The 144,179-nt window shown below is 45.0% G+C and overlaps 1 protein-coding gene and 1 long non-coding RNA gene across 3 annotated transcripts; one reads left to right on the top strand and one right to left on the bottom strand.

Moving 5' to 3' along the window:
• Positions 1-54,112: 54,112 nt before the first annotated feature.
• LOC137512120 (uncharacterized) lies at positions 54,113-82,471 on the top strand. 2 transcript variants are annotated; one of them, XR_011020516.1, is made up of 3 exons: positions 54,113-54,266; positions 58,049-58,199; positions 82,244-82,471. It is a non-coding gene; the product is annotated as an uncharacterized lncRNA (long non-coding RNA). The 2 variants fall into 2 exon arrangements; XR_011020515.1 differs by lacking the exon at positions 54,113-54,266 and adding an exon at positions 54,491-54,883.
• An 11,111-nt stretch (positions 82,472-93,582) lies between these two features.
• CNN2 (calponin 2) lies at positions 93,583-124,879 on the bottom strand. The gene is made up of 7 exons (XM_068234032.1): positions 124,695-124,879; positions 112,493-112,614; positions 110,068-110,134; positions 107,816-107,953; positions 101,408-101,524; positions 100,597-100,743; positions 93,583-96,827 (listed from the first exon to the last, which is right to left on the bottom strand). The coding sequence occupies exons 1-7, from the start codon at positions 124,752-124,754 to the stop codon at positions 96,573-96,575; spliced, it is 906 nt and encodes a 301-aa protein (XP_068090133.1). The 5' UTR covers positions 124,755-124,879; the 3' UTR covers positions 93,583-96,572.
• Positions 124,880-144,179: the final 19,300 nt, after the last annotated feature.

Genomic DNA, 144,179 nt, shown 5'->3' with positions numbered 1-144,179 from the left:
TCACCAAAAAAGGTAAAAAGCATAAGAGTGCAAACAAAACAAAGAAAATGTCGTCCGACAATTGCCATTCCAGAAAATACAAACAGCACTAGCAAAGACCCAGAACTGCGATTTACCTGTTTATCGCAGTGCTGTTACTAATGCCAAAATGGAAACGATTCGATTTTTAGATCGAAAAGTGTTTAGTGGATAAGGACCCTAATTAGTTGTTCTACTCTAAGATATTTTTTATATTCTTTTTTGCCACAGTACTTTAGGTAAGGCAATACAAAATTATATTATCAGCCCATCTTGATCATTCCACAGGACGCCGGATGAAAAGGTAACTCAAAATTATATTATCAGCCCGTCACGCTCCTACCAATGGGCGCCGGACCAAAAGGTAACTCAAAATTATATTATCAGCCTGTCACGCGCTTACCACAGGGCGTCGGACCAAAAGGTAACTCTAAAATTATATTCTCAGCCCATCGTGCTCCTACCAAAGTGCGGCTGGACCAAAAGGTAACTCAACATTTTATTATTAGCCCGTTGCGCTCTTTCCACAGTTCACCGGATGAAAAGGTAACTCAAAATTATATTATAAGCCCGTTTGAGAATGGCCTCCCAACTGCCAACAAAATACTGCACGCATTGCACCTTTGCGATGTATGCACATTGCAAGCACTGCAGGGATTTAGCACAGTTCTTTGCAGAATACCGGCTATCAGCAAAGAGCAGAAATGTTTCCCATGAAAATCACCCCAAGCATGAACTGGCCCTTTACAGAACTTGTTTGGTGATTACAAATTGCTGCAACCTGAAGAGTAGAACTCAGGGGTATATTTAAAATGATTTAAATATACCCCCAAATTCTACTTATGGCCCCCTCCTCCCCTACAGCCATACCAATCCTCACCAAAAAGGTAAAAAGCATAAGAGTGCAAACAAAACAAAAAAAATGCAGGCCGAATATTGCCATTCCAGAAAATACCAATAGTACTAGCAAAGACTCAGAACTGCAATTCCAATGTTCATCGCACTGCTGTTACTAATGACAAAATGGAAACGATTTGTTTTTTAGATTGAAAAGTGCTTAGTGGATAAGGGCCCTAATTAGTTGTTCTCCTCTAAGATATTTTTAATATTTTTTTTTTGGCACAGTACTTTAGGAAAGGTAATTTAAAATTATATTATCAGCCCGTCGCGCTCCTACCAAAGGGCGCCGGACCAAAAGATAACTAAAAATGTTATTATCAGCCCGTCGCGCTCTTTCCACAGGGCGCCGGACCAAAAGATAACTCAAAATTACATTATCAGCCCGTCACGCACCTACCTCAGGGCGCCGGACCAAAAGGTAACTCAAAATTATATTATCAGCCCGTTTGGGAATGGCATACGAACTGTCAACAAAATACTGCACATATTGCACCTTTGCGATGTATGCACATTGCAAGCACTGCAGGGATTTCCCACAGTGCTTTGCTGAATACCGGCTATCAGCAAAGAGCAGAAATGCTTCCCACCAAAGGCACCCCAAGCGTGAACTGGCCCTTCAGAGAACTTGATTGGTGATTACAAGGTGCTGCAACCTGAAGAATAGAACTCAGGGGCATATTTAAAATGATTTAAGTATACCCCCAAATTCTAATTATGGCCTCCTACTCCCCTACAGCCATACCATTCTTCACCAAAAGGTAAAAAGCATAAGAGTGCAAACAAAACAAAGAAAATGCCGGCCGACAATTGCCATTCCAGAAAATACAAACAGCACTAGCAAAGACCCAGAACTGCGATTTACCTGTTCATCGCAGTGCTGTTAATAATGCCAAAACGGAAACAATTCTATTTTTAGATCGAAAAGTGCTTAGTGGATAAGGGCCCTAATTAGTTGTTCTCCTCTAAGATATTTTTTATATTCTCTTTTGGCACAGTACTTTAAGTAAGGAAATTCTAAATTATATTATCAGCCCATCTTGATCATTTCACAGGACGCCGGACGAAAAGGTAACTCAAAATTATATTATCAGCCCGTTGCGCTTCTACAAATGGGTGCCGAACCTAAAGTTAACTCAAAATTTTATTATCAGCCCATCGGGCTCTTTCCACAGGGCGCCGGACTAAAAAGTAACTCAAAATTACATTATCAGCCCGTCGCGCTCCTACAAATGGGCGCCGGACCAAAAGGTAACTCAACATTTTATTATTAGCCCATCGTGCTCTTTCCACAGAGCACCGGACCAAAAGGTAATGTAACTAATGTAACTAAAAATTATATTTACAGCCCGTTGCGCTCCTACCACAGGGTGCCGGACCAAACGGTAACTCCAACTTTTATTATCAGCCCGTCGCGCTCTTTCCACAGAGCACCGGACCAAAAGGTAATGTAACTAATATAGCAAAAACTTATATTTTCAGCACGTCGCACTCCTACCACAGGGCGCCGGACCAAAAGTTAGCTCAAAATTATATTATCAGCCCGTTTGGAAATGGCATAACAACTGCCAACAAAATACTGCACGCATTGCACCTTGGCGATGTATGCACATTGCAAACACTGCAGGGATTTACCACAGTGCATTGCTGAATACCGGCTATCAGCAAAGAGCAGAAACAGTTCCCACCAAAGGCACCCTAAGCGTGAACTGGCCCTTGAGAGAACTTGATAGGTGATTACAAGTTGCTGCAACCTGAAGAATAGAACTCAGGGGCATATTTAAAATGATTTAAATATACCCCCAAATTCTACTTATGGCCTCCTCCTCCCCTACAGCCATACCAATCCTCACCAAAAAGGTAAAAAGCATAAGAGTGCAAACAAAACAAAGAAAATGCCGGCCGACAATTGCCATTCCAGAAAATACAAACAGCACTAGCAAAGACCCAGAACTGCGATTTACCTGTTTATCGCAGTGCTGTTACTAATGCCAAAACGGAAACGATTCGATTTTTAGATCGGAAAGTGCTTAGTGGATAAGGGCCCTAATTAGTTGTTCTCCTCTAAGATATTTTTTATATTCCCTTTTGGCACAGTACTTTAGGTAAGGTAATTCAAAATTATATTATCAGCCCATTTTGATCATTTCACAGGATGCCGGACTAAAAGGTAACTCAAAATTATATTATCAGCCCGTCGCGCTTCTACATATGGTTGCCGAACCAAAAGTTAAACCAAAATGTTATTATCAGCCCGTCGCGCTCTTTCCACAGGGCGCCGGACTAAAAGGTAACTCAAAATTACATTATCAGCCCCTCGTGCTCCTACAAATGGGCGCCGGACCAAAAGGTAACTCAACATTTTATTATTAGCCCATTGTGCTCTTTCCACAGAGCACTGGACCAAAAGGTAATGTAACTAATGGAACTACGGTAACTCCAACTTTTATTATCAGCCCGTCACGCTCTTTCCACAGGGCACCGGACCAAAAGGTAATGTAACTAATGTAGCAAAAATGTATATTTTCAGCACGTCGCACTCCTACCACAGGGCGCCGGAACAAAAGGTAACTCAAAATTATATTATCAACCCGTTTGGAAATGGCATACCAACTGCCAACAAAATACTGCACGCATTGCACCTTGGCGATGTATGCACACTGCAAACACTGCAGGGATTTACCACAGTGCTTTGCTGAATACCGGCTATCAGCAAATAGCAGAAACGCTTCCCACCAAAGGCACCCCAAGCATGAACTGGCCCTTGAGAGAACTTGATTGGTGATTACAAGTTGCTGCAACCTGAAGAATAGAACTCAGGGGCATATTTAAAATGATTTAAATATACCCCCAAATTCTACTTATGGCCTCCTCCTCCCCTACAGCCATACCAATCTCACCAAAAGGTAAAAAGCATAAGAGTGCAAACAAAACAAAGTAAATGCCGGCCGACAATTGCCATTCCAGAAAATACAAACAGCACTAGCAAAGACCCAGAACTGCGATTTACCTGTTCATCGCAGTGCTGTTAATAATGCCAAAACGGAAACGATTCTATTTTTAGATCGAAAAGTGCTTAGTGGATAAGGGCCCTAATTAGTTTTTCTCCTCTAAGATATTTTTTATATTCTCTTTTGGCACAGTACTTTAGGTAAGGAAATTCAAAATTATATTATCAGCCCATCTTGATCATTTCACAGGACGCCGGACGAAAAGGTAACTCAATTATATTATCAGCCCGTTGCGCTTCTATAAATGGGTGCCGAACCAAAAGTAACTCAAAATTACATTATCAGCCCTTCGCGCTCCTACAACTGGGCGCCGGACCAAGAGGTAACTCAACATTGTATTATTATCCCGTCACGCTCCTACCAATGGGCGCGGACCAAAAGGTAACTCAAAATAACATTATCAGCCCGTCGCGCTCCTACAAATGGGCACCGGACCAAAAGATAACTCAACATTTTATTATTAGCCCATTGTGCTCTTTCCACAGAGCACTGGACCAAAAGGTAATGTAACTAATGGAACTACGGTAACTCCAACTTTTATTATCAGCCCGTCACGCTCTTTCCACAGGGCACCGGACCAAAAGGTAATGTAACTAATGTAGCAAAAACGTATATTTTCAGCACGTCGCACTCCTACCACAGGGCGCCGGACCAAAAGGTAACTCAAAATTATATTATCAACCCGTTTGGAAATGGCATACCAACTGCCAACAAAATACTGCACGCATTGCACCTTGGCAATGTATGCACACTGCAAACACTGCAGGGATTTACCACAGTGCTTTGCTGAATACCGGCTATCAGCAAAGAGCAGAAACGCATCCGACCAAAGGCACCCTAAGCGTGAACTGGCCCTTGAGAGAACTTGATAGGTGATTACAAGTTGCTGCAACCTGAAGAATATAACTCAGGGGCATATTTAAAATGATTTAAATATACCCCCAAATTCTACTTATGGCCTCCTCCTCCCCTACAGCCATACCAATCCTCACCAAAAAGGTAAAAAGCATAAGAGTGCAAACAAAGCAAAGAAAATGTCGTCCAACAATTGCCATTCCAGAAAATACAAACAGCACTAGCAAAGACCCAGAACTGCGATTTACCTGTTTATCGCAGTGCTGTTACTAATGCCAAAATGGAAACGATTCGATTTTTAGATCGAAAAGTGCTTAGTGGATAAGGGCCCTAATTAGTTGTTCTCCTCTAAGATATTTTTTATATTCTCTTTTGGCACAGTACTTTAGGTAAGGTAATTCAAAATTATATTATCAGCCCATCTTGATCATTTCACAGGACGCCGGACTAAAAGGTAACTCAAAATTATATTATCAGCCCGTCGCGCTTCTACATGTGGTTGCCGAACCAAAAGTTAACCCAAAATTTTATTATCAGCCCGTCGCGCTCTTTCCACAGGGCGCCGGACTAAAAGGTAACTCAAAATTACATTATCAGCCCGTCGGCTCCTACAAATGGGCGCCGGACCAAAAGGTAACTCAACATTTTATTATTAGCCCGTCACGCTCCCACCAATGGGCGCCGGACCAAAAGGTAACTCAAAATAACATTATCAGCCCGTCGCGCTCCTACAAATGGGCACCGGACCAAAAGGTAACTCAACATTTTATTATTAGCCCATCGTGCTCTTTCCACAGAGCACCGGACCAAAAGGTAATGTAACTAATGGAACTACGGTAACTCCAACTTTTATTATCAGCCCGTCGCGCTCTTTCCACAGGGCACCGGACCAAAAGGTAATGTAACTAATGTAGCAAAAACGTATATTTTCAGCACGTCGCACTCCTACCACAGGGCGCCGGACCAAAAGGTAACTCAAAATTATATTATCAACCCGTTTGGAAATGGCATACCAACTGCCAACAAAATACTGCACGCATTGCACCTTGGCAAAGTATGCACACTGCAAACACTGCAGGGATTTACCACAGTGCTTTGCTGAATACCGGCTATCAGCAAAGAGCAGAAACGCTTCCCACCAAAGGCACCCCAAGCATGAACTGGCCCTTGAGAGAACTTGATTGGTGATTACAAGTTGCTGCAACCTGAAGAATAGAACTCAGGGGCATATTTAAAATGATTTAAATATACCCCCAAATTCTACTTATGGCCTCCTCCTCCCCTACAGCCATACCAATCCTCACCAAAAGGTACAAAGCATAAGAGTGCAAACAAAACAAAGAAAATGCCAGCCGACAATTGCCATTCCAGAAAATACAAACAGCACTAGCAAAGACCCAGAACTGCGATTTACCTGTTCATCGCAGTGCTGTTAATAATGCCAAAATGGAAACGATTCTATTTTTAGATCGAAAAGTGCTTAGTGGATAAGGGCCCTAATTAGTTGTTCTCCTCTGAGATATTTTTATATTCTCTTTTGGCACAGTACTTTAGGTAAGGAAATTCAAAATTACATTATTAGCCCATCTTAATCATTTCACAGGACGCCGGACGAAAAGGTAACTCAAAATTATATTATCAGCCCGTTGCGCTTCTACAAATGGGTGCCGAACCAAAAGTTAACTCAAAATTTTATTATCAGCCCGTTGCGCTCTTTCCACAGGGCGCCGGACTAAAAAGTAACTCAAAATTACATTATCAGCCCTTCGCGCTCCTACAAATGGGCGCCGGAGCAAGAGGTAACTCAACATTGTATTATTATCCTGTCACGCTCCTACCAATGGGCGCGGACCAAAAGGTAACTCAAAATTACATTATCAGCCCGTCGCGCTCCTACAAATGGGCGCCGGACCAAAAGGTAACTCACCATTTTATTATTAGCCCGTCGCGCTCTTTCCACGGAGCACCGGACCAAAAGGTAATGTAACTAATGTAGCAAAAACTTATATTTTCAGCAAGTCGCACTCCTATCACAGGGCGCCGGACCAAAAGTTAGCTCAAAATTATATTATCAGCCCGTTTGGAAATGGCATACCAACTGCCAAAAAAATACTGCACGCATTGCACCTTGGCGATGTATGCACATTGCAAACACTGCAGGGATTTACCACAGTGCTTTGCTGAATACCGGCTATCAGCAAAGAGTAGAAACGCTTACCACCAAAGGCACCCTAAGCGTGAACTGGCCCTTGAGAGAACTTGATAGGTGATTACAAGTTGCTGCAACCTGAAGAATAGAACTCAGGGGCATATTTAAAATGATTTAAATATACCCCCAAATTCTACTTATGGCCTCCTTCTCCCCTACAGCCATACTAATCCTCACCAAAAAGGTAAAAAGCATAAGAGTGCAAACAAAACAAAGAAAATGTCGTCCGACAATTGCCATTCCAGAAAATACAAACAGCACTAGCAAAGACCCAGAACTGCGATTTACCTATTTATCGCAGTGCTCTTACTAATGCCAAAACGGAAACGTTTCGATTTTTAGATTGAAAAGTGCTTAGTGGATAAGGGCCCTAATTAGTTGTTCTCTTCTAAGATATATTTTATATTCTCTTTTGGCACAGTACTTTAGGTAAGGCAATTCAAAATTATATTATCAGCCCATCTTGATCATTTCACAGGACGCCGGACTAAAAGGTAACTCAAAATTATATTATCAGCCCGTCGCGCTTCTACATATGGTTGCCGAACCAAAAGTTAACCCAAAATTTTATTATCAGATCGTCGCGCTCTTTCCACAGGGCGCTGGACTAAAAGGTAACTCAAAATTACATTATCAGCCCGTCGCGCTCCTATAAATGGGCGCCGGACCAAAAGGTAACTCAACATTTTATTATTTGCCCGTCACGCTCCTACCAATGGGCGCCGGACAAAAAGGTAACTCAAAATTACATTATCAGCCCGTCGTGCTCCTACAAATGGGCGCCGGACCAAAAGGTAACTCAACATTTTATTATTAGCCCATCGTGCTCTTTAAACAGAGCACCGGACCAAAAGGTAATGTAACTAATGGAACTACTGTAACTCCAACTTTTATTATCAGCCCGTCGCGCTCTTTCCACAGGGCACCGGACCAAAAGGTAATGTAACTAATGTAGCAAAAACATATATTTTCAGCACGTCGCACTCCTACCACAGGGCGCCGGACCAAAAGGCAACTCAAAATTATATTATCAACCCGTTTGGAAATGGCATACCAACTGCCAACAAAATACTGCACGCATTGCACCTTGGCGATGTATGCACACTGCAAACACTGCAGGGATTTACCACAGTGCTTTGCTGAATACCGGCTATCAGCAAAGAGCAGAAACGCTTCCCATCAAAGGCACCCCAAGCATGAACTGGCCCTTGAGAGAACTTGATTGGTGATTACAAGTTGCTGCAACCTGAAGAATAGAACTCAGGGGCATATTTAAAATGATTTAAATATACCCCCAAATTCTACTTATGGCCTCCTCCTCCCCTACAGCCATACCAATCCTCACCAAAAAGGTAAAAAGCATAAGAGTGCAAACAAAACAAAGAAAGTGTCGTCCGACAATTGCCATTCCAGAAAATACAAACAGCACTAGCAAAGACCCAGAACTGCGATTTACCTGTTTATCGCAGTGCTGTTACTAATGCCAAAACGGAAATGATTCGATTTTTAGTGCTTAGTGGATAAGGGCCCTAATTAGATGTTCTCCTCTAAGATATTTTTATTATTTATTTGGCACAGTACTTTAGGTAAGGTAATTCAAAATTTTATTATCAGCCCGTAGCGCTCTTTCCACAGGGCGTCGGACCAAAAGGTAACTCAAAATTACATTATCAGCCCGTCACGCACCTACCTCAGGGCACCGGACCAAAAGGTAACTCAAAATTACATTATCAGCCCGTCGCGCTCCTACTTATGGGCGCCGGACCAAAAGGTAACTCTGAATTTTATTATCAGCCCGTTGTGCTCTTTCCACAGGGCACCGGACCAAAAGGTAATGTAACTAATGTAGCAAAAACTTATATTTTCAGCCCATCGCGCTCCTACCACAGGGCGCCGGACCAAACGGTAACTCCAACTTTTATTAACAGCCCGTCGCGCTCTTTCCACAGGCGCCGGACCAAAAGGAAACTCAAAATTATATTATCAGCCCGTTTGGGAATGGCATACGAACTGCCAACAAAATACTGCACATATTGCACCTTTGCGATGTATGCACATTGCAAGCACTGCAGGGATTTCCCACAGTGCTTTGCTGAATACCGGCTATCAGCAAAGAGCAGAAATGCTTCCCACCAAAGGCACCCCAAGCGTGAACTGGCCCTTCAGAGAACTTGATTGGTGATTACAAGGTGCTGCAACCTGAAGAATAGAACTCAGGGGCATATTTAAAATGATTTAAGTATACCCCCAAATTCTAATTATGGCCTCCTCCTCCCCTACAGCCATACCATTGCTCACCAAAAGGTAAAAAGCATAAGAGTGCAAACAAAACAAAGAAAATGCCGGACGACAATTGCCATTCCAGAAAATACAAACAGCACTAGCAAAGACCCAGAACTGCGATTTACCTGTTCATCGCAGTGCTGTTAATAATGCCAAAACGGAATCGATTCTAATTTTAGATCGAAAAGTGCTTAGTGGATAAGGGCCCTAATTAGTTGTTCTCCTCTAAAATATTTTTTATATTCTCTTTTGGCACAGTACTTTAGGTAAGGTAATTCAAAATTATATTATCAGCCCATCTTGATCATTTCACAGGACGCCGGACTAAAAGGTAACTCAAAATTATATTATCAGCCCGTCGCGCTTCTACATATGGTTGCCGAACCAAATGTTAACCCAAAATTTTATTATCAGCCCATCGCGCTCTTTCCACAGGGCGCCGGACTAAAAAGTAACTCAAAATTACATTATCAGCCCGTCGCGCTCCTACAAATGGGCGCCGGACCACAAGGTAACTCAACATTGTATTATTATCCCGTCACGCTCCTACCAATGGGCGCGGACAAAAAGGTAACTCAAAATTACATTATCAGCCCGTCGCGCTCCTACAAATGGGCGCCTGACCAAAAGGTAACTCAACATTTTATTATTAGCCCGTCGTGCTCTTTCCACAGAGCACCGGACCAAAAGGTAATGTAACTAAAAATTATATTTACAGCCCGTTGCGCTCCTACCACAGGGTGCCAGACCAAACGGTAACTCCAACTTTTATTATCAGCCCGTCGCGCTCTTTCCACAGAGCACCGGACCAAAAGGTAATGTAACTAATGTAGCGAAAACCTATATTTTCAGCAAGTCGCACTCCTACCACAGGGCGCCGGACCAAAAGTTAGCTCAAAATTATATTATCAGCCCGTTTGGAAATGGCATACCAACTGCCAAAAAAATACTGCACGCATTGCACCTTGGCGATGTATGCACATTGCAAACACTGCAGGGATTTACCACAGTGCTTTACTGAATACCGGCTATCAGCAAAGAGCAGAAATGCTTCCCACCAAAGGCACCCCAAGCGTGAACTGGCCCTTGAGAGAACTTGATTGGTGATTACAAGGTGCTGCAACCTGAAGAATAGAACTCAGGGGCATATTTAAAATGATTTAAGTATACCCCCAAATTCTAATTATGGCCTCCTCCTCCCCTACAGCCATACCATTCCTCACCAAAAGGTAAAAAGCATAAGAGTGCAAACAAAACAAAGAAAATGCCGGACGACAATTGCCATTCCTGAAAATACAAACAGCACTAGCAAAGACCCAGAACTGCGATTTACCTGTTCATCGCAGTGCTGTTAATAATGCCAAAACGGAAACGATTCTATTTTTAGATCGAAAAGTGCTTAGTGGATAAGTGCCCTAATTAGTTGTTCTCCTCTAAGATATTTTTTATATTCTCTTTTGGCACAGTACTTTAGGTAAGGTAATTCAAAATTATATTATCAGCCCATCTTGATCATTTCACAGGACGCCGGACTAAAAGGTAACTCAAAATTATATTATCAGCCCGTCGCGCTTCTACATATGGTTGCCGAACCAAAAGTTAACCCAAAAATTTATTATCAGCCCATTGCGCTCTTTCCACAGGGCGCTGGACTAAAAAGTAACTCAAAATTACATTATCAGCCCGTCGCGCTCCTACAAATGGGCGCCGGACCACAAGGTAACTCAACATTGTATTATTATCCCGTCACGCTCCTACCAATGGGCGCGGACCAAAAGGTAACTCAAAATTACATTATCAGCCCGTCGCGCTCCTACAAATGGGCGCCGGACCAAAAGGTAACTCAACATTTTATTATTAGCCCGTCGTGCTCTTTCCACAGAGCACCGGACCAAAAGGTAATGTAACTAATGTAACTAAAAATTATATTTACAGCCCGTTGCGCTCCTACCACAGGGTGCCAGACCAAACGGTAACTCCAACTTTTATTATCAGCCCGTCGCGCTCTTTCCACAGAGCACCGGACCAAAAGGTAACTCAACATTGTATTATTATCCCGTCACGCTCCTACCAATGGGCGCGGACCAAAAGGTAACTCAAAATTACATTATCAGCCCGTCGCGCTCCTACAAATGGGCGCCGGACCAAAAGGTAACTCAACATTTTATTATTAGCCCGTCGTGCTCTTTCCACAGAGCACCGGACCAAAAGGTAATGTAACTAATGTAACTAAAAATTATATTTACAGCCCGTTGCGCTCCTACCACAGGGTGCCGGACCAAACGGTAACTCAAACTTTTATTATCAGCCCGTCGCACTCTTTCCACAGAGCACCGGACCAAAAGGTAATGTAACTAATGTAGCAAAAACTTATATTTTCAGCACGTTGCACTCCTAACACAGGGCGCCGGACCAAAAGTTAGCTCAAAATTATATTTTCAGCTCGTTTGGAAATGGCATACAAACTGCCAACAAAATACTGCACGCATTGCACCTTGGCGATGTATGCACACTGCAAACACTGCAGGGATTTACCACAGTGCTTTGCTGAATACCGGCTATCAGCAAAGAGCAGAAACGCATCCCACCAAAGGCACCCTAAGCGTGAACTAGCCCTTGAGAGAACTTGATAGGTGATTTCAAGTTGCTGCAACCTGAAGAATATAACTCAGGGGCATATTTAAAATGATTTAAATATACCCCCAAATTCTACTTTTGGCCTCCTCCTCCCCTACAGCCATACCAATCCTCACTAAAAAGGTAAAAAGCATAAGAGTGCAAACAAAAAAAAGAAAATGTTGTCCGACAATTGCCATTCCAGAAAATACAAACAGCACTAGCAAAGACCCAGAACTGCAATTTACCTGTTTATCGCAGTGCTGTTACTAATGCCAAAATGGAAACGATTCGATTTTTAGATCGAAAAGTGCTTAGTGGATAAGGGCCCTAATTAGTTGTTCTCCTCTAAGATATTTTTTATATTCTCTTTTGGCACAGTACTTTAGGTAAGGTAATTCAAAATGATATTATCAGCCCATCTTAATCATTTCACAGGACGCCGGACTAAAAGGTAACTCAAAATTATATTATCAGCCCGTCGCGCTTCTACATATAGTTGCCGAACCAAAAGTTAACCCAAAATTTTATTATCAGCCCATCGCGCTCTTTCCACAGGGCGCCGGACTAAAAAGTAACTCAAAATTACATTTTCAGCCCGTCGCGCTCCTACAAATGGGCGCCGGACCACAAGGTAACTCAACATTGTATTATTATCCCGTCACGCTCCTACCAATGGGCGCGGACCAAAAGGTAACTCAAAATTACATTATCAGCCCGTCGCGCTCCTACAAATGGGCGCCGGACCAAAAGGTAACTCAACATTTTATTATTAGCCCGTCGTGCTCTTTCCACAGAGCACCGGACCAAAAGGTAATGTAACTAATGTAACTAAAAATTATATTTACAGCCCGTTGCGCTCCTACCACAGGGTGCCAGACCAAACGGTAACTCCAACTTTTATTATCAGCCCGTCGCGCTCTTTCCACAGAGCACCGGACCAAAAGGTAACTCAACATTGTATTATTATCCCGTCACGCTCCTACCAATGGGCGCGGACCAAAAGGTAACTCAAAATTACATTATCAGCCGGTCGCGCTCCTACAAATGGGCGCCGGACCAAAAGGTAACTCAACATTTTATTATTAGCCCATCGTGCTCTTTCCACAGAGCACCGGACCAAAAGGTAATGTAACTAATGTAACTAAAAATTATATTTACAGCCCGTTGCGCTCCTACCACAGGGTGCCGGACCAAACGGTAACTCAAACTTTTATTTTCAGCCCGTCGCACTCTTTCCACAGAGCACCGGACCAAAAGGTAATGTAACTAATGTAGCAAAAACTTATATTTTCAGCACGTTGCACTCCTAACACAGGGCGCCGGACCAAAAGTTAGCTCAAAATTATATTTTCAGCCCGTTTGGAAATGGCATACCAACTGCCAACAAAATACTGCACGCATTGCACCTTGGCGATGTATGCACACTGCAAACACTGCAGGGATTTACCACAGTGCTTTGCTGAATACCGGCTATCAGCAAAGAGCAGAAACGCATCCCACCAAAGGCACCCTAAGCGTGAACTAGCCCTTGAGAGAACTTGATAGGTGATTGCAAGTTGCTGCAACCTGAAGAATATAACTCAGGGGCATATTTAAAATGATTTAAATATACCCCCAAATTCTACTTTTGGCCTCCTCCTCCCCTACAGCCATACCAATCCTCACTAAAAAGGTAAAAAGCATAAGAGTGCAAACAAAAAAAAGAAAATGTCGTCCGACAATTGCCATTCCAGAAAATACAAACAGCACTAGCAAAGACCCAGAACTGCAATTTACCTGTTTATCGCAGTGCTGTTACTAATGCCAAAACGGAAACGATTCGATTTTTAGATCGAAAAGTGCTTAGTGGATAAGGGCCCTAATTAGTTGTTCTCCTCTAAGATATTTTTTATATTCTCTTTTGGCACAGTACTTTAGGTAAGGTAATTCAAAATTATATTATCAGCCCATCTTAATCATTTCACAGGACGCCGGACTAAGCCGGACTAAAAGGTAACTCAAAATTATATTATCAGCCCGTCGCGCTTCTACATATGGTTGCCGAACCAAAAGTTAACCCAAAATTTTATTATCAGCCCGTCGCGCTCTTTCCACAGGGCGCCAGACTAAAAGGTAACTCAAAATTACGTTATCAGCCCGTCGCGCTCCTACAAATGGGCGCCGGACCAAAAGGTAACTCAACATTTTATTATTAGCCCGTCACACTCCCACCAATGGGCGCCGGACCAAAAGTTAACTCAAAATTACATTATCAGCTCGTCGTGCTCCTACAAATGAGCGCCGGACCAAAAGGTAACTCAACATTTTATTATTAGCCCATCGTGCTCTTTCCACAGAGCATCGGACCAAAAGGTAATGTAACTAATGTAGCAAAAACGTATATTTTCAGCACGTCGCACTCCTACCACAGGGCGCCGGACCAAAAGGTAACTCAAAATTATATTATCAACCCGTTTGGAAATGGCATACCAACTGCCAACAAAATACTGCCCGCATTGCACCTTGGCGATGTATGCACACTGAAAACACTGCAGGGATTTACCACAGTGCTTTGCTGAATACCGGCTATCAGCAAAGAGCAGAAACGCTTCCCACCAAAGGCACCCCAAGCATGAACTGGCCCTTGAGAGAACTTGATTGGTGATTACAAGTTGCTGCAACCTGAAGAATAGAACTCAGGGGCATATTTAAAATGATTTAAATATACCCCCAAATTCTACTTATGGCCTCCTCCTCCCCTACAGCCATACCAATCCTCACCAAAAGGTAAAAAGCATAAGAGTGCAAACAAAACAAAGAAAATGCCGGCCGACAATTGCCATTCCAGAAAATACAAACAGCACTAGCAAAGACCCAGAACTGCGATTTACCTGTTCATCGCAGTGCTGTTAATAATGCCAAAACTGAAACGATTCTATTTTTAGATCGAAAAGTGCTTAGTGGATAAGGGCCCTAATTAGTTGTTCTCCTCTAAGATATTTTTAATATTTTTTTTGGCACAGTACTTTAGGAAAGGTAACTCAAAATTATATTATCAGCCCGTCGCGCTCCTACAAATGGGCGCCGGACCAAAAGGTAACTCAACATTGTATTATTATCCCGTCACGCTCCAACCAATGGGCGCGGACCAAAAGGTAACTCAAAATTACATTATCAGCCGGTCGCGCTCCTACAAATGGGCGCCGGACCAAAAGGTAACTCAACATTTTATTATTAGCCCGTCGTGCTCTTTCCACAGAGCACCAGACCAAAAGGTAATGTAACTAATGTAACTAAAAATTATATTTACAGCCCGTTGCGCTCCTACCACAGGGTGCCGGACCAAACGGTAACTCCAACTTTTATTATCAGCCCGTCGCGCTCATTCCACAGAGCACCGGACCAAAAGGTAATGTAACTAATGTAGCAAAAACTTATATTTTCAGCACGTCGCACTCCTACCACAGGGCGCCGGACCAACAGTTAGCTCAAAATTATATTATCAGCGCGTTTGGAAATGGCATACCAACTGCCAACAAAATACTGCACGCATTGCACCTTGGCGATGTATGCACATTGCAAACACTGCAGGGATTTACCACAGTGCTTTGCTGAATACCGGCTATCAACAAAGAGCAGAAACGCTTCCCACCAAAGGCACCCTAAGCGTGAACTGGCCCTTGAGAGAACTTGATAGGTGATTACAAGTTGCTGCAACCTGAAGAATAGAACTCAGGGGCATATTTAAAATGATTTAAATATACCCCCAAATTCTACTTATGGCCTCCTCCTCCCCTACAGCCATACCAATCCTCACCAAAAAGGTAAAAAGCATAAGAGTGCAAACAAAACAAAGAAAATGTCATCCGACAATTGCCATACCAGAAAATACAAACAGCACTAGCAAAGACCCAGAACTGCGATTTACCTGTTTATCGCAGTGCTGTTACTAATGCCAAAACGGAAACGTTTCGATTTTTAGATTGAAAAGTGCTTAGTGGATAAGGGACCTAATTAGTTGTTCTCTTCTAAGATATTTTTTATATTCTCTTTTGGCACAGTACTTTAGGTAAGGCAATTCAAAATTATATTATCAGCCCATCTTGATCATTTCACAGGACGCCGGACTAAAAGGTAACTCAAAATTATATTATCAGCCCGTCGCGCTTCTACATATGGTTGCCGAACCAAAAGTTAACCCAAAATTTTATTATCAGATCGTCGCGCTCTTTCCACAGGGCGCTGGACTAAAAGGTAACTCAAAATTACATTATCAGCCCGTCGTGCTCCTACAAATGGGCGCCGGACCAAAAGGTAACTCAACATTTTATTATTAGCCCATCGTGCTCTTTAAACAGAGCACCGGACCAAAAGGTAATGTAACTAATGGAACTACTGTAACTCCAACTTTTATTATCAGCCCGTCGCGCTCTTTCCACAGGGCACCGGACCAAAAGGTAATGTAACTAATGTAGCAAAAACATATATTTTCAGCACGTCGCACTCCTACCACAGGGCGCCGGACCAAAAGGTAACTCAAAATTATATTATCAACCCGTTTGGAAATGGCATACCAACTGCCAACAAAATACTGCACGCATTGCACCTTGGCGATGTATGCACACTGCAAACACTGCAGGGATTTACCACAGTGCTTTGCTGAATACCGGCTATCAGCAAAGAGCAGAAACGCTTCCCATCAAAGGCACCCCAAGCATGAACTGGCCCTTGAGAGAACTTGATAGGTGATTACAAGTTGCTGCAACCTGAAGAATAGAACTCAGGGGCATATTTAAAATGATTTAAATATACCCCCAAATTCTACTTATGGCCTCCTCCTCCCCTACAGCCATACCAATCCTCACCAAAAAGGTAAAAAGCATAAGAGTGCAAACAAAACAAAGAAAGTGTCGTCCGACAATTGCCATTCCAGAAAATACAAACAGCACTAGCAAAGACCCAGAACTGCGATTTACCTGTTTATCGCAGTGCTGTTACTAATGCCAAAACGGAAATGATTCGATTTTTAGTGCTTAGTGGATAAGGGCCCTAATTAGATGTTCTCCTCTAAGATATTTTTATTATTTTTTTGGCACAGTACTTTAGGTAAGGTAATTCAAAATTTTATTATCAGCCCGTCGCGCTCTTTCCACAGGGCGTCGGACCAAAAGGTAACTCAAAATTACATTATCAGCCCGTCACGCACCTACCTCAGGGCACCGGACCAAAAGGTAACTCAAAATTACATTATCACCCCGTCGCGCTCCTACTTATGGGCGCCGGACCAAAAGGTAACTCCGAATTTTATTATCAGCCCGTTGTGCTCTTTCCACAGGGCACCGGACCAAAAGGTAATGTAACTAATGTAGCAAAAACTTATATTTTCAGCCCATCGCGCTCCTACCACAGGGCGCCGGACCAAACGGTAACTCCAACTTTTATTAACAGCCCGTCGCGCTCTTTCCACAGGCGCCGGACCAAAAGGCAACTCAAAATTATATTATCAGCCCGTTTGGGAATGGCATACGAACTGCCAACAAAATACTGCACATATTGCACCTTTGCGATGTATGCACATTGCAAGCACTGCAGGGATTTCCCACAGTGCTTTGCTGAATACCGGCTATCAGCAAAGAGCAGAAATGCTTCCCACCAAAGGCACTCCAAGCGTGAACTGGCCCTTGAGAGAACTTGATTGGTGATTACAAGGTGCTGCAACCTGAAGAATAGAACTCAGGGGCATATTTAAAATGATTTAAGTATACCCCCAAATTCTAATTATGGCCTCCTCCTCCCCTACAGCCATACCATTCCTCACCAAAAGGTAAAAAGCATAAGAGTGCAAACAAAACAAAGAAAATGCCGGACGACAATTGCCATTCCAGAAAATACAAACAGCACTAGCAAAGACCCAGAACTGCGATTTACCTGTTCATCGCAGTGCTTTTAATAATGCCAAAACGGAAACGATTCTATTTTTAGATCGAAAAGTGCTTAGTGGATAAGGGCCCTAATTAGTTGTTCTCCTCTAAGATATTTTTTATATTCTCTTTTGGCACAGTACTTTAGGTAAGGTAATTCAAAATTATATTATCAGCCCATCTTGATCATTTCACAGGACGCCGGACTAAAAGGTAACTCAAAATTATATTATCAGCCCGTCGCGCTTCTACATATGGTTGCCGAACCAAAAGTTAACCCAAAATTTTATTATCAGCCCATCGCGCTCTTTCCACAGGGCGCCGGACTAAAAAGTAACTCAAAATTACATTATCAGCCCGTCGCGCTCCTACAAATGGGCGCCGGACCACAAGGTAACTCAACATTGTATTATTATCCCGTCACGCTCCTACCAATGGGCGCGGACCAAAAGGTAACTCAAAATTACATTATCAGCCCGTCGCGCTCCTACAAATGGGCGCCGGACCAAAAGGTAACTCACCATTTTATTATTAGCCCGTCGTGCTCTTTCCACAGAGCACCGGACCAAAAGGTAATGTAACTAATGTAACTAAAAATTATATTTACAGCCCGTTGCGCTCCTACCACAGGGTGCCAGACCAAACGGTAACTCCAACTTTTATTATCAGCCCGTCGCGCTCTTTCCACAGAGCCCCGGACCAAAAGGTAACTCAACAATGTATTATTATCCCGTCACGCTCCTAACAATGGGCGCGGACCAAAAGGTAATTTAAAATTACATTATCAGCCCGTCGCGCTCCTACAAATGGGTGCCGGACCAAAAGGTAACTCAACATTTTATTATTAGCCCGTCGTGCTCTTTCCACAGAGCACCGGACCAAAAGGTAATGTAACTAATGTAACTAAAAATTATATTTACAGCCCGTTGCGCTCCTACCACAGGGTGCCGGACCAAACGGTAACTCAAACTTTTATTATCAGCCCGTCGCACTCTTTCCACAGAGCACCGGACCAAAAGGTAATGTAACTAATGTAGCAAAAACTTATATTTTCAGCACGTTGCACTCCTAACACAGGGCGCCGGACCAAAAGTTAGCTCAAAATTATATTTTCAGCCCGTTTGGAAATGGCATACCAACTGCCAACAAAATACTGCACGCATTGCACCTTGGCGATGTATGCACACTGCAAACACTGCAGGGATTTACCACAGTGCTTTGCTGAATACCGGCTATCAGCAAAGAGCAGAAACGCATCCCACCAAAGGCACCCTAAGCGTGAACTGGCCCTTGAGAGAACTTGATAGGTGACTACAAGTTGCTGCAACCTGAAGAATATAACTCAGGGGCATATTTAAAATGATTTAAATATACCCCCAAATTCTACTTTTGGCCTCCTCCTCCCCTACAGCCATACCAATCCTCACTAAAAAGGTAAAAAGCATAAGAGTGCAAACAAAAAAAAGAAAATGTCGTCCGACAATTGCCATTCCAGAAAATACAAACAGCACTAGCAAAGACCCAGAACTGCAATTTACCTGTTTATCGCAGTGCTGTTACTAATGCCAAAACGGAAACGATTCGATTTTTAGATCGAAAAGTGCTTAGTGGATAAGGGCCCTAATTAGTTGTTCTCCTCTAAGATATTTTTTATATTCTCTTTTGGCACAGTACTTTAGGTAAGGTAATTCAAAATTATATTATCAGCCCATCTTAATCATTTCACAGGACGCCGGACTAAAAGGTAACTCAAAATTATATTATCAGCCCGTCGCGCTTCTACATATGGTTGCCGAACCAAAAGTTAACCCAACATTTTATTATCAGCCCGTCGCGCTCTTTCCACAGGGCGTCAGACTAAAAGGTAACTCAAAATTACATTATCAGCCCGTCGCGCTCCTACAAATGGGCGCCGGACGAAAAGGTAACTCAACATTTTATTATTAGCCCGTCACACTCCCACCAATGGGCGCCGGACCAAAAGTTAACTCAAAATTACATTATCAGCTCGTCGTGCTCCTACAAATGGGCGCCGGACCAAAAGGTAACTCAACATTTTATTATTAGCCCATCGTGCTCTTTCCACAGAGCATCGGACCAAAAGGTAATGTAACTAATGTAGCAAAAACGTATATTTTCAGCACGTCGCACTCCTACCACAGGGCGCCGGACCAAAAGGTAACTCAAAATTATATTATCAACCCGTTTGGAAATGGCATACCAACTGCCAACAAAATACTGCACGCATTGCACCTTGGCGATGTATGCACACTGAAAACACTGCAGGGATTTACCACAGTGCTTTTCTGAATACCGGCTATCAGCAAAGAGCAGAAACGCTTCCCACCAAAGGCACCCCAAGCATGAACTGGCCCTTGAGAGAACTTGATTGGTGATTACAAGTTGCTGCAACCTGAAGAATAGAACTCAGGGGCATATTTAAAATGATTTAAATATACCCCCAAATTCTACTTATGGCCTCCTCCTCCCCTACAGCCATACCAATCCTCACCAAAAGGTAAAAAGCATAAGAGTGCAAACAAAACAAAGAAAATGCCGGCCGACAATTGCCATTCCAGAAAATACAAACAGCACTAGCAAAGACCCAGAACTGCGATTTACCTGTTCATTGCAGTGCTGTTAATAATGCCAACACTGAAACGATTCTATTTTTAGATCGAAAAGTGCTTAGTGGATAAGGGCCCTAATTAGTTGTTCTCCTCTAAGATATTTTTAATATTTTTTTTGGCACAGTACTTTAGGAAAGGTAACTCAAAATTATATTATCAGCCCGTCGCGCTCCTACAAATGGGCGCCGGACCAAAAGGTTACTCAACATTGTATTATTATCCCGTCACGCTCCTACCAATGGGCGCGGACCAAAAGGTAACTCAAAATTACATTATCAGCCGGTCGCGCTCCTACAAATGGGCGCCGGACCAAAAGGTAACTCAACATTTTATTATTAGCCCGTCGTGCTCTTTCCACAGAGCACCAGACCAAAAGGTAATGTAACTAATGTAACTAAAAATTATATTTACAGCCCGTTGCGCTCCTACCACAGGGTGCCGGACCAAACGGTAACTCCAACTTTTATTATCAGCCCGTCGCGCTCATTCCACAGAGTAGTGTTGGGCGAACAGTGTTCGCCACTGTTCGGGTTCTGCAGAACATCACCCTGTTCGGGTGATGTTCGAGTTCGGCCGAACACCTGACGGTGCTCGGCCAAACCGTTCGGCCATATGGCCGAACTAAGAGCGCATGGCCGAACGTTCCCCGAACGTTCGGCTAGCGCTGTGATTGGCCGAACGGGTCACGTGGTTCGGACCCGAACGCGCTCTGATTGGCCGAACTGTCACGTGGTTCGGGTAAATAAATACCCGAACCACGTCATATCTCCGCCATTTGTCTGTGGGTTTAGCTTTGGGTAGGCAGGCAGGGTAGTTCGCGCTCCAGCCACGCTAGCCAGGGTCCCCCCCAGTCATTGTGTGTCGCTGCTGGGAATAGTAGTACACCGCTCGCTCAGCATTCTGTTTACTGCCACTCTGTGTACCTCGCTCAGCCACACTATATAGCATTCTGTTTACTGCCACTCTGTGTCTGCTGGGAATAGTAGTACACCGCTTGCACAGCCACACTATATAGCATTCTGTTTACTGCCACTCTGTGTACCTCGCTCAGCCACACTATATAGCATTCTGTTTACTGCCACTCTGTGTCTGCTGGGAATAGTGGTACACCGCTCGCTCAGCCACACTATATAGCATTCTGTTCACTGTTCTGTGTCTGCTTGGAATAGTGGTACACCGCTCGTTCAGCCACACTATATAGCATTCTGTGTACTGTTCTGTGTCTGCTGGGAACAGTAGTACACCGCTCGTTCAGCCACACTATATAGCATTCTGTGTACTGTTCTGTGTCTGCTGGGAACAGTAGTACACCGCTCGCTCAGCCACACTATATAGCATTCTGTTCACTGTTCTGTGTCTGCTGGGAATAGTGGTACACCGCTCGCTCAGCCACACTATATAGCATTCTGTTCACTGTTCTGTGTCTGCTGGGAATAGTGGTACACCGCTCGCTCAGCCACACTATATAGCATTCTGTTTACTGTTCTGTGTCTGCTGGGAATAGTGGTACACCGCTCGCTCATCCACACTATATAGCATTCTGTTCACTGTTCTGTGTCTGCTGGGAATAGTGGTACACCGCTCGCTCAGCCACACTATATAGCATTCTGTTCACTGTTCTGTGTCTGCTGGGAATAGTGGTACACCGCTCGCTCAGCCACACTATATAGCATTCTGTTTACTGCCACTCTGTGTACCTCGCTCAGCCACACTATATAGCATTCTGTTTACTGCCACTCTGTGTCTGCTGGGAATAGTGGTACACCGCTCGCTCAGCCACACTATATAGCATTCTGTTCACTGTTCTGTGTCTGCTTGGAATAGTGGTACACCGCTCGCTCAGCCACACTATATAGCATTCTGTTTACTGTTCTGTGTCTGCTGGGAATAGTGGTACACCGCTCGCTCAGCCACACTATATAGCATTCTGTTCACTGTTCTGTGTCTGCTGGGAATAGTGGTACACCGCTCGCTCAGCCACACTATATAGCATTCTGTTTACTGTTCTGTGTCTGCTGGGAACAGTAGTACACCGCTCGCTCAGCCAGAGTATATAGCATTGTGTTTACTGCCACTCTGTGTACACCGCTCAGCCAGACTATATACCATTGTTTACTGACACTCTGTGTACACCACTCAGCCACACTATATACCATTGTTTACTGACACTCTGTGTACACCGCTCAGCCAGACTATATACCATTGTTTACTGCCACTCTGATTCTGCTGGGAACAGTAGTACACCGCTCGCTCAGCCAGACTATATACCATTGTTTACTGACACTCTATGTACACCGCTCAGCCAGACTATATACCATTGTTTACTGCCACTCTGATTCTGCTGGGAACAGTAGTACACCGCTCGCTCAGCCAGACTATATACCATTGTTTACTGACACTCTATGTACACCGCTCAGCCAGACTATATACCATTGTTTACTGCCACTCTGATTCTGCTGGGAACAGTAGTACACCGCTCGCTCAGCCAGACTATATAGCATTGTGTTTACTGCCACTCTGTGTACACCGCTCAGCCACACTATATAGCATTGCGTACTCTGCCAGTCAGTGTGTATATTGCTGGGATCAGTAATACTCCACTCACCGTCAACCACTATATGAGCTCAACATGAGTTCCCCAGAGACCTCCGCTGTGAGCAGCACTCCCAACAACAGCAACAGCCAACGCCACACGCAAGCTATAACATCCACCCCAGCAGCCAGTGGTCAGCAGCAGCCCTCCCCGGAGGAGAACGTTGTGTCCATCAGTCCGTCGCCAGAGCGATTAATGAGGGCTGCCATTGAGGAGATGATGGGGCCTGATGTGGAGGAGGAGGTCTGGCTCAGGCCAGCATCCCAAGTTAATGTTGAGGACGATGAGGGGTCTGTGTCTGGGGATGTTGGGGTGGCAGAGGTGGTGGGTGGGTCAGACTCAGGAGAAGAGTTGTATGATGAGGATGATGATCGGGACCATCTGTATGTGCCTCAGAGTCCGACCCCGGAAAACATGTTGTATCGTGTGTTTAGGTACTAAAATCTGCGTTCCCTCCCAGTAGTGTTGGGCGAACAGTGTTTGCCACTGTTCGGGTTCTGCAGAACATCACCCTGTTCGGGGTGACTATATAGCAGACTATATAGCATTGTGTTTAATGCCACTCTGTGTACACGGCTCAGCCACACTATATAGCATTGTGTTTACTTCCACTCTGTGTCTGCTGGGAACAGTAGTACACCGCTCACCCGCCACTGTATAGCATTGTGCTCTGTGTCACTGCTGACAATAGTGGTACACCGCTCACCCACCACTGTATAGCATTTCTGTACTGCCACTGTACTGCTGCCAGTCAGCGTGTACTTTAAGGATAAGTGAAATGAGGAAGAAATCCGGTGAAAGAGGGAGGGGCAAGGGAAGAGGTGTTTCCCCTGACGGTTCACGTACAGGCCACAGGGGAGCACCCAAGAAAACCCACTCAATACTGCCCATGTTGTCCAGGACAACAACCCTCACAGATCCAAAAGAACAGGACCAGATAATTACTTGGATGACCTCTCAAGCGTCCAGCAGTGGGTTAAGCAGCACCAGCACATCACGCACGAGGTCCGAGTCCTCAGCCAGTTAAAGTCTGGGCTTTCTTTGAAGACTGCACTGAGGATGTTACCATGGCGATTTGCAAGGTGTGCAAGACCCGCCTGAGCAGGGGGAAAAGTATTAACAACCTCTCCACCACCAGCATGAGCCGCCACATTCTATCCAAACATCCCACTCTGTGGGCAAACGCGGCAGGACAGGGTACCACCAGCAACACTGCCTCCCTTGGGTTCACCAGACTCACCACCAGACCCGCCTCAGCAGCAGCAGTAGCCCAGCCATTGCGTGGTTCACAACATTCACAAACATCAGACGATGCTGACACTGTCACTTTCCGGACTAGTGCTCTTGAGGTCTCCCAGTGTTCATCAAACACAACAACCAACAGCCCTTCGGTGTGCAGCGCTACGGTTGAGTTGTCTGTTTCTGAGATGTTTGAGCACAAGAGGAAATTGCCAGCAAATGACCCCCGGGCCGTGGCAGTAACAGCCAGCCAGCATAGCCAAGCTTCTGGCCTGCGAAATGCTGCCATATCGAGTGGTGGAGACAAACAGCTTCAAGGGCATGATGTCAGTGGCCATCCCACGTTACGTGGTTCCCAGCCGCTACCACTTTGCGCGCTCTGCAGTGCCTGAGTTGCATGAGCACGTGGTCAGCTAAATAACCCGAAGCTTGAAGAATGCCGTTGCCTGCAAGGTTCACCTCACCACTGACACCTGGACGAGTGCGTTCGGCCAGGGTCGATACATCTCCCTTACCGCGCACTGGGTGAACCTTGTGGAGCCTGGCAGCGATTCCTCACCTGCTACGGCGCGGGTGTTGCCCACGCCGCAAACAGCTGGATAACAACAGCAGCACCTACCTCTCTGACTCCTTCTCCTCCAACGCATCTCAAAGCTGTACCTCATCCGGAAATGCTAACCCAGCACCAGCAGCAGTAGGATCGTGGAAGCAGTGCAGCACAGCTGTTGGCATGCGTCAGCAAGCGTTGCTGAAGCTGATCTGCCTTGGGGATAAGCAGCACACAGGGGAGGAAATTTGGAGGGGAATAAAGGAACAGACGGATTTGTGGCTGGCACCGCTGGACCTGAAACCGGGCATGAAGCTAGACACCTGGCACGAACTGGCAATGTACGCAATAGAGGTGCTGGCTTGCCCGGCAGCCAGCGTTATGTCGGAACGCTGTTTCAGTGCTGCCGGAGGCATCATCACAGATCGGCGTATCCGCCTCTCCACAGAAAATGCAGACCGTCTGACTCAAATTAAAATGAATCAATCCTGGATTGGAAACGACTACGCAACACTCCTGGACCCCAACCAAGTAACATGACCGATGAACATCTGGGATGGTTTAGCGTTTCCGGTCCCTGTTTATTGAACCTCTCATCTGTATTACATTTATGACTGCATGGCGGCAAAAAGCATTGCTGCTATATCCGCACGCTTTTTGTCCTCATGCAAGGCCTGGGTTGTTGTGTCTCACAAAGCGTGGCCTTCTCCTCCTGCGCCTCCTCCTGTTCCATCACGTGTGCTGCTGCTGCTGCTGGGTTACCGTTGCCGCGTGGTCCCTGTTTATTGAACCTCTTATCTTTATTACATTTATGACTACATGGCGGTACAAAGCATGCTATCCGCACGCTTTTTGTCCTCATGCAAGGCCTGGGTTGTTGTGTCTCACAAAGCGTGGCCTTCTCCTCCTGCGCCTCCTCCTGTTCCATCACGTGTGCTGCTGCTGCTGGGTTAGCGTTGCCGCGTGGTCCCTGTTTATTGAACCTCTTATCTTTATTACATTTATGACTACATGGCGGTACAAAGCATGCTATCCGCACGCTTTTTGTCCTCATGCAAGGCCTGGGTTGTTGTGTCTCACAAAGCGTGGCCTTCTCCTCCTGCGCCTCCTCCTGTTCCATCACGTGTGCTGCTGCTGGGTTAGCGTTGCCGCGTGGTCCCTGTTTATTGAACCACTTATCTTTATTACATTTATGACTGCATGGTGGTACAAAGCATGCTATCCGCACGCTTCTTGTCCTCATGCAAGGCCTGGGTTGTTGTGTCTCAAAGCGTGGCCTTCTCCTCCTGCGCCACCCTCCTCCTGTTCCATCACGTGTGCTGCTGCTGGGTTAGCATTACCGGTCCCTTTTCCTGGAACCTCTTATATGTATTACATTTATGACTGCATGCCGACAAAAAGCATGTTACCTGTGCAAAGAAAACAGACATTTCCCGCATTTAAAAGACAGTTTTCCCTTTGAAACTTTAAAATCGATTTTCTCAAAAACTATAAGCTCTTTTTGCTAAATTTTTTTTTCCTCTTGTACCCACTCCCAAGGTGCACATACCCTGTAAATTTGGGGTATGTAGCATATAAGGAGGCTTTACAAAGCACAAAAGTTCGGGTCCCCATTGACTTCCATTATGTTCGGAGTTCGGGTCGAACACCCGAACATCGCGGCCATGTTCGGCCTGTTCGGCCCGAACCCGAACATCTAGATGTTCGCCCAACACTACCACAGAGCACCGGACCAAAAGGTAATGTAACTAATGTAGCAAAAACTTATATTTTCAGCACGTCGCACTCCTACCACAGGGCGCCGGACCAACAGTTAGGTCAAAATTATATTATAAGCCCGTTTGGAAATGGCATACCAACTGCCAACAAAATACTGCACGCATTGCACCTTGGCGATGTATGCACATTGCAAACACTGCAGGGATTTACCACAGTGCTTTGCTGAATACCGGCTATCAGCAAAGAGCAGAAACGCTTCCCACCAAAGGCACCCTAAGTGTGAACTGGCCCTTGAGAGAACTTGATAGGTGATTACAAGTTGCTGCAACCTGAAGAATAGAACTCAGGGGCATATTTAAAATGATTTAAATATACCCCCAAATTCTACTTATGGCCTCCTCCTCCCCTACAGCCATACCAATCCTCACCAAAAAGGTTAAAAGCACAAAAGTGCTCAAACAAAACAAAGAAAATGTCGTCCGACAATTGCCATACCAGAAAATACAAACAGCACTAGCAAAGACCCAGAACTGCGATTTACCTGTTTATCGCAGTGCTGTTACTAATGCCAAAACGGAAACGTTTCGATTTTTAGATTGAAAAGTGCTTAGTGGATAAGGGCCCTAATTAGTTGTTCTCTTCTAAGATATTTTTTATATTCTCTTTTGGCACAGTACTTTAGGTAAGGCAATTCAAAATTATATTATCAGCCCATCTTGATCATTTCACAGGACGCCGGACTAAAAGGAAACTCAAAATTATATTATCAGCCCGTCGCGCTTCTACATATGGTTGCCGAACCAAAAGTTAACCCACAATTTTATTATCAGCCCGTCGCGCTCTTTCCACAGGGCGCCGGACTAAAAGGTAACTCAAAATTACATTATCAGCCCGTCGCCTTCCCACAAATGGGCGCCGGACCAAAAGGTAACTCAACATTTTATTATTAGCCCGTCACGCTCCCACCAATGGGCGCAGGACCAAAAGTTAACTCAAAATTACATTATCAGCCCGTCGTGCTCCTACAAATGGGCGCCGGACCAAAAGGTAACTCAACATTTTATTATTAGCCCATCGTGCTCTTTCCACAGAGCACCGGACCAAAAGGTAATGTAACTAATGTAGCAAAAACATATATTTTCAGCACGTCGCACTCCTACCACAGGGCGCCGGACCAAAAGGTAACTCAAAATTATATTATCAACCTGTTTGGAAATGGCATACCAACTGCCAACAAAATACTGCACACATTGCACCTTGGCGATGTATGCACACTGCAAACACTGCAGGGATTTACCACAGTGCTTTGCTGAATACCGGCTATCAGCAAAGAGCAGAAACGCTTCCCACCAAAGGCACCCCAAGCATGAACTGGCCCTTGAGAGAACTTGATTGGTGATTACAAGTTGCTGCAACCTGAAGAATAGAACTCAGGGGCATATTTAAAATGATTTAAATATACCCCCAAATTCTACTTATGGCCTCCTCCTCCCCTACAACCATACCAATCCTCACCAAAAGGTAAAAAGCATAAGAGTGCAAACAAAACAAAGAAAATGTCGTCCGACAATTGCCATTCCAGAAAATACAAACAGCACTAGCAAAGACCCAGAACTGCGATTTACCTGTTCATCGCAGTGCTGTTAATAATGCCAAAATGGAAACGATTCTATTTTTAGATCGAAAAGTGCTTAGTGGATAAGGACCCTAATTAGTTGTTCTCCTCTAAGATATTTTTTATATTATTTTTTGCCACAGTACTATAGGTAAGGCAATACAAAATTATATTATCAGCCCATCTTGATCATTCCACAGGACGCCGGATGAAAAGGTAACTCAAAATTATATTATCAGCCCGTCACGCCCCTACCAATGGGCGCCGGACCAAAAGGTAACTCAAAATTATATTATCAGCCTGTCACGCACTTACCACAGGGCGTCGGACCAAAAGGTAACTCTAAAATTATATTCTCAGCCCATCGTGCTCCTATCAAAGGGCGGCTGGACCAAAAGGTAACTCAAAATTTTATTATTAGCCCGTTGCGCTCTTTCCACAGGGCACCGGACCAAAAGGTAATGTAACTAATGTAGCAAAAACTTATATTTTCAGCCCGTCGCGCTCCTACCACAGGGCACCGGACCAAATTATAACTCCAACTTTTATTATCAGCCCGTCGCGCTTTTTCCACAGGCACTGGACCAAAAGGTAACTCAAAATTACATTATCTGCTCGTTTGGGAATGGCATACCAACTGCTAACAAAATACTGCACATATTGCACCTTTGCGATGTATGCACATTGCAAGCACTGCAGGGATTTACCACAGTGCTTTGCTGAATACCAGCTATCAGCAAAGAGCACAAATGTTTCCCACCAAAAGCACCCCAAGCGTGAACTGGCCCTTTAGAGAACTTGATTGGTGATTACAAATTGCTGCAACTTGAAGAGTAGAACTCAGGGGCATATTTAAATGATTTAAATATACCCCCAAATTCTACTTATGGCCTCCTCCTCCCCTACAGCCATACCAATCCTCACCAAAAAGGTACAAAGCATAAGAATGCAAACAAAACAAAGAGAATGCCGGCCGACAATTGCCAATCCAGGACATACCAATAGCACTAGCAAAGACCCAGAACTGCAATTTACATGTTCATCGCAGTGCTGTTACTAATGACAAAACGGAAACGATTAAATTTTTAGATTGAAAAGTGCATAGTATATAAGGGCCCTAGTTGTTCTCCTCTAAAACATTTTTAATATTCTTTTTTTGGCACAGTCCTTTAGGTAAGGTAACTCAAAATTATATTATCAGCCCGTCGCGCTCCTACCAAAGGGCGCCGGACCAAAAGATAACTCAAAATTTTATTATCAGCCCGTCGCGCTCTTTCCACAGGGCACCGGACCAAAAGGTAACTCAAAATTACATTATCAGCCCGTCACGCACCTACCACAGGGCGCCGGACCAGAAGGTAATTCAAATTTACATTATCAGCCCGTCGCGCACCTACCAATGGGCGCCGGACCAAAAGGTAACTCAAAATTTTATTATAAGCCCATTGCGCTATTTCCACAGGGCACCGGACCAAAAGGTAATGTAACTAATGTAGCAAAAACTTATATTTTCAGCCCGTCGCGATCCTACCACAGGGCACCGGACCAAATTATAACTCCAACTTTTATTATCAGCCCTTTGCGCTTTTTCCACAGGTGCTGGATGAAAAGGTAACTCAAAATTATATTTTCAGCCCGTTTGGGAATGGCATACCAACTGCTAACAAAATACTGCACATATTGCACCTTTGCGATGTATGCACATTGCAAGCACTGCAGGGATTTACCAGAGTGCTTTGCTGAATACCGGCTATCAGCAAAGAGCAGAAACGCTTCCCACCAAAGGCACCCCAAGTGTGAACTGGCCCTTGAGAGAGCTTGATTGGTGCTTACAAGTTGCTGCAACCTGAAGAGTAGAACTCAGGGGCATATTTAAAATGATTTAAATATACCCCCAAATTCTACTTAGGGCCTCCTCCTCCCTTACAGCCATACCAAACCTCACCAAAAAGGTAAAAAGCATAAGAGTGCAAACAAAACAAAGAAAATGCCGGCGGACAATTGCCATTTCAGAAAATACCAGAAGCCCTAGCAAAGACCCAGAACTGCGATTTACATGTTCATCGCAGTGCTGTTACTAATGACAAAGCATAAATGATTTGATTTTTAGATTGAAAAGTGCATAGTGGATAAGGGCCCTAATCGTTCTCCTCTAAGATACCTTTGATATTCTTAATAATATTATCAGCCCGTCGCGCACCTATCAATGGGTGCCAGACCAAAAGGTAACTCAAAATTTTATTATCAGCCCGTCACGCACTTTCCACAGGGCGCCGGACCAAAAGGTAACTCAAAATTACATTATCAGCCAGTCGCGCTCCTACAAAGAGGCGACGGACCAAAAGGTAATTCAACATTTTATTTTCAGCCCGTCACGCTCCTACCAAGGAGCGCCAGACCAAAAGGTAACTCAAAATTACATTATCAGCCCGTTGCGCTCCTACAAATGGGCGTCGGACCAAAAGGTAACTCAATATTTTATTATTAGCCAGTCACACGCCTACCAATGGGCGCCGGACGAAAAGGTAACTCAAAATGTTATTATCAGCCCATAGCGCTCTTTCCACCAAGCACCAGACCAAAAGGTAATGTAACTAATGTAACTAAAAATTATATTTTCAGCCCGTTGCGCTCCTATCACAGGGCGCCGAACCAAACAGTAACTCCAACTTTTATTATCAGCCCGCTGCGCTCTTTCCACAGGGCGTTGGATGAAAAGTTAATGTAACTAATGTAACTAAAAATTATATTTTCAGCTTGTTGCGCTTCTACCACAGGGCAGCGGACAAAACGGTAACTCCATCTTTTATTATCAGCCCATCACGCTTTTTCCACAGGGCGCCGCACCAAAAGGTAACTCAAAATTATATTATCAGCCCGTTTGAGAATGGCATCCCAACTGCCAACAAAATACTGCACACATTGCACCTTTGCGATGTATGCACATTGCAAGCACTGCAAGGATTTAGCACAGTGCTTCGCAAATTACTGGCTATCAGCAAAGAGCAGAAACGTTTCCCACCAAAAGAACCCCAAGCGTGAACTGGCCCTTTAAAGAACTTGTTTGGTAATTACAAATTGCTGCAACCTGAAGAGTAGAACTCAGGGGCATATTTAAAATGATTTAAATATACCCCCAAATTCTGCTTATGGCCTCCTCCTCCCCTACAGCCATATCAATCCTCACCAAAAAGGTAAAAAGCATAAGAGTGCAAACAAAACAAAGAAAATGCAGGCGGACATTTGCCATTCTAGAAAATACCAATAGCACTAGCAAAGTCCCAGAACTGCGATTTACATGTTCATCGCAGTGTTGTTACTAATGCCAAAACAGAAACGATTAGATTTTTAGATTGAAAAGTGTTTAGTGGATAAGTGCCCTCAAAGGTAACTCAAAATTACATTATCAGCCCGTCGCGCACTTACCACAGGGTGTCGGACCAAAAGGTAACTCAAAAATTATATTATCAGCCCCTCGCGCTCCTACCAATGGGCACCGGACCAAAAGATAACTCAAAATGTTATTATCAGCCCGTCGCGCTCTTTCCACAGGGCGCCGGACCAAAAGGTAATGTAACTAAAAATTACATTTTTCAGCCCGTCGCGCTCATACCACAGGGCCCCGGACCAAACTTTAACTCCAACTTTTATTATCAGCCCATCTCGTTCTTTCCATAAGGCGCCAGACGAAAATGTAACCCAAAATTATATTATCAGCCTGTTTGAGAATGGCATACCAACTTCCAACAAAATACTGCACGCATTGCACCTTTGCGATGTATGCAAATCGTAAGCACTGCAGGGATTTACCAAAGTGCTTTGCTGAATACCGGCTATCAGCAAAGAACAGAAACGCTTCCCACCAAAAGCACCCTAAGCATGAACTGGCCCTTTAGAGAACTTGATTGGTGATTACAAATTGCTGCAACCTGAAGAGTAGAACTCAGGGGCATATTTAAAATGATTTAAATATACCCCCAAATTCTACTCATGGCCTCCTCCTCCCCTACAGCCATACCAATCCTCACCAAATAGGTAAAAAGCATAAGAGTGCAAACAAAACAAAGAAAATGCCGGCCAACAATTGCCATTTCAGAAAATACCAAGAGCACTAGCAAAGACCCAGAACTGCAATTTACATGTTCATCGCAGTGCTTTTACTAATGACAAAACGGAAACGATTTGATTTTAGATCAAAAAGTGCTTAGTGGATAAGGGCCCTAATTAGTTGATCTCCTCTAAGATATTTTTTATATTCTTTTTTGGCACATTACTTTAGGTAAGGCGATTCAAAATTATATTAGCAGCCCGTCTTGATCATTCCACAGGACGCCGGACGAAAAGGTAACTCAAAATTATATTAATAGCCCGTCTCGCTCCTACCAAAGGGCGCCGGACCAAAAGATAACTCAAAATGTTATTATTAGCCTGTCACGCTCTTTCCACAGGGAGCCGGACCAAAAGGTAACTCAAAATTACATTATCAGCTCATCGCGCACTTACCACAGGGCGTCAGACCAAAAGGTAACTGAAAAATTATATTATCAGCCCGTCGCGCTCCTACCAATGGGCACCGGACCAAAAGGTAACTCAAAATTTTATTATCAGCCCGTCGCACTCTTTCCACAGGGCGCCGGACCAAAGGGTAATGTAACTAAAAATTACATTATCAGCCTGTCGAGCTCCTACCACAGGGCGCTGGACCGAACTGTAACTCCAACTTTTATTATCAGCCCGTTGCGCTCTTTCCACAAGGCTCTGGACCAATAGGTAACTCAAGACACATTCTCACCAGAGGGGGGTAATCTTAGCAGTCCCTGTGACCACAGGGGGTCACAGGGGGTTCCAGAGCTGTGGGGGCCCATATATATATATATATATATATATATATATATATATATATATATCCTTTTACTGTGTATATATATATATATATATATATATATATATATATATATATATATATATATATATATATATATATATATACTTTTACAGAGTACGTAGTCATGGTCCTCAGAGGAGCTCACAATCTAATCCTTCAAATCATATGTCCATCCTAAGGTCAATTTTAGCGGAAAGCCAAATAGCTTATCTGTATGATTTTGGGAAGTGTGAGGAAACTGGAGTGCCAGGAGGACACCCACAGGGATGGCCACACTAGTTACATGACTCTTGCAAAATGGATCCCACCAGACTGTGAGTCATCTAGGCGAGGGGTGCGAGTATGGGGGAAGGGGGGGCGCATCAAAGTCACGCAGAGGGCCCCATGGTGTGTAGTTAAGCCCCTGGTTTTCACCATGTCCCAAACCCAGGTAACCTATGTCATATAGTTTGCCTCAAAGGAACATGACTGAGGCCTTATTCACATTGCGTTCAGTTCGCGTGTCCAACCTCGTTGGGGTTTTTTTGTGAGGTCTTTTTTTTCTGATTCCCGGCGCTTGGGTGGGCAATTCGTTTTTTTGTGGTTAGCGGTTTTCTAAGCGTTTTTTCCAGAGCGGTTTTGTAATTCACTCCCTGGCGCAAATCAGGAAGTGAACTCTTTGACCTGGAAAAGAATGAATACAATGTATTTATGCTTAAAAACGTGGACGCAAACACCTTAATGCACGTTTTTGTATGCTTTCGCTGATTTTTCTATACTTTCAATTGAGGCGGAATTGCCCTGAAAATGCAACACGCACCACTTTGCTAGCCGCACTACTTTCCTAGCCGCACCGTGCACGATCCACGCTGATATGAACCTTCTCATAGACATTAATTGTCCATGCAGTCGGAGGAGGGGGCGTTTTTACTGCAGTAGTCCCGGACTGACGTCAGTAAGGCTGGTAATGGAGCTCACGGCGGCTGAACGGCAGACTGCGGGAGGACGGCATGGGACTTAGACACATTTATAGGGCGGGAGGAACCCCCGGGTAAGTATCAGAGCTTGAGTTAATTTCATCTCTTAGTCTCTTTAAGCCTGGCACTTTCAGGCCTTGTTCACATCTAAAAACGAAAATGCAAACGTTTTGCATTTTTGTGCACTTTGTTTACTGCACGTTGCATTTTTGTTAAAAGTGCTTTTCCGCAGCATTTTTTTCATTCACTTCCTGATGCAAGTGAGGAAGTGAACTCTTTGGCCTGGAAAAGAATACAATGTATTTATTCTTAAAAACGTGAAATACAGGGCACTTTTATACGCGGCAATGATAAAATAACAGCTAGCCTCAAATTTCCAGCTATTGCTGCTAATTGCAACTTGGCGGCAGGGGTGGGAGGGTGTTAAGAATTAGGCTCCGCTGGGGGAGGTGGTTAATGGTTAGGCACCGTGGGGGGGCATTAAAGGGTTAGGGTGGTGATGGGTACGCAAGGCAGAGCACAGCGTATGGAATCGCACACCACTGTCGAGGTGCTGGACCAATATTGTAATCCAAATAAAATTTCCAGCAGGTCCGCACACTCTTAAGTACCAAATCCAGTTTTATTCAAATATGTGACACAACCATTCCAAAGAACCAACGAATCGTTTCGGGTCCCCGAGGGGTCCCCTTTGTCAAGGCAATAGTACAGAATGGGTACGCAAGACAGGCTGCTGTCATCGGAAACTAACGATAAATGACAGCTCGATCGTGAATTGTGTATAAAAAAAAGTGTCCCAGTCATGGTAAAAGAGCAATTATTGTCCATTTAGACTGACCTGTCCCGGAGGATTGGTTTAGATGAGTGTGGCAAATGTCACACTTCTGGGTCCTCATCTTAGCGCTTCTGGTAATGATCCGATTGGCAGACCATCGTCATGCTGTTACTGACTTAAAATGTGCGTCAACAACGTTCACTCATCACTAACCACCAGGGATTGCTCGTTTTCCAACAATCACGTTCTAGCGTGTACCTCCGCACACATGCTAGACTGTGTCCTTTGGGAAACTAGCTTTAGAGTACAGCAACATTAAAAGGAATTGTACTGAAAATATTGTAATTAAGGTGCCCATTAACGGTACAATTTTTTCACCAAATGCGATCTTTCTATGTGATTTTAATGATCGAATTGTATAGAAAATTTGCTGTTTTTGAAGGCAATCAATAAGGAAAGATTCTTTGGTCAATTGCTGAGTAGGATAAAATCGATCCAAAAGTTGGATTTTATGATCGAAATTGAAGACAGAATCATTCATTAAATGTAAACAATCGATAATTACCATCCGATTATTTTCGATCGTGAAAATCACATTGAAATATGGCATTTGGTGAAAAAATTGTACAGTTAATAGGCACCTTTAGTAAAATAGCTTATTAGGTACAATATAACTTTATAAATTATTTGGTCAGTGTTTGCCCATTTTAAAATCTTTCCTCACCCCAATTTGCATTCTGAAATCTTTATTGCTGTCAGGTGCATCTCTGCGGAATGCTTGTTTACCGGGAGTCCCGAAGCCAGGGAAAATAATACCTGGTCTCCCAGAATGCTGTGGGAGGAGAATTCTGCATATTTAAATAGCCTCGGCTGTGACATCATTGGGAGGGAAGGGCTACATACCAATATATTGGTGTATAGATATAGGAAGTGATTCTGATGCCGAAAGCAAAATAATTATGGTAAACGTGAGTATCCTGAATAATTTACAATGTCTCACTTTGGTGCCTCTTTAGGGGCTAATGCTCTAAAATCTGGTGACGTTGCCGCGTGCTCCCTGCAATATTACCACGGTAACGCACAGGGCGCTATAGGGCTCCAGCCTTTTTTTGCTCGAGCACTGCTTCCTGTGTAACGCACAGGGCACTAATGGGTTAATGGGTGGTCCTCCTACTGCGCTCCTAATGGTAAAATTGCTGTGCGCTCCCTGCACAATTACCTCTGAGCTCAAGTCACACTGCTGTCCATGCACCTGACCCTGCCATAGGAATGAATCAGTCCTGTGCTGCTGGAGCTATAAAGTCTACCCCACACACTTTCCATGACAAGAGGTGTGCACATGGGGGATAGAATTGCGCCTCTGTTCTCTTTTTTGCTGGAGCAATGTGAAGGATACATCAGTTGTGATGTTTTGTCATGTGATGTGAAGCTCTACGACCCCTTAAAGGACAACTGAAGTGAGAAGACTATGGAGGCTGCCATGTTTATTTCCTTTTAAACAATACCAGTTGCCTGGCAGCCCTGCTGGTCTGCTTGGCTGCAGAAGTGTCTGAATAATACCAGAAATAAGCATGGAGCTAATCTGTCAGATCTGACAATAATGTCAAACACCTGATCTGCTGCATGCTTGTTCAGGGTCTATGGATGAAAGTATTAGAGGCCAAGGGTCAGCAAGGCTGCCAGGCAACTGGTATTGCTTAAATGGAAATAAACATGGCAGCCTCCATATACCTCTCTCTTCAGTTGTCCTTTAAAAGGAACACTATTGCGAAAGTCGTAAAATGTAAAATCTTTGTCAACACATACAAATAAGAAGTACGTTTCTCACCAAATTAAAATGAGTTATAAAAAATCATTTTCAGGGAGTGTCTTTATAAAGGCCATGCTGAGAATCCCCCATGAGGATATGGACTAGTCAAAATCCTGTCAGTTCTGTCAGATTTCTGCTACTAACCGTGACAGCAACATAGTAGAAAAGTAATTTATAGCTCATTTTACTCTGGGAGAAATGTGCTTCTTATTTATGTGTTTACATGTATTTTAAATTTTCTATGTATTGCGATAATGGTCCTTGAAGAAGAATCAGAGGATAGCTGTCATGTTCCATCTCCCTGTTGGGCCTGTGGAGGAATGTGCAGTGTGTGTGGATCCACAGACCAAAGATGAATGACATTTACATTGTTCTGAGCTACATTATAATTGTGGGACTGACAGTGGAAGGTAACTGCAAGGCGAAATGAGCAGCAGCTGCTGACAGTTTGCGGCCATATTGTATGTGTCGGGTTCGGTTGGGCCTTACTATCGAATGACTCACCTCACCCTCAAGGGATTATGGGACTGGTCAGTGAACATCATAGGAACAGTGCTAGAAGGTTTATTTACACAGGATGTTTCTGATATTGTATTGTGGAGCGCCAACCAAAAAAGTACAGTTGTAACCTTCTATTAAAAAATGTAAGATACTCACCTCAGAAGAGGGAAGACTCTGGATCCCTAATAGCCTTCCCGTTCCTCGATGTCCCCTCGTTCCACTGCAGGGGCCCTTGTTCAAATCTCCCGCTGCCTGCTGCTTCAGGTCTTCTAGTACGGAGCTGCTCGTCTTTGGAAGTACTTGGAGACTCGAGTAATTCAGTGGCCCTCTGAGGATACCCAAAGGCCTCGTCCACATTAAAGTTGAAAACTGGAATGGGGGCGGCAGCAGTGGAACGAGGGGATGCAGAGAGGAACGGGAAGGCTCTAAGGCAGGGGTGGCAAACTCCAGTACAAAGTGGGCAGAATGAAACACTGGGACCAAGTTGTGGGCCAACTTCAATGTCTAATGGCCACTGCTTTAGCCGTGTCTGTGTTCTATGTTCTCCCCGTGTTTGTGTGAGTTTCCTCCAGGCACTCTGTTTTTTGCCCACATCCCAAAAACATACAGGATTAATGAATTGGCTTCCCCCTAAATTGTTCCAAGACTATCATACATGCACTACACGATATATACATAGACATATGACTACGGTAGAGATTAGATTGTGAGCTCCTCTGAGGAACAGTTAAGTGACAAGATCATATACTCTGTACAGCACTGCGAAACATGTCGGCGCTATATAAATACCAATGCCTTACAATTATGCCCTGTCTCTACCCAGCAGTTACCTTGTTTTGATGATTAACCACTTAACGACCGCCCACTGCACAGGGGCGGTCGGAAAGTGGATGCCGCAAGGACCAGCTCATGCCCAGAGGCGGCGGTCCTTGTAGGGGCATTGGCAGCGCGATCGCGTCATTCGTGACGCGATCGGCTGCCGGGGACTGGCTCCGCCCACCTCGTGCTGTAACCCGCCGGCCGTTCGGAAGCGCCAGCGGGTTACTAGCACCCGGATTGCCGCATACAAAGTGTATAATACACTTTGTAATGTATACAAAGTGTATTATACAGGCTGCCTCCTGCCCTGGTGGTCCCAGTGTCCGAGGGACCACCAGGGCAGGCTGCAGCCACCCTAGTCACTCCCTGTCACTATCTGTCAACGCTATTTTTTTTTTATTCCCTAAACTGCCCCCTGCTCCCTCCTGATCACCCCCACCCCTCCGATTCTCCTCAGACCCCCCCCCCAGACATCCCCCCCCCCTGTGTACTGTATGCATCTATCCCCCTGATCACCTGTCAATCACCTATCAATCACCTGTCAATCACCCATCAATCACCGCCTGTCACTGCCACCCATCAATCAGCCCCTAACCTGCCCCTTGCGGGCAATCTGATCACCCACCCACACCAATAGATCGCCCGCAGATCCGACGTCAGATCACCTCCCAAGTGCAGTGTTTACATCTGTTCTCTACCTTAAACACCCACTAATTACCCATCAATCACCCCCTATCACCACCTGTCACTGTTACCCATCAGATCAGACCCTAATCTGCCCCTTGCGGGCACCCAATCACCCGCCTACACGCTCAGATTGCCCTCAGATCCCCCCTTATCAATTTGCCAGTGCAATATTTACATCTGTTCTTCCCTGTAATAACCCACTGATCACCTGTCAATCACCCCCTGTCACTGCCACCCATCAATCACCCCCTGTCACTGCCACCCATCGATCAGCCCCTAACCTGCCCCTTGCGGGCAATCTGATCACCCACCCACACCAATAGATCGCCCGCAGATCCGACGTCAGATCACCTCCCAAGTGCAGTGTTTACATCTGTTCTCTACCTTAAACACCCACTAATTACCCATCAATCACCCCCTATCACCACCTGTCACTGTTACCCATCAGATCAGACCCTAATCTGCCCCTTGCGGGCACCCAATCACCCGCCTACACGCTCAGATTGTCCTTAGACCCCCCCTTATCAATTCGCCAGTGCAATATTTACATCTGTTCTTCCCTGTAATAACCCACTGATCACCTGTCAATCACCAATCAATCACCCCCTGTCACTGCCACCCATCAATCACCCCCTGTCACTGCCACCCATCAATCAGCCCCTAACCTGCCCCTTTCGGGCAATCTGATCACCCACCCACACCAATAGATCGCCCGCAGATCCGACGTCCGATCACCTCCAAAGTGCAGTGTTTACATCTGTTCTCTACCCTAAACACCTACTAATTACCCATCAATCACCCCCTGTCACTGCTACTTATCAGATGAGACCCTTATCTGCCCCTAGGGCACTCAATCACCCGCCCACACCCTCAGAATGCCCTCAGACCCCAGCCCTGATCACCTCGCCAGTGCATTGCTTGCATCTATTCCCCCCTCTAATCACACCTTGAGACACCCATCAATCACCTCCTGTCACCCCCTAGCACACCTACCCATCAGATCAGGCCCTAATTTGCCCCGTGTGGGCTCCTGATCACTCGGCCAAACCCTCTGATCCCCCTCAGACCCCCTTCCGATCACCTCCCCAGTGCATTGATTGCATCTATTTTCCCCTCTAACCACCCCCTGAGACACCCATCAATCACCTCCTGTCACTCCCCCTAGCACTCCTATCCATCAGATCAGGCCCAATACAACCTGTCATCTAAAAGGCCACCCTGCTTATGACCGGTTCCACAAAATTCGCCCCCTCATAGACCACCTGTCATTAAAATTTGCAGATGCTTATACCCCTGAACAGTCATTTTGAGACATTTGGTTTCCAGACTACTCACGGTTTTGGGCCCGCAAAATGCCAGGGCGGTATAGGAACCCCACAAGTGACCCCATTTTAGAAAAAAAGACACCCCAAGGTATTCTGTTAGGTGTATGACAAGTTCATAGAAGATTTTATTTTTTGTCAAAAGTTAGCAGAAATTGATTTTTATTGGTTTTTTTTCACAAAGTGTCATTTTTCACTAACTCGTGACAAAAAATAAAATCTTCTATGAACTTGCCATACACCTAACGGAATACCTTGGGGTGTCTTCTTTCTAAAATGGGGTCACTTGTGGGGTTCCTATACTGCCCTGGCATTTTAGTGGCCCTAAACCGTGAGGAGTAGTCTAGAAAACAAATGCCTCAAAATGACCTGTGAATAGGACGTAGGGCCCCTTAGCGCACCTATCCTGCAAAAAAGTATCACACATGTGGTACCGCCGTACTCAGGAAAAGTAGTATAATGTGTTTTGGGGTGTATTTTTACACATACCCATGCTGGGTGGGAGAAATCTCTCTGTAAATGGACAATTGTGTGTAAAAAAAATCAAACAATTGTCATTTACAGAGATATTTCTCCCACCAGCATGGGTATGTGTACAAATATACCCCAAAACACATTATACTACTTCTCTTGAGTACGGCAATACCACATGTGTGGCACTTTTTTGCACCCCAAGTGCACTAAGGGGCCCAAAGTCCAATGAGTACCTTTAGGATTTCACAGGTCATTTTGCGACATTTGGTTTCAAGACTACTCCTCACGGTTTAGGGCCCCTAAAATGCCAGGGCAGTATAGGAACCCCACAAATGACCCCATTCTAGAAAGAAGACACCCAAAGGTATTCCATTAGGAGTATGGTGAGTTCATAGAAGATTTTATTTTTTGTCACAAATTAGCGGAAAATGACACTTTGTGAAAAAAACCAATTAAAATCAATTTCCGCTTACTTGTGACAAAAAATAAAATCTTCTATGAACTTGCCATACTCCTAACGGAATACCTTGGGGTGTCTTCTTTCTAAAATGGGGTCATTAGTGGGGTTCCTATACTGCCCTGGCATCTTAGGGGCCCTAAACCGTGAGGAGTAGTCTTGAAACAAAAATGACCTGTGAAATCCTAAAGGTACTCATTGGACTTTGGGCCCCTTAGCGCAATTAGGGTGCAAAAAAGTGCCACACATGTGGTATCGCCGTACTCAGGAGAAGTAGTATAATGTGTTTTAGGGTGTATTTTTACACATACCCATGCTGAGTGGGAGAAATATCTCTGTAAATGGACAATTGTGTGTAAAAAAAAAATCAAACAATTGTCATTTACAGAGATATTTCTCCCACCCAGCATGGGTATGTGTAAAAATACACCCCAAAACACATTATACTACTTCTCCTGAGTACGGCAATACCACATGTGTGGCACTTTTTTGCAGCCTAACTGCGCTAAGGGGCCCAAAGTCCAATGAGCACCTTTAGGCTTTACAGGGATGCTTACAATTTAGCACCCCCCAAAATGTCAGGTCAGTAAACACACTACACAAATGACCCCATTTTGGAAAGTAGACACTTCAAGGTATTCAGAGAGGAGCATAGTGAGTCCGTGGCAGATTTCATTTTTTTTTGTCGCAAGTTAGAAGAAATGGAAACTTTTTTTTTTTTTGTCACAAAGTGTCATTTTCCGCTTACTTGTGACAAAAAATAATATCTTCTATGAACTCACTATGCCTCTCAGTGAATACTTTGGGATGTCTTCTTTCCAAAATGGGGTCATTTGGGAGGTATTTATACTATCCTGGAATTCTAGCCCCTCATGAAACATGTCAGGTGGTCAGAAAAGTCAGAGATGCTGGAAAATGGGAAAATTCACTTTTTGCACCATAGTTTGTAAACGCTATAACTTTTACCCAAACCAATAAATATAGGCTGAATGGGTTTTTTTTATCAAAAACATGTTTGTCCACATTTTTCGCGCTGCATGTATACAGAAATTTTACTTTATTTGAAAAATGTCAGCACAGAAAGTTAAAAAAAATCATTTTTTTGACAAAATTCATGTCTTTTTTGATGAATATAATAAAAAGTAAAAATCGCAGCAGCAATCAAATAGCACCAAAAGAAAGCTTTATTAGTGACAAGAAAAGGAGCCAAAATTCATTTAGGTGGTAGGTTGTATAAGCGAGCAATAAACCGTTAAAGCTGCAGTGGTCTAAATGGAAAAAAGTGCCTGGTCCTTAAGGGGGGTAAAGCCCATGGTCCTCAAGTGGTTAAAGTGGATCCGAGATGAAAAACTAACTATAACAAGTAACTTGTCTATATATCTTATCTAAAGTTTAAGGCTCATACACACGGGGTACGGCCGTCGCCGCAACCACGTGGCACGCTCGTGTTGCGGCGACGGTTCGCCCGTGTGTATGACGCGCGCGCCCCGAACCATCGCCCATCGGAGCTGTCACCAGGCGATTGACATGTTCAATCGCCGGCTACAGCCGTCACCGCAACCTCGCCGGAACTGTCGCTAGTCCCGCATGTGTATGCGGGCTAGCGACAGCTACCCACACACAGCACACGGAGCTTCCGGCGGGGGGGAGGAACCTCGGCGACAGCTTCCGCCGCATCGCTAATCCCTCTGCTGCCGTGTGGGTGCAGAGGGACTTGGTGACAAGCTGTCGCCGAACTGTCGCGCACACGCTCCCGTGTGCTAGCGACAGCTACAATTGTCCCCCCGTGAGTACTTAGCTTTAGATAGTTTACACAGCAAATCTAGCTGCAAACAGCTTTAATAGAATAAGAATATTTCTTCCTGTGATACAATGACAGCAGCCATGTTGTTTGTAAACATTACACAGAGGCAATCTTATCTGCATCTTGAGCAAAAAAACCTAACCCCCCCTCCTCCTCCCTCCTCCCCTCTGTCTCTGAAATCTCTGGCTAGTAATACCTCCCCCTCCTCCTGCCCAGACTGAACTCCCATGAGCCCTTGCTACTGTCTGAAAGTGCCTTGGCTCTCTGAAAAGCTGTGGGCATGGCTTATTTAGTTTATAGGGAATTAGAGCATTACAACAAAAACAAAAAAGTATTTGGCTTGAGGAATGCCCTATAAACAATAGGAAACGAACACAATTATGCAATGAGTAAAAGTTCATCTCGGATCCACTTTAAACCCCCTATTGTATTGTGATTATTTAGCTAGACTGTCATTAGCTTAGACTTCAGTATTCCCCACCAGTGGCATAGCAAATGAGCTGTGGGGCCCCGATGCAAGTTTTACATGAGCCCACTCCCAAACACTTTATACGTAACAATTGATACGTCACACCAAAACCCGCCAATGGCAACTACAGTGTCAGAGGTGCAAGAAGGGAATGGAGAGCAGTGCGTTTATGATTACTACTATTTAAAGAATCTATAGAAGTGATTATTACGAGCACAGGACCAATAGAGAGCTAATACTGCAGTTGAGGGAGGGCCCTTCGGGGCCCCGATGCAGTTGCAACCTCTGCAACCTCTATTGCTACGCCCCTGTTCCCCACACTCAAATTATACACACGCTTTCTCACAGCCCCCTCCGATAGAACCGTCTCCTGGTATTTACAGTATTTACATCTGCAAAAACTAACATTCTCACAGTACGGTCACGCGGGGAGCGCCACACACAAGTTCAATGGACATTCTGACAGTACGGCCACAAGGGGGAGCTCCGCACACAAGTTCAATGGACATTTTCCCAGTAACGTCCACAAGGGGGAGCTCCGCACACAATGCTGCCGGCTTACATACCGTTCATGGTTCCTGGATACTCCGTGGGATGCTCCTAGTCTCGTCCTCCTCGGCTGTGTACAGCAGAGACACACCGACCTCCTCCAGCCTTTTTTCGCTTGAGTGCTGCTTCCTGTGTCCTCGGAGGTCGTGTTTCCGTCCCGCAGGTGATGTAGATGCCTTGCGCTGGTGACGTGGAGCTGTGCGATTAAGCACACCTTGCCAGTGCTGTATATACTATACTGTAATATATATGTTATATCTATTAATACAAGATTAATTCTAGGCACAGCATATACTGTCAGGCTGTATAACGGTAAGCACAGCTTTAATACAAGGTTTTCACACTGGTTTCTTCAACTAGATGTTCAAGCATTACTGTACATGTTTGCTAGCCTTGCAACACATAGCTCTTGCAGCATTTCATAGCTCCCGCCTCCCAACTATCCCTGTTTTGGAGGGACAGTACCTCTTTGGGACCCGGTCCCTCTGTCCCTCTTTCTTCCTCATTTGTCCCTCTTTCATGACTGATGTATACATCTACAGTGGTTTGGAAAAGTATTCGGCCCCCTTGAAGGTTTTCCACAATTTGTCATATTACTGCCACAAACATGAATCAATTTTATTGGAATTCCACGTGAAAGACCAATACAAAGTGCTGTACACGTGAGAAGTGAGAACGAAAATCATACATGATTCCAAACAATTTTTACAAATAAATAACTGCAAAGTGAGGTGTGCGTAATTATTCAGCCCCTTTTGGTCTGAGTGCAGTCAGTTGCCCATAGACATTGCCTGATGAGTGCTAATGACTAAATAGAGTGCACCTGTGTGTAATCTAATGTCAGTACAAATACAGCTGCTCTGTGACGGCCTCAGAGGTTGTCTAAGAAAATATTGGGAGCAACAACACCATGAAGTCCAAAGAACACACCAGACAGGTCAGGGATAAAATTTTTGAGAAATGTAAAGCAGGCTTAGGCTACAAAAAGATTTCCAAAGCCTTGAACATCCCACGGAGCACTGTTCAAGCGATCATTCAGAAATGGAAGGAGTATGGCACAACTGTAAACCTACCAAGACAAGGCCATCACCTAAACTCACAGGCCGAACAAGGAGAGCGTTGATCAGAAATGTAGTCAAGAGGCCCATGGTGACTCTGGACGAGCTGCAGAGATCTACAGCTCAGGTGGGGGAATCTGTCCATAGGACAACTATTAGTTGTGCACTGCACAAAGTTGGCCTTTATGGAAGAGTGGCAGAAAGCCATTGTTAACAGAAAAGCATAAGAAGTCCCGTTTTCAGTTTGTCACAAGCCATGTGGGAGACACAGCAAACATGTGGAAGAAGGTGCTCTGGTCAAATGAGAACAAAATGAAACTTTTTGGCCAAAATGAAAAACGCTATATGTGGCGGAAAACTAACACTGCACATCACTCTGAACACACCATCCCCACTGTCAAATATGGTGGTGGCAGCATCATGCTCTGGGGGTGCTTCTCTTCAGCAGGGACAGGGAAGCTGGTCATAGTTGATGGGAAGATGGATGGAGCCAAATACAGGGCAATCTTGGAAGAAAACCTCTTGGAGTCTGCAAAAGACTTTAGACTGGGGCGGAGGTCTTCCAGCAGGACAACGACTCTAAACATAAGGCCAGGGCAACAATGGAATGGTTTAAAACAAAACATATCTATGTGTTAGCATGGCCCAGTCAAAGTCCAGATCTAAATCCAATTGAGAATCTGTGGCAAGATCTGAAAACTGCTGTTCACAAACGCTGTCCATCTTATCAGACTGAGCTGGAGCTGTTTTACAAAGTAGAATGGGCAAGGATTTCAGTCTCTAGATGTGCAAAGCTGGTAGAGACCAGGGTTGCCCTCCAAATTCGCGAATTTGAATTTTACCTGTGATCACGGGTAGATTTTCATGCTTGCCGAATTCAAATAGCGATCCTGCTCCCAAGTCGAAGTCGAATTTTCCCGAATATTGCCTCTCAAATTTGGCCGTGATCACAAATTTGGATTCAGCTACCATCGCCCAAAACCCGTTGACTTTAAGGGTTTATTACAAAACCTCCTTAAATGCTAGAATCCCCAAATGTGCAGGTTATGTTAAGAAGAAAAGTGGGAGCCAGGGGGAAAATATTCTTTTCAAAAAGACGATGCATTTAAATGCTGGTCAATGACAGATCGTGGGAAATATTTCCCAGCAGTTAATAGCAAAGGCCCCTTATATCCTAGCAACACCAAATTTGCAAGTTATGGTAAAAAGATAGTGGGAAACAATATCCTGTGCGGACGCATAGCTGCCGGCTCCCGTGGTCTCTCCCCACCTGCCTGTACCTGTCACCCTCACCTAGGCTGGCAACCGGTGCACCCAAGGTGAGGGTGACAGGTGAGGAGGCGGGGAGGACAGCGGGAGCCAGCGCTATGCGTCGGCAGGACACATTCTAAGGTATAGTATAGCTAATTGCCATGGGAGATCTTCAATAAACTTAATTGAAGATCGCAAGATAGAGGATACTGTATACGTTGGATCATTTACCGAGGATATTGCCGTGGGAACATTTTTTTAAAGGTATAGGTAAGTATTTCTGGTTAATTAAGATTATTAAAGGACTTTTTTCGCGGTTGAGTTATTATTTCATTTAACCCTTTGTTGAAATGGGTAAGGGGTACTTTGTACCCCTATACTCATTTCTCCTGGGAGGGGGGTGGGCATCTGGGGTCCCCTTCTTAAAGTGGACTCCCAGATGCCACCATGAACCCCCCCAGGGAGTCGTCACCCCCACCTCCTCCTGGGGCACCGGAGGTGGGGGAAGAGCCCCTTGTCCATGGATTGGACAAGGGCTCTGGGGGGGGGAGGCTTGGCCACCCCTCCCCCGGAGCCCTCCCATACCATGGACCATGCGGGCTGGTATAGCTCAGAGTGCGAAGCCCCAGTCGGCCGGGGCTTCGCATTCTGGCTATCCCAGCCTTCATGGGAGACAAGGAGTTACAGAGGCTCTGGAGGGGGGACCCCACAGCACTTTTTTTTCAGATTTCTCACATTCATAACATTCCACAAAAAAAAAAAAAATATATATATATATATATATATATATATATATATATATATATATATATATATATATATTATTTTTTTTTAAATATTGTTTCCACTATCTTTTTAACATAACCTGCAAATTTGGTGTTGCTAGGATGTAAGAGGCCTTTGCTATTAACTGCTAAAGTCGGTGGGTGATAAAAGTGCTGAATTTTTCTATTGACTTTCATTGGGCTTCCTATTTCACTTTCCGAAATCTCACATTTTTTCAAAGGGCGATGGCTCAGCAGTGGCAAATTTTCTAGCATTGTAGGGACTCTTAGGGGGCTCAGGGCTGGTGAGTTCCGGGCCCCTAAACCAAAGAGATCATAGCCTAGGGTCACAAAAACCTGTTTATTTTTGCAATGGTACTGTGGTGATGAACATAAATCGCAGCCATGGCCATTAGCAAAGTCTAAATCTCACGACATGTCGCATGCAGGTAGAAGGAATGTTGTTGTACTTGCACTCCAATTTTGGGTTCTCTACATCTCTGCAAACCAGGGTTACGGGGCTGCAAAAGTGCTAAAATACCCCATAGGCTTTCATTAGGGGCTAGGTTTTGAGGGTACAAAAGCACAGATTTCTGCTGAACGGTAAGGTAAGGGCCCGCAAACTCAACAGCCCTGAGCCCCCTTAAACTCCCTACAAAGCCTGAAAATTTGGGACTGCTCAGCCATACCGTTCGGCAGAAACCTGCGCTTTTGTACACAACATTGGAGTGCAAGTACAACAATATGCCTTCTACCTGCATGAGACATGTCGTGAGATTCAGACTTTGCTAACGGCCATGGCTGCGATTTATGTTCTGCAGAATCGCCACCATTAACACTGCCAAAATAAACAGGTTTTTGTGACCCTAGGCTATGACCTCTTTGGCCTAGGGGTCCTAAACTCACCAGTCATGATCCCCCTAAGAGTCCCTACAATGCTAGAATGTGCCACTGCTAGAGATGGGCCGAACCTCTGATTTTAGGTTCGCGAACTTCCGCGGAAGGTTCGGTTCGCGGAAAAGTTCGCGAACCGCAATAGACTTCAATGGGGAGGCGAACTTTGAAAAATAGAAAAAATTATGCTGGCCACAAAAGTGATGGAAAAGATGTTTCAAGGGGTCTAACACCAGGAGGGGGGCATGGCGGAGTGGAAACACGCCAAAAGTCCCAGGGAAAAATCTGGATGTGACGCAAAGCAGCGTTTCAAGGGCAGAAATCACATTGAATGCTAAATTGCAGGCCTAACGTGCTTTAAAACATCTTGCATGTGTATACATCAATCAGGGAGTGTAATTAGAGTACTGCTTCACACTGACACACCAAACTCACTGTGTAATGCACCGCAAATAGCTGTTTGTTGTGTGTTGTGACGGCCGTGCTGGACTACTGCGCAACATGGCGAGATTGCTCTTCTTCGCTCAGTGATGTCAGGTAATGTATGACTTCCTTCTCAACTTTCCATGGCACTGTTAAAAAGCTTACGTTTTTTTTTAAATTACATTTTCTACTTGCTGTGTACTTGTTCAGTACCGCTACAATGAGAATCCTATGGAGGCGGGCAAGTCTGACATTGTGACCCCGGGTAAAGGCCAGGGAATGAGGGATGGAACCCGGTGTGGAGCCTGAGCAACGCTACACATCCAAGGAGGGCAGCAGGCAGGCATGCACGCCCGCCCCGAGGTAGTGACCAAAAATAACAATACAGGAGGTAGTTATATATGCAGTGAGGTGAGTTCACTGAACACAAAAGGTAGCTATGTGCAGTGAGGTGAGTTCACTCAACCCAAAGGTAGCTATGTGCAGTGAGGTGAGTTCACTCAACCCAAAGGTAGTTATATATGCAGTGAGGTGAGTTCACTGAACACAAAAGGTAGCTATATGCAGTGAGGTGAATTCACTGAACACAAAAGGTAGCTATATGCAGTCAGCTGAGTTCACTCAAATCAAAGGTAGTTATATATGCAGTGAGGTGAGTTCACTGAACACAAAAGGTAGCTATGTGCAGTGAGGTGAGTTCACTCAACCCAAAGGTAGTTATATATGCAGTGAGGTGAGTTCACTGAACACAAAAGGTAGCTATGTGCAGTGAGGTGAGTCCACTCAACCCAAAGGTAGTTATATATGCAGTGAGGTGAGTTCACTGAACACAGAAGGTAGCTATGTGCAGTGAGGTGAGTTCACTCAACCCAAAGGTATTTATACGGTATATGCAGTGAGGTGAGTTCACTGAACACAAAAGGTAGCTATGTGCAGTGAGCTGAGTTCACTCAACCCAAAGGTAGTTATGTGCAGTGAGGTGAGTTCACTCTACAGAAAAGGTAGATATGTAGTGAAGTGAGTTCACTCAACTTAAAAGGTAGTTATATGCAGTGACGCAAGTTCACTCAACACAAAAGGTAGTTATGTGCAGCGAGGTGGGTTCACTCAACACAAACGTAGGTGTATGCAGTGATGAGGTGGGTTAACTAAACACAACAGGTACTAGTAGTAGGTAAATGCAGTACTGGGTAGGTAGTACAATGTGCAGCTCCCTGTCACACACACAGGTGTCACTGAATGTGCTGCTGAATGCTGGTGGGCTGCTGGCAGTGGTACACACACATGATGAATTAGCAATGCTGTCTAAGCAACACAAGTGTATCACACACACAGGTAGTAGTCACTGAATGTGCTGCTGCTGCTGCTGCTGCTGGCAGTGCCAGTGGGACACACAGTATGAATTAGCAATGCTGTCTAAAAAACACAAGTGTCTCACACACACACAGGTAGTCACTGAATGTGCTGCTGCTGCTGGCAGTGCCAGTGGGACACACAGTATGAATTAGCAATGCTGTCTAAAAAACACAAGTGTCTCACACACACAGGTAGTAGTCACTGAATGTGCTGCTGCTGCTGGCAGTGCCAGTGGGACACACAGTATGAATTAGCAATGCTGTCTAAAAAACACAAGTGTCTCACACACACAGGTAGTAGTCACTGAATGTGCTGCTGCTGCTGGCAGTGCCAGTGGGACACACAGTATGAATTAGCAGTGCTGTCTAAACAACACAAGTATATCACACACACAGGTAGTAGTCACTGAATGTGCTGCTGCTGCTGGTAGTGGGACACACAGTATGAATTAGCAATGCTGTCTAAACAACACAAGTGTCAGTTTCAAACACAGAAAAAAAAAAATGATCACAGCAGGATGAGCTCTGAAAAGAGCTTTTCTGGGGCGCTATTATAGCAATAAGATTCAGCTAAGCAAGCTAAGAAGGCAAGAGCCTGACTAATCTGTCCCTAGGAGAACAAGTCTGCAGCAGCTGTCCCTATTCTGTCTCTAGCAGGCACACGAGTGAGGCTAATGGCCGCCGGAGCCTGCCTTATATAAGGGGGGTGGGGCTCCAGGGCTTAGTATAGCCGGATTGGCTACAATGCGCCTGCTGACTGTGATGCAGAGGGTCAAAGTTGACCCTCATAGAGCATTATGGGGCGAATCGAACTTCCGGGAAAGTTCGCCTGGAACCGTTCGCCGGCAAACCGTTCGCCCCACCTCTAGTTGAACCATCGCCCCTTTGAAAAAATGTGAGATTTTGGAAAGCGAAATAGGAGGCCCAATGAAAGCCTATGGGGGATTTTAGCACTTTTGCACCTCCGTAACTCTGGTTTGCAGAGATGTAGAGAACCCAACATTGGAGTGTAAGTATAACAGTATGCCTTCTACCTGCATGAGACATGTAGTGAGATTCAGACTTTGCTAACGGCCATGGCTGTTATGGGGGTGCAAAAGTGCTGAATTTTTCCATTGACTTTCATTGGGCTTCCTATTTCACTTTCCAAAATCTCACATTTTTGCTGTCACCCTCACCTAGGCTGGCACCCAGTGCACCAATGGGTGCACCAGGTGCCAGCCTAGGTGAGGGTGACAGGTGAGGAGGCGGGGAGGACAGCGGGAGCCAGCGCTATGCATCGTCAGGGTGCATTATAAGGTATAGTATAGCTAATTGCCATGTGAGATCTTCAATAAACTTAATTGAAGATCGCAAGATAGAGGATACTGTATACGTTGGATCATTTACCGAGGATATTGGCGTGGGAACATTTTTTTTAAAGGTACAGGTAAGTATTTCTGGTTAATTAAGATTATTAAAGGACTTTTTTCGTGGTTGTGTTATTATTTCATTTAACCCTTTGTGGAAATGGGTAAGGGGTACTTTGTACCCCTATACTCATTTCTCCTGGGAGGGGGGCTCAGGGTGCGAAGCCCCAGTCGGTCGGGGCTCCGCATCCTGGCTATTCCAGCCTGCATGGGGGACAAGGGGTTACAGAGGCTCGTCATTTTTTATAGCTTTTTCCACACTCAGAACATTCCCCAAATTTTTTTTTAAATATTGTTTCCCACTATCTTTTTAACATAACCTGCAAATGTGGTGTTGCTAGGATGTAAGGGGCCTTTGCTATTAACTGCTGGGAAATATTTCCCACGATCTGTCATTGACCGACATTTAAATGTATCGTTTTTTTCTTTGAACTTTTAAAATTGATTTTCTCAAAAACTATAAGATGTTTTAAAAATATGTTTTTCCCTTGCTCCCACTTTTCTTCTTAACATAACCTGCAAATTTGGTGATTCTGGCATTTAAGGGGGGCTTTGCAATTAACCCTTAATTTCGGCGGGTTTTGAATCAAGAATTCACGATCATGGACGAATTTTCCCCTGACCCGGATGCGAATGAATGCACCCAAATCAAATTCAAGTCCATTCGAATCGGACGAATCCGAATTTGACTGAGACCAGAATTCGAATGTACTCGTATCGAATTTGGGTACATTCGAGCATCACTGGTAGAGACATACTCTAAAAGACTGGCAGCTGTAATTGCAGCAAAAGGTGCTTCTACAAAGTATTGACTCAGGGGGCTGAATAATTACGCACACCCCACTTTGCAGTTATTTTTTTTTAAATGTTTGGAATCATGTATAATTTTCATTCCACTTCTCACGTGTACAACACTTTGTATTGGTCTTTCACATGGAATTCCAATAAAATTTATTCAGGTTTGTGGCAGTAATGTGGCAAAATGTGGAAAACTTTAAGGGGCCCAAATACTTTTGCAAACCACTGTATGTAATCATATGTATACTTCTTATTTTCAAATGTTAATATGAAGGAAAATGAACCAGGATAGAAAGTACCAGTGTGGTTTAAATTATAAAATAAAAATGTTTCTTTTGAAATCTTTATAGTATGCGTGACTAGGGGTGTGCCTAGGGCGTGGTTAAGGGTGTGGCAGGGGGGTGGCTTAAGTGTCCCTATTTCTTATCTCAAAAAGTTGGAAGGTATGGCCAGGGCCTGTTCGAGGGGCTGGTTACAATTTCTGGGGCACCAACACACGTGTCCATTTAAATATCTGAATGGTCGCCTATGGCAGCTCCCAAATTTCCTATTTCAGAGTCTCCCACATAGATAGCCAGAGAGCCCTGTATATGTGGCAAGAGAGGGCCCCGAATACACCACAAAGCAGAGGGTGAATTAAAGTGAACCTTAACTGTATGAAAGAAAAAAAAAAGAGTTTAACTTCCCGGGGCATCTACCAGGCCCCTGCAGCTGCCCTGTGCCCGCACTGGGACAAACCCATCGTCCGGGGCCCTGCAGCACCATCCTTCGGCAACTCGCAGCACCCTACTTTCGTTCTAGTGAGCGCCTCTGGTCCGCTCGCCTCCTAATCACGCTCCCATGGACGGAGCACTCTGCAGATTTGCAGCACTAAAAAATCTCTACTGCACATAGATGAGAGCGTTATTGAGGAGCCGCACATGCGCAGTGGCCAGTCAGTCTGGAAGAGGTTCGCTGAGGGGGACTGGAGGGCAGCTTAGTGACAGCGTGGGCACAGGGCAGCTGCAGGGGGCTGGTAGAAGCCCCAGGTAAGTTAAACCTGTTTTGATTTCTTTTTTTTTACTTAATAAGGTTTCCTTTCATTCACCTCTCCAGGTTCTCAGCCAGCTGCACACAAGCATATGACTGTCTGTAGGTGGAGCATAACGGCCATGGGCTTATCCTGGACTAGTGGGGGCGGGGCTGTGGTTTCGATTTAGAGGCGGAGCTTTGCAAGGGGACATTGTGGTCAATGACCACTGCTCAGGGTAAAGTCCCCCTCAGGATAAAGACCCTGACCATGTATATTTGCTACCAAAAGGAATTCAAGGCAGTTTTTTTTTTTAAGTAATCGATCAGCCCAGGATGGGTGCCATAAACCCATTTCTGTTATTATAAATCTAATTGTATCCATACCTCCCAACTGTTTGAGATGAGAAAGAGGGACACTTAAGCCACACCCCTGCCACACCCCCATCACACCCCTAGTCACACATAAAAACGTAATAAGAAAAATATGTTGTCCTTCCTATCCTGGTTCATTTTCCTTCATATTAGCATTTTACAATTAGTAACATACCAATTTAAAGGATGGGAATAAAGTTTAGAGTGAATCAAACACATTTTTAATAGAAAAATATATATATTTACATAGAAAGAGGTACAAAATCCTGAAAGAGGGACAAATGAGGAGGAAAGAGGGACAGAGGGACAGGGCTCCCAAAGAGAGACTGTCCCTCCGAAAGAGGGACAGTTGTGAGCTATGTTGTATCGTCTCCATCCTACCTCACTGTGTAATTCCTGCTACCGGCCGCTAGGGGGAGCTCCGGGATATAACTGCTTGTTCCGTCCTGGGGCTTCTGCCGGAGAATGTCGTAGCTGAGAGCTCCTGGCTATAGGGGATACAGAGAGAGAGGACGCACGTCTGTCTCCGCTGCTGCTGCCGCCTCCGCTCCGTCTGCGAAGAGGATGAGTGCCGGGGTGACGTCATAGCAGCTATTGTGACGTGTGTGCAGGTGGACCGCTCGAGCACCGCTGAGGATGGCACCTGCAGTGACACGTGACAACGCCCCTCAGCTATTGCTGTGCCATGCTAGTGGATGGAGGTGAGGCATTACCTGCAATAGGGAAAGGTGAAGGCGCGTGTGCTGCGCTGTATATACTGCTGTACATGCATCATGCAGCTATGTACTCAGTGAGGTGCATATGCCTATCCATACTCAAGCTTGGGACAAACATCCAATTTTGATTGGCCAATCATTGGCCAGTTTTATCACTGACGTGGTATGAGAGGCTTACTTGCAAAAGCTGGTCTCAGTATTTAAAGTCTCTCACTCTACATTGAGGTGGTGAAAGTTTCTAGCAATTGGCCAATCAATGTTGGATGTGTGTATGCACCGTAAGTTACTTTCCCTCTATCTGCAATGCTGCGTTAATGTGATATACACAGGGCCCGGCTGTCTAGAGGACTCTGGCCCGCCCCTTAGAATGTGGCTGCTCCTCCCCTCCTTAAAGCTGTCAGACTGGGCAGCTCCTCTCCCTGATCTCCAAGCAACACAGCAGAAGCTGTCACCTTGTTAGCCACAGCTTGGCACTGAAACACTGGCCTGCCCTTCAACATGTCGCTGCTGCTCCTCCCCTCCTCAATGCTGCTGGTGCACCCAGAGAAGCATATAGTAACATGTCTATAGATGTAAGGCCTGTAGACACTGAAAATTACCAAACGCAGTGCGATGCAATGTTGTTGAGGCTATCTGTTGCTGGTTTCATGATTGTTACATTATAAAACGCAATGCAAAGTACCAGTATGGGCTGCTGGCCAGGGGAGAGCACGTCTGTCTGCTCAGCCAGACCATGTGCAGCAGCAGCAGCAGCAGCAGAGCCCCTGATCACGTGCAGCTCTGTCTGCGGCCACCTGCATCCATATACAGCCGTCTGTCCCTTCCAGCAGCCTCACTACTGTATTCCCCAGACTAACAATATACACACAGCCCTCCCAGAGAACTGGCTCCTAACAGTGTCTATTTACATCAATAAGACATTCTATAGCGGCCACACGGGGGAGCTCAATGCTGCCAGCTTACATACGGGCTCCTGGTTCCTGGCTGCTCCGTGTGATACCTCCAGAGGGTACTGGGACTCTCATCCTCGGCTGTGCAGCAGAGCGGAGACTTTTCCACCTCCTCCGGCTGTCAGTGTCTCGAGCGTGCTGTGTCCGAGGAGGGCGCACGAGGAGGGCGTGTTTCCAGTCACCTCACCTGCTGCAGAAGCCTCGCGCTTCCAGCTCACCCGGCCAGTGCTATATGTAATGTATGCAGTAGCATTGCTGACTATACTGAAATATATATGCTGTATATTAATAGAGCATTAATACATGCACAGCATATATTGTCAGGCTGTATAATATTAAGCACAGCTTTTAAGCAATGATTTAACACTTGTTTCTGCAACTAGGTTTACAATCATTACCTTTGTGCTGTTACTGTGGACTTATCATTCTGGTGGACTATATTTACATTGATAGCACAGTCCATTTCAGCTTATAGGAGGGCTATCTAACTCTGGGCTCACCTCCATCTCCCTGAACTCTAGCAATCATTAGGGCTCTTTCACATCACAGAACGTGTGCAGGAACTGATTTCGTGCACGTATTATGACCTGCGGCGTGAACGTCGGGAAGTTGTGGTGCAACGCTCATTAGCGGTGGCAGTTCTAATTCCCCCGATGGGAGAACGCTGCGACTGGACATTACGAAGCTTCCACATGCGTTACAACGTATTTGCTCTGGAATGCTTTGTCTAATGTGAAAGTTAACATGAAAGTCAAATAGGCTTTCATGTAACCTTTCTAACCGCAGCCTAGGAGCTATCCGTTAAAATGCACGGTGCAGCTCCTAGTGTGAAAGAGCCCTTACTGGTGCAGCTGTATCACACTGCAGACCTCAGATCCAAGTTGCACAGCTGCTGAGCCATAAAACATCACCTGCAATTCTTCTTAGGGCTCATTCACACTAAGTGCTGCGCTGTCAGTTTTGACGCATTGCACATAGTGTGCGATGCACATGGGAACATGAAAGTCCGTAGACTTTCATGTTACTATTCACCGTACAGCTGTGCGTTCCCAGGCGTTGCAATTTAACGCGTCTGGGAACATCTTATCACACAATGAACGTGATCGTTTTCTCACTGGGTTCTATTGTGTTGCTGCTGCCAATGCCTGCGCTTTGAAACACCTCGATGTGCATTCCGTGTGATGGGGACGCATGCACAAAATCGCATTCGTGCATGTGTTCTGTAGTGTGGCTGGGCCCTTAGCAATGATGCTGGGGATATCATGTTTAACAGAGGCCTCATGACCTGAACCTTGGGCCTGTCATCTGGCATACTGTGATCTTCTGGGCTGTGTATAATCTGAGGTCTGTGTATGGGGCGATGCTGAGCGATATTATGGTGCAGTTTGGGAAGGGGAGGTGGGGAGTTTAGCTGGCAGTGTGTAGGGCTGGATCATATTCCACAAGGTGGCTGCTATGGCTTCAATACGCTGAAGCTATGTACACTCATACGAGAATTGTCGCCCATAAGAGATCAAGAAATAATCCCTTGGACAATAATTCAGGGAATGATGTTGTACAGACACGTCCCTAGCCTTGAGGCCGGTGATGTGCTCTGTTGCTATGGAGGAGGGCAGAGGGACGACAATCGGCATATGACGGAGGGGCTTTAATTAGTGGGCGGGGCTAGTAAAAAGCATTGTGAATGGTTGTGCTTGGGCATCAGGGATCGTTAAAAATCCTACAGGACGGATCTTTAATGTTGCCCGAGCAATAACGATCTGCAGCCTCTGTACACACATAATGATCGTCAGTTGAAACTGAAACAGCGGATAACGACAGCGGTAAAACCTCATACTGCACGGAATTAGTAAAATTGGCCGATCAAAATTGAAGCAGGCATGTACAGGGAGCAGTCCTCATGCCCACTGCCCCCCCCCCCCCCCAATTCACCTCTATCCCCCTCTGCCCTCTCCTAAATACCAGCAGAAGCTGCTTCAGGGTTGGCAGGCACTAGACCCGGCGGTGCGCGTCATTGACTCGTAGCACGCAATGATGTGTGCTGCCGGGCCTAACGCTTGCGCACTGCTGCTGACCCAGAAGCAGGAGGCTTCTAGGAGAGAGCAGAGTGGGATAGAGGTGAATGGGGGGTAACAGTGGGCATGAGGGCTGCTCCCTGTACATGCCTGCTTAATTCTGATTGGCCAATTTTACTACTTCCATGCAGTATGAGGTTTGAGGCTTAAATGCCTCTTTAAAGCGGGTCCGAGATGAAAAACTATAATAAGTAACTTGTCTATATATCTTATCTAAAGTTTAGATAGTTTACACAGAATATCAAGCTGCAAACCGCTTCAAACGTTTATGATTATTTATTCCTGTGATACAATGAGGGCAGCCATGTTCTGTTTGTCACATTGTCACAGGCTGAGGGCTGGAGATGCTATCAGCTTGCCTGTGTGTAAATTTAGTCCCCTCTCCTCCTCCATCCTCCCCTCTGCCTCTGAAATCAATGGCTAGTAACCTCCTCCTCCTCCTGCCCAGACTGAGCTCCCATAAGCCCTTGCTACAGTGCCAAGGCACAAAAGGAGCTGTGTGCGAGGCTTGTTTAGTTTATAGGGAATTAGAGTATTAAAACAAAACAAAAAAAGTATTTGGCTTGAGGAATGCCCTATAAACTATATGAAAGGAACACAATTATGCAACGAGTAAAAGTTTGTCTCAGATCCACTTTAAGTTTTGGGTAGGTTGGAAAATGAGTAGTGCCTTTAAAGACCATTGATGTGACAGAAAATGAGAGAATGTATCTAGGATCCAGCAAACGAAAATTTCAAATGCAAATAAACCTTTTTATTGTTGTTTGTGTCCTCACTTTTATAACAGTCCAGTATAACAGGAAGGTAAAGAGTGTGTAATATGTAGCTGCTGTAGCCCCCTTCTGGTTACTTATATTTTATTTAGTGGCTTCAGATCCAGATAGACATCTGCTGATGGCTGTGTAGCCTTAGGGCCTGTTTCCATTGAAGCGCAGAGCCCTGTGGCTGCGCGTCACTCCCAGCAGATGAACGGGGCTTGCGACGGGCTAAAGCGCCCCGAAATGCAGCAAACCATGCGCGATTTAGCGCTGAGTCACCATGCATGAATGGCGATGGCAGACAGTGGAGTCTATGCACTGTATGCTGTCTGCTGTCCCTGCGATTTCATTTCTATAAGTGTGCATGAAAGCGCACTATATGGAAATGAACCCTTATTTTGTATTTAGTGCCAGTAGAGAGGGTAAGTATACAGCTGACTTCCATGCATCCAGATTTGCTTGCCAATGCTGTCCCTTTCTTCTGTGTCAATACAAATGTCCCTAAATATCTGTTTTTGCCTAGAAAAAGTGTGATCACCTGACCAGTTTTATCTTCTCCTCCCTGTCTTAGACCGCTCCGCAATGTTCATCCCACTGGCATTCTGGGACATACAAATCTGCCATGGCACTCTATGGGGCTCTACATCATTACCTTTGGATGCAGCCCCTGGCTCACCAGAAACAAGATACACTGAGGACAACATTGTCTCTGAGAAAAAAAGGTATGAAAGACCATCTCTGAGTAAAACAAAGCAGAAAAAAATGAATACCTTAAGGCCCCCATTTCCGTTAGGGGTTTTTGTACCTGACTTCACATGCACAAATCTAAATTCAGAATTGCAGCCTATTGAAATCAATGGGCTGCTTCCCAATTTGTGTGCATGAAAAAAAACAGAAGCATTGCTTTCTCTGCCTGAAAGAGGTAATGTACTATGCAACTAAAGGTGCCCATACATCAGACGACTTTGGCGGCCGATTGACCAACCAATCTGATTATTATCGAACTGGTTGAAAATCGGTGCCGTCAAGTGCAGGCCTGATCGATGATATAACCAATTTAAGGCCGAAAGTTGGTTGCTTGGGTGTGCAGCGGTATGGTGGCTGATTTTGAAATGAGCATGAAACCCCCGCCGCTGCCCCCCTAATGTATAAATGTGCCCCACTGTGTGTGCATTTATACATTACCTGTCCTGTAGCAGCCTCCTCACAGTGTCTGTAACCTCCGGGTGACCTCCGTGCACGCCACTGGTGCATAGCGTGTAACGTCAGACACTATGCGCCAGTGGCATGTACAGAGAGCCGCCGGAGGTTACAGACACCGCGCAGAGGCTGCTACAGGACAGGTAATGTATAAATGCACACACTGGGGGGCAGCGGCTGGGCGGACGCGGTGGGCACTGTTGATTCCCTTAAGATTTCATGCTTAAATCGGACGGGAATTAGCCTGCAGTATATGGGCAGCTTCGATGAACAGACAAATTTATCTAATCAGATTTGATTACAGATAAATTTGTCTCTTTGTCGAATCTGCCCATAATCTCCTGATGTATGGGCACCTTAAAAGTTTTTCTCCAGTCAGGACCCAGTGAGACTGGGTGACAGTGGCGGCTGGCGTGACAGGAAGAGCCGGCTGACACTAGGCCTGGGTGTCGCCGACAACGGGGGGCTGGCAGAGGCTGAAGGAGAGGAGCCAGGAGGACGCCGCGGGACCTCGCTGCCTACAGTGAACTGGAAGAAGCCCCAGGTAAGTGTATTCTTTTAAATTCGGGCACTCCTCGGAGTCCCTTTAAATGACTGGTAGCGTGTCCCCTGAATAACATTAGTATGTCCTCCAAATCAGGTGATTAAGGGACCTTTTCCACGAGCAGTTGATAAGCAGTGAAAAGCGTGCAGTTAAGCCGCTTGTGGAAAAGGGCCTTGAAGGAAACCTAAAGCAAAAAGAAAACAGTTTCACTTGCCTGGGTCTTCTACCAGCCCCCTGCAGCTGCCCTGTTCTTGTGCCGTGATCCTGCCATGCTCTAGTCACCCGCAGCGCCCCTCTTTCAGCTGCATTCACAGGCCCAGTCTACGCACCTCCTTATCGCACCCCCATGGACATGTGTAACATGGAAAAATCTATACTTCATATGCACAGAATGTTCCCGGCAAATGGAGCGCTAACGAGGATGTGAGTGGCCGGTGCAGGGACAACTGACTCGCTAGTTCGTCTGACTAAAAGAGGGGCACGCAGGTGACTGGAGCATCGCACAATCACGGCGCGGGCACAGAGCAGCTGCAGGAGGCTCGTAGAAGCCACAGGGAAGTTAGACTTTTTTATTTTCAATTTAGATTCACTTTAAAACGCTATAGCCTCAAAATAAAAATTTGCAATACCATGATCACAAATTACATAACTTGTCCACAAATAACATAATTAAAGGACAACTCAAGCGAGAGGGATTTAGAGGCTGCCATATTTACTTCCTGTTAAACAATACCAGTTCCCTGGCAGCCCTGCTGGTCTATTTGGCTGCAGTAGTGTCGGAATCAAGCCAGAAACAAGCATGCAGCCAAACTGTCAGAACTGACAATAATGTCAGAAACACCTGATCTGCTACATACTGGTTCAGGGTCTACGGCTAAAAGTATTAGCGGCAGAGGGTCAGCAGGACAGCCAGGCAACTGGTATTGCTTAAAAGGAAATAACTATGGCAGCTTCCATATCCATCTCACTTCAGTTGTCCTTTAATTAGGCTGCATGATGTCCCCCAATAATCATTAAAGGGAACCTGAATTGAGAGGTATATGGAGGCTGCCATATTCATTTCCTTTTAAACAATACCAGCTGCCTGGCAGTCATCCTAATCCTGTGTCTCTAATGCTACGTACACACATGCGACAACGATCGTTCGTTGAGAACGACGAACGAACTTTTAATTGATGAAAGAACGACCTATGTAAAGATAGTTTTAAAATGTGTGTAACGATCTGATCGTTAGAACGAACGTTACATCACGTAAAGCAACTATTGCGCCTGCGCATAAAAATGAGAAGTTTCACAGAGAAATAGTGAAATGCGCATGTCAAGCCTAGTACGAACGACCGTTTCCAACGATGTACTACTTTTGCAAACGATCGTCGTTGGTTAAAATCCGCCGAGACAGAACTTTCTTTTGTAGCGATTTGGCTCGTTCGTCGTTTGCCTTAATAGTCGGTGGTTCGTTTTTTGTAACGATCGTCGTTGGTAAATATCGGGGAACGATCGTTACAAACGACTATAGTCGCATGTGTGTACGCACCTTAAGGCGCATACACACATCAGACCATAGTCTTTTGAAAATGAAAGCTCACAGACCATTTTTACCCCCTTCCATGTAGTATGAGAGCCATACCTTCACAGTCTTTTCTATGGAGCTGAACTCCCCATCAGAAAAAAATCTTTGCAAGATGCTGCACACAAAGATGCTCATAGCCCCCAACCGTCCCGGATTGGTCAGGATTCTCACGATTTGGGGGGGCTGTCCCGCTATCCCGGGCCCCACTCTTGAATCCCACCCGGCTGGGCAGATAATGGAGGCGGAAAAACTGATCGAGGCTCCAGCCATGGAGGGATGCGGAAGCTTCATTACTTCCTCCCTCTCTGAATACCCCCCTATTGTTTGTCTGTGTCCCCCCCCCCCCCCCTGTAGGCAGAGTGAGCGCAGAGGAGCGGGCAGTCGGGTCCTCTTACCGCTGATGCACGCGTACTGTCTGGCATCGGACCTCCATGTGCTTCCTGTTTACTATGACGTCACAGGAAGCAGATGGAGATCCGGTGCCAGAGACAGTACGCGTGCATCAGCGGTAAGAGGACCCGACTGCCCGCTCCGCTGCGCTCACTCTGCCTACAGGGGAGGGGACACGGACATACATCAGGGTGTATGAGGGTATATTTATAAAAAAAAATATAAGGGCATAAATATTTAATTAAAAAAAAAAATCTTCAAAAACCGATGGTAGGCGTGTTGGGGGTGTGGTTAAGGGGTGTGGTTAGGGGTGTGGCCAGTGTCCCGGTTTCTTATTTTTAAATGTTGGGAGGTATGCAGATGCTGTACAGACACAAAAGATCAGTATCTGCAAAAGATCTGTTCCTGCCAAAGATGCGTTCCTGCAAATTGCATTCATAGTCTATGAGATCTGCAGATCATCATACACACCTTGTTTAACTGACATTAATCTGCAGATCAGACAATCGACTGCAGATCTGAAAATCCATCCTGGTGGATCTGATCTGCAGATGAATGTCTGTTAGACCAAGTGTGTATGATGATCTGCAGATATCATACACTATGAATGCATTTTGCAGGAACGGATCTTTTGCAGCAACAGATCTTTTGCAGATACTGATCTTTTGAATGTGTACAGCATCTTTGTGTGCAGCATCTTGCAAAGATTTCTGTCTGATGGGGAGTTCAGCTCCATAGAATAGACTGTGTAGGTATAGTTCTCATACTACATGGAAGGGGGTAAAATTCGTCTGTGATCTTTCATTTTCCAAAGACTATGGTCTGATGTGTGTATGAGCCTTTATACTTTAAGCCATAGACCCTGAACAAGCATGCAGCAGATCAGATCCTCTGACTCAGCTGACTCAGGTTTTACTGAATTAGTCGTATGCTTGTTCCAGGGTTTTGACTCAGACACTATACAGTATGATCAGCACGGCTGTCAGGCAACTGGCATTGTTTACAAGGAAATAAATATGGCAGCCTCCATGTGCTGTTTTTATCATAATTTAGGCTTCGTCTTTTAATGGCACCCACATTACTGACTGAGCGCTGCTATAGCCGTAATTCACATGGCACCTATTGCGGCTCCCAAATCTCCAGCACCGTTCTTGCCCGATTAACCCTGAGACTGATCCTCGTCCATCCAGGAAACTGCATACTGCATTAGAGGCCCCTTTGTTTCTCACAAATCTACAGTCTGGTCCCGAATCAGCTGCAGAGCGAACTCAACTGTCCGGCGACACGCTGCTCCATCAGTCCATGCACTGCTGTCTTCCTCTCTGCAGGGGCCCCTCTGCACCGTGACCCAACAGTATGTTCTTATGTAATAATATGCCATGAACAGGCAGCTAGAGGAAAGACGGGAGCACACATACTGACGGAGGAGCGAGCTGGCCGGACAGGTGAGTTCACTTTGCGGCTGAAAACTCGGTAAGTTGGGGAGACCTGGGGGTGTGGCGGCGGGCTCAGGGGCCCTCAGCTTTCCCCTTTGAAAATGCCAGCTCTGGGTTTGTGAGGCTGAACCTGAATTTTGCAGAAGCTAAACAGATATGGGAGTTGCAGAGTTACACCGCCGGCAGATAACGCATCTTAATTGATCAGTTGTTCTGCACTCTCTTTTAGTCGCTGTGCATTTTCCTGCACATTTGTATGTATTGGGCCACAATGCATAAAAAGTACATGCAGCAGCGCGTTGTGAAAAGCTTTTATTTAAAGGAACCCGGAGCAGTCGTAAAAAATTAAATTGGTACTGAGCTGGGGCTTCCTCCAGCCCACCATAGGTTGCAAGGTCCCCCGGCATCCTCCTGGCTCCTCTCCCAGTCCTGCTGGTGGCTCCGTTAACGACGGCTTTTGGGCTGAAAGTTGTCCGTATACTTCCAGGAAGTCCATGCTCTGCGTCATCACGCCAGCTGCTACGCATCATCACGCTGGCCAGAGTGACAGTCCTGTGTCAGACTGTCACGCTGGCCGGCGTGATGACGTGGAGCGTCTACTTCCTGGAAGTCTACAGACAACTTTCAGTCCAAAAGTCACCGTTAACGGAGCAGGACTGGGAGAGGAGCCAGGAGGACGCGGGGGGACCTTGCAGCCTACGCTGGACTGGAGGAAGCCCCAGGTAAGTACCAGTTTAACTTTTAACGACTGTTCAGGGTCCCTTTAAAAACATATAGATGCAGGGCTGGTTTACACTGAATCAGCTACTTTCAGCTATATCGCAATGTACAACTGATGACCAGGGCAGGTGAAGGCATTTTCCATGTTTCCCTAAGGCTGGTTTCACACCAGGACGTTGCGTTTTAGGGGACGTTAAGGTCGCATAACATGCCCCTAACGCAACGCCTGGTGGTGTTGGAGCAGGACGCTACCAAGAGCCGTGTTACAAGCAGCTCTTGGTGCGCCTGCTCTGTTGGAGGCACTGCGGAGACCACGTGAGCGGAGCTCTCCGCATCACGTGGTCCCGCCAGCCAATCAGCGGCCGCTCCAAGAAGAAAACACTGCAAGTGCAGTGAATATTAGATAGCCATGTGCCTGGCTACGTAGCGGCCTCTCCCCACCTCCTCTCCGCCCCCAAAATAAAGAAACCCACCCGTACTGAGCATGTGCAAACAGTCTCAGGACGTGCTGCGTTACAATGTAACGCAACGTGGGCACTGTGAACAGCCCATTGATTTTTCATTGCTGTGCGGTGGGCTGCGTTACAGGCTGCTCTAACGTGCGCCTGTAACGTCCCACTGTGAAACTAGCCTAAAGCCGGGTACACACTTTCAATCTTGATTGGCCAATCACTGACCAATTTTATCAGCTCCAGGTAGTATGAGTTTCAACAGATATTGAAAACTATGAACAGATTGTGTAGGTAATCTCTCATTACTACACCGATTTGGTGAAATTGTTCAGTGATTGGCCAATCGTAATTGAAATGCTTCATACACACTTGAGATAAAAGTCTTTGGAAAAGGCAAGATCACAGACCAATTTTACCCCCTTCCATATAGTATGAGAGCCATACTCTACACAGTCTATTCTCTGGAGCTGCACTCCCCATCAGACAGAAATCTTTGCAAGATGCTGCACACAAAGATGCCCGTACACACTCAAAAGATCATTATCTGCAAAAGATCTGTTCCTGCAAAAGATCCATTCCTGCAAAATGCATTCATAGTCTATGAGATCTGCAGATCCTCATACACACTTGGTTTGACAGACAATCATCTGCAGATCAGATTCACCAGGGTGGATTTTCAGATCTGCAGATGATTGCCAGATATGCAGATGAAGTCTGTTAAACAAGGTGTTTATGATGATCTGCAGATCTCATAGACTATTAATGCATTTTGCAGGAATGGATATTTTGCAGGAACAGATCTTTTGCAGATAATGATCTTTTGAGTGTGTACGGGCATCTTTGTGTGCAGCATCCTGCAAAGATTTTATCTGATGGGGAGTTCAGCTCCATAGAATAGACTGTGTAGAGTATGGCTCTCATACTACATGGAATGGGGTAAAATTGGTCTCTGATCTTGCCTTTTCAAAGACTGTTATCTCAAGTGTGTATGAAGCAAAAGTGTGTACCTGGCTTAAGGCTCAGCTTACATCTATGCATTATAACTGCTGCATGCTATGTATTTGTCCATACAAAAATGCATGAAAATGCACAGCATCTGGAAGAGAGATCGTGGTTGGGGTGTCTTGGCACCCTATGGGAAAAAAAACGATACAGGAGACAAAAAAGGGAGCCCGATAGTGCAGTATGTCAATAGTAGGTGTGTGGAAAAATCAATTGATTGAAAGGGCTACTCACAAAGGAGGGTTGCAAGGGGCAACCGACCACAGGAAGCAGGTGGAGACCATAAACCCGACTTCACTCGGGGTGGTCCTGGACGGACCTGGTTGCGGTTGCTCTCTTAGATGAAAAAGGATGGACAAAACATTAACCGTGGTAAAACAACGGGTGTTCTGTCACCACCCCTCGGACAAACATGTACGGGGGTATAACTATGCACAATAAGGGAAAGAGGCTCCCTATGCTACATGATTTCTGTCATTTGGCACTGTATTGGCCTGAGGAAGCGGGCTCAGACCCGCAAAACGCGTTGCCTGTGCTCAAATAAAAATCTTTTGTAAGTTTACAGAGATTTCGTCATTGAGGTAAGATACCTCATTTTTCTTTTTCGTTTTTATCTGGTTTTAAAAGCTTTTATTCAAATCAGGGCGCCTCTTTCCCTTATTCTGGAAGAGAGAGCACAGAACAACTGATCAATTAAAGTTTGTCAATTGTGATCAGCTGCCAGTGTAAACCCAGCCATAAAGTGACCCTAAGGGCTGGGACCCGCTATGGCATTTTTGGCAGTGTTTTGGGATCACTGACAATCGCCAGCGATTCCCAAAAACTTTACCAATGTATCTACATGGGGCTGAACCCACTATTGCGATTGTGATTAGGGTTAATCGCAATCGCAGGGCATGTAGCATTTTGAGTGTGTTTCCGCTAAGTATAGAAACGCGGCAAAATCGCTTTGAAAATCAATTTCGCAGCAATTTGGGGGCGGGAATTTGTAAATTTAAATACAAGGCTTTCGTCCGTAGCCCTGCCCCCTAATGGAAGAAGTCATAGGTGTTTCTTTAGGACCAATCAGAGAAGTGTCTGTGACCTCTTCTGCTAGGGGCGGGGCTATTGGTGGAAGCTGAACATCGAGACACCCGGTAAGCATAATTAACTTTATTTAAAATTCTAAACGCTCAGCCCCCAAATAGCTGCAAAATTGCTTTTTGAAAACGGTTTTGCAGCACTTCTATACATGGCATTGAGCGCCCGAAATGTTGCATGTCATGCGATTGTGATTAACTCTAATTGCAATCGCACTAGTGGGTTCCCTAAATACATTGGCAAAGAGTTTGTTTTTTTTAAATCGTCGGTGATCCAAAAACGCTGCCAAAATCGCCCTAGTGGGTCCTAGCCGTAAACATGGCCCAATAGCCTTGTGCACTCACCTAATTTTCAATGAATCATTTACCCTCTAATAGGATTAGCACTGTCCAAAGTTCTCATTGAGGTTTGGGAACCATTAGGCGATGCGTGAAAGGTTGCGTTTTGCTGCATATGCATTTTATTAGTGTTTCAATGTGTTTTAATTGCCTTAGCGTTTGCATTTTGCACATGAGTTTTTCTTGCGTTTTACTTTGCTTACATAGAAAAGTGCGTAATTTTAACTGCGGGTAGTCCTGTGAAGTATTGTTACTGCGATACTTCACTTGCGGCCGCTACTATGTTCATACACATAGTTGTAACTATGTACGTGAACATAGTAGCGGCTGCACGTGAAGTATTGCTGTAACGATACTTCGCAGGACCACCCGCAGTTAGTTACGTGCGGTAGGCAAAGCAGGCGCTCCTTCACATTAAGCTGCGCTGCTATGTAGCGCAACTTGATGAATCAGGCCCAAGGGTACACAGAGCTTGTGCCAAACTAAGCGATTCACTTCCGATTGGAGGAAGCTAGTGGAGGCAGGGAGCGGCGGGGGATGTAATGGAGAAAGATGATTGACAAGCTACAGGTAAATAGCAGGCTAACGACAATCAGATTGTCGCTAGCCTGCGCTATTTTCAGAGGGGACAACTGAGCCATGGGGGGGACTAGCGGCGGCAATAGGACACAGGGGCATGTCATTATGCGCAGAACATGCCTCTGTGTCCTATTAAGCTTTAAAAATTCTGCCTCGGGTTCTCTTTAACTACCTGACGACCGCCCCACGCCAATGGGCGTCAGGTGCTGGGGCCGGCTACTGCAGGAGATCGCGCGCCTTCAGTCTCACTGTTAGACAGCTAATCCGCCGTCTAATTACCATGTACAGCACTGCGATCAGCAGCAGCTCTGTACTGGGGACAGCCGTGTGACCCCCTGGGGCACTAGAGAGTGATCGTCTCTCATACGCAGAAGCCTATGACAGCCGATCACCAGGATTGGCCAGCTGGGGGAGGGAGGGGCTTGTAAAGAAAAAAAAAAGAAATAGTAAAAAAAATACATATATAAAGAAATGAATATAAAAAAAAAAAAAAGCAACTGGGGGGCGATTAGATCCCACCAACAGGGAGCTCTGTTGATGGGGGGAAAAGGGGGAGGGAATCACTTGTGTGCTGTGTTGTGCGGCCCTGCAGCTTGGCCTTAAAGCTGAAGTGGCCATTTTAGGAAAAATTGGCCTTGTCTTTAGGGGGGTTTACCACTCAAGTGGTTAAAAATGGATTTTGAAAATCTAGTTTCACTTATATGCTTTCCTCTGCACTGACTGATATAACTGACGCGATTGCTATGGGCAGCATCTCTGCACTGGCACTGACTGATGTGGTTGGTATGGGCAGCATCTCTGCACTGGCACTGACTGATACTGCTCCACCCACATGCATCATGTTCCCATATGGTAGATTAAAGTATCAGTATGGGCTGCTGGCGGGCGGCGAGAGCACACCTGTCTGCTCAGTGAGAGGCGCCCTGCAGCCATACTACAGAGGCAGTATCAGGAAGCTTAGAAGGCTCCTTTCCCCTGTAGTGTCAGGGGTTGGGGTGAGCAGCACAGGCAGCCTGCTGTGGACAGTACTTCTTCCCTGCAGTGACCTGCGCCACCAACACAGGCCTACCCTGCAGGCTCTGATCACGTGCAGCTCTGTCTGCAGCCACCTGCATCCATTTACAGCCGCCCTGTCCCTTCCAGCAGCCTAACGGGATTCCCCAGACTCACAATATACACACAGGCTCTCACAGCCCCAGGGCCGGTTTAAGCAGCATGGGGGCCCCGGGGCAAAGGTAAATTGGGGGCCTCCTACCCCCCTCGCCCTTCCCAGCATAGTCAGCCCCCAGGCTTGTAGTAAACTACACCCACACTATTTGGCCAATCACATCGCTTAGTGCTGTAAGAGAGTACTGTGATTGAAAAACTGCTCCCCTTGAGGAATTGTGCTGGGTTCCCTGAAGTAGACTAGAGCCAAGGATTGTAGTTAGCCAATAAATAGTATCATCCTGATTCAAAACATAACCATACCTCCCAACTTTTTGAGATGGGAAAGGGGGACACTTAAGCCATGCCACTGCCACACCCTTGATCACGCCCCATCACACCCCTAGTCACGCATACCATAAAGATTTCATGCGAAAAATAGGTTGTTTTATAAGGCCTCTTTCACATTGGGATGTTGCGTTTGATGCGATGTTAAATCCGCACAACGTGCCCCTAAGGCAGCGCATGTAGGTCATGAAATTGGACGTTATTTTGCACTGCCTTGTCTCTCTGTGCTCCGTTTTTGTCGCATACTGATGGAACTAAAACGTTTTTTTTTTTTTTAAACCTTACTGAGCATATGCAACACACATAACGCAGCAAATGTATTGCTAAACGCACAGCATGCAGAACTTTCTAAATATTGCTACACGTTACACATAACGCAACGTGTGCTCTGTGAATGTCGCACAGACTTTGTATTGCTGTGCGTTAGTCTGCGTTATAAAATTTTCTAGCGTGCGACTTTAACGTCACACTGTGAAAGAGGCCTAATTCAAACCACACTGATCCTTACTATCCTGGTTCATTTTCCTTCATATTAACATTTTAAAATTATTAATATATAAATTTAAAGGATGGGAATGAAGTTTAGAGTCAATCAAACACATTTTTTAGTAGAGAAATATATATATATTTACATAGAAAGAGGGACAAAGTCCTGAAAGAGGGACAAATGAGGAGGAAAGAGGGATAGGGATCCCAAAGAGAGACTGTCCCTCCAAAAGAGGGACAGTTGGGAGCTATGACATAACTAATGCAACCTTAGTGTTGGGCAACAGTTTTTGTTTGAATTTAGGTCCAAGTTAAATTAATTTGTGTTCAGTAAAACTGGTGCATCCCGTCTATTCAAGAGGCACTGCAGTGAAATAATATAATGAACGAAATTGCTTTTAGAAATAATTTATCACGGGTGGCGCCATGCAGCTCTGTGGAAAGTTTGTTTCGGAGAATTCCAAAGCCAGTGAAAATAATGCCTGGTGTCCTAGAATGCTCTGAGGAGAATTCCACATTGCTAAATAGCCCATAGGCTAAGCATCACTGGGAGGGTGGGGCTTCATACCAGTACACAGGCAAAAATAGCTATAGGAAGTGTTTCTGATGCTGAAACCAGGAGAATAACCTTTAAAGTGGGTATCCTGAATAATTGACTGCATCCTACTATACATCACTGCAGCGTTTCTTTAATCATACTGTGGTCACCATTTCATCACCTATAGTGACAGCTCCTGTCACACCCAACTCTGTCCTCCATAATACAACCACATGTGTCTGTTGTGAGCCAACTAGGGGGCCAGACAAGGCCATAATTCACTGTTAGCACTCATTTGATCTAACAAGCCTTTTCATTTCTAGCTAGTTTAAAATTCAAGGCTGTGCCTCCGACTTACATGCTGCAATAAACTATATTCTGATTCCCCTACAGAGTGTCTGAAAGGGGTGTTCCCACTTTAATTACATTGCATGTCCCATATATACAGTGTCTTGCAAGAGTATTCGGCCCCCTTAAAGTTTTCCACATTTTGTCATAATACTGCCACAAACATGAATCAATTTTATTGGAATTCCACGTGAAAGACCAATACAAAGTGGTGTACACGTGAGAAGTGGAACGAAAATCATACATGATTCCAAACATTTCTTACAAATAAATAACTGCAAAGTGGGGTGTGCGTAATTATTCAGCCCCCTGAGTTAATACTTTGTAGAACCACCTTTTGCTGCAATTACAGCTGCCAGTCTTTTAGGGTATGTCTCTACCAGCTTTGCACATCTAGAGACTGAAATCCTTGCCCATTCTTCTTTGCAAAATAGCTCCAGCTCAGTCAGATTAGATGGACAGCGTTTGTGAACAGCAGTTTTCAGATCTTGCCACAGATTCTCGATTGGATTTAGATCTGGACTTTGACTGGGCCATTCTAACACATGGATATGTTTTTGTTTTAAACCATTCCATTGTTTACCTGGCTTTATGTTTAGGGTCGTTGTCCTGCTGGAAGGTGAACCTCCGCCCCAGTCTCAAGTCTTTTGCAGTCTCCAAGAGGTTTTCTTCCAAGATTGCCCTATTTTTAGCTCAATCCATCTTCCCATCAACTCTGACCAGCTTCCCTGTCCCTGCTGAAGAGAAACACCCCTAGAGCATGATGCTGCCAACACCATATTTGACAGTGGGGATGGTGTGTTCAGAGTGATGTGCAGTGTTAGTTTTCCGCCACACATAGCGTTTTGCATTTTGGCCAGAAAGTTCCGTTTTGGTCTCATCTGACCAGAGCACCTTCTTCCACATATTTGCTGTGTCCCCCACATAGCTTGTGGCAAACTGCAAACGGGACTTCTTATGCTTTTCTGTTAACAATGGCTTTCTTCTTGCCATTCTTCCACAAAGGCCAACTTTGTGCAGTGCACAACTAATACTTGTCCTATAGACAGATTCCCCCACCTGAGCTGTAGATCTCTGCAGCTCGTCCAGAGTCACCATGGGCCTCTTGACTGCATTTCTGATCAGCGCTCTCCTTGTTCGGCCTGTGAGTTTAGGTGGATGGCCTTGTCTTGGTAGGTTTACAGTTGTGCCATACTCCTTCCATTTCTGAATGATCGCTTGAACAGTGCTCCGTGGGATGTTCAAGGCTTTGGAAACCTTTTTGTAGCCTAAGCCTGCTTTAAATTTCTCAATAACTTTATCCCTGACCTGTCTTGTGTGTTCTTTGGAGTTCATGGTGTTGTTGCTCCCAATATTCTCTTAGACAACATCTGAGGCCGTCACAGAGCAGCAGTATTTGTACTGACAATAGATTACACACAGGTGCACACTATTTAGTCATTAGCACTCATCGGGCAATGTCTATGGGCAACTGACTGCACTCAGACCAAAGGGGGCTGAATAATTACGCACGCCCCACTTTGCAGTTATTTATTTGTAAAAAAATGTTTGGAATCATGTATGATTTTAGTCCCACTTCTCACGTGTACACCACTTTGTATTGGTCTTTCAAGTGCAATTTCAATACAATTGATTAATGTTTGTGGCAGTAATATGACAAAATGTGGAAAACTTCAGGGGGACCGAATACTTTTGCAAGCCACTGTAAGTGGACATTCTTTAACTGGCATAGGTGGTAGCAACCTCCTGCCAGGAGTGGTGGCTCTGCTCTCCAGGGTGCCATTAGCTGGGGGAGCTGCAGGAGGTGGAACATTGGAATCCGCTCTTCAAGATACGCTGATCGCTCCAGCTGCTGCGGCTGCCATTCCAGCGAGTTAGCAGGGTGCCTCTTCCCTCACAGGCATGTACGTTCTGGCATGACGTCACATGCCTGCGTGGCACGCCAAGGATCGCGCCACTGCTAGAGGATGAAGAATAACCATGGCAACCATGATTCCAGCGCAGCCCCAGTCAGAATCAAGTAATGTATGTCCCGACTCCTGGCCACCTCACTCCCCTCAGCCAACACCGTCCGCACCCCTGACAGTTCAGGCCACAACATCCGGCGGCCACTACAGACATTTTTAAAGGGGCAATAGATGTGTGGGGGCCCCTATGGATTCTGGGGACAATTGCCCCCCTTGCCTTAATTGAAGCGCCAGCCCTGTTCTGTACCGCAGGTGATGTAGATGCATCACGCTGGTGACGTGGAGCTGTGCAATTAAGCACACTTTGCCGGTGCTGTATATACTATAGTGTAATATATATGTTATATCTATTAATACAAGATTAATTCTAGACACAGCATATTGGCCTCGATTCATAAAGCATTACCTCATGCGGTAATGCTGAAAACAGCAGACTTTACCGACCACTTAGCAAAATGTCAATTCATAAAGGCTGTTACCGCATGAAAAGCTGACATTACCGACCAGGGAGATAAATTCCCGACTTGGCTGCAGTTACCGACAACACATGTCAGTAAATTGTCAGCAAATGCCAATTCATAAAGACTGCAACAAGCGGTAAGCCTGGCGGTAGTTACCGGCACCTCTAGTGAGGCGACAACAAGTTACCGACAGCTCTGATGAATGCAAAAGTGCAGAGAGCCGAAGTCTGTTTGAGTCATCAGTGGAGAGAGCCAGAGAGCCCTCTGTGTGAATCATTTGAGCAGGCAGGGAAAGACTGTGTGACTCATCTGTCTGAGTCATCAGTGGAGAGAGCCGTCTGTGTGATTCATTTCTGCAGGGCAAAGAGAGAATCGAGACACTGCTCTACTCTACCGCTCAATGGGCTGCGGTAATTTACCGACCTCCAAGGGCAGCTGGGGAAATCTTTATGAATTAGCACACAAACCGGGAAAATACCGAGTGCGGTATTTTCCCGACAAGATTTTTTTTATCGCACTGCTGTTTATGAATCGAGGCCATACTGTCAGGCTGTATAATGGTAAGCACAGCTTTAATACAACGTTTTCACACTAGTTTCTTCAACTAGATGTTCAAGCATTACTGTACTTGTATGCTAGCCTTGCAACACATAGCTGTCTCTTGCAGCATTTCATAGCTCCCAACTATGCCTGTTTTGGAGGGACAGTACCTCTTTGGGGACCTTGTCCCTCTTTCTACCTCATTTGTCCCTCTTTCTTCCTCATTTGTCCCTCTTTCATGACTGATGTATAGATCTATGTAATAATATGTATTTTATCCAGGGCTGTGGAGTCGGTACAAAATTCTTCTGACTCCTCAGTTTATGAAATCACAGACTCCGACTCCGGGTACCCAAAATGGCTCAAGCTCCTCGACTCCGACTCCTTAAGGTGGCCACTAATGATCCAATCTTTTTCATCCAATCTTACCAAATTTATGTAGTATAAGGGTAAATTGAATGAACATATTGAATGGATAACTAAAGCTGGCCATACACTGGCCCGATTTGCCGCCGTTTCGACAGCAGATTCGATCACTGGGATCGAATCTGCTGCCAATCGTTCGCGCTGCACGCCGAATTTCGATCCATTCCGTCCGATCCCGTCGATCGCGCCGTGCGGAAAATAACCCGCGGGTAAAGAGCGCATCGCTAGCGGCGTTGCAGTGCCCGACGACCGACGCAATAGAGCTGCAATACATTACCTGCTCCGCTGGCGCGACTCCCGGGTCTCCGCTCTTCTTCTCCGCTCTGGTCTGGTCTCCGGCATGCTTCCCTTCCTCCTGTCCCGGCAGGAAGTTTAAACAGTAGAGGGCGCTTTACTGTTTAAACTTCCCCCAGACAGGAAGAAGGGAAGCATGCTGGAGACCAGACCAGTCCAGAGCGGAGAAGAAGAGCGGAGACCCGGGAGTCGCGCCGGTGGAGCAGGTAATGAATGCAGGATGGGGGGAAGCGGCGGCAGCACCACCACAGATTGTGAACGGTATTAGGCTGAAATCGGTTCACAATCTGTTTGCAGTTAAGGTAGCCATACGATCCCTCTCTGATCAGATTCGATCAGATAGGGATCTGTCTGTTGGTCGAATCTGATGGCAAATCGACCAGTGTATGGCTACCTTTAGGCAGTTCCCTTCTATTAGATAGAAATGGTAAGATTGGATGAAAAAGGTTGGATCATTAATGGGCACCATTAGTGTAATACTTACCAGGGCTGTGGATTTTGTACTCCCGACTCCGACTCCTCAGTTTATGAAATCACAGACTCCGGGTACACTCGTGGCCTGGGACAACTAATTAACTCTTTTGGCTTCCAGTATCACCTCTATGCGGATGACACCCGAATCTGTCTCTCAGCTCCTGATCTGTCATCACTACTATCTAGAGTCCCCGACTGTCTACGTGCTGTTTCTGCATTCATGTCCTCCCGCTTCCTCAAACTCAACATGAGTAAAACGGAAACTGTGATTTTTTTTTTCCACCATCGCTATCTACACCCCCACGAATTGCAACCATAACTGTAGACAACACCCCAATAACCTCAACCACTAAGGCCCGCTGCTTGGGGGTTATACTTGACTCAGAGCTCTCCTTTAAACCTCACATTGCCTCATTAACCACCGCCTACTATTTCCAGCTCAAAAATATATTCCGTATCCGTCCCTTCCTTACACAAGAGGCCACCAAAATGCTTGTTCATGCCTTAATCATCTCCCGCCTAGACTACTGCAACACCCTGCTCTGTGGTCTACCAAAAAACAGGCTAGCACCTCTCCAATCCCTTCTAAATTCAGCGACCCGCCTAATTCACCTTTCCACACACTCTTCCGACGCAGCCCCACTGTGCCGTTCTCTCCACTGGTTACCCATTACCCAGAGGATCCAGTTCAAACTCCTGACTCTAACATACAAAGCCCTCCACGAGTTGTCTCCTCCATACATCTCCTCACTAATCTCAAGATATTGTCCCTCCCGCAACCTTCGCTCCTCCCAAGAAATTCTCCTGGCCTCTAAGCTGATCACCTCCTCTCATGCTCGCATCCAGGACTTTACACAAGCATCATCCCTTATCTGGAACTCTCTTCCACAGCCTGTGGGCCCTTTTCCACCAGCGCGTTTGCGCTGGCTGAATCGCAAAAACGCAAACCGCTAGCGATTTTACAATCGCTACGGTTTGCTTTTTAACATGGGAATCGCGGTAGGTCATTTCCACTACCGTGATTCGTTTTTGCCGGGAACGCGAACGCGCAGCGGAGCGATAATTGCCGCGATTTTGCTATGCAGTGCATAGCAAAGCAAAATCGCGGCCGCGAACGTCGGGGAATCGCCGGTAATTGCGATTCAGCAATCGCTAGCGTTCAGCGGAAACGCTAGCGATTGCTAGTGGAAAAGGGCCCTGTACGTCACGTCATGCTCCAAACCTGGACATCTTCAAACGCACTCTTAAAACACACCTTTTCAGACAAGCTTATAACATTCTATAGCCCTTATTTACTTATCTGACACAATGTAATCAGAGGCAAAGGGTCACTGCTTCATCCATTTTTCACCCCCTTACCTACTGTGTCCCCCACTACCCATTAGATTGTAAGCTCGCAAGGGCAGGGTCATCCTCCTAATGTTTACTGTTTTTGTAACAATATATGTGCTGCTTGGAACTCTTCTGTACATTTGTTAGTTGTATCTATGTTCCCCTTGTCTTATTGTGCTTTGTAAAGCGCTGCGGAATATGTTGGCGCTATATACCAGTAAATAAAAAAAAATAATAATAATAATAAAATAATACTATTTTTTTTGCTCCAACTCCGACTCCACAGCCCTGATTTTATCTACTGACAAATGTGTACAATTGACTCTAAACTTTATTACCACTCTTTAAATTGATATATTTCTTATTTTCAAATGTTAATATGAAGGAAAATAAATCGGGATAGAAAGGACCAGTGTGGTTTAAATTATAAAATAACGTATTTTTCTTTTTAAAACTTTATGGTATGCGTGACTCGGGGTGTGCCGGGGGCGTAATTAAGGGTGTGGATTAAAGGGATACTGTAGGGGGGTCAGGGGAAAATGAGTTGAACTTACCCGGGGCTTCTAACGGTCCCCCGCAGACATCCTGTGTTGGCGCAGCCACTCACCGATGCTCTGGCCCCGCCTCCGGTTCACTTCTGAAATTTCAGACTTTAAAGTCTGAAAACCACTTCGCCTGCGTTGCCGTGTCCTCGATCCCGCTGATGTCATCAAGAGCGCACAGCGCAGGCCCAGTATGGTCTGTGTCTGCGCAGTACACTCCTGGTGACATCAGCGGGAGCGAGGACACGGGCGTACAGGCGCAGTGGTTTTCTGACTTTAAAGTCAGAAATTCCAGAAGTGAACCAGAGGCGGGGCCGGAGCATCGGTGAGTGGCTGCGTGGACACAGGATGTCTGCGGGGGACCATTAGAAGCCCCGGGTAAGTTCAGCTCATTTTCCCCCGACCCCCTACAGTATCCCTTTAAGTGTCCCTATTTCTTATCACAAAAAGTTGGGAGGTATAGCCAGGTCCGGTTCTAGACTTTTTGCTGCCTTTGCTGACTTTCTGCTGCCTGTGTGAGGATGCACCCCCCACCCCGACATGGAATGATCGCACAGCACCCGACAATTTACTCTGCTTCATTTAATGTTCTCAAATTACATGCTGCAGCTCGACACAATAGCACACTGGCTGGCTGTGAGTCTGTGCCAAACAGACTGCTAACCCTCAGCCACTCCATTCCTCCTCAGGAAGGTACACACAGTACAAAAATGCTGCCCTTGAAATCTCTGCGCCTGATGCAAATGTTTCACCTTGCTTCAAGAGAGAACCGGCCCTGGATATGGCATTTAATGTGTAAAACCTCAGTCCTTTGCAGACTGCGATTGAGCAGATAGGATAACTGTAACTGTAAGTTTTCCCAGCAAGAGTTGTAATGAAGCAAGAGACACGAATGTGGACTTTGAACTGGTGTTCTGTGTGCTAAACTGCGAACAATCAGCATGTGTCCTGCTACAGCGAAGTGGGTAAAAAGGGCGCCTGCTGTGCCGTGACAAAGGGCACTGTTATACGATAAAATAGCAATGATAAAATAGTAGCTAGCCCCAAATTTCCAGCTTTATTGCTGCTAATTACAGCTTGGTGGCAGGGGAGAGAGGGTGTTAAGGGTTAGGCTCCGCTAGGGGAGGTGGTTAATGGTTAGGCACCACGGGGGGGGAGGGGGGGTTAAAGGGTTAGGCACCCCTACGGGTCGGGATGGGTACACAAGCTAGGCTGCTGTCATCACAAACTAACGATAAATGACGGGTCAGACGAGAGTTGTGTATAAAAAGTGTCCCAATCATGGTAAAAGAGCGATTATTGTCCATGTACACCGAGCTGTCCTGGAGGATTGGTTTAGACGAGTGTGACAAATGTCACACTTCTGGGTCCTCATCTTCGCGCTTCTGGTTATGATCCGATTGGCAGGCCATCGTCATGCCGTTACTTAATTAAAATTGTGCGTCAACAACGTTTACTCATCACTAACCTTCGGGGGTTGCTCGATTTCAAACAATCACGATCTAGCGTGTACCTCCACACACATGCTAGACTGTGTCCTTTGGGAAACTAGCTTTAGAGTACATCAACATTAAAAGGAACTGTACTGAAAATATGGTATTTAATGTGCCCATTAATGGTACATTTTTTTTCACCAAATGCGATCTTTCGATGTGATTTTAGTGATCGAATTGTATAGAAAATTCGCAATTTATGAAGACAATCGATAAAGAACGATTCTTTGGTTGATTGCTGAATAGAATAAAATTGTTCCAAAAGTTGGATTTTATGATGGAATTTGAAGAATCGTTCAGTAAATGTGAACAATCGATAATTATCTTCCGATTATTTTCAATCGTGAAAATCGCATTGAAATATGGCATTTAGTGTAAAAATGGTACTGTTAATGGGCACCTTTAGTAAAATAGCTTATTACGTACAATATAACTATAAATTATCTGGTCAGTGTTTGCCCATTTTAAAATCTTTTCTCACCGCGATTTGCATTCTGAAATTTATCACAGGTAGCGACATCTTTACTGCTGACAGGTGCTTCTCTGCGTAATGCTTGTTTACCGACCGTCCCGTCAGTGAAAATGATACCTCCCTGGGAAGAGAATTCTGCATATGCCTCCCTGTGAGGAGAATTCTGCATATTTAAATAGCCTAGGCTATGACATCATTGGGAGGGCAGGGCTACATACCAATATACTGCAAAATATACAGATATAGGAAGTGAGTCTGATGCTGAAATCAAGATAATTAACGTAAATGTGAGTATCCTGAATAATTTACGTGTCACACTGCTGTCCATGCACCTGACCCTGCCATAGGAATGAATCAGCCCTGTGCTGCTGGAGCCATAGAGTCCTATCCCCCCACCCTACACACTTTCCTTGCACATGGGGGATAGAATTCTCTTCCCTTTGATGCTGGAGAAGTGTGAAGGATACATCAGTTTTCATGCTTTGTCATGTGATGTGCAGCTCCATGACCTCTTAAAGGACCACTATCGCGAAAATCATAATATTTAAAATACATGTCATACAATGTATCAACACATACAAATAAGAAGTACGTTTCTCTGAAATTAAAATGAGCTATAAAAAAAAATCCTTTTCAGGGAGTGTCTTTATAAATGCCATGCTGAGAATCCCCCATGAGGATATGGACTAGTCCAAATCCTGTCAGTTCTGTCATTTCTGCTACTAACTGTAAGTGACAGCAACATAGTAGAAAAGTAATTTATAGTTCATTTTACTCTGGGGGAAACCTGCTTTTTATTTATATGTGTTTACATGTATTTTAGATTTTACAATTTTTTGTGGTCCTTGAAGAAGAATCAGAGGATAGCTGTCATGTTCCATCTCCCTGTTGGGCTTGTGTGTGAAGAGGAATGTGCAGTGTGTGTGGATCCACAGACCAAAGATAAATGACATTTATATTGTTCTGAGCTATATTATAATTGTGGGACTGGCAGTGGAAGGTAACTGCAAGGTGTAATGAGCAGCAGCTGCTGACAACTTGTGGCCATATTGTGTGTGCCAGGGTGAGCCTTACTGTCGAATAAATCGCCTCACCCTCAAGGGATTATGGGACTTGTGTGTGGAAAGCATAGGAACAGTGGCTAGAAGGTTTATTTACAGAGGGGATGTTTCTGATATTGTATTGTGGAGGGCCAACCAAAAAGGACAGCTGTGACCTGCTAAAACAAAAAGTTAGATACTCACCTCAGAAGAGAGAAGGCTCTGGATCCCTAATGCTGGGCATACATGGTTAGATTATTCCTTATCAATCAAGCCGCTGCTTAATTGATAATTTCCGACAGGTCCAATGATCCCGCTCGATCCCCGCCCACTGGATCCCTGCGGGTGGACAATAGCGGGAATCGAGAGGAAGATAAGGAGCGCCCGCGGGGATGAGCGGGAATCGATCCGGACGGCGGCGGGGACGCAGCAGGAGTCGATCTGGCGGCTAATCAAGCTGCTGGATCGCTCCATGTATGCCCAGCATAAGAGCCGTCCTGTTCCTCTCTGTGTCCCCTCGTTCCACTGCCGGGCCCGTGTTCAAATCTCCGGCTGGAAGTACTTGGAGGGGCAGCACAGTGGCATAGTGGTTAGTGCTCTTGCCTTGCATTGCTGGGTCCCCAGTTTGAATCCCAGCCAGGTCAACATCTGCAAGGAGTTTGTATGTTCTCCCCATGTCTGCGTGGGTTAACAATAATAACTGAACACTTCAGTGGCCCCTAGAGGCTGCCCAAAAGCCTCTTCGACATTAACTACTTGCCGACTGCTCCACGCCAATTGGTGTGAGCAGTGTGGCAGCCCCAGGACCGCTCCACGCCGATTGGCGTGAACGGCCGTCTATGGGGCAAGCAGGAGAGCGCATGCATCTCCTGCTTGGGGAGTAGAGCTGAAGAGCTCCGCCCCGCCTTCAGTCTCTGAGCGGCAATCGGCGAAACCGCCATCTAATTACTTAGTACAGTGCTGCGATCTGCAGCAGCACTGTACTGGGGACAGCCGTGTGACACGGCCATCCCCCTGGCAGGCAAAATAGTGAAGCCTATGACAGCTGATCACGTTGATTGGTCACTAATGGGGAGTTAACACCGCGGTCCTCAAGTGGTTAAAGTTGAAGACTGGAATTGGGGCCGGCGGCAGTGGAAGGAGGGGAAGCATAGAGGAACAGGAAGACTCTAAGGCAGCGGTGGCAAACTCAAATACAAAGTGGGACGAAAATTAAACACTGGGACCAAGTTGTGGGCCAACCTCAATGTCTAGTGGCCACCTTCCTGCCTTATAAAGTTACTAGGTGTCTAGTGGTCCCCCTCCCTCTTATACAGTTTTCTGGTGTGTAGTAGTCATAACTGTCTCCCCCATAAAATTCCCTGGCGTTTAGTGGTCCTCCCTCCCCAATACAGTTCCCTTATATCTCGTAGCTCCTCTCCCCCATACAGTTCCCTACTGTCTGGTGGCCTCCATCCCCTGTGCAGTTCCCTGCTGTCTAGTGCTCCTCCTGCCTCCCCTATATGGCTTCACTGGTACGTCTAGAGCAGGGGTGCCCACACTTTTTCGGCTCGTGAGCTACTTTAAAATTTGCCGAGTCCAGGAGATCTACCAACATTTAGGTAGCAGGTATACGTGTCTTCAGTATAGGTAGATAGGTATAGGGGCCTTCAGTATAGGTAGCCAGGTATAGTATAGTTAGGTATAGGTGCTTTCAGTACAGATAGCTAGGGGTAGGGGCCTTCAGTATAGTTAGCCAAATATAGTGTAGTTAGGTGTAGGTGGCTTCAGTATAGTTAGCCAGGTATAGTGTAGTTAGGTGTGGTGCCTTCAGGATAGTTAGCCAGGTATAGTTTAGTTTGGTGTGGGTGGCTTCAGTTTAGTTAGCCAGGTATAGTGTAGTTAGGTGTGGATGGCTTCAGGATAGTTAGCCAGGTATAGTGTAGTTAGGTGTGGTGCCTTAAGGATAGTTAGCCAGGTATAGTGTAGTTAGGTGTGGGTGGCTTCAGTATAGTTAGCCAGGTATAGTGTAGTTAGGTGTAGGTGGCTTCAGGATAGTTAGCCAGGTATAGAGTAGTTAGGTGTAGGTGGCTTCAGGATAGTTAGCCAGGTATAGTGTAGTTAGGTGTGGTGCCTTCAGGATAGTTAGCCAGGTATAGTGCAGGTAGGCGTAGGTGCCACTCACCTCCCTCCAGTTCCAGTTCGGTGTCTGGGGCTCTTCCTGGTCTCCCCTCCTTCAGCCGCGCTGCGAGTGCAGATGGGCACTCTAATGAAGACTCCGGAGTCCGGCGAGTGAAGGGGCCCCAGCCCAGCGCTGCCCCCAGCTATGACGTCGCGGCGGCGTCCTCCTCTCCCGCTGTAGTACCGCTCCTCTACGATTGGCCAGCGGCTGGCAGCAGTTTCTGACAGCTGCCGGTCGCAAAATCTTACCGGTAGATCGCGATCGACCTATTGGGTACCCCTGGTCTACAGTGAGCCAAACATAATGTTGAGATAGGAAACCACTTGCGGGCCAAATTTGATAGCTCCGCAAGCCAGACTTAAAACCTTCCCTCCACATACCATATACCTGGGTCTTCCTCCACCCCCCTCCAGTCTGTTTGTTTCCGCGCTGTCCTCTTCTGACTTCCCATTCGCCTGCAATTGGTCCCGGAAAGTCCGAGGCCAACTGCGCATGTGCGGCCCGGCCGCGCGCCTTCTCCCGCCGTGTTCACGTCGCCGGGAGCGCTCTGTGTCTGCACGGCATTACTGCGCAGAACACTACTGGCGACGGCAGTGAGACAGGAGTGCACCTGGCCGAACTGTGTCTGCGTCAACTAGCCCCGACTGATGGATTTTCCTGGGGGCCAATTGCGGGCGAACGGACAGTCAGAAGAGGATGGCGTGGGAGCGATCAGGCCGGAGGGGTCTGGAGGAATATTTTATTCCTATGGCACGTGGCACCATCTCAGGTACACTTTAAGGTTGTCTTTTAAGCTTTGGATAGGTTGGGAAATGAGTAGCACCTTATGCCTGGTGCACACTATGAGATTTTCTGGCAGATTTACTGTTAGTTCGATTATTTCAAACATGTCCGATCTGATTTCCGTTCGTTTTCCGATGGAGATGATCAGAAAACAGGAAACAATCGGAAATCAGATCAGACTTGTTGAAAATGATCAATCTGACAGTAAATCTGCCTGAAAATCTCATAGTTTATACCAGGCATTAAAGACTCTTGATGTGACAGAAAATGAGAGAATGTGGCCAGGATCCAGGATTTCAAATGCAAATAAACTTTTTGTTGTTGTGTCCTCACTTCTTGCGGATTTTAGAACAGTCCGGCATAATAAGGAGGTAAAGCGTGCGTAATAAGTAGCCGCTGCCTGTTGCCCTCTTCTGGTTGTGGAGCCTTATTTTGTATTAAGTGCCAGTAGAGAGGGTTAGCATACAGCTGACTTCCATGCATCCAGGTTTGCTTGCCAGTGCAGTCACCTTTCTTATGCATCAATGCAAATGTCTCTAAATATCTTTTTGCTTAGAAAAAGTGTGATCACCTGACCAGTCTCCCCTTCTTCCCCCTACCCTAGACCGCTCTGCAAAGTTCAACCCACTGGCATTCTGGGACATACAAATCTGCCATGGAAATCTATGGTCCACTACCTTTGGATGCAGCACCTGGCTCACCAGAAACAAGATACAGAGGACCATTTTGCCCCTGCAGAAAAAAAAAAAAAAACAAGAAAAAAAAGGTATAGAAGACCATCTCTGAATAAAACAAAGCTGAAAATATGAATACCTTAAAGGAAACCTGAATTGAGTTTAAAAAAGAGTTTCACCTACCTGGGGGCTTCTGCCAGCCCCCAGCAGCCGCCCTGCACCTGCGCTGTCACAGACAGATCCTCCGGTCCCTCGCCATGGCTAATTTTCGTTATCACCGACTTGCAAGTCAATGGGCACTGTGCCTTTGCAATCCTGGCCGCATACGTCCTTGTTTGCGCTTGCATTGCCGGGAGCGTCCTGCACCGTATGAGAAAACTTCATATTGCGTCTGTGCAGAATGCTCCGGGCGATGGGAGCCCGAACGAGGACGCATGCGGCCAGGATCATGCAGGCGCAGTGGCCATTGACTTGGAAGTCGGCGATAAAGAAACTTACCCGAGGTGAGGGATTGTTCAGAGACTGCATGGGCACAGGGCGGTTGCAGGGGGCTGGCAGAAGCCCCAGGTAAGTGAAACTCTTTTCTTAAAGTGAATTCAGATTTCCTTTAAAGCGGTATCGTCACCATAAAAATCTAATTTCAACAGCAACTGGTCTGAGTGTATTAAGTGTTAAAGATGCTAATTCTGCACTCAAAACTTTCAAAACTTTTTCTGCTGTTATGATTTGGAGTTATCACATACTTAAAGGACTTACGAGCCCAAATAGTAAAAAAAAGTTAAGTACCTTAATCATTTTTAAATGCACGGAGGACGCCGTCCGCGCCCTCCGTGCTGTTCCGCCGGGTCCCCGCAGTCTGATCGCCCCCCGTGCCGCTCCCGACCCCACGGACGGGGTCGGGCTCCCCTTCCTCTCCCAAGATGGCCGCCGGAGCCGGCCGCGGCTGCGCAGTCCGCATACGCGTTAGTGCGGCTGCGCAGCTCTAGGGCCTCCCCCCTCAATCCACGCTACTGTGCGTGGATCGGGGGGGAGGCCCTAGAGCTGCGCAGCCACACTAACGCGTATGCGGACTGCGCAGCCGCGGCCGGCTCCGGCGGCCATCTTGGGAGAGGAAGGGGAGCCCGACCCCGTCCGTGGGGTCGGGAGCGGCACGGGGGGCGATCAGACTGCGGGGACCCGGCGGAACAGCACGGAGGGCGCGGACGGCGTCCTCCGTGCATTTAAAAATGATTAAGGTACTTAACTTTTTTTTACTATTTGGGCTCGTAAGTCCTTTAAGGAGCACTGGCCCTTTAGTAGTCGGTGCCAAAGAATTGCATGCTGGGGGTTCTTTTTATCTATAATGTATTCCTCCTCTTCCCTTTATTTCCCTGCCAGCTGCTTATCTGAAACCTGATCCCCTGCTCACTTGCGTTTACAAGCAAGGCTGAGGTGACTCAGCTATTGGAGGTGACAAGAAAAAAAGTAAAGGGCAGAAATGACATCACGAGCTAGCCTTAACTGTGGGCAAAAGACATGGCCCCAACCACTAACAGAATTCTCGTCATTTACTATATAACATTCACTGAAATCAAAACGTGGAGAGTATAATACATGTGTTATGTAAGTAGATCAAGTATTTATCTACTTATATATGTGTTTTTTTTCCCTGGCACAATCAGAATCAGAATCCGTTTATTCGCCGAGTACGCTGTAGGCATACCCGGAATTGGTTGTGGTACACATGGCAAGGCAGGAAAACATTTAAGGCATTCAAGACATTTAAGACATATGGAACATTCAATAGTTGCAAGGGACACAGCATTTCAGTAATTCAAGAGAGACATACATGCAATTAAGTGAGAACATATACATGTTGCAGCCTACGTGCCGGGCACTGAGAGAGAGTACATTGGACCTGGTTTATGGTGACTCGGGAGCTGGGTAGTCTGTGGACAAAAAAACTATTGGGGCCCAGATGGACAAGTGTTCAGCAGGAGAACAGCTTGGGGAAAGAAGGTGTTCCTGCGCCTTGTGGTTCTGGTGTGGATTGTTCTGAGACGGCGGCCTAGTGGGAGTCGCTCGAAGAAGCGACTACCTGGGTGGGAGGGATCTTGTGCAATCTTGCAGGCTCTTTTTATCAATCTGGCGGTGTGGATGAGATCGAGGGGGGGCAGGGGCGTGCCGATGATCTTTTCTGCGGCGCTTATTACTCTCTGTAGTTTATACTTGTCACTGGCTGTAGCCCCTGCGTACCAGACAATAATGGAGGAGCACAGGATGGACTCAATTGTGGCAGAGTAAAAACTGGTGAGCAGCTCCTGAGGGATGCCAAATTTCTTCAGCTGGCGCAGGAAAAATAGTCTTTGCTGGGCACTCTTCTGAGTTCTGGAGGTATTTTGCCCCCATCTGAGGTCCCTGGTTATGGTGGTGCCTAGAAACCGGACGCACGGTACCCTGGCGACTTCGGTCTCCCCAATGCAGACTGGAGGGAGGGCATGAGGGAGTTTCCTGTAATCCACAATCAGTTCGACAGTCTTGGCCGCATTGAGGACGAGGTTGTTGTCTTTGCACCGGTTGCAGATCCTCTCTATCTCGCTGCGGTAGGCCTGCTCCTCCTTCTTGCTAATGAGGCCAATGATGGTTGTATCGTCCGCAAATTTAATGACCTTAACGGAGTCAGCGTTTGAGATGCAGTTGTTGGTGTAGAGGGAGAACAAGAGTGGGGACAGGACACACCCCTGTGGTGCCCCTGTGTTGGTGGTTCTCACGCTGGAGGAGCAGTCCCCGAGCTTGACCCGTTGTGTCCTGTTTGAGAGGAAGTCCCCCACCCACCTGCAAAGGGATGGGGCGATCCCGAGTTGCATGAGGTTGCCGAGCAGAATGTCTGGCCGAATTGTGTTGAAGGCCGAGCTAAAGTCCAAGAACAAGAGCCTGGCGTAGGAGTCAGGGTTGTCGAGATGCTCCGTGATGTATGCCAGATCCTACTGCTTTAAGGCCCAGCACTGTAAAAACAGCACAGGAGATTTGGGTGCAGCCAGCGCCACTATAGGCCGTAATAGGAATTACGGCTATAGCGGCGCTCAGTGAGTAATATGAGGGCCATCAGAGGACAGAGCACAGAATACTAAAAACACTGTAAATCGACCACCAGAAATAGCTGAAGACAAATTGCGTCTTTCCCTTACTATCCATGGCGGCCTGGAGGGGGAATAGTAATTAACATCGGAGGTGCAGAGTGAGCTGTTTATCGGCTTTACCCTGTGCCCAAATCTCCCGAAGGCTGCTAGCGTTCCCAGTAACTGGCTGAGTCGCACCAGTCGGGCTCTTCTGCACATGCGCAGAGGAGCCGCGCATGTGCAGAAAAGACCAACTGGCGCCACTGAGCCAGATTACCAGGACTGATAGCCAAAGAACGGAGGCACTCAGGAGGACTGTGAGGGACTTACAGTGCTTATGGACCTGGAGGAAGCCCCAGGTAATTATCAAATCTTTTCCTTTTACAGTCTCAGGTACACTTTAAGACCCCCCTTTCCATTAGGGTTTTTTGTGCCTGATTTCACATGCACAAATCTAGATCCAGAATCACAGCCTGTTGAAATAATCGGCTGTTTTCCAAATTGCGTATAGGAAAAAAAAAACAGAAGCACTACATCAGAATTCTGGACAACGCATCCAAATCCCCATAGCTGTGCATGGCATGGCTACAGTGATTCGGATGCTTAATCCCGCAGCACAAGACAGACGCCTGCCACTAGTGGGAACTCGGCCTTGGGTCGGAAAGGTGCTGTCTCCAGGAATACCACCCCCCCCCCCCCATTTCCTGCATGCACAGGAGACTACAACCAGTGGCATGGCTACAAACCTCAGGGCCCCGATGCGGACTTTGGACCCGACCACCCCCCCCCTCCCCTACATTAAATAGCAAGGAGCAGGACCGGAATTACAGTTTAGGAGCCTGTAGGTGCAGAATTTCTGGTGCCCTAAACCCCGCCCTTCAGCATAGGCCACACCCCCAGGGCAACCACTACCCCCCCATGAAGTGTACCTCTTATGGCCTACCACCTTTCCCCTTAAGGGCGCTTCTCCCAAGGAGCCCCTGGCCTTGGTAATAACCTCTCCCCCAACCACTTTCCCTTCCTTCCCCTGAAAGTATGTCTTTAAAACACACACACTGTGACACAGAAACAAGCTTAAAAGGAAATAAACATGGCAGCCTCCATATACCTCTCTCTTCAGTTGTCCTTTAAAAGGACCACTATCACGAAAGTCGTAAAATGTAAAATACATGTCAACGCATACAAATAAGAAGTACGTCTCTCTCAAATTAAAATGAGCTATAAAAAAAATCCTTTTCAGGGAGTGTCTTTATAAAGGCCATGCTGAGAATCCCCATGAGGATATGGATTAGTCCAAATCCTGTCAGTTCTGTCAGATTTCTGCTACTAACTGTAAGTGACAGCAACATAGTAGAAAAGTAATTTATAACTCATTTTACTCTGGGATAAGCGTGCTTATTTATGTGTTTACATGTATTTTACATTTTCATTTTTTTTTCTGCGATAATGGTCCTTTAAGAAGAATCAGAGGATGCAGTGGGTTGCAAAAGTATTTGGCCCCCTTGAAGTTTTCCACATTTTGTCACATTACTGCCACAAACATGCATCAATTTTATTGGAATTCTACATGAAAGACCAATACAAAGTGGTGTGCACGTGAGAAGTGGAACGAAAATCATACATCATTCCAAACATTTTTTACAAATAAATAACAGCAAAGTGGGGTGTGCGAAGGGGGGCATTATTGCGCCTGCAGCACTTTAGTCGAGATCCCATTTGAACTCCAGTGCCACACATTGGCACAAAAGAGGGACTCAAATGTGAATTCTGATCAGCATGAGCGCCACATCGAACTTTATTTGGAAACTAAGGGAGGGAGACGTATGCCGCCATTGTTTATTCGGGAAAGGAAAATTACGGTAAGTATTCAATTTTCCAGCTTTCCCAAATAAACATGGCAGCATACTAATGGGATGTAACAGATCACAACTAAGGGAGGGTATATTTGCAGAAAACACCACATGAACGATTTTAGGAAAAGATTGAAAACACCACACAATTTATTAACAATTTAGCAGATATTACCACTTTACCAAAACTTAGAGTTGACAATGAAGCAGGATCAACATGATAGGGAGACATAAGTGTGTACAAAAGACCAAGATGCTGCCTTGCATACTGTTTCAAGAAACACCTTTGAAAAACAAGCCCACGATGCAGCTATGGTCCTGGTAGAGCAGCCTTTCTCAACCTTTCTACCTTGGAGGAACCCTGCAAATAACTTTGGGATATCAGGGAACCCCTGCAAACAATTTTTTGATCTCGAGGAACCCCTACATTTATTTTGGAGGAGGCATGATCTTTAAAAGTATGTGTGGCTGTTTATTTCACTACCCCTATTACACTGCCACTCATACTGCCTAAGCCCCTAATTTAGTGCTTTTTGTTGAAGTATTACCTATTATAATGTGCTCTATTATACTACTCCCACGATGGGGGAAAATGCCAAGGAACCCTTGCAGAGTACTCGAGGAATCCTGGTTGAGAAAGCCTGTGGTAGTGTGTGCCTTCACTTCCTCTGGTATTGGCAAACCTTTTATCTGATAGCTTCTTTGAATAATTTTAACAAGCCGAGCTGATAAAGTTCTGGATGAGACTTTCTTCCCTTTATTGCAACCTTGAGAATTCATGAACAAGTGATCAGACTGTCTAAATGAGGCTGTTTTGCTGAAGTATGCTTTTATGCTCCTTCCTACATCCAAAGGATGTATGTCGTCATGCAATGGAAAGTTAGGTAGAGTTAAGTGATGATTAATATGAAAACTGGAAGCTACCTTTGGAACGTAGGACAAAACTGGTCTGATGACCACTGTCTGGAAAGAACTCAAGTAAGTTGTCAGAGCAACCTAATGACTGTAAATCAGAAACTCTCCTGATGATATTGCCACAAAGAAGACAGTTTTATGGGTAATATCCTGTAAAGAAGCTGACTCATTGTGAAAGGGAGGTGAGGAAAGGACATCTAGCACCAAACATAAGTCCTAATTAGGAAAAAATGGTTTCCTTGGTGGACGCATCTTCAACACTGCTTTCATAAACTGCATAACCAAAGGATTTTGAGCAGTGCTGCTCATCAGGAACTTCTTTCAGCTATCCGACCGGATTCGGATTCCGGATACCTGGGCCCAAATCCGGATAGCTATCTGCGGATAGTTGGCTGGGCAATGCGGATATCCGCGGATACCACGGATATCCAGCAGATATCCGACCATTGAGATACTGTAAGAGGTCCAGGACATCATTGAGTCAATCAGAGGGCTCCCAGCAGAAGCCCTAGCAACCAATCACAGAGGGGCCAACCCTGGTCAACCCCACCTGACCTTATTTAGCCAATCAGAGGGCTCCCGGCCTAAGCCTTGAGACCCAATCACAGAAAGGAACACTGACCAGCCCCCCTGTATAATGAGGGCTGCCATGAGGAGATATATCGGCCCTTGCTTGTGAATGCTCACTGAGACATGCTCCAGTGCTGCTGGCCTAGCAAGTGTTTACACAGTAATAACCACCTAAAGCTGTTCCGTGATTAACCCCTTCACTATCACTACACTATTGTTAAATCGTTAATTAGCTTGATTTCATTGTGTGATAGTCTGAGTGTGTGCTCAGGGCTGCTGCAGCTGCTATGTGTCTATGTGTGTGCTGTGCACAGACCAGGCCAGCTGCTGCCTGCTGGCCAGCTATTAGCCTTAGCTAGCTACAGGTTAGGTTAGGGATTATGGAATAGGAGGATTACTGTGTTATTGTGTAGTTAGTACTGTAGTAGAGCAGTCAGTGCTAGTAGTTGTTAAAGTACTAGTACTACTGTTAGCCTTCTCCAGAACTGCTGTGCTGTGAGCAGTGCCAGTGTGACAGTTAGTGTGCACTAGTGTCTTATCCTCTGCAGTCTGACTGGCACTTGGCACGTGCCACATCTCACTTGGCACGTGGCAAGTCATGTGGCACATGTCACGTGACATGTGCCACTTGATGTGCCACGTCCGGCATGCTCCTGGCACGTTACACCTGCTGCTGCTGTATTGCCCTACGACTGCTGCCTTTTGCTGCTTCCACAGGCCACTGCTGTTGTGCTGATACCACCTATATTTAACCCAAAACACAATTTGCTGCGTAATTTTTTTTTGAAGGTGTCTGGGCTGAAAACTGCCATGTCCCAGTTGTGCGGTTGGACTTTCGACACAATGTGGCCTGCAGGACCGCTGTCTGGAACCTAGGCCTGATGTTAATTGACAGCCATTTTTTTGGGGGGGAGGGGGAGATTTTAAGTCCCCACATCATCAATTAGCGTTTCCCATTAAAAAATAATGGATACGTGCCTCATTTACCCTAAAAACCCTTCTTAAAGTAATTTAAAGGCCACTTCCAGTTTTTCTACCCAGATATCCGAATCCGGCCGGATACTGAGGTCGGATATCGGATTGAAAAATTTTGAAATCGGATATCCGACCCGGATCGGATATCTGGATCCGGATTTTGAAGAGGGGTATCTGAGCAGCACTGATTTTGAGCCCACCTTACACTGGTCAATGCTGATATTTGAACTTTTATTGCAGATAAACTTAGGTTTTTTCTTTACCCCTGATTGAAAAAGTCCAAAACATTTGTTAGAGAAGGGGTTAAACGGTCAAAATTATGAATTTTTGCAAAGGAAGTAAACTTTTCCCATATGTTTCGGTAAGTTATATTAGTTGAAGGCTTTCTGGCTTTGAGTAGTGATTCAGGCACATTTACTGAATTTAAATAAACTTTGCCTCTCAATTTCCAGGCCGTTAAATGTAGTGCTTTCACGTTTGGATATAGACGGTTCCCATGAGACAGTAAGTTGTGGCAGTGGGATAACCTTATTGGTTCCTTGATGCTTAGTTCCATTGCCAGAGCAAACCAGGGCCTTCGTGGCCAATAGGGTAGAATAGTTATGATCAAGCAGGATTCTTTTGCTAATCTCTGTAGAAACCTGGGAAACGGTGGGAAAGCGTAACCGAGATTGAAATCCCAATTCTGTGTCAAACAGTCTGCTGATAAACGATGAAGAAAGCGTGAAAAAGCTCTGTACTGGCATTCTGAGGGGATGCCCATAGGTCCATTTGTGGGATCCATCGCTCTAAATTATACTGTTGTATATCTTGTCGTTCAGTTGCCATTCGTTTGGGTCCACAAATGACCTGCTCAGATCCGCTAAAACATTTTTGTTCCATGGACGGTAAGTTGCGGTTACTATGACTATGATTAAGGACTTGGAGTCCGAAACATTTCAGTCAAAGTGTTTTACCTGTAATTGGATATGTCCTGAATAAAGTACATTGGATGTGGAGACATCAGTGCGGACCTTCCTTTCCTATTGCTGTTCATTGGGCTTGGCCGCGGCCGCTTGTGTTCCTGCACTGTCCCACCCAGTACGGTGTAGCGGTACCTCTGTCTATTCTCTCAAGTTGCGGTTACATTGTTCAGGTTCCTCTGAGCCCACTTCATTATTCGACGTGTCTCTGGGAGAAGGGTGAAACTCCTCGTTCCCCGTTTTCTGATATATGTCACGGCTGTGATATTGTCGATTTTCAAAAGTACTGACTTGTTTACTATCAGAAAATGAAAGGCCTTCAATGCCATAGATGCTGGTTTCAGCTCCAATATGTTCAATGGAAAATAACTGACGAGTATCCCACTTCCCCTGCATGCACATGTTGTTGCAGTGGGCTCCCCAACCGGTTATGCTTGCATCTGAAGATATTATGATTGGAATTGATGGCTGTATTTGATGGCAATCAGAAGATTTTTCCTACACAACCACCACGTCAAGGAGATTTTCACGTTTTGTGGTAAACGTATTAACTGATTCAAATTCCATTTGTTCCAATTTTTCAGAAAAACAAACTGTAGGGGCCAAAGATGCCAATGGGCCCATTTTACCATAGGAATCATGTATGACATGGAACCCAGTAGACTTATGCAGTTCCTGGCTGATATTTGTCGACATTGAAGAGCTCGAGACACTTTCTCCTGAATCATGATTATCTTTTGGTCTGGAAGACATACTTTGTTTAACTTTGTTAAAAATCTGGCTCCCAAAAAAGTCAGTAGCCGATTCCCCTTTTCCCATGAGAAATCTTTTCCTTTTCTCAAACGTATAATCAGGGGGCTCTGTATGGCTGGTATTGTGATGAAACCCATCCCACAGTGTGCTGTCAGCAACTAGGTACTGACATCACACTGTGGGAAATAACAGCTGTTTCCAACTGCAAAAAAAAAAAAAAAAAAAAAAAAAAAAAAAAAAAAAAAAAAAAAGCAGCATCTCCTTCCACAGACATCACCTGCCAGCAGTAAAGATGTTGCCATGTGATACATTTAAGAATGTAAGTCAGGGAGAGGAAAGATTTTACAATGGGTAAACATTGACTAAATAAATTATACATATTGTAAAAATGAAGCGCTTTTTTTCCCCATTACATTATTTTCACGGCAGTTTAATGGGAGGCTCATAAGGCGTATACCGGTAGTAGTCCTAATTTTAGGAGCTTCAGAGTAGGGACCATAAATTAGAACTGAAACAGGAAAAGCTTTCAGCAAGATACGCAAAATGTAAAGAGTCCTCTGAGGTTAATTACAAGTTCTAAATCTGTAACAGAAAATTTCTGTTTAAATTTGACATTGGGCATGGTCGAATAATGACTTGATGCAGGATGAAATTTTGTACGCAAATTTATGCAGATTGGAAAAAAAAAAAAGGAGGGACTGTTTTCCATTTCGGTAGGATTTAATTGGTCTTTTCAAAGCCGCAAATATTTGCATAATAATGCATCAATTTGCATCTCATTTACGTTTGTATTAAATTCTGGGTCACTTCAACTTTAGGTGCCCTTTAACAGATTTACTCCGTGGGCATATTCAGATACCCACCTCAGCTTTGTGTGCCCTATATATTTGGGTGAACCTGGACAAGTAAGGGGAGGTAAAGTTAGCTCAAGGTCATCCCTTTGCATAAAATGGCAGAATTGCAAGCAACAAGGGAGGCCAGCTCAATCAGCAAAACATAGCTCTTTAGGCCTTTACTAGACGGGAGGCTGAACTGACCACTTGCTGAACATTTCAGCGAATTATCTGCCACCCTCCAAGTCCTATATCTTCACAATAAAGAGCTATGTTTTATAGATGGTGCCTGCCACCGTCACTGTTTGCAATATGGTTACCCGGGATCTTGCCAAGTGGGCCTTGTGTGAATTATTTGCCGATTTCTGGCGTGCTCCTCAATCACACTTTCTCTTTGCATAATTGGTTAACAAATACACATGCTAGTCAGATAAATGTAAAGCAGAGTAATCTATTGTAGTACTTCCTTCACAAGCAACAAAATCTGTAGGTTGGTGTCAGTATACTGCATGAGAGATGTGCAGTACTTAGCATCAACAACTGCACAATCTAATTTATTCCATTACCGGTACATACAATAGACTAAACAATGTCACCCAAGCCACAGTGAAAGTTTGTTTGTTCCATACCTATAGATGGAGATACACAAAAGTAGTTAGCAATTGTACCCTTCACTCCAGGCTCTCTAAATGCCCAGATCCAGGTAAAGATTTCATTTTAGTTTTGAATAGTGTGGAAAGGGGTCAGAATTTTCTGGTTTTATTCACATTTGTGCTTCCATTGGAGAGTATTTCCTTCACTTCTGTTTCTAGGACCCCTATGTAGCTTTAAAATAATTATGATCTGCACACCCATTGCGCATCAGCACACCAGGCACAGCATGAAAGAGCTCTCAATACCCTTGAAATGAGCCTGTGTGAGGTTATCTGTAAAAATGGAATCTGAGCATTGTTTGGAGAAAGCTCAGCCCTCATAATGCTAGGTACACACACCATACAATTTTGTTAGATTTTCAGATAGATTTTGGTCTGGAAGACATACTAGATTTTTCTTCCATCTGGCAGGTAAATCTAACAGACTCTAAAGCCTGGTACACACCACGCAATTTCCCATCAGATAGATTCGTCGATAATTTCCGACAGATCTGATCAGATTTCCAATCGTTTTTCTGATCGATTTGCATAGAAGTGATCAGAAAATCTATCGGAAATTGGATCGGACCTGTTGGAAATTATCTATTCGACCCATCAATCTGACGTGAAATCGGATGGTGTGTACCAGGCATAAGGGGAAAAAAAAACAAAGAAATTACATGAAGTGTGTCCAGTCACATTTTATTAGATTAAAACACATTCACATATCTGTCAGGGTCAGGTCCCTAATTCAATAAAGTAAAACATGTTTTTATTGCAGCAAGAACTTCGGAGTAGCAAAAGTATGAGTAGAAGATCTGAGGAATGGATTTATAGCAATAATAATAAAAAAAATAAAAATGAAACTACAGCAACACTATGGTGTTGACCTTTGCATCCAAGTGAGATTTAAGTTTATTGCACAACTCCTTCCACACACTGAACACTGTATATATTGGCAAAAAAAAAAAAAATCCACATTGCAATGAGTACAAAATACATAAAAATTAATTAATTGAGATAACCAGTAAAACATGAGATCAGAATGTACAAGATATTCCTTTTGGTCCAGGAAAGTCACATTATTAATATCTGGTGGCGTTTGTCAGAGAGCTCATGTTATGTTTTTATTAGTTGTACCAGAGCCATCTTATCTTCTGAGTTACCACCTGGGCTACAGTACTGTCTTCAATAAAAATGGAATGTAAAGCATTCTACCTCCTTTTGACACTCAAACTGGCCCCATCTCCTAACAACAGAACAAGTTCTACCTGAAGGAAATGTGGGCAAGGCACAGATTTCATAAAAAAATTTAAGTGATAAGACATGCTTTTGATTTGTACACATTAAGAACCAAACACACTCAATGTCTTCTTGTAACAGATAAGTATTTTACGCAGCTCTACCCTCATTCATACCAAAACAGAAAAAAAAAATACATACATATTCTTTGGTCTTTGCCAGGCTTAAAAAGCATTAAGAAAAATAAACTGGGTTACATGCTTTTCAGAGATATTAAAAAAAAAAAAAAAAAAGTGCTCCTCTCCAGAAAGGGGTCTGCAGAGCATTTTTTTTTAAAACCAAATAGGATTCCCTGCCCTGCAGGAGACTAATTTAGGCCACACATGTCGATTTTCCAATCTAACTGTCAGCAGTTTCAATTACTGAATAGAGGTCACAAAAATGTCTGATCAGTTTAGGCAGATAGGAAGTATTGATCAGACTGGAAGGAAGATCTTGGTCGATTGAGGGCTGAGCAGGAACTGAGCAGCCCACAGCATTGCATCAAACAGTGCAACGCTGCAGTTTGATTGACTTTTCAATAGAACCCTGCTGGAATCTACTGAAAACTGTTCTGCAGCGTGAACAGAATTAATTCTTCTCTGAATGGATTTTAATCATAGGAATCAAGTGCAAGGGACCAAGGGGTAAAAATCTGTGTGTTAGGGTGCATACACACATCCCATTTTGATTGGCCAATGATCGCTTCCATGAAGTGTGAGGGCTTGTTGGCCTCTATAGGCACTTTATGCCTTCCAGGCGATTCTGAGTAACCATGAGCTGTCTGGGTATTCCGTTGTACATAGTATTCAAAATCTACTAGCCCTCATACTGTATGGAAGAGGTCCAATTGGCCAATCAAAATTGGATGTGTGTATGCACCCTCAGAAACCAACTTCAAAATTAGTCTGAAGTTTCCAATGATGTGGCAATGCATGTTTCGTCTACATCGGGGGTGCCCAATAGGTCGATCGCGATCTACCGGTAGATCGCGGCCTCTTGGCCGCGTCCCACCACAATTTGCGGCCGGCAGCTTTCCCATCATATTTTGCTGCCAGCCGCCGGCCAATAGGAAGCGGGGAAGAGAGAGGAGGCGCGGCTGAAGAGGCCATGACGCGACGTCATGGCTGGCTGGCGGCGCCGGGCACACGCTGGACGGTGGCTGCACAGGACGCAGGCTCCTACTGCGCATGCAGGGCTGCACAACGTGAGGGGCTGCAGTAACTGACGCTACACCGGAGCACTCCGAGTCCGAGAGGGGAGACCAGACATCGCCGCTGGAGAGAGGTAAGTGATTGAGCACCCATCCTACCTACGCTAATGCAACCTATCCCTACCTACCTACCTACGCTAGAGGCACCTATCCCCACCTACCTACCTATGCCAAAGGGACCCACCCCCACCTACCTACCTATGCTAAAGGGACCCATCCCCCACCTACCTATACTAAAGGGACCCATCCCCACCTACCTATGCTAATGGCACCCATTCCCCACCTACCTATGCTAAAGGGACCCACCCCCACCTACCCATGCTAAAGGGACCTATCCCCACCTACCTATGCTGAAGGCACCTGTACCCAGCTACCTTTGTTGAAGGAACCTATACTTAGCTACCTATACTGGAGGCACTTGTACCTGGGGGCTATTCGGGGGGGGGGGGGGGGGGGGTCTGCAACACTTTAAATGTTGGTAGATCTCCTGGACTTGGCAAATTTTAAAGTAGCTCGCGAGCCGAAAAAGTGTGGGCACCCCTGGTCTACATAATTAGGAAAGGGAGCACATACACCTGGCTGTGGTCTTTGGACATGCTAATCACAAGTGTTTTCTAGCTGTATTTGTCAATCATCATCCAATATCTGATTAACAAAGTAAACCTGTGACTACAGAACCACCACAGCTGCCACTGCAGAAGCTAATTGGACCACAGGCTCCACCCTATTGCTTTACTGATCACATAAGAGCCAATAAGGTCTGAAAGAATTACCTTCATTCCTGTTCAGGGTAAGGAACTAAAGTAATTGAGCAATGATCCAGGACAGCTTCAGTTTCTACAACTGGTAGTAAATCACAGGTTCATTGAGTAAGACAGACAGCATCTCCTTCCAGACGGATTGCTTTGGAGAGGATTAGAGATGTTTGGGTGCATAAAGAGATACGGCTAATACTATCTCCCCTGAGATCTCTAAAGCACTTCTTTAGTCATGGGTTTACCTATGTACATATGGCAAAATTATACACCCATACCCCCACTGACCCTTTGTTATTGCCATAAAAAATATGTAAAAATAAAAACCATGGAGATCTATATTTTGCTGAGGAAAAAGGCAGGTAAAAGGCAGCTTGGGTTTACAAGGGATGTACATCACGCTTTGGTGCTTCATGCACATTCTAAAAGTCCTGTTCTTGATGGTAGCTGTAATGATGTTGCTCATTATCCTCATTCTCATCTGGAAGGTTGTTCGGGTTGCCCACTGGGCAATATTTGGGATCATAGATCTGACGACCCAAACCAAAACTTTGGCCACTCTGACTGGCTCCTTGGTTGAATCCCATCTGCAGTGACATAGTAGAGTTGTCACACTTCTCTGTACCAGTCTTGGTATCATAGATGTGTCGTCGTGTTCCTGGAGCAGTCATACCCACCTAGAACAAATGTGTACATTCAACATTTTTGTTTTATTCATATCAACAGTCATATACACATTTAAAGCAACCTGAACGAAACCTTTCCTCAATGCGATTTCCTCTCTGCCATGTTCTATGTATCCATCTCACAACAGTAGCATTTGGCAAGCACCCTTACAAGCACTTAATTCTATCTGGTCGGATATATCCGTCCAGATAGCCTGCACTGCTGCCACTGCCTGAGGCGCTAGCCCGGAGATCAATGAATGGGAAAAAAAAAAAAAAAGTTCCCATTCAATGATTTAAGTTCTTGTATGAAAGACCATCACCGTCAAAGAGACTGCTCCGTGTTTCACAAATCCCCTTCTGTCCCGGCTTCACATTACTTCAGCTTTGCGTAGTAATACTATGCATGAAAAAGATAGCTGTGAGGGCATCTTGTGGCCAAATAGTAAAATTACATCTGGAAATGAAAATTTCCAGATAAATGACAGTTTTTTACTTTTAAAATTAGTCCCTTACCTCCCACACTCCAATAGCTACACTTTTTTTTGTAAAAAAAAAAAAAAAAAATTATACAAAAAAAATACATAAATACCGTAGTTACCTTAGGGACTGAACTTTTTTTTTAAAATATGTATGTAGTAAGGTATATTATTGCTATTTTTCAAACTATGGGCTTGTAATAAGTGATAGACACAAAACTGAAAAAAAAAAATGCACCTTTATTTCCAAATAAAATATCAGCGCCATACATTGGAATAGAATAATTTAAACGGTGTATTAACCAGGACAAATGGGCAAATAAAATACATGGGTTTTAATTACGGTAGCATGTATTTTACAATTATACTGGCCGAAAAGTAAGAAATAATGAATTTATTCATTTTTTTTCTTAATCTTCCTGTTAAAATGAGTTTAGAAAAATATAATAATTAGCAAAATGTATCACCCAAAGAAGGCCTAAATGGTGGGGAAAAAAAACAGGATATAGATCATTTCAGTGTGATCAGTAGTGATAAAGTTATTGGCGAATTAATGGGAGGTGAAAGTTGCTCGGATGCATAATGTGAAACACTGAAGGATGAAGTGGTTAAAGGAGTTGTCAGCCATAAAATGCTGCCCTAGATATGCTTACCCAGGGCTTCCTCCAGCCCCTTGCAACCGGCATGTTCCACACCACATCTCCGCAAGCAGCCGCCGACCCGGGGTCCCAGAAAGTGCAGAGGGCGACCTTGAGGTTCTGCGCCTAGTTCTGCGCAGTGCACCGCGGACAACATGGGCTTGATTGACAGCGGCGAAGTAAAGGATGACCTTGAGGTCGCCCTCTGCACTTTCAGGCACCCCAGGTCGGCGGTTGCAAGCGGAGATACGGCATGGGACATGTCGGCTGCAAGGAGCTGGAAGAAGCCCCGGGTAAGTATATTTCGCGGCAGCATTTTATGGCTGACAACTGCTTTATTAAATTGATGTGCTATAGCCCCAAGGTCCCAATGTATCCTGCACCTTAGGATGACATCAATAGCAAGTTTACAAGTGGGTCAGCACCATCCAAAGTTAAAATGCTCTTATTACGAATGTTAACAATGTAAGCATACAGCTGTAATATTTTGGTTTAACCTTTTTCAGTGAAACTGCTTTTTAACTTGGATGGTGCTGACTCACTGTGACTTCAAATCCAAGCAAATGGTTCTCATATGGTATTACCGAGCTTAAAGAGAACCAGAGGCGGGGTTCTGGGAATGAAATCCCCATACAGAGGCTGGGTCTGTCTATAGAGCCCAGCCTCTGTTGCTATATAGATCACTCCTAAGCCCCCATAACTCACAGCCGCGCTGTGCGGCTGTGTTTACCTCTCTTCTGTCAGTCGGCTGCTCCCCCGCCTCCTGCATCGCTCTGGTCCCACCCACATCCCTTCCCTCCAATCAGCGGCGAGGAAGGGACGTGGACCGGAGCGATGCAGGAGCGGGAGTGGTGAGACTGACAGAGGAGAGGTAAACAGCGCGCTCTGACAAGCTGCATGTCAGCAGCGCGACTGTGTTTTATGGTTGGATTACAGAGGCAGGGGGGGGGGGGGGGGGGGATTTAGCGTCGATCTATATAGCAACAGAGGCTGGGCTCTATAGACAGACCCAGCCTCTGTATGGGGATTTTATTCTCAGAACCCCGCCTCGGGTTCTCTTTAAAGAGAACCGCAGGTGGGTTTGAAAAATCCTACACAGAGGCAAGTGCTGTATACAATGAGCAGCCTCTGTGTCCTTACAGACTGTCTCCAGGCTCCCCCCGGGCTCTGCTGTCCCCCATAAAAGTGCCAGGCTAGCGACATGCAGATTGTCGCTAGCCGCTGTTTACCCAAGGCTGTCAGTCATCGCCGCTCCGCCGCCTTCTCTGTAGAGCAGCTCCTCGCCGGTGTCCCTTCCCTCCCAGCCTCCGTAAGCCAGCTTGGAGGAAGCTTATGGAGGCTGGGAGGGAAGGGAAACAGTCGGGGAGCCGTGCTATAGAGGTGACGGGGGAGCGGCAGTGACTGACAGCCTTCAGGTAAACAGCAGCTAGCGACAATCTGCGTGTCGCTAACCTGTTTTGTTTTGTTTTGTTGTTTTTTTTGTAATGGGGGACAGCAGAGCCCGGGGGGAGCCTGGAGACAGTCTGTAAGGACACAGAGGCTGCTCATTGTACACAGCACTTGCCTCTGTGTCCTTATAGAATTTTTCAAACCCACCTCGGGCTCTTTAACCAGTTCGCATTCAGTCGTTTTTCCGCTTCATGCATCCGAACAATGTTCACCTCCCATTCATTAGCTATAACTTTATTACTACTTATCACAATGAACTGATCTATATCTTGTTTTTTCCGCCACCAATTAGGCTTTCTTTGGGGGGTACATTTTACTAAGAGCCACTTTACTGTAAATGCATTTTAAAAAGGAAGAATGAAGAATAAGAAGAAAACGGAAACAAATCATTATTTCTCACTTTTCGGCAATTATAGTTTTAAAATAATACATGCCTCCATAATTAAAACCCACGTATTGTATATGCCCATTTCTCCTGGTTATTACACCATTTAAATTATGTCCCTATCACAATGTATGGCGACAATATTTTATTTGGAAATAAAAGTGCATTTTTTCCGTTTTGCATTCATCACTATTTACAAGCTTATAATAAAAAAAAAAAAAAGAAATATTTCATCTTTACATAGATATTTAAAAAGTTTAGACCCTTAGGTAAATATTTGTGGTTTTTTTTTTTTTTTTTTTATTGTAATGTTTTTTTTTTTTTTTAATTAAACATTTTATGTGGGTATTTTTGGGAGGGTGGGATTGAAATTGTATTTTTTTTGTAAATATATGTGTATTTTTATTTTTATTTAACATTTAGATGTAGTTTACTTTTTGGCCACAAGATGGCAGCCATGAGTTGTTTACAGTGACGTCACTCTAAGCGTACCACGTACGCTTAGAGCGACATAGGAAGCAGAAAAAGCGTAGCTTCCGAGAGAAGCTGTCGCTTTTTCTGCGGGGGAGAGGAATCAGTGATCGGGCAGCGTTGCCCGATTCACTGATTCACTGGCTAACAAACCGCCGGCCGGGAGCGCGCGTGCAATCGGCCGCGTGGACGCGCAGGAGCGCACATGGCTTCCTGGACGTGAGTTTCACGTCCAGGAATGGCAAATAGTTAACAAAAACTTTTCTATTTTTTTCAAAGCTTTCAGAGTTACAGCTCATGTCTCAACATGAAAATCATAAATATACATTTATAACACAATTTGCAACTGTTGTACTCACCTGGCTGGCTCCTTTGTTGGTACCCATCTGAAGACTAATTGTGGAGTGATCCATAGGTGGCAAGATATTGTGCTTTGGGTCATACAAATGTCTTCGTGTTCCATATGCAGTCATGCCAGACTGGCTAGCACACTTATTTGTGCCCATCTATATAAGAAGTACAAAAATTATGTTAAAAAGTGACATTTAAATGGGTACTTTCATGTATACTGTACTGACTTCAAGCTGACTTCAGAGTAAAGACATTTTTTGATTTTTGGATCCTATATGCATGTTCTATGCATGCATGTGTGTTCACAGAGACTATGGATGTCCTGAATTTAGCATTTTGGGTGACCTTCTGTCCTGTCCAGGAATTGGGAGATTTGCCCTCATACTGTAGGCTACAGTACCAAAAGACCACACCTGTGATCAGATTCAATTGACTATACCACCTTACCATAGTCCCTTGCAGTCCAATAAACTCCCCCCCCCCCCCCCCCCCCAAAAAAAAAAAAAAGTGTGATGTGATACATTTCTGCAATGCGGGGTCACCAACTATGTAGCTCTGTGATGCATTCAGTATTACAATACCAGTGAAGGCAGCATTTCCAATGATTCTCAAATTTTTGTTTAAATCTGCTGGGGATCTATTGGTTATGGGTGGCTCATCACTCGCTCCCCAATCAATTGCTTGCTGGACTGGGCCGCGGTTGACACAATTGCCTAGAGCAGCTCTACTTGCCTCCACCCAGGAGAAATTTGTTTCAGATAAATTTTCTGTTCCAGTACATTATTAAACAGCATTCATAGAGCAAGCCACACATTTTACCTGCAGTCCTATAACACAGTGTCCCGCCTTTATTGTGTTCTCATCAAAGTTTCTTTCTTGTTTCTCAGCATATTTCACTCCAATATCCACATCACTCTGCAGACCTCTGGTCTTTGCCTAAAAAAAAAAAAAAAAAAAAAAAAGGATCCCCAGAAAGATTGTTAGCAATCTCATTTCAGAATTTCAGAGCAAGGCAATGGGAAGGACTTTGACAGGGTCAGCTGGTTATAGTATTTGTGGGGCATTTGCCCTTCTACATAGATCTCCTGTGAAAGGTACGTCATTTTCTCATATATAACCCACCAGAACGGTAAATATACCTTTGAATAAGCTTTGGACATCTCAATGCTTTAACTATAACTAACATCCTGCTTACTCCAAACCTTGTGCTGCAATTGCTTTATTAAGTCTACAATACGACATTATCCTTTGTCTTCCTTACGCTTTACAGGGAACCTAAACTGAGAGGGATGTGGAGGTTTCCAGTTAAACAATACCAGTCGCCTGGCATCCTGCTGATCTTTTTGGCTGCAGTAGTGGCTGAATCACACACCTGAAACAAGCATGCAGCTAATCCAATAGAAAGGGACAAGGGAGCGCTCCAATGGTGCGTTAACTTTTTAATGTAAAATAGACACGCATAAAAATTCCACTTACACTTTATGTGCAAGTAATGCACATGTAAGAGGCCACCAGCGAGTCCCTTCCGCCTCCTGTGCCTGGCCAGGGTTAACAGGGTCCGTGCACGATGGTAGCTGGTGTGCAACCGCCGGCTGGGTCTCCTCACGGCAAGCCGTCTGTTGTCAACGCGTTTCGGCGCTAAGCCACGCCTTCTTCAGACCTGAAGGGGTGGCTTAGCACCAAAACGCGTTGTGACGACAGACGGCTTGCCGTGAGGAGACTCAGCCGGCGGTTGCCCCCGCACATCAGCTACCATCGTGCACGGACCCTGTTAGCCCTGGCCAGGCACAGGATGCGGAAGGGACTCGCTGGCGGCCTCTTACATGTGCATTACTTGCACATAAAGTGTACGTGGAATTTTTATGCGTGTCTATTTTACATTAAAAAGTTAACGCACCATTGGAGCGCTCCCTTGTCCCTTTCTATCTTTTTACCACTAGAAAACTGGCACCACCCAGTTGAGGAAGGAGAGCCTGATGCGGGTGACTCAAAAGGCAAAGGACCAGAATTGGGATCTTCTAGCGCCGGAGCAATACTTATGAAGGTAATCCACTCTGACTTCAGTCAGAGCACCTGGCCTGCATGCTTGTTCATGGGCTGTGGCTAAAAGTATTAAAGACACAGGATCAGCAGGAGAGTCCGGCAACTGGTATTCTTTAAAAAGGAAAAATCCATATGCTCAGTTTAGGTTCACTTTAACCTGGCTATGGAAGCTAGGGATGGCTAATAGTTTATGGGTTTTACACGGTTAAAAATCAACTACAATAAAAGCTAAATTTTGACATTGCCTTCAAGGCTATATAATCACAGATTTTTTTTTCTATGTCCTGGCTCAGTAGTTAGTTATGCTTATACAAGAACTTATTTGGTTATAAAGCTCTCATCACCAGATACATTTTAATTGTATTAATTTCCCCTTTGTGACAAATTAAACAATTAGAAATATGGTCTGATACGCCAATCTATGTCTGGGAGATCGGCTTTTTAAAAATGACAACTCTCCAAAAACCTCCCCCCTTCCCCTCACTGCCTCTATCTTCTGCAATCCCTACCCATCCATATTCAACAAATATTGAGCGTGATAATTCTGCACAGATTAAACTACACACGCACCATTGATGTTGCCCATGAAGATCGAGCTCTATGACAAATTCTGATATAGTAAATTTTTTTCTGGACCCTTGGAGTTTACTATATATATATATATATATATATATATAGATAGATAGATAGATAGATAGATAGATAGATAGATAGATAGATAGATAGATAGAGTGTGTGTAAAATGTAGCGGCAACAGAGAGAATTTCTCATGAGGATATGGACTAGTCCAAACACATGGTGACAGCATCATAGGAAATGTGTAATTTATAGCTCATTTTACTCCGAGAGAAAAGTACATTTTATAAGAATGCATTTTAATTTAACATTTTCATCATAGCGGTCTTCTTTAATCTACTAAGTATTCATCCTAGCCTTGATCTGCAGTCCAAGCATGGCTTTTGAAGCACAAATTGTATTAGCCTTGGTCTCTGTAGGCCTTTTCCAATACTCGCAACTGTAAAGTCCCTGAAACAAAAACACAACTAAGGCCTGGAATCCACTACAAAGCGCTATCGCTAATGTTTTGTATAAGCGGTTTGTAAGATTTCATGAGCGTTTTCGGTAGCGATTTTAAAAAAAGTGTAATCAATGTGCCAGCAGTTGTGTAGCGATTAGCGGTTTAAATTCTGATTGGTCCTTTCAATTAATTTTAATTTTGTTACAGTGTGCAGTAACTTCAAAAAGCTAGCAAAATCGCTCTGTGCAGGTTTTGATGAGCGATTCAGCCAGCGTTTATATACTGTACATTGCAGAAACGCTAACCGCTAAATGCAAAAAATGCTGCATGTCCTGCGTTTTGCGATTTGGTAATTGCAATTGCTGCAGTGGTATTTGGCCCATCCATTAACATTAGCTGAGCGTTTAGGGAAATAGCTAGCGGTTTGAATTGCTCCCTAAACTCTCAGAAAAATCGATACAATGGGTTTGAGACAAAAAGAAAGACAAAGACAAACACTTATATCGCGCTTTTCTCCTGGTGGACTCAAAGTGCCAGAGCTGCAGCCACTAGGGCGCGCTCTATAGGCAATAGCAGTGTTAGGGAGACTTGCCCAAGGTCACCTACTGAATAGGCGCTGGCTTACTGAACAGGCAGAGCAGAGATTCGAACCATGGTCTCCTGTGTCAGAGGCAGAGCCCTTAACCATTACACTATAGCCCTAATACTTCACATTTAGATGTTTTTGCATTATGGACTGGAGCAGTTCTGATGTTTTAGCCATTTCCCTTTTTAATCTGAATTAATTTGCTACTTCCTATGACATCTAATGGTGGCCATACATGGTACAATAAAAATGTTCTATTATCCCGTTTATCCGATCTAAACGATCGAATTAAATGAAAGTTGAAAATATATTTTTTTGCGATCAAGAAATTTGAACGATTATCCCGTTTTTTCAAGAAAAATCAGATCGGACATGCTGGAAAAATCTTTATATTCGATCTAACGGAATATTCGAACTAAATGATCTAATCGAAAGAAAATGAAAAATAAGTGATATTTTTTTCTTCCAATTCATGTTCAAATCTACACTGACCCCGATCACAGAAAAATCAAAATCTTCCTACTGCAGCTTTGTTAAAAAGCAACCTTCACAGATAATGCTGACGTGTGAAGGATATGGAGGCGGCCATATTTATTTCCTATTAAACATTACAGATTGTCTGGCTGTCGTGCTGATCTCATTGGCTGCAGTAGTGTCTAAATCAGACACCTAAAACAAGCATGTTTCTAATCTAGCCTGACTTCAGGCAGAAACATCTAATCTGCATTATTGATCAGGGTCTATGGCCTTAAAGTATTAGAAACAGAGGGTCAGCAGGACAGCCATGCAATGTGCATTGTTTATTGGGAATAAATATGTCAGCCTCTATATATCATTCAAATCAAGGGCACTTACCTACAGCCTATTTAATACACACACAAAAAGTCCTAATAATAATTATAATAATAATAATAATAATAATAGGCTGTCACAATGTAAATGACCTAATCCCAATGTACCACACCTTTCTTTTGGTGTTGCTCATCCATTTATTTACTTAGGACCAGGACTGTCAGATGCACATTATGCAAAAAAGGGAACCTGAAGGGAGAGGGATATGGCATCAGACGTATTGAATTTTAAACAATTCACATTGCTTGGCTGTCCTGCTGATCCTCTGCCTTTAATACTTTTAGCCATAGACCATAAACAAGCATGCAGAGCAGAGGTTTCTGACTGTAGTCTGTCAAGATGAGCTACATGCTCGTTTTAGGTGTGCGATTCAGACACTACTGATGCCAGAATGATCAGCAGGACCGGTTTGTATAAAATTAGATAAATATGACAGCCTCCATATCCCTATCACTTCACGTTGCCTTTAATGGGAACCTGAACCAAGTAAAGAGTCCAGACGCAGGCAGTCATTCTCCTTCCTCTCCACGGTGGCTCTGAATCACTCTGGTGAGATCACAGTCAGTGATCTCACTACAGAGTTACAGCACCACCCGGAGGACGGAGAGAAAATTGCAGCGCTGGATTCCAGGGAGGTGAGTAAGTTTTAGGGTTTGAAAAGTTCAGGTCAGAAATCACCCTAAAATCCAGAAATAATCATACCGCCAAGGAGGTTAATACTACATACTTACCTCTCCGTCAGTTCCTCTCAAAAGCTCACCATTCTCATCTTACAACGATTGCTTCCAGTTCTGACAAGATTTTGTCAGAACTTAAATACATCAGTTGCTGTCAGTTATAACTGAAAGGACAACTAATATGCAAGGTAATGTCCATGTTTCCCTATGGCTCAAGTGGGAGATTACAGGTTAACCATGTGCTGACCAGGAAGCTGTTACATGGTCATTGCCGTGTTTAAAATGGAGGACGGAGAATTTCATTGATCACAGTGGACAATCAGGACGCAGGAGAGGAGAAAGATTGATGAATAGACTACACAGGAGGTAAACAAAATGTGTGTATGTTTATTTTGAATTTTCAGTTCAGGTTTGCTTTGCAAAAAGCGTCAGAGTCACCCAAATCCTAACCACCCTTCCCAAAATTAAGGTGTTAGATAAAATATTTCAAGTTACAGTGGAGAAAAAAAAAATCTAATGCTTTCCTAAGTTGTCACGGTCATGTCTAACTCCTAAGCAACTATTGTAATTTAATTATTCAAAATTACTTCTCTGTACATCTATAAAAAAAAAAAAAATACTCTTGACACTTTAGGTACACTGAATGTGACCTAATCACTGTTAAAAGCTTTATCCCCTTTATATTACAGAAAAGTTAAAATTGCTGAGAAACACCAAAGATATTATGATATAGTTTGACAGAGTCTGGAATAATGGCAACTTGACATCTTGAGGTTTTTGTTCATTTGGCGAATTAAACCTTCAAGCTTTATGCCTTTTGAAAAACATGTCATGCACTGCTGATGACAGGATTAGTGGGTACTGTTCTTGTTAGAGAAGGCCAAAGAACATAGCTTAGGGCAAGTTCACAATGAGACATTGTGTGCCCTGTAAAACAGGATTGCAATGGAGAAGAAAAGGTTGCATCGTGCATTACATGTACCATGTGATGCATACAGATTCTACTGCACCTCTAACACTGTGTAATGGCTGTACAGTGTAATGGTTAAGGGCTCTGCCTCTAGCACAGGCGACCAGTGTTCAAATCTCGGCTCTGCCTATTTAGCAAGCCTGTAAGAGTGAACAGAGGCGCCAGCAGGATAAAAGGTTCTAAAAGGCTTAAAATCCCTCAGGAGGTGGTGGTGGACTAGACTCCTCGAAGCAGACAAGATACCGTCAGTTTTATGACAACAGGTTTATTAATATACTCCAAAACAAACAGTGCAATGCGTTTCACGGGCATGTTCCCGCCTCCTCAGGCAATAAACAGATAGGAGTACACAGTATAGTCTCAGGGTCAAGAATAGCGCCTCTCGTGACTTTGAGACCAATATCCACCCCTGGTGGAGGGGTGTTGCCCCTTATTTCCTTGTCTGCAGAGAGCGACTTTTGATCCTGAGTGAGGACAGGACTAATCTCCTCGCCTGCCTATACAGTGGTTGCCTGGGAGGTAACCCACTTTTGTGAGTATATACACATTATATACTTTTCATTTCCAACCCCTTGTTTTGCATACTACACTATATTGGGCTCTCTGTATTTCTTTTGTCTTTAGCAAGCCTGCACCTATTCAGTGAGAAGACCTTGGGCAAGACTCCCTAACACTGCTTCTGCCTTTAGAGCACAGCCTAGTGGCTGCTGCTCTTGCGCTTTGAGTCCACCACGAAGAGAAAAGTTCTGTGAACATCCCATTACAATGTAAATGCATCATATTTGCTTTTAGACTAGATTGTACAACACACCACAACTCCCCAGAGTACTTAGTGAGGGAAGGAGCAGGTACAATTTAATAATCAGTCCAGAGTTTCACTTCTCAAACACTTGGACACAGGTTCACTTTAGGCTTTGCAGCTTGATGCATCTCCTGCCTGCTCACTGGACTAAAACTGCAGAGAGATGATGTAATATATATTTCTATCATATGGTTAAATGGTTAACTGAAATTGCAACTTAACATTTAAAACAATATACAAGACAGTTAACGTAAAGTAAAAAAAAATGCTTCAACATACCAGTCCAGCTAAAGCCAGCAATGACACTTGTACTTGGGTCATATTGCCATTTTCAAACAGGTCATTTGCTTCAAATAGATCTACATTTTTCATCCCATACCTAGACATGGCTTTGATGAAATTGGTGAGATTTTCCAGCTGAAGGACAGAGAAGAGACATTTATATTTGGTGTTCCTCTACATCTGTGCTACCATATATAAGCAGAATACAACTATAAAATCATTTCATAAAGTTTAATTGTACTTGCTCTTTAGGATAACAGTGTTTATATGTGAATCAAAAAACAAAGTGGACCTCTTACCTAGGTTGTCTGCATACAGAGATCTTTCCCTCCAGTCCACACTGGAAGTTAAAAACGATTCTAAGGTTATCTGCCCAAAGAAGCTAGGAACCAGACAAGGAGCAGGCACCTCCATAGTCAGGGCAGGGGGGGGCAACATTACCACTAGGAACAGCAAGTGAACCGAACCCCCCCCCCCCCCCCCCCACCCTGACTAGCAGATATGCCAACCACTACCCCACCCTAGCTTCCTTGCGAAGCCAAGAAGTGACATCCTTACAGTTTTCGAATCCCAGCATGAAAGAAAAGAAAGAAAGGAAAAAAAAAAAAAAAAAAAAAGGGGGTCCCGAAATGGGTCCAACAGTGCCTTATCTTCCTGGTTTGAAATCAAACCACTGCCTGCTCTCCCCCTCCCCCCACAGGCACCTAGCTGTTTGTTAAAACAGCTTTGTAAACCATTTTGACTTTTCTATTAGGGCTCGTTTCCACTAGTGCGGTGCGGAATCGCCTGCATTCCACCGCGGACAAAATCGCATGCGGGTGCGATTCCGCATGCGTTTTTGCCGCGATTTCGCATGCGATTCCGCATAGGTAAGGCTGTATGCGATTTTAACCATGTCACTGCCTGAGTGAAATAACATTAATACCTATGCGAAATCGCATGCGATTTCGCGTCAAAAAACGCATGGTCACCCCGCATGCGATTTCCCTATTAGTTACATTAGCGGCGATTCGCGCACATTCCTTCTGCAGGCGAAATCTGACGGCCCTGCCGTGCAGATTTCTGCCGCACCAAAAAACGCTGCCGCAGCCGCACAAGTGGAAACAGCCCCATCCACTTACATTACCTATGCGAATCCGCATGCAGTGCCCGCATGCGGATTCGCTATAGTGGAAACGGGCCCTTACTTTTAGGTAAAACAGCTCTCAGTTTATTATAATGTCTCATTGATTAATGTAGGACAGCAACAGTGGTGTAGCTAAGCAGTTAGGGGCCCAAGTGCAAGTTTTACATTGTGCCCTTCTCAACCAATTGATACAGAATAAAGAATCTGCCAAAAAAAAACAGTTGCCGTGTCAGAGAGGTAAATTGGAGCAGGAGAACAGTTTGCTAAGGATTACCACTATTCAAAGCAAATATATTGCCGATTATCAGCATAGCACCAATAAACAGTGGATACAACAGTTGGTAGGCTCCTCTGGTCCAGGGGTCCCAGTGCAGTTGCTACTTTTGCATCCTGTGTTGCTACACTACTAGACAGCAAGCTGCAGTGCTGAGCCAGTTCCTATATGTTTAAAAATATGTACATTTAAGATCTTTCCTCTTGAAACAAACTAAACACTGTTAGGCCTGGAACCCACTGAAATCAGCAAACGCAACCGCTAGCGTTTTGTCTGAGCGGTTTGCAAGCGGATTCATGTGCGTTTTTGGTCATGTTTTGCAACATTGTATTTTTTTGCCCAGCGGGTGCATAGCGTTTTGCGTTTTGATCCTGATTGGTCCTGTGAATTATTTTTCATTTTGTGTGCTGAACCGCAAAACGCTAGCAAAACCGCTCAGTTTAGGTTTTGCTGAGCGTTTCCGCTAGCGGTTCAATACTTTACATTGAAGCGCTAACGCTCCCAAAATGCTGCACGTCCTGCGTTTGCGTTTCTGAGAAACGCAAACGCTCCTGTGGAAGTTGCCCCATCCATTAACATTAGCCCAGCGTTTTGGCAAACTGCTAGCGTATCGCAGTGCTGCCAAAAGCGCTCCTGTGGGTTCCAGCCCTTAAGTCAGGTGCTCATGATACCTAGGTGAAAGCCAGGAAACATCTTATGTGTGCATTAACTTACAAGGTATGGACTGCTACTGTATGCTCTGTGAGACCACAAATGCACAAATGTTTGAGAAGATCAAGACCACCGGCTATGAATTACAATTATACCGTATTTAAAAATGGAAAAAAAACATGCAATGCTATATCTTACCTGGTGCCAGTTTTGCTTGGAGACATTGATTTTTGGGATGGAGCGTGGGCTTAGCTTGTTCATGAGTCTACAGTGGTAATAAAAGAGACAAAACATTTGTTCTCGTTAGTGTAGAAACATTAACTACAATACAATAATACAATATTATAATTACGGTATATTCCACATTTTATAAGTGGCCATAGGCCACTTGCACTTGTTTGCCTTCTAGTCCAGGATCAAACAATATCCATAATCCGGGTGCGTGCCACAAGAGTTAGCAGTACTTTTAAACAGTGTAAATGCTGCAGTTCAATACATTTCACATAGTGTATTGGGGGGGGGGGGGGGGGGAGGGATGTTAGATTGGAAGCAGGATATTTGGGCTGAGGCGAATGGACTATTTGAGCACCCCTTAGGCAAACTATCAGCCTCATGCAGCATTTCTAACACAAACACTATACCTTGCAGCCTTCCTGCAAGAACCACCTTTAATCATTTTTTGCTACAGAGCAATTTTCACCTCCCATTCATTCGCTAATAACTTTAGCACTAATTATCACAATGAATTGATTTATATCTTGTTTTTTCAGCCACTAATTAGGCTTTCTTTGGGTGGTACACTTTTCAGAGAATTTTTTTTCTCTAAATGCATTTTCACAGGAATATTAATAAAAAAAAATGCATTATTTCTGTTTTCAGCCATTATAGCTTTAAAATAATACATGCTACCATAATTAAAACCTATGTATTTTATTTGCCCCTTTGTCTCGGTTATTACACCATTTATATTTTTGTCCCTATCACAACGTATGGCGCCAATATTTTATTTGGAAATAAAGGTGCATTTTTTCAGTTTTGCGTCCATAAGGAATTAGAGTATTAAGAAGGGAAAAAAAAAAAAAAAAAAAAAAAAAAAAAGGGTATTTGGCTTGAGGAATGCCCTATAAACTATATGAAAGGAACACAATTATGCAATGAGTAAAAGAAAAAAAAAAAAGAAAAAACACACAAGAAAAGGGAAGCGTCTTCAGCACACAAAAGAAGGAAGCTTCCCCAGTCTTCCTGCAGACCACCTTTGCGTTTCACACCATGGAAATAATGCCAACCTATGCATTTTTTTCAGACACCACATGTGTCTACTCATTTTTACATAAGCTACTGTGGAATACTGTAAACTGGTTTCCACAAACAAAAATGCATACAAAGTGCACGTTTTCCTTATTTGCAAGTCAAGTCATGTGTTATACATACTGGTATGGATGTATGCAATTAGTTTCACACCAGTCTGGATTTGGACACTGCATAAACTATGTATTTGGTATGTTTGTGTGCTTTAACCCTCCTGGCGGTCTATTAGAAACCGCCAGGGGGCAGCGCAGCACTATTTAATTTTTTTTTTTAAATCATGTAGCGAGCCTAGGGCGCGGCGAATCAGCGCGGAGCGGCGGCGATCGGAATGCACACGCAGCCAGCAAAGTGCTAGCTGCATGTTGCAAAAAACAAACAAAAACAAAACAAAAAAAAAAGTATGCAAATCAGCCCAGCAGGGCCTGAGAAATCCTCCTGCACGGGCTTACCGCCAGGGAGGTTAAACAACTTACAACAGTTTATACAATACATACTGTAACATGTAATTCACTGTACAGTACATTTTGTGCATGATTAAAACTGAATGTATGAAACATTTGTAAGCAAGAGAGCATCTGTATATGCATTTCCATTTACACTATTAAGATGCAACGCAGTGCTCATCACGCAATACACCCACTAAAAGCATAAAAACCCATAAAGCGTGGTGCCTAGCGAGAATTGCCAAACCCTCAGGTGACATTGTAGGGCCAACACTGTACAGTCACTTGCTAGCCTGCAGGCAAGCGATGCGTTCTGTTGCTTTGTGGGCGGCCAACAGGCCGGTGCACGAGTGAGGAAAACGATGCACTCTTCCATTGATCAACCAAATCGCTCCGCTAGAAGACCACCTTTTCCACACCAAATATGGCCAGTGTGTATGCTGCGCTAATTAAGATCCTTATTTATAGCACTGCTCAGTAAGAGGGAAGCTATTTTTGGCACCCTGGTCTAAAACTGAACATCTGAAGACACTCATATTGACCTGAAGAAGCAGAAAGACCTGTGAAACGCTTTGTCTGTTTTAAAAGTGCTTGAATAAATCTGACCTGATCTAAAACCCCTTTTTGTCTGGGTTGTTTTATCTGGAGAGGTAGGATACCCAATTTTTATAATCTATTATTTTCATACAATCTGACAATCATAATTTGGGCACCTCCAGCCCCCATCAATCGATCTGCCAGGCTCCTGGCCGAGTTTATCTACTGTGTGTACAAGGCTTGAGATGAGTAGCCCAGGTTCATACTTGACACCGATGTGACTGATGTGGGGCATTTTTCCATTGCACCCCTTGCTCTTGTACTTGTATACTTACTCGCACAATATGACACCATCTTTTAAGCCCTTCTGAAAATCTGGCCCAATGGACATTCCAGTAACCTCCTCAATCCATATCTTCAGCTCAGTCTCTTTCTGAGGATCATACTTTTGTGCCAGCTAGAAAAACAGAAGACTGTGTTAAAAAAAAAGAAAAAAAAAAAAAAAAAAAAAACACACTTCTTAAAATTGTGAAACTACTGACAAAGTGTACAAGCCAGCAATACTACACCTGTCTACACAGATGAATGCCAATAAAAGAAACATTTTCAGTACCTGTTTGGCGACACAAAAATGCATTGTTTGGCCCTGAATATACATGTACGCCTTTCAGGGAAAGGCCAATTTATCTATTTCTAGTAGGAGCACAGTGAAACAAAGACAAAACAAAGTCCCCACCCCAAGTTGCTTTTCCATACCGGTGCTCTAACAGATTGCAAGACTCCAGTTTGGGATGGGTGAAAGTGAGTAATTACCCCTTGGCAGTACTGTGTAACATTCATACAGGGTGTGACTATGTAGCAATGTCACTGCACTGATCATGAGACAACCATTCCCAACCCATTTTCAGTTATGAAACCAGCTACTTGATCTCAGCAAATGTAATCAGTCACGGGATCTTAAAAAAAAAAAAAAAAAAAAAAAACAATCAGAACATCAGGAACAAACTGGCAAAAACTCTGCCTGGCTTCTACAGCCACCAATATATACAACATTGCACAGTGCATGACATACTGCACCGTTAGCATGAGATGTGGATGCACAAGGCTGCCTGACAAATCCTATGCAATGCACGAGCATCTCTGCTTGGATGACGGAGCGGAGCTCTGTCATCAGTCTCCCAGCGGCGATTGCCGATAGGAGACTGTTAGACGCCATCTATTATTTACACAGTACAGGGCTGTGATCTATGGCAGCGCTGTACTGGGGACAGCCATGTGACACAGCTGTGCCCCTGGGAGGCAGGAGAGCAATCAGCTCTCATTGGCTGAAGCCTATGACAGCCGATCGCTGTCATAGGTTGGCTAGGGGAGGGAGGGAATGAGAAATAATAAAATAAAAATAAGAAATGTTATAAAAATAAACATTCAAATATTTGTAAAAAAAATAAACATTGGGGGAGTGATCACAGCCCACCAACAGAGAGCTCTGTTGGTGGGCAGAAAGGGGGGGGGGGGAGAAATTTCTTCTGTGTCGAGTTGTGCAGCCCTGCAGCGAGGCCTTACCTTAAAGCTGCAGTGGCCTATTTTGTAAAAAATGGCCTGGTCACTAGGGGGGGTTTAAAGAGACTCTGAAGCGAGAATAAATCTATCGCGACGCTAAACAAAAATTAGTTGAACTTACCTGGGGCTTCTAATGGTCCCCCGCAGACATCCTGTGCCCACGAAGCCACTCACCGATGCTCCGGCCCCGCCTCCAGTTCACTTCTGGAATCTCAGACTTTAAAGTCTGAAAACCACATGCGCCTGCGTTGCCATGTCCTCGATCCCGCTGATGTCACCAGGAGCGTACTGCGCAGACACAGACCGTCAGCGGGATCGAGGACATGGCAAGGCAGGCGCAGTGGTTTTCAGACTTAAAAGTCTGAGATTCCAGAAGTGAACTGGAGGCGGGGCCGGAGCATCGGTGAGTGGCTGCACGGGCACAGGATGTCTGCGGGGGACCATAAGAAGCCTCAAGTAAGTTCAACTTATTTTCCCTTCGACCCCCCTACAGTGTCCCTTTAAGCCCATGATCCTGAAGTGGTTAAGCCTGTGGTCCTTAAGTGGTTAATGTGCCCCACCAGTGCAAAGTGCACTATACATTACCGTTCCATGTCCACCTCTGGCTCTGGGCACCGTCCTTCATTCATATCACTCAAGCGTCCACGTGTACACCGGCAACACATTTCCTTTAATATAATCTTCATACGTGGCCCTTCCACACTATCTGTAATATTACACAACACCCCCATTTACCCCCCAGCACCCCCCACCCCCTTGCGATATCATGCACATCAAATCATATCCATGGTCAGCCAGTGAACATCACAGCCGAGAGAGCGAGAGAGAGAGAATATATTATGTGTACACACACACACACACACACACACACACACACACACACACACACACACAATCTGCAGGCTTTGATGTTCACTGGCTGACCATTGGTATTTATTTATAATTTTCCCCTGTAAGCCTGCATAACCACGCCCACCTCTAGCACAGTTAACCACTTGCCGACCGCACACTCATAACGTGCGTCGGCAAAGTGGCAGCTGCAGGACCAGCGACGCAGTACTGCGTCGCCAGCTGCAGCCTAATTAATCAGGAAGCAGCCGCTCGTACGAGCGGCTGCTTCCTGTCAAATCACGGCGGGGGGCTCCGTGAATAGCCTGCGGGCCGCCGATGGCGGCTTGCAGGCTAGATGTAAACACAAGCGGAAATAATCCGCTTTGTTTACATTTGTACGGCGCTGCTGCGCAGGCAGATCGTCGATCCCCGGCCAATCAGCGGCCGGGGATCGCCGCCATGTGACAGGGGACGTCCTGTCACTGGCTGCACAGGACGGATAGCCGTCCTGTGCAGCCCCGATCACCGGGGGAGGCAGCAGGTAGGAGAGGGAGGGGGGAATTTCGCCGCGGAGGGGGGCTTTGAGGTGCCCCCCCCCCCCGCCACCCACAGCAGGCAGGAGAGATCAGACCCCCCCAGCACATCATCCCCATAGGGGGGAAAAAAGGGGGGCAATCTGATCTCCCTGCCTGCACCCTGATCTGTGCTGGGGGCTGCAGAGCCCACCCAGCACAGATCAATCAAACCAGCGCTGGTCCTTAAGGGGGGGTAAAGGGTGGGTCCTCAAGTGGTTAAGCATATAAATGAGTGCATTGCACATGTTCAGAGTTTTGGTAGCTAGTGAAAGGTAAGGTGTTTTTAATTTCCTTTTTTTCCCATTTAGTTGACTCTTGGGTTTTTGGTTTAGTTCCCACTAGACTGCTTATAAAAACTGGCATTTTGCATGGTAGAGTAGGACTCACCAGATCGGGGACACTTTGGTGCAGTTGGTGAGCTTAAGCACGGTAAAGCGTAACCAAGAGCCCCTGTCACTGTTTTCCTGTTGTGTGCTGCAGCCCCTCTGTAAGTGTTATATATATATATATATATATACACACACACACACACACACATATATATAAATCACAGCCTGCATATAAAAACTGATTCAGCTTCAGCCGTCAGTGAACTGTGCGCATACCTCTGCAGTGTTCTCCCCAGGCTCTTTTAGCCAGGTGCTCCAACGGGCTAGATTTGGTGACCACCCAGCTGTCATAGGCTCACCTCCTAATATGCTGTAAGCACAGTTGCCCTGCATTTTCAACTCGCCCCACCCGGCTACTTTTTCATGCCACCCGGCTACTATTTCATGCCACCCAGCTGGAAAAAAATTCTGGGGAGAACACTGCCTCTGTCTCAATAGACGTCTCTGCACAGCTCACAAACATGGCTCGGCAGTCGGCGGCCAGCGCTAATGGTCGCGCCTCTTACTCACTGAGCCAATCAAAGCGCGAGCTCGCCGGAAAGCGCGAGATCTCGTGTGCGGAGAAGCAGCGCATCCTGACTGCGGTGACAGGGACACAGCGTTATCAGCCGCGGGCAGTCATTTATTTTACTTGGGCACGCAAATCACCAGCCGGGCAGTAATTAAACTTACCCGGGCGCTCCGCCCGGCTGATTGATCCTGGGGAGAACACTGTAGTGTGTTAGTGCCTCTAAAGCACTAGGTAAAGGCTGTAATCATATAAAGCAGAATGCCTAAAGCTGCGTATATACACATTAAATGTTACCCTTAAAAAGTGTACCAGAGCCATAAAAAAAAAAAAAAAAAATTAAGATGTGATACTCACCCGCAGCATAAGCCTGAACCTCCCACGCATGCGCAGTAGACCCGGACTGATGCGACAGCTTACTACCGGGGCTGATCGCGGCTGAATGGCAGACCACGGGAGGACGGCGAGGGACTTAAGACAGGCGGGTGAGTAGCAAATATATATATATATATATATTTTTTTTTTTTTTACAGCTCTGGTTTACTTTAAACATGTCACCCTAAAGGCGTTTTTTACCCTAAGGCCTCTTTTACAGTGCAACGTTAAAGTCGCACGTTAGAAAATGTTTTAACGTGGACGAACGCACAGCAATACTAAGTCTGTGCAACATTCCCAGTGCACACGTTGTGTTGTGTGTAACGTGTAGCAATATTTAGAAGTGCTGCATGCTGTGCGTTTAGCAATAAATCTGCTGTGTTGTGTGTGTTGCACATGCTCAGTAATGTGTTTTTTTTAATGTAACGCATGCGCCGTTTTCATTCCATCACTGTGCGACAAAAACGGCGCACCAAACGCAGGGCTTAAGAATGTACTATAACGTCCAAATTATAGTCTTTCAATGCGTTGCATTAGGGGCACGTTATGCGACCTTTACGTCGCATCAAACGCAACGTCCCACAGTGAAAGAGGCCTAATGGACAAGGGCGATTTTCACCTTTCAGCGCTCATCCCTTTTATTTGCCAATAGCTTAATCACTACTAATCACAATGAAATGATCTATATCTAGTTTTTATCACCACCAATTGGGCTTTTTGGGGATGATATTGGTTTTCAGTAATTACTTTATGTTCTATGCATTTTAAACGGAAAAAAAAATCCCCTATAATTTTACTATAAACACTGCTACTGTGCATAAAACCCACACATTTTATCTGCCTATTTGTTCTGGTTATCACAAGATTTTAATTATGTCCCTAGTACAAAGTATGGTGACAATATATTATTTGGAAAGAAAAGGTGTTTTTTTTTCTCTGCTATTTTCACATGCACAGGAACGCGCACGAGCACAGCGACAGCAGTCTGACTTATGAAAACATCCTGGAGCCACTAAGAGGCTCTAGCAGGACGTTTTTATAAGTCAGCAGGTCATTAAGGGCTCTTTCACACTAGAGGCTGCGGTAGAAAAGGCTGAAACTCTGCCTTTTGCTTAACGCCAATACATATCGTTGTCAAAGCGTTTTACAGCTCATATGAAAACGTCTTTATTTTCTTTAAAAATAAGTTAGGTCAGCTGAAAACGCTGTTACGCCGCAGTTGGCGTTTTCCATTGACTATCATTGAAACGCGAAAAGCCAACTTCGGCTGTAAACAGCTTTGAAAAAGCTCCGGGGAGCTTCAAAACGCAACGCCCAAAAAAGCTGCTTTAGGCGTGAAAGGTAAAGTGAAAGTCTATGGACTTTTATTTTACCTTGGAAAATGCCCACTAGTCTCTGGTGTGAAAGAGCCCTAAACCCCCCCCCCCCCCCCAAAAAAAAAAAGTTATGGATACTTGCTCATTCTTTATGTTATCAGACTCTTGGTGACCCCTTATTGTGACCAGCCTCCCTTCCACCCTGCTGCCACTGTAAGGTCAACAGCTCTGACTGGTTTCCAGCCAGAGTGGGGCACATGCAATGTCCACTCCGGATTCCCTTGTGGATCACACTTCTAACGGCTGTGCAGAGCGTCCTGAGCATGCCCAGTTTGGAGACATTAGTAACTGTGCATGCCCAGTACATACCTGGCGACGGCTGCTACACACAACCATTCAGGAGCACGCGATAAAAGACTAAATATGTCTCGTATAGAAAAAGGACATTCTCAAAAGACTTTACTCAACCTCCTGTCATTGTACAACAAACGGAAGCGTGCTATGCTGCAACTAGACTGTACGTGTCAATAACTTCCACAGTGAGCTAGCAAGGTATTGTTCTCTCCAACATTCCTTACACACAAACAATGTAAAATGGTATGATGGAAATGCACTGACAAGTGGAAACTGCTTTTACTAAGAAGATATAACTTATTTTGGACAATTCAATCAAACAGGTCATTCTAAAATGAAAACGGTTTTAATTAAAATATACCAAACTAAGGGCCTGATGAGGTTTAGCGACTTGGGAAGGGGGGCGGCCACATGTCATAAGTCACGCCAGGACATTTTACAGGTTGCCTCACGGAGATAGCACTGGCATATGGCGACTGGGCACTCGGGAGTCACTGCTGCACTCTGCATGTGGCGGGGGCACTCGGGGAGGGGGGTGTCATATTAAAGCGGACCTGAACTCAGAACTTTACTCTATGCTCTAAAAGATACACAACAGCACTTTTTGCAGAAAAACTTCTTTTGGTTGAAGCTGATACAAATCTGGAAATTAATCTGCATTGTTTCCCCTTCCTGCTTTCTTGGAAGCAGAAATATTAACATCCTGTGCTTTCAAATGAGCTTATCTGCCTTGGCAGTCAGGAGACATAGGTGAGAAATCAAATTACAACTTGTGAATAGACAGAAATGGCAGAGAATTGCACAGGCTAAACACTCTAAATACATACAGGCTGCATTTCTATCAGTATTTTTTATAATATTACAGTTTCGTACAAACATATAAGGCTTACAGGGAGTATTGTGGAGAGTATAGCTTCTGTAATTCACACACACACACACACACACACACACACACACACACACACCTTATACTCGAGTCAATAATTTTTCCCTTTCAGTTAAAAATTGGGGGGGGGGGGGGGGGTCGGCTTATATTCGAGTATATACAGTATGTATTTTTATTTTAAAAAATCTCTTCTCCTGTCAAAATTGAATTTGCATATTTGAGTAGCCATTTCCCCACCTGTATTGATTACGTAACCCCTTAAAGGAGTAATCAGGCAAATGACATGAAAGCTGATTTACGTACCTGGGGCATTCTCCAGCCCCTTGCAGGTGACTGTCCCACGTTGTAACCTCCGCTCCCCGCCGATGTCCTACTCTCAGCCGCCAGCCCGGGGTCCCCACACGGTGTCTCGCCAGGCGTGTTCTACTGCGCCTGAACAAGCGCCGCTGTCAATCAAGGCCACGCTGTCCGCCTGCGCAGTATGTCGCGTACAACGTGGGCTTGACTGACAGCGGCGCAGTAAGGACAACCTCGAGGTCATCCTCTGCACCATGCAGGGATCCCGGGCCGGCGGCTACGAACGTAGCTGTCAGCGTGGGACAGACAGCTGCAAGGGGCTGGAGAAAGCCCCAAGTAAATTGGCTTGCATGTCATTTGCCTGATGACTCCTTTAAAGTGAACCGAGCACCTTTTTTTCCACTCAGGACATTTCTATAGCACATGAAAAATGTATGCCGACTATCTGTTTCATTATTAAAATAAACTTTAATTTTACCTTGTATTTTACATTCAAAGTTGTTAAATTGGCCTGTTTGAGCAGATCTGCCGACCGTCCCCATCCGCAGAAAGTTCAGTAACCTCTAATTGTTTTATTGCGCTAATTACCAAGAGGTAAACCATGCCTTTCATCAGCAAAGAGGGTGAATAATTAGGAGTGTGTTTTCAAAGCATGGCTTTGAAAACACACTCCTAATTATTCACCCTCTTTGCTGATGAAAGGCATGGTTTATCTCTTGGTAATTAGCGCAATAAATCAATTAGAGGTTACTGAACTTTCTGCGGATGGGGACGGTCGGCAGATCTGCTCAAACAGGCCAATTTAACAACTTTGAATGTAAAATACAAGGTAAAATTAAAGTTTATTTTAATAATGAAACAGATAGTCGGCATACATTTTTTCATGTGCTATAGAAATGTCCTGAGTGAAAAAAAGGTGCTCGGTTCACTTTAAGGTAGCCATACATCTAGCGATTTTGGTGCCGTCGACTTAGCAATTTACTTGGCAATCAAGAGTGTGGTTGATCGAAAGTCAATCGGCTAATGGCCTGCACATCACAAGCAATATCCTATGCAATTCACCTTCACTAATCGATCTGACCTATGTTGTGCCTGAATGCAAAATTCGATTCTGTGTCAATCAAAAGATGTGAGCAGTAGCAGATTTCTGTTTGTTCAACTGATATTTTCCATCCTGCTTAATCGTCTAGGTTGGTTGATTTCGCATGATATACATGATGATATCTGCCAGTTTTCCTCAGTCGGCATACTCGAACACACTCAAGTCAATAAAATGATCAGTTGGAATGGCTGATCATACTGCCAAGTCACTAGCTGTATGGCTACCTTTAACATGAGACAGAAACCACAAATGAATGACATTGCCTGAAAGATTATTCCAATGATAACATGAGAATAGTAGACAAAGGCTGAAACTCTTCATGCTTCATGAAGCATTAAGATACCAGCTCAGAACAATTTCAGAAACCATGTTATCAGCTTGCAACACAATGGCTGCCACACACATTGCATTTAAACAAAGGTTTTCTATGGTCGTGTTATTTGCCATGTTTGTATTCATCTTTGATGGTAAAACACAACAAAGAGTAAAGAAGGTCAGGCATGATCTTCATACATACATTACACAATATCTGAGATGATTGTACAGAATCGTTTTGGCCAAGAATCTAGTGTGTACAGCTGCAACCTGATGCAGTCAACATACTAGATCCGTAAACCACAATGGATCCATAAGAGCATGGTTCTTCCACTTACTCCAAAAGCCACTTTCTCATGCACTGCAGATCATCCCTCCTCTCTATCCATTGAACAGGACACACTGCTCAGCTATAGACAATCATCATATCTGAACAGAGACATTACAGTTTTGTGCATGCATTCAGGGCTTTTAGGCTTATTTCAACACTGACATGTTTCATCTGACAATATAATTGGTACGGTCACACAGGTGCATTGCACTACGACAGAATTCATCAGAATAATGCGAGGCATGATGTACATTACCGGACAATGTGTGCATGTACAGTAGCACTGAAGCATACTTTTCATGTACTGTATGCATTGCATCATGCGTGTAACAATGCAACTTTTCCCTCCGTTGCAATCCTGTTTTTGCAGGATGTGCAGGATCCCTGTGTGAAGCTAGCATAAAGCTGTATAGACATCTCCGATAACTGTCGTCCATCTAGAATTGGGCAATGATGAACACATACTTTGAGCTGTATTATGGGCGAGTTGGCCATAATATAAAGCAAGATGGTGTCAAGCATTTAAGGCCTCATTTACACAGCCATTTACTAGTGCTGTTTTGCCACCTCTGAGCTATTCATGTGTAAAGCCAATGTGTGAAAACACAGGAGAGTAGTTAAAATAAATCTGAAGTGAGGAAACTTATTTCAGGTTTGATACTTACCTATGAAGAGAGAGAGCTCTGGCTTCCTGTTCCTCCCTGCTACCAGTCATATCTGCACCATCCACTAATACATTTCCTTCATCTCCTAGCGTTTCATAAGTACTCGCCTCCCTGAGTATTTCCGGAGGCTTCCCAGAGACTCCTAAGGCTTCATTTGGCCTAGCAGGTGGAAGAAGTTTAACAGGGACGGCACAGGAATGAAGGCCAGCACAGAGGGACTATAGTTTAGCTCTATAGTTTCCAGAGCCTTCTGGCACTACTCTACTAGAGGTGACCCAGCGGGAAACCTCATAGGGAACAATTTTCCAATCACAGCACCGTCTAGAACATGAGGTGCTGTAATTGGTTGAATAGTGTGGGCACAATTATTACAACCTAACCAAAACCTAAAGGATCTAGAGGGTGCTGTCTTACAAAACCGTTGAAATAGCAACCAATCAAGTTAGCAGAATTTCCTTATGAGGTTTCCCGCAGGGTCACCTCAAATAGACTAGCGCCAGCTTTCACACTTGTTAGGCAAGTATCAAACCTGAAATGAGATACCGCTAGGCCTGAACGATTTTAGGAAAAAAATTTGAATTGAGCGATTTCTGTCTGAAATTGCGATTTCGATTCGATGCACGGTTTCCTTCCAATCAAGCTTTGTTCCCCCTCTTTGCCTAGTTGTGCCCTCCTCTGTCTCTCTTTGTGCCCCCTTTGCCTCTTTATGCCTCCTCTGGGTCTCTCTCTTGCCCCCTTTGTGTCTCTGTGCCCGCTCTTTCTCTCTGTGTACCTCTGTGCCTCCTCTGTCCCCCAAGCTGCATCAGTTCTGGACATAGCTTCTAATGCATGGAATGCTTCCTGTATGTCATGTGACATACAGGAACCCGGAGTTTTGCCAAGCACACTTCTTCAAACTTCCCCCATGTGAAAATGACGTGATCGCGATAATTGCCGCTTTGACGATTCCGAAATTGTGATCTTGGTGATCACGATTTCGATTTAAATTCGATTTATCTTTCAGGCCTAGATACCGCACTTCAAGTTCACTTTAAAACACTTAAGCAGGGAGCACACTTATTTGAATTGCAAGCACTTTACCACATAGCGGAAAGTGGCATGCACAAAAATCACATAATTTTAAGTGTACCTGAGACGAGAACCGTCTTAGGTACCATATTTACCTGGGGCTTCCTTAAAAGGGTTTCTGTGGATTATTAAAACAACAAAAACTGACACTTACCTGGGGCTTCTATCGGCCCCCTGCAGCTGTCATGTCCCGCACCGTCCTCCTACGATCCTCCATTCCCTGCGGCTGTCCTGGTCCACTTAGACGTCTGAATCAACTGCGGCTGTGCACATGCTCACTCCTGCTGCGTCTCCAGGAGCTTACTGCGCACTACGAGAAAACCTTGTACCGCGTCTGTGCTGTAAGCTCCCGGAGACACGAGCAGGAGCGAGCATTATTTGTCTAATTAGATGAAGAATTGACCGGTGCCAGGGGAACGGAAGATCGTAGGAGGACGGCTTGGGACATGTCAGCTACAGGTGGCCAATAGAAGCCCCAGGTAAGTGTCAGGTTTTTGTTTTGTTTTTTTAATTATCCACAGAACCCCCTTAAGGCCGCTATTCCCTTGTCTCCCCGGGTGGCTCCAGCCTGAATGAATGGCCAAGTCACGCATGTGCGTCCTGCTCCCCCATCGCATTCCAATGGCTGGGAGCAATTTGCACAGTCACGGAACGCTCCCAGGGACAGGAGTGCGCCGGGCATGCGTGATGAAGCGCGACTAGGCCTGGCTTTCGGGCTGAATTGCAAGGGACTGGAGCCACCCAGGGAGATGGCGAGCGGCCTTAAAGTATGTGTCTAAGAAGAAGAAAGAAAGAAGGGGAAAAAAAAAAATTTAAAAAAAAGGGGGGGATCCACTTACCTGGGGTTTCCTCCAGCCCGTGGCAGCCGTCCTGTGCCCTCGCCGCAGCTCCAGAGGCTCCCTGTCTTCTCTGCTGCAGAACCAGAGCTCGCCAGGTCGGGTTCCGGGTCGACGTCTTCTGCGCTCCACCGCGCGGGTCACGTGGTCCAGCCGACGTCATCAGGACGGTACTGCGCAGGCGTGGACCACGTGACCCGCGCGGTGGAGCGCAGATGACGCCAACCCGGAAAGGTTCCGGATGTTTCCTTTAAGGAAGCCCCAGTTAAGTATGGTACCTCAGATGCTTTATCGTCTCAGGTTCCCTTTAAGTCCGCACAAAAATCACATTGCTGTGCGTTTTCCAATGCTATTTTACGTGCATTCAGGAAAAACTAAATCCAAAATATGTCTTATACTGCATTTTAATGTTTTCTCTCCTTGAAAAAAAAGACAGATTATTAAAACTGCAAACATATGAAAAACAAAAAATGCAAACGCACCTCCATATGCATCCAAGCGCAGAAACAAACCTCCCTTTCAACACATGATTATCTAACAACCTTAAAAGTAGAGATGCAGCATCCAGGTAGTGGTAATTGTCATCAACCACATACATGTGTACAGGCTGTCAGGTAACTAACCACCCTCACCTCAATAGCCCATGCCTGGAAGGATAGAGGCCACATTCAAGTTTTCTATCCACCAAGTTTCACATTCATTTGTGCTGTACTTTTGATTGAACATCTGAAGCAAATGGGTACCTGCACGAAGTTCTATCCTTGCCTACATCTCTCACAGCTACAGGACTTTACCCAATCATTTCCCTGTAGGTAGAGGGATACAGAAGACCCCTCACTCAGTATGCTCAGGTTAGACGCTTCCCAGATAATATCTCACACGTATACACACCACCCAGTCAAGCTCCTCCTTGCCAAAATATACAGATCATTATATCCTGCCTAAATATAAAACATGAAGTTATACTAGAATTTCTTTATAGCTGAAGACGAGTTCTCCAAAGAGAAAGTTACCACGCAGCGTCAGACAAGGAAGTTCTACCTACTGTATGAAAGCTGCCTAGAAAGTGATGCCTGCTGAGGAACTATCCCAAAGTTCTGACCAACGCCCTCCAATCTTAGCATCTTACCCTGTTCTTCACTTCTGCGGACAGTCCATAGGACGGGCCTTTGTTAAACTGGGAGCTCATGCTGTCCTGTTCAGAGGAAGGCCTTCTGCAATGGCTTCTCCTCCCCTCAATCTCACTCTCCTCTCTCCGTCCGTTTGTCTGTCTGTCTCTCTGTCTGAGTCACTTTCCTGTGATTGAGTCAATGTCTGTATCACGGGCACGCCCTCTACTACCTCATTGGCTAACAATAAAAATCCCCATATATGGGCAAACACGTCGAATTCCTCTGGATTGGGTATTTCCTGCCAGTCCCAAAATATGAGCGAATTCCCCCAAAGCCTACCGCGTAGGAGCAGGTAGAGAGCAATGAGGCAGAGATACGCCCTGTGCGCAGGTACAGCTGCCTCTGCTCTGACTCAACAATGTTCCCTACTACAGTACTTCTGTGCTCCCGTAATGCAGAAATCCAACCTCAGTACGGCAGTCTCCCACGTTTGGAGATTCACCTGTATGAAATCCACGAGCTTCAATGGCATATTGTTTGCACAATGTTAAATTCAACTAAATGCCACAATACAAATTCAGCCTTCACCATCTGTTTTGATGTATACTTGTGCACAAAGGTTTAGTAGTGTCCTATTTACAAATGATTCGAGGTACAAATGTCTCATACATACAAAGTTGTTCTCATGTACAAAGTGTACTGCACTGTTTTTGTTATTTAAAAAAAAAAAAAATTCCCTACCACATTTTATTTCTCCCATCTTCCTCCAGGATGGCTGCTGCTGAGATATTGGCTATCATTCATAAAGCATTTCCGCATGCGGAAATGCTTAAAACAGCTGACTTTACCGACCACTTAGCAAAGTCAGCATTCATAAAGGCTCTTTCCGCATGAAAAAATGACACTACCGAGCAGAGTGATAAATCACCGCCTTGTGCGGTGATTATCGGAACAAATGTAGCAAAATGTTAATTCATGAAGATCACCGCAAGCGGTGTGAGGTCGGGAAGTACCGCTCCCTCTGATGTGGCGATAACAATGTAAGTGAATGGAGACACACAGACCTCCCAGGCAGCTGCAGCAGAGCGGAACACGGAGAAATGTATCAACTCGGCAGCTTCCGTGTCTCCGCCTGCCTACCGCCTGCCTACCGCCAGCTTAGTTCGGGGAATCTTCGCACTGCTACCGCACATGGATACTTTTCTATAAATGCCCACCCAGAAGTCTAAAATACCGGCAGCGGTGTTTTCCCGCATTGATTCCCCTTACCGACAGCTCCTTTATGAATGATAGCCATTGATTGGTCCCTCCCCAAACGGAAACCTCTGAAAGAGTATAAATTAATCAATTAGCTAACTCCCCCAATAAAAGGGTACCTCCTCCCTATCTCTCCAGTTTTTTGTTTGTTTGTTTCCCATTTCACCCATGGAGGCACTGGATAAAGTATCCATTTTTTTATTTTTCCCTATACTGGTTTGCCCGGGGCACTAGTATGGTAGTCAGGGCCGGATTTGTACTTCTTACCACCCAAGGCCGACTATTACCAGCCGCCCCAACCGAAACCGTATCCTACCACCTCTCTCCACACACACCAATCCAAACATTTTTTGGCCGATGGTGTCCACTATTGGGGCTAGTGCCGAGGTCTCCATGGCAACGTGAAGTCAATCAATCATGTCACACAGGGGAACTGGTCAATCAAGCGATCTACAGGTAATGGGCATGGTGGGAGCCTTTCACCACACACACATAGTCAAAAGTGGCTCACAATTGGACATTGGGTGGCGTCAGCAACACGTAAAAGTGAGTCCTGTACCCACTGCTGTCTCGAGGGTAACAGCGCTGGCCAATCAATAGTTAAGACATGGGTACTGTGAGAGGCTGTATTCTGTACTATTTGCTGGTGCTGCCCCTGGTCCTTTCATCCCCCACACCAAGTGTGTGAGACCCAGCCTTCTGTAACTGCCTGTAGCTGCTGCTATGTCATTGGACAAGGTCTGGCTTTTTGCTAGTCACACACTGTTCACAAACGTTTGGTTAACGGACTGCAGCTGCCTGTAGCACAGCACAGGCAGATGCCAGCTGGTACTAGTAGTGCAGTTATCCTGACCACTTTCATTTGTTTGGACACTTGCAAATAATGCCCTGCAAATAATGCCCACTGTCTGCAGGCGCCCCTTGTTTATCTGGTGCCCTAAGCCATGGCATATGCGGCCTTGCCAGAAATCCGGCCATGATGGTAGTTGGGCAGTAATGTGATCTGGATGGCGGTGGAGCCTGTGGATAGGATCCCAGTCTTAGTTGCGGGTGGTAGGGTATTAATATTACCTGATCGGCAGCTGGTCTGTTAGAATCACCGCTATCTGCCGCCTGTCTTCAGCATCCCGCGATCGAGTGAGCGGTGGGCGGGACACGTATAGCGGAAGTTCGTTCGCGTCACTTCCGCCGGCCACTCATTGGCTAGAGAGGGCAGGAGGGCCTGCGTGGCCAGGGCGGCACCCTCAAAAGCCGGTTATGCGCATGGACGCGCAGCACACATGGGAGGCTGAGCGCTGGGATGGAGCAGCAGCAGTCCTCCACAGCACCAGCTATGGATGCTGAGCCCAGAAGTTTCAGCACTGAACCAGAGGCACCGGTAAGGAGTAGGCTGTTTCCCCTGATATATGTGTAGAGGCAGGGCCGGCCTTAGGTTTCACAGCGCCCTGAGCATAACCAGATTTTGGTGCCGCCCCATTCATCCTCTTCGCGTGTGTGCTCGTGCATATAATAGGCAGATCCCCCCTTAGTGTACAGTGGCTTGCAAAAGTATTTGGCCCCCTTGAAGTTTTCCACATTTTGTCACATCACTGCCACAAACATGAATACATTTTATTGGAATTCCACGTGAAAGACCAATACAAAGTGGTACAGTAGAGGGTAAAGAGGCGCCCAATGTATATAAAACACTTTAAAATCAGTAAAATAAAAAAAGGTTGAGGTGGCTTACTTCTCGGCGCCCCGAATGCGGCATACAGACTGCTAGGGCACTTTTATTTGGCCTGAGGAAGTGGGCATAGTCCCACGAAACACATTGCCTGTGCTTAATATTCAATTAAACTTCCTTACTTAAAGTGAGTTTGTCGTCTGTGAGGTAAGCCACCTCAACCTTTTTTCATTTTATTGATTTTAAAGTGTTTTATATACATCGAGCGCCTCTTTACCCTCTACTGTACCTTACTCCCTCGACCCTTCTGGGAGGGGAGACTTGCGCACCTATCCAAGGGGCGCAGGTTTTTTGATAAGAGAGCGACCGAAACCAGGACTGCTGGTAGACCTGAGTGGAGTCAGGTTTAAAACACTCCACCTGCCTGAAGTGGTCGGTTGCCCCCTTTGCAACCCACCTTTGTGAGTACCCTTCTATAGAAGTATTTTTTATACCCAATACTTGTGACATACTGCACCATTTGGGTTCCCGTTTGTCTTTGTTTCTTTCCTCCAGTACTGTACAAAACAAAGTGGTGTACACGTGAGAAGTGGAACGAAAATCATACATGATTCCAAACATTTTTTACAAATAAATAACTGCAAAGTGGGGCGTGTGTAATTATTCAGCCCCCTTTGGTCTGAGTGCAGTTAGTTGCCCATAGACATTGCCTGATGAGTGCTAATGACTAAATAGAGTGCACCTGGGTGTAATCTAATGTCAGTACAAATATAGCTGCTCTGTGACGGACTCAGAGGTTGTCTAAGAGAATATTGGGAGAAACAACACCATGAAGTCCAAAGAGCACACCAGACAGGTCAGGGATAAAGTTATTGAGAAATTTAAAGCAGGCTTAGGCTACAAAAAGATTTCCAAAGCCTTGAACATCCCACGGAGCACTGTTCAAGCTATCATTCAGAAATGGAAGGAGTATGGCACAACTGTAAACCTACCAAGACAAGGCCGTCCACCAAAACTCACAGGCCGAATAAGGAGAGCGCTGATCAGAAATGCAGTCAAGAGGCACATGGTGACTCTGGATGAGCTGCAGAGATCTACAGCTCAGGTGGGGGAATCTGTCCATAGGACAACTATTAGTCGTGCACTGCACAAAGTTGACCTTTATGGAAGAGTGGCAAGAAGAAAGCCATTGTTAACAGAAAAGCATAAGAAGTCCCGTTTGCAGTTTGCCACAAGCCATGTGGGGGACACAGCAACCATGTGGAAGAATGTGCTCTGGTCAGATGAGACCAAAATGTAACTTTTTGACCAAAATGCAAAACGCTATGTGTGGCGGGAAACTAACACTGCACATCACTCTGAACACACCATCCCCACTGTCAAATATGGTGGTGGCAGCATCATGCTCTGGAGGTGCTTCTCTTCAGCAGGGACAGGGAAGCTGGTCAGAGTTGATGGGAAGATGGGTGGAGCCAAATGCAGGGCAATCTTGGAAGAATACCTCTTGGAGTCTGCAAAAGACTTGAGACTGGGGTGGAGGTTCACCTTCCAGCAGGACAACGACCTTAAACATAAAGCTAGGGCAACAATGGAATGGTTTAAAACAAATCATTTCCATGTGTTAGAATGGCCCAGTCAAAGTCCAGATCAAAATCCAATCAAGAATCTGTTGCAAGATCTGAAAACTGCTGTACACAAATGCTGTCCATCTAATCTGACTGAGCTGGAGCTGTTTTGCAAAGAAGAATGGACAAGGATTTCAGTCTCTAGATGTGCAAATCTGGTAGAGACATACCCTAAAAGACTGGCAGCTGTAATTGCAGCAAAAGGTGGTTCTACAAAGTATTGACTCAGGGGGCTGAATAATTACGCACACCCCACTTTGCAGTTATTTATTTGTAAAACATGTTTAGAATCATGTATGATTTTGGTTCCACTTCTCACGTGTACACCACTTTGTATTGGTCTTTCACGTGGAATTCCAATAAAATTGATTCATGTTTGTGTCAGTAATGTAATAAAATGTGGAAAACTTCAAGGGGGCCGAATACTTTTGCAACCCACTGTATAAAGGCTACTAGTCTTGCATATGTAGGCGGCAGATCCCCCCGCCGCCCCCCCCCCTTAGTGTATATAGGCTTAGGCTACTAGTCTTGCAGTCGCAGATCCCTTTTAGTGTGTTTAGGCAGCAGATCCCCCGACCCCCTTAGTGTATCTAGCATAGGCATATTCCCCTTTTAGCGTAGGGAGGTTTGGGATGGGGAGCCTTACATGCCATCAGATAATTCATCAAGCAGTCTCATGCCATCAGATAATTCATCAAGCAGTTTAATGCCATCAGAAAATTCATCAAGTAATCACATGCCATCAGATAATTCATCAAGTAGTCACATGCTACCCAATAAAAATAAAGTTGCAACAGTCAACCAGATAAAATAATTAAGTAACCAGGTACCTCACAATAAACAAATTACATAGACAGATGCCTCAAGATAAAACAATTTAGTAGCCAAGTCCACCCTGGATACATAAATTAAACAGCCATGTTCACCAAATAAAAGAATTAGATAGCTATGTGCCCATAGATATCAGTAGATAGAAAAATGTGCCCCTAGATGTTAGGTAACCATAGCGGACCCCCAATTGCTGGCTGGGTGCAGGGTGTTTGCTGGGTGCTGGTAAGGGCAGTGTGCAGGCTGGTGGCTGGGTGCAGGGACAGGGTGCAGGTTAGGGCAGTGTGCCGGATGGGTGCAGGGACAGGGTGCTGGTTAGGGCAGTGTGCAGGCTGGTGGCTGGGTGCAGAGACAGGGTGCTGGTTAGGGCAGTTGTGGCTGGGTGGGCAGTTGTGGCTGGGGCAGGGTGGGCAGTTATGGCTGATGCAGGGTGGGCAGTTGTGGCTGGGGCAGGGTGGGCAGTTGTGGCTGGGTGGGTAGTTGTGGCTGGGGCATGGTGGGCAGTTGTGGCTGGGTGGGCAATTGTGGCTGGGGCAGGGTGGGCAGTTGTAGCTGAGGCAGGGTGGGCAGTTGTAGCTGAGGCAGGGTGGGCAGTTGTGGCTGGGTGAGAAGTTGTGGCTGAGGTAGGGTGGGCAGTTGTGGCTGGGGCAGGGTGGGCAGTTGTGGCTGAGGCAGGGTGGGCAGTTGTGGCTGGGGCAGGGTGGGCTGTTGTGGCTGGGGCAGGGTGGGCTGTTGTGGCTGGGACAGGGTGGGCAGTTGTGGCTGAGGCAGGGTGGGCAGTTGTAGCTGAGGCAGGGTGGGCAGTTGTAGCTGAGGCTGGGTGGGCAGTTGTGGCTGGGTGAGAAGTTGTGGCTGAGGTAGGGTGGGCAGTTGTGGCTGGGGCAGGGTGGGCAGTGGTGGCTGGGTGGGCAGTTGTGGCTGAGGCAGGGTGGGCAGTTGTGGCTGGGGCAGGGTGGGCTGTTGTGGCTGGGGCAGGGTGGGCTGTTGTGGCTGGGGCAGGGTGGACAGTTGTGGCTGAGGCAGGGTGGGCAGTTGTGGCTGGGTGGGCAGTTGTGGCTGAGGTAGGGTGGGCAGTTGTGGCTGATGCAGGCTGGGCAGTTGTGGCTAGGGTAGGGTGGGCAGTTGTGGCTGGGTGGGCAGTTGTTACTGGGGCAGGGTGGGCAGTTGTGGCTGCACCTTTATTTCCAAATAAATTATCGGCGCCATACATTGTGATAGGGTCATAATTTAAATGGCGTAATAACTGTAACAAATGGGCAAATAAAATACATGGGTTTTAATTATGGTAGCATGTATTATTTTAAAACTATAATGGCCGAAAACTGAGAAATAATTAATTTTTTCCATTTTTTTCTTAATCTTCCTGTTAAAATGGATTTAGAATAAAATAATTCTTAGCACAATGTACCACCCAAAGAAAGCCTAAATGGCTAAGTAGTGATAAAGTTATTGGAGAATGAATGAGACGTGAAAGTTGCTCGGATGCATAAGGTGAAACAACACTGAAGGCTAAAGTGGTTAAAGTGAATAAGAAGAAAAAAATAGTTTCCTAGTTTTCAGCTAATATAGTTTTAAAATAAAATATGCTACTCTAATTAAAACCCACACATTTATTTGTCTATTTGTTCCAGTCATTACACTGTTTAAATTACAGGTATGTCCCTAGAACAATGTATGGAAACAATATTATATTTGGAAATAAAGGTGTATTTTTTGCATTATGTGATTTTGAGTACTCGAACAATAAAGCAGCCCATACACTCAGCCGATTTTCTGGACGACCGATCGATCCCGATCGATCGATCGATTGCAAATCGGTTGGCCAATCGACCGATCGACGGCCGATTTCGATCGATTTCGATGGATTTCCATCGAACTTGCAGGGTGGAAAATTTGGGTCGATCTGATGAGATTGCTTATCAGTTTGCATTGGCCTTAATGGAAATCTGATGGCAAAAAAATGCCATCAGATCGAATTTCAATAGATTTCAAACTGAAATCTATTGGAATTCTATCCTGGTAAAAAATGTTCTAAAAACGCATCAGATAGATCATCAGATGCATTTATCTATCTGCTGCCAATCTGACGAGTGTATGGGCACCTTAAGCCCTTATTTGCAAAAATAACAGCAATTCTCCCTCATAGCAAACATATTTAAAAGCGGTTAAGTCCCTAATGTAACAATTTATGTATTGGGGTCAATTCATAAAGCATTCCCGCATGCGGTAATACTGAAAACAGCTGACTTTACTGGCCACTTAGAAAAATGTCAATTCATAAAAGCTGTTACCGCATGAAAAGCTTAAATTCCTGAGCAGTGAGGTAAATTATTGCCTTGTGCAGTGATTATCTTAACACATTTAAATGACAATTCATAAAGATTAGAGCAGGTGGTATTGGGACAGAGAATACAGTCTGCTTTGAAGAGGTGATAAGGTTGTGGATAACAGCAAAGTTAATGGAGACAGATCTCCCAGGCAGTAGCTGTGAGAGCAGAACAAAAAAGGCTTCCCAGAATACCACAGGCTGTGTTTTCAGATATATTTCACATCAGAAAGCCTGCATGTGTAACATTTCTTGAAGTTCTTCTAAGCTGTGGCAATTAAATAGATTGTTTAGAAAGTCTAAAGCTGGCCATACACTGGGCCGATTCCCCACCAATCGACAGCAGATTCGATCACTGGGACCGAATCTGCTGTCACATCGTTCACGCTACACACTAAATTGCGATCTATTTTGCCCCGAAATAGATCGATCCCGTCGATTGCTCCATGCGGGAAATTACCGTCGATCGCCCGCGGGTAGGGAGCACATTACTAGCGGCGTTCGAGTGCCCGACGACCGACGCAATAGAGTGGCAATACATTACCTGCTCCGCCGGCGCGACTCACCCCGGTCACCGCTGCTCTGTCTCTGCTCTGGTCTGGTCTCCGGGTCCGGCATGCTTCACTTCTTCTAGCCCGACAGGAAGTTTAAACAGTAGAGGGCGCGAAGAAGACAGCGGAGACCTGGGGACTGGAGTCGCGCCGGCGAAGCAGGTAATGTATGTGGGCATGCGGGCGAGGGGAGCGGCGGCAGCACCACCACCATCACAGATTGTGAACGGTTTCAGGCTGAAATCGGTTCACAATCTGTTTGCAGTAAAGGCAGCCATACGATCCCTCTCTGATCAGATTTGATTAGAGAGGGATCTATCTGTTGGTCGAATCTGATGGCAAATCGACCAGTGTATGGCTACCTTAATATACAGATTCAGCGCAGATCCAGGGCAAACAGAGGCAGTTTTAAAAAAAATGCTCATCTAAAGGGAAGCTGGGGCTGCCTCTTTTATTGTAAGGCTGTCTCTGCACTGAGAAAATGTATCAACTCAGGCAGCTTCTCGTCTTACTGCCAGCTTAGTTTGGGAAATCCCCAAACTTCTATCGCAACAGTAAACATTTTTATGAACTAGCACACAAAAGTCTAAAATACTGAATGCGGTATTTTCCCGACAAGATTTTTTCCCGGCACAGCCTTTTATGAATTGACTCCAATGTCTTTTAAATTCCGTCACTTCATATTTTTTTTTTCAATTGTGTTATATGGAGGCAGGGAGGAAGCATAATTAATTATGGGGCTTGTTATAGGGATATGAAAAGTATATTTAATTTTTTTAGTGTAATCTTCTTGGCCACACATTTTCTGTCTGGTTAGAATGCAGCTCAAGCTGTGGTCCAGCCAACAGGAAATGCACTGTCATTTACAATGGAATGATTACTGTTGCTCACTGCAACAGCAATCATTTTAACCACTTTACCCCCGCGCGTACGTATTTCTCCGCCCCTTTTTCCATCCTTTAAAAACCAGGGACGGAGAAACACGTACTTTCCGCGTTCCCGACGCTGTCCGCGCTCCCGCTCGTAAACACGCCGCCCGCCGCTAGTAAAACCGCCGCCGCCCGCTCGCCCGGAGATCAATGAACGGGAAAATCCATTCCCGTTCGTTGATCTAAGCCCCACAATGACCCGCTGCTCTCCTATGGGCAGCGCGATCATTGTGAGAAGAAACTCAAGTGTCCAGCCTCCTTATTCTTCCTCCAAGCTTCCGGAAGGAGGCTTGGAGGTCGCAATAAAGCAAAAAGTTACTGTGGCCATCTTGTGGCCAAATAGTAAACTACACCCTACACATTTTTCACATACAAATAAATGACTTTTACACACAAAATTAACTCATTACCTCCCACACTCCCCATTTTTTTTTTTTTTGTAATTAAAAAAAAATTCAAAAATTTACAATTAAAAAAAATACATAATTAGTTACCTTAGGGACTGAACTTTTTAAATATTTAAGTCAAGAGGGTATAACACTGTTACTTTATAAACTATGGGCTTGTAATTAGGGATGGACGCAAAACTGAAAAAAATGCACCTTTATTTCCAAATGAAATATTGGCGCCAAACATTGTGATAGGGACATAATTTAAACGGTTTTATAACCGGGACAAAAGGGCACATAAATTTCATGGGTTTTAATTACAGTAGCATGCATTATTTAAAAACTATAATGGCCGAAAACTGAAAAATAATTTTTTTTTCCCCACATTTTTCCTATTTTCCCATTAAAACACATTTAGAAAAAAATAATTCTTGGCATAATGTCCCACCTAAAGAAAGCCTAATTGGTGGCGGAAAAAACAAGATATAGTTCATTTCATTGCGATAAGTAATGATAAAGTTATAGACGAATGAATGGAAGGAGCGCTGAAAGGTGAAAATTGCTCTGGTGGTCAGGGGGTAAAACCCCTCAGTGGTGAAGTGGTTAAACACTTGGATTGGGTTTAGGAACATATGTTCCTATTCACCAACCCGTGCACTACCGTGGGGGGCTGTGTGCGTGATATGGTGCACACAGACAGGAACAAGGATCCACTACCCCTGGGAGCTCAAGTCAGATTTTCAGAGACATAAATACTTGTACCAAGAGAGGGGAACTGCTTAACATGGCAAATTTCTGTTTTGCATAGCATTTTAGTAAGAGGGCTTTTTGGTCCTTTTTAGCCCCTTACACACTCCTACTTCTGGTTCATCATAAGCTTGCTGGGCAATCTGTAACTATGAAAACACTAAATTAGCACATGCTGCTGACATTCCTGGGCATTGCTGTGCACTGCACAGCCATTCAAGAGCGGGTATGTATTGAGCCGCTAGTGGACAGATCATGCAGGATTCTGAAAACTAGAGAGAGGCACGAGCATAAAGATGGAGCAGCGGCCAGGAAGATTATGGGACGCTGGAAGAAGCCCCCCTGGTGTGGTCGCATCATGGTTTCAGTTTCAGTGTGCTGTAACATGAGCACTGGAACTGGTCAACATGATTCAAATAGTTGTGACTTTCACACACATGTAGTGCAAACTATATGTAGCTTGGAATGAAACCAGTCAAACTCCGGTTAACGAACAAGATAGGTAGGTCCTTTCTGAACGTTAATTTGTATTAAGCCAAAAACCATGCGCTACCTCTGTCCCCTGTGCCGAGTACATTATGCGGCGCTGCAGCATTAGCTGGGCACCAGGTGGAGCCACAAATAGTAAAATATTGGTAATTTAAGCCATTATGCCTGCGCAGTAGATTGGACCTGATCGGGATTGGCTGCTTCTGCTGGAGCCTGAATGGAGAGAAGCTACTGTGCTTGCGCACACATCGAAGAAGAGAACTTTGGGGCTTCCAGCGCTGGATCCCCTCTACTGATGAGGAAGGGGGAAGCCTCTTTAGGATCTAAAGTCCTCTCCCTCCCTAGGGTAAATATACCCCCAGGGGCACTTTTTTTTCTTACAGGTACACTTTAAGAAAAGAGGGCATATGGGAGGGGAAATGTAGGAGGCATTGGGGGGAAAAAATACTACAATTAGATTGCTAGCTTACAGATTGTCAGTATTGCCAATATAGGTAGGCGTGCAAGTTCCTCTCTCCTCCTCCCTGCTTAATTTTTAGGTAGCCTGGCCCCACCAGCAGAGAGCTAGGCAGTGACTCACCACAAAGTTTGGCTCCCCCTCGCTCACTCCTTGCTGTGCTGCCCTGCTGAACACCTCAGATCATCAGTAAACCAGCTGCAGTGAAGAGACCAAGAGCCAAGAAAACGGTGCACGGTGATGGCGTGTATACTTCAAATACAGGAAGTGAGCAGTGATGTCACTTTCTGTATCTGCGCACTCACTGTGCACCGTTCGCCTGGCTGTCTCTTCCCCACTGATCTTAAATCTGAAGTATGCCACAGTGCAGCACAGCAAGGAGGGAGCGAGGGGAAGCCAAACTTTGTGGAGGCAGGACAGGACCAGGACAAGTAGCATGTGGGCAATAAAGTGGCAGGCAAGTCCGGTGTGTACCACCTGGCCAACAGCAAAGTACCATTGGTTGAAAAACCCTGATTTAAGCTACCGATATTTTACTATATACTACTCTAAACCTAACCCTAACACTTTGTTCTGGGTGCCTCACCCTAACCTCCGGTCACCTAAAGCCTAATTCTAACATTGCGTCCAAGCTACTGATACCTATAGTTGTAGATGATCGACTGCAACCATGAAATGCATATCTGCATTGAGTACCCAAATGACTGTTAAATGCCCGACAGCTAAAATTTAACACAGGCATCTATTAGACAACACCAAATCACAGCACTCAAATGATCTGATTTGCTCTGTGCTTTCTTTGTTCCCTCATCTGCCTCCAGTGTCTTCTACTGTTATTCCCTGTGCCTCCAGTGTCCCTCTTCTGTCCTCCTGTGCCAACTCTGTGCCTCTATGTGCATCCTCCTGCCTTCCTACAGTACTGCCCATAATTATTCATACCGCTGACAAATTTTGACTTAAAGATACTTTTATTCAACAAGCAAGTAATTTTTTGACGGGAAATGACATAGGTGTCTCCCAAAAGATAATAAGACGATGTACAAGAGGCATTATTGTGGGGAAAAAAAAAACATTTCTCAGCTTTTATTTACATTGAGCAAAAAGAGAAGCCCTTATTGGCTATTAAAGCAATCAAATGCTTCCTAGAATTGCAGACCAGCTTTTTGCATGTCTCCACAGGTATTTTTGCCTATTCATTTTTAGAAATGAGCTCCAAATCTTTCAGGTTCGAGGGTCTTCTTGCCATCACCCTGATCTTTAGCTACCTCCACAGATTATCAATTGGATTCAAGTCAGAATTCTGGCTGGGCCACTCCAAAACGTTAATGTTGTTGTCTGCTAACAATTTCTTCATCACTTTTGCTATGTTTTGGGTCATTGTCATGCTGAAATGTCCACTGGTGCCCAAGGCCAAGTTTCTCTGCAGACTGCCCGATGTAGTCGTTGAGAATCCTCATGTATTGCTTTTTTTCATGGTGCCATTTACTGTGATTAGGGTCCCTGGTCCATTGGGTGAAAAACACCCCCAAAGCATTAGGTTCCCACCACCATGTTTGACAATGGGGATGGTGTTCTTTGGGTTGAAGGCTTCTCCTTTTTTATGCCAAATGTAGGAAAAATCATTGTGATCAAACAATTAAATTTTTGTTTCATCTGACCATAACACAGAAGATCAGAAGTCTTCTTCTTTGTCCAGATGAGCATTTGCAAGGGCCAAGCGAGCTTTTGTTTGCCTTATCTGGAGAAGTGGCGTCCTCCTTGGTCTGCATCCGTGAATCCCAGCAGTGTGCAGTGTCTGTTGTATTCTCTGCCTTGAGACATTGCCACCAGCAGAGCCCAGATTCACCAGGATTGCCTTGGTGGTGATCCTTGGATTCTTTTTCACCTCTCACTAGCCTCCTGGTCAGCACAGATGTCACTTTTGGCTTCCGACCACGTCCTCTGAGATTTTCCACAGTGCAAAACATCTTGTATTTTTTATTACTTTGCACTGTAGCCACTAGAACTTGAAAACATTTAGAAATGGGCTTGTAGCCCTTTCCAGACTTGTGAGCAGCCACAGGTCCTCACTGAGCTCCTTTGTCTTAGCCATGAGTGTCCACAAACCAACTGCAGAGAGCTGCTGTTTTTCACCTGTTCAGTTGATTAAAACAGCTGTTCCCAATTAATCAGGGTAATTAGGATGCTTTAGAACAGCTTGGACTATTTGGAATGGTATAGAACTTTGGCTTTTCCCACAGACTGTGGCAGTTTGTCAAGGGTATGAATAATTTTTGACTGGACACTCTTTGCTCAAATGTAAATAAAAGCCTAGAAATGTTTTGTTTCTACAATGCCTCTTGTACTTCATCTTATCTTTTGGGAAACACCATGCCATTTGCCGTCAAAAAATGACTTGCTGGTTGAATAAAAGTAACTATAAGTCTAAATTTGCCAGGGGTATGAATAATTATGGGCAGCACTGTATGTGTCTCCATTCATCCCTGTGCCTCCTGTTTTCAATCCATTCCCATATGCCTCCATCCATGTCCCCCCCTTTGCCCTTTACTCACCTCCAGCGATGTCCCATGGTGTGCTGAGAGACTCTCTGCAACCTTCACTGCATGCATTGGGGAAGTGACTAGCGATGGGTTGTTTGTATGTCAGGCGTTGGGACACCAGGGACTACCTGTATATTGATGAACTCTCAGGGCCTCTGCTGTATCCAGTATTCCAATATTGAACCAGGTTCACTTTTTTTAACTGTATGTAATGGATTCAAGTAATATTAAGTGGAAAAAATTTGCGACCCTCACCAGTCATATAAGAATTAAGTGAGAATTCTTAAATGTGATTTAGATGAATTGGAATTAGTTTGTACAATAGCAATCGTGTGTGTGTGTGTGTGTGTGTGTGTGTGTGTGTGTGTGTGTGTGTGTGTGTGTGTGTGTGTGTGTGTGTGTCACTATGGTCAGATATGACATGATAAGTAATAGAGGATGCAGTGCCAGCACAGACACAACCTCCCATCCATTTCTTATGCTTTTATCTGAATTTGAATGTAGTGGGCTGTTGTGGCTGGGGCAGGGTGGGCTGTTGTGGCTGGGGCAGGGTGGACAGTTGTGGCTGAGGCAGGGTGGGCAGTTGTGGCTGGGTGGGCAGTTGTGGCTGAGGTAGGGTGGGCAGTTGTGGCTGATGCAGGCTGGGCAGTTGTGGCTGGGGTAGGGTGGGCAGTTGTGGCTGGGTGGGCAGTTGTTACTGGGGCAGGGTGGGCAGTTGTGGCTGCACCTTTATTTCCAAATAAATTATCGGCGCCATACATTGTGATAGGGTCATAATTTAAATGGCGTAATAACTGTAACAAATGGGCAAATAAAATACATGGGTTTTAATTATGGTAGCATGTATTATTTTAAAACTATAATGGCCGAAAACTGAGAAATAATTAATTTTTTCCATTTTTTTCTTAATCTTCCTGTTAAAATGGATTTAGAATAAAATAATTCTTAGCACAATGTACCACCCAAAGAAAGCCTAAATGGCTAAGTAGTGATAAAGTTATTGGAGAATGAATGAGACGTGAAAGTTGCTCGGATGCATAAGGTGAAACAACACTGAAGGCTAAAGTGGTTAAAGTGAATAAGAAGAAAAAAATAGTTTCCTAGTTTTCAGCTAATATAGTTTTAAAATAAAATATGCTACTCTAATTAAAACCCACACATTTATTTGTCTATTTGTTCCAGTCATTACACTGTTTAAATTACAGGTATGTCCCTAGAACAATGTATGGAAACAATATTATATTTGGAAATAAAGGTGTATTTTTTGCATTATGTGATTTTGAGTACTCGAACAATAAAGCAGCCCATACACTCAGCCGATTTTCTGGACGACCGATCGATCCCGATCGATCGATCGATTGCAAATCGGTTGGCCAATCGACCGATCGACGGCCGATTTCGATCGATTTCGATGGATTTCCATCGAACTTGCAGGGTGGAAAATTTGGGTCGATCTGATGAGATTGCTTATCAGTTTGCATTGGCCTTAATGGAAATCTGATGGCAAAAAAATGCCATCAGATCGAATTTCAATAGATTTCAAACTGAAATCTATTGGAATTCTATCCTGGTAAAAAATGTTCTAAAAACGCATCAGATAGATCATCAGATGCATTTATCTATCTGCTGCCAATCTGACGAGTGTATGGGCACCTTAAGCCCTTATTTGCAAAAATAACAGCAATTCTCCCTCATAGCAAACATATTTAAAAGCGGTTAAGTCCCTAATGTAACAATTTATGTATTGGGGTCAATTCATAAAGCATTCCCGCATGCGGTAATACTGAAAACAGCTGACTTTACTGGCCACTTAGAAAAATGTCAATTCATAAAAGCTGTTACCGCATGAAAAGCTTAAATTCCTGAGCAGTGAGGTAAATTATTGCCTTGTGCAGTGATTATCTTAACACATTTAAATGACAATTCATAAAGATTAGAGCAGGTGGTATTGGGACAGAGAATACAGTCTGCTTTGAAGAGGTGATAAGGTTGTGGATAACAGCAAAGTTAATGGAGACAGATCTCCCAGGCAGTAGCTGTGAGAGCAGAACAAAAAAGGCTTCCCAGAATACCACAGGCTGTGTTTTCAGATATATTTCACATCAGAAAGCCTGCATGTGTAACATTTCTTGAAGTTCTTCTAAGCTGTGGCAATTAAATAGATTGTTTAGAAAGTCTAAAGCTGGCCATACACTAGGCCGATTCCCCACCAATCGACAGCAGATTCGATCACTGGGACCGAATCTGCTGTCACATCGTTCACGCTACACACTAAATTGCGATCTATTTTGCCCCGAAATAGATCGATCCCGTCGATTGCTCCATGCAGGAAATTACCGTCGATCGCCCGCGGGTAGGGAGCACATTACTAGCGGCGTTCGAGTGCCCGACGACCGACGCAACAGAGTGGCAATACATTACCTGCTCCGCCGGCGCGACTCACCCCGGTCACCGCTGCTCTGTCTCTGCTCTGGTCTGGTCTCCGGGTCCGGCATGCTTCACTTCTTCTAGCCCGACAGGAAGTTTAAACAGTAGAGGGCGCGAAGAAGACAGCGGAGACCTGGGGACTGGAGTCGCGCCGGCGAAGCAGGTAATGTATGTGGGCATGCGGGCGAGGGGAGCGGCGGCAGCACCACCACCATCACAGATTGTGAACGGTTTCAGGCTGAAATCGGTTCACAATCTGTTTGCAGTAAAGGCAGCCATACGATCCCTCTCTGATCAGATTTGATTAGAGAGGGATCTATCTGTTGGTCGAATCTGATGGCAAATCGACCAGTGTATGGCTACCTTAATATACAGATTCAGCGCAGATCCAGGGCAAACAGAGGCAGTTTTAAAAAAAATGCTCATCTAAAGGGAAGCTGGGGCTGCCTCTTTTATTGTAAGGCTGTCTCTGCACTGAGAAAATGTATCAACTCAGGCAGCTTCTCGTCTTACTGCCAGCTTAGTTTGGGAAATCCCCAAACTTCTATCGCAACAGTAAACATTTTTATGAACTAGCACACAAAAGTCTAAAATACTGAATGCGGTATTTTCCCGACAAGATTTTTTCCCGGCACAGCCTTTTATGAATTGACTCCAATGTCTTTTAAATTCCGTCACTTCATATTTTTTTTTTCAATTGTGTTATATGGAGGCAGGGAGGAAGCATAATTAATTATGGGGCTTGTTATAGGGATATGAAAAGTATATTTAATTTTTTTAGTGTAATCTTCTTGGCCACACATTTTCTGTCTGGTTAGAATGCAGCTCAAGCTGTGGTCCAGCCAACAGGAAATGCACTGTCATTTACAATGGAATGATTACTGTTGCTCACTGCAACAGCAATCATTTTAAACACTTGGATTGGGTTTAGGAACATATGTTCCTATTCACCAACCCGTGCACTACCGTGGGGGGCTGTGTGCGTGATATGGTGCACACAGACAGGAACAAGGATCCACTACCCCTGGGAGCTCAAGTCAGATTTTCAGAGACATAAATACTTGTACCAAGAGAGGGGAACTGCTTAACATGGCAAATTTCTGTTTTGCATAGCATTTTAGTAAGAGGGCTTTTTGGTCCTTTTTAGCCCCTTACACACTCCTACTTCTGGTTCATCATAAGCTTGCTGGGCAATCTGTAACTATGAAAACACTAAATTAGCACATGCTGCTGACATTCCTGGGCATTGCTGTGCACTGCACAGCCATTCAAGAGCGGGTATGTATTGAGCCGCTAGTGGACAGATCATGCAGGATTCTGAAAACTAGAGAGAGGCACGAGCATAAAGATGGAGCAGCGGCCAGGAAGATTATGGGACGCTGGAAGAAGCCCCCCTGGTGTGGTCGCATCATGGTTTCAGTTTCAGTGTGCTGTAACATGAGCACTGGAACTGGTCAACATGATTCAAATAGTTGTGACTTTCACACACATGTAGTGCAAACTATATGTAGCTTGGAATGAAACCAGTCAAACTCCGGTTAACGAACAAGATAGGTAGGTCCTTTCTGAACGTTAATTTGTATTAAGCCAAAAACCATGCGCTACCTCTGTCCCCTGTGCCGAGTACATTATGCGGCGCTGCAGCATTAGCTGGGCACCAGGTGGAGCCACAAATAGTAAAATATTGGTAATTTAAGCCATTATGCCTGCGCAGTAGATTGGACCTGATCGGGATTGGCTGCTTCTGCTGGAGCCTGAATGGAGAGAAGCTACTGTGCTTGCGCACACATCGAAGAAGAGAACTTTGGGGCTTCCAGCGCTGGATCCCCTCTACTGATGAGGAAGGGGGAAGCCTCTTTAGGATCTAAAGTCCTCTCCCTCCCTAGGGTAAATATACCCCCAGGGGCACTTTTTTTTCTTACAGGTACACTTTAAGAAAAGAGGGCATATGGGAGGGGAAATGTAGGAGGCATTGGGGGGAAAAAATACTACAATTAGATTGCTAGCTTACAGATTGTCAGTATTGCCAATATAGGTAGGCGTGCAAGTTCCTCTCTCCTCCTCCCTGCTTAATTTTTAGGTAGCCTGGCCCCACCAGCAGAGAGCTAGGCAGTGACTCACCACAAAGTTTGGCTCCCCCTCGCTCACTCCTTGCTGTGCTGCCCTGCTGAACACCTCAGATCATCAGTAAACCAGCTGCAGTGAAGAGACCAAAAGCCAAGAAAACGGTGCACGGTGATGGCGTGTATACTTCAAATACAGGAAGTGAGCAGTGATGTCACTTTCTGTATCTGCGCACTCACTGTGCACCGTTCGCCTGGCTGTCTCTTCCCCACTGATCTTAAATCTGAAGTATGCCACAGTGCAGCACAGCAAGGAGGGAGCGAGGGGAAGCCAAACTTTGTGGAGGCAGGACAGGACCAGGACAAGTAGCATGTGGGCAATAAAGTGGCAGGCAAGTCCGGTGTGTACCACCTGGCCAACAGCAAAGTACCATTGGTTGAAAAACCCTGATTTAAGCTACCGATATTTTACTATATACTACTCTAAACCTAACCCTAACACTTTGTTCTGGGTGCCTCACCCTAACCTCCGGTCACCTAAAGCCTAATTCTAACATTGCGTCCAAGCTACTGATACCTATAGTTGTAGATGATCGACTGCAACCATGAAATGCATATCTGCATTGAGTACCCAAATGACTGTTAAATGCCCGACAGCTAAAATTTAACACAGGCATCTATTAGACAACACCAAATCACAGCACTCAAATGATCTGATTTGCTCTGTGCTTTCTTTGTTCCCTCATCTGCCTCCAGTGTCTTCTACTGTTATTCCCTGTGCCTCCAGTGTCCCTCTTCTGTCCTCCTGTGCCAACTCTGTGCCTCTATGTGCATCCTCCTGCCTTCCTACAGTACTGCCCATAATTATTCATACCGCTGACAAATTTTGACTTAAAGATACTTTTATTCAACAAGCAAGTAATTTTTTGACGGGAAATGACATAGGTGTCTCCCAAAAGATAATAAGACGATGTACAAGAGGCATTATTGTGGGGAAAAAAAAAACATTTCTCAGCTTTTATTTACATTGAGCAAAAAGAGAAGCCCTTATTGGCTATTAAAGCAATCAAATGCTTCCTAGAATTGCAGACCAGCTTTTTGCATGTCTCCACAGGTATTTTTGCCTATTCATTTTTAGAAATGAGCTCCAAATCTTTCAGGTTCGAGGGTCTTCTTGCCATCACCCTGATCTTTAGCTACCTCCACAG

Source organism: Hyperolius riggenbachi, chromosome 1 (genome assembly GCF_040937935.1).
Source record: "Hyperolius riggenbachi isolate aHypRig1 chromosome 1, aHypRig1.pri, whole genome shotgun sequence".
Lineage (NCBI taxonomy): Eukaryota > Metazoa > Chordata > Amphibia > Anura > Hyperoliidae > Hyperolius > Hyperolius riggenbachi.
The sequence above is the reverse complement of the archived record's forward strand: the minus strand, read 5'-3'. Positions and strand labels throughout refer to the sequence as shown.

Bases quoted from the DNA above. Each gene is read 5' to 3' on its own strand.
- CNN2 (XM_068234032.1), bottom strand. From the start codon at position 124,754: ATGAGCTCCCAGTTTAACAAAGGCCCGTCCTATGGACTGTCCGCAGAA. The intron at 107,954-110,067 runs GTAAGATATAGC...TCTGTCCTTCAG, and splicing joins CCAAGCAAAACTGGCACCAG to CTGGAAAATCTCACCAATTT. The intron at 96,828-100,596 runs GTGAGTACAACA...CATTTGTTCTAG, and splicing joins CCAACAAAGGAGCCAGCCAG to GTGGGTATGACTGCTCCAGG.